This window comes from Amia ocellicauda, chromosome 14 (genome assembly GCF_036373705.1).
Source record: "Amia ocellicauda isolate fAmiCal2 chromosome 14, fAmiCal2.hap1, whole genome shotgun sequence".
Taxonomy (NCBI): Eukaryota; Metazoa; Chordata; class Actinopteri; order Amiiformes; family Amiidae; genus Amia; species Amia ocellicauda.
The window spans coordinates 25,360,844-25,505,022 of NC_089863.1; the positions used below are offsets into that span (position 1 = coordinate 25,360,844).

Sequence of the window (144,179 nt, forward strand, 5' to 3'; positions counted from 1 at the left end):
AAGTCTTCAGGCCTCTCTGGCAATGAAAGCCTAAAACAAAGAAATATTTGTGCCAAACAAGGATGTAATATGAACATTGTACAGAGGAATAGTATCGCGTTTTAGCTTCCACTTTAAAACAAAACATCTCACTGAACCATTTTTGTTTTGTAATTGTAAACAAGATAAATGCCATTCAGATTAGTCAGGCAAGGAAAGAAAAAGTGGGTCAGTTTTTTTATATTAGAATTGCCTGGTCTTCATTTTCTGAAGGCATCTGGCATCTCCTAATGCATATCTTAAATTTTTAGACCAGTTACTTATACTTCACATTGTTGCTGGTATGTATGCCCTGGCTACATTTACATGGTCCTCCAGATTAGGTGTGTACACGTGTGCAAGCCCCTCACATCTGCAATGAGCTTCAGAGCCCTGTGTGTCACTCATTTGTTTCCCCTCTTTCACTTCTTATGTGTCTGCATGCATAAATGCAAATTTGGAAGCCATTATTGAGAATTCATACTGATACTACAATGTTGGGTGATACTCTTTCAATTCTCGTCAATTCTACATTTTACATTCAAGTTGAAATTAATGTTTCTGGTCAACCACCCTGCAATTTGTACCTCCTGGACCATGCAATTTGTTAATTTTCATTAATAAATTTTTGAACAGTATGTATTTATTGATGTGAGTTGCCTTGGATGACATCATCATCATCATCATCATCATATTATTATTATTATTATTATTATTATTATTATTAATAATAATAATAATAATAATAATAATAATGTAAGGAGATGCAAAAACGTCAGTGTAACAGGGAGCGTAAGTGATAAACTGTTAGTCAAAAAGGTTGATGATGGGGCCTAGGTTAGTCACCGTAAGAATTTATCACAGAAATCCCCTGAAGTTGTTCCGTAAATCTTGAAGTTGTCCAATTAGCTCATCAAACTAAAAATGCAACAACAAAAATAAGGAAAAAATGCATGGGAAAGCACACACCTATTGTTTTATTGTATTTACGACATTGCTTGACTTTTTTTTTTTCTCTTCTCTTACTAGCAAATGCTAAATTGCATTCCAAAAGTTGATATTAATAAAGATGGTGATGATTATTACCGTTTATAATAGTTTGTTTCTTTTTCTAAATGATAAGCGTACTTGTGCACCAAACCCCAATGCAACCTGTTATTTTGTTTGCTTTTATAATGCTTTGGTTTCTGTTTGCTGGTGGTAGTTCTCATATCTTTAAACATTGGGCTGTTGACTCACCTTGCCTGCTTTTCCGTGCCAAATTTAAATAATTGCAGCAGCTCACTTGATCTGTTTATTCTGTTTCTGTTCTATGCATGTGACGAGAACTTCTCTATGAAGTTTCTGTTTTTCTGTTGCAGCTTATTTAAGACATATATTTACGATACGATACACGTTTATTTGCCATATATTCATAATGTATGTATAATATCCTAAATTTAAATGTCTTACAAAGGCATTGGCTATTATTTAACCTAAACTGTATAGCTTCTAGTTAATATATTTCTTAGCAGATGCCATTGTCCAGTTACAATAACACACTTTTTTTACATACAAGTACCTGTATAAACACAGAGTTTTATTCTAGGTAAAGCGCTTTGCTCAAGAATAATCCGATTAATCGATTAATCTCACCACTGCTCCACACTGCCACGCATGTCAACCTACACCAGGGGTGGCCAACCCCATTCCTACTGGTCTCTCTAAATCACCAATCACTAGATACCTTGAACACAGGGACACTTTGCATAATTAAGACCCACAATTAGCTCAATTAAGCAGTTAACAACCTGGATAAAACAAAAACCTGCAGGCCCTGTGGCCCTCCAGGACCAGGGTTGGGTGCCCCTGACCTACATCATGTTCACCTCTTTTACATCTTACTTACAGATGACAAGCATCTTATAAATGTTGATTAAATACTAGAAATGTGTATTTTTTTTAAATAGCGCCTTAAAGGGGTTGATGAGTCTTGCCAATAGGCTACATCTCTGTGTCAGAGGAAAGCACTATTTATAAGCAAAACAACAACAAAAACAGATTTTTAAAAAATCCTGAAGGTTCCTCTTACAAGTCCAAGGGAATGATTATCCTATTGATTGCGCCTGCAGCAAATACATTAAAGCAATCTAGCTTTCCTTCTCTAAGAACACAATTACAAATATTTTTCGCGTGGTACGCCAAAACCAAGTTTTAATTTGCATTAAAAAAAGTCAATGCCTTTTAAAGTTTGTTAAAGGTGATTAGAAAAAAAATTAAATGAAACTACCGGTAAGCAAATTGACACTAGGGTTGGTGGCCGAGGTTAATTGAAAGAAAAAGCTCACTTCACAGCATTGGCTAATAAAATCCACCACAGTTAACCGTTTCTGATGACTGAAATGTTTAAAGTGTCAAAATTGAGTTACAGGAATTTCCTCACAGGCCTGTGATCAGACAGCAGCAGCTCCTGTGACAGTACAGCTCTGTGTGTCACTAAGCAGGCCAGTAAAGGGCACTTTTCAACTTGCAAATTGGGTTTGAACGCGGCTTTTCATTTAATAACTGCAAAAAATAGCCTGGGGTGATCTTGTAATGCGACAATGTCCCACAGGGGGGAAACTTTTAATTCCTTTGTCTCAGGCTGGAAAGTCAAGGAACAAGACCATTCTAAGGCCTAAGAATGTCTTCTTATTTCTCTTTACAATAACAGTTTACATATAAACAGTAACATAATATGGTCTTTTACTTAAACTTATGATTTCATATTAAAATGTAATATAAGCGTATTCACAAAATTTAAAATAAAAAGTTAATTAATCTGTACTTCCCGGACTTCGGAGTTTATTTCACATAGATTCAGACAATTTAAAATGGTAAAACTCACATTGATTGAGTAGAGTTTAGAAAGGGGGTGTTTTGACTTTGGACTGATTTCTATAGCCCCACACTTACCTATACGCTTTGCCCAGTGCAGTTCATAAAATACATATCAAGCTGTTCTGGGATCTTTCTCCTCTCACATGTCACTCATACTGGGACCGAAGCGTCATACGGTAGAGTGACATCATCGCTCTAGAGAGGCAACACAGCAGTCACGGGGGTGACTCGGGGGGGTAAATATATATGCCACATCACAGGACAACCGTCATATACATTAAAAGACCTGACACATCCCCCCCAAGACCACAGGAATCTGACTAACAGTGGAAAATGTTCAATTGTGGTGATGCACTTTGAAAAACCTACTTATTTGATTCAGAGGGTTTGTTGGATCGTGGAAGTGGAGGAGGTGGGGATGGTGGCCGGTGAGGGGGGTTGTATACTGTAACCCAGGGATTCCCAAACTGGTCCTGTTGGACCCTCTATCCTGTTGGTTTTTGTTCTAACTGAGATCTTAATTGCTTAATTGAATCCGTAATTGAACTAACAATGCGATATAAGGCTCAATTATATAATTAAGAGGTCGGTTGGAACAAAAACCAGCAGGGAAGGGGCTTGTGTCGCAACTTATAAACTGGTCGTAGCAGAGGCCCTGACCGTCCAAGGGTCAGCCTGCTCTACCTCAACACCTCCACCTCAGCACACACACAGCAACTGAATTTAGTGGAGGCCAGGGTAGCTTGATCGGGAATTAAGCGAAATCCAGAGCTGAAAATATCTGGCACTTCTGTACTGAGAGAGATCACCCCCTTCAGCGATCCATTGAAACTGTGCACCCCTATCAGGTCAAGGTGCCGACCAGTTCAGTCCGACATGGCAATGATTCGCGCTTTCTGATGGTTGAGAGAGGCCTGCACTTTATCAAGAAGGTCAGCTAACCTGTGCTGACTTTAGCCTCACTTAATATTTCAGCACTGGCAAACCAATCAATATATCAATCAATCAATCAGCATTTATTTTGTATAGCACCCTTCACCACAAGTACCCAAGGAGCGCTTCACATGACAAGAAAATGCTCAACCCTCTCTCAGCTTGAGGAGAAGAAACTGCTCTAGGGTAGCTCCATCGTTTGAGGTGTAATGGTGGCCTCTCCTCCGGGAAATATAACCACAACAGCCCTCCTCACAACCACTGTGCATGTCTGACTGTGGTAGACAGAGCCGCTGTGACCCATCTGGCATTCATTCACAGTCAAGGTAACACTGCGCATACCTGACAGTAGTGGCCACCAACTTGCACAAACTGAAACTATTTAACTATTTAACGAAAATTCACAAAAAAGTGTGCCAGTGCCAGATTAAAAGTAGATTACATTCAGATCTACAGTTTATGAGTACGTCGCACGACTGCAGGTGCATAGCCCATGTCGATAGATTTAAGTTAGGAAATGAATCAGATTGTGTATTTCTACAGCAGCAACGCATCTTTCATATGCAGAACAGCGGTGGTTGTATTTGTCTCTGCTTGATGGTAAACTTGTGACGTTATTACGGTTATTAATTAATTAATTAATCACACAGGTCTGACAGGAAATACTCGTTTAAAGTAAGACACGAGGTAGGGATGACTGTACCCCGGTACTAGGGATTGCTGGAGCTTTGTTTTGCACAGAAAGTAATCGACTCCATCTGGAATACAACTTCCCGAAACTTTTTTTTTTTTTTTTCCCACCCCCTTTGGCTCGGGAATTAAACTTCCTGAAAAGCGAGGCGTATATATAGGGGCTGCTGTGCGACTCAGCAACAACTCAACTGCAGCCGTGAAAAACAGACACCAGACACTTGGATTTCAGGTAGAGTTAAAAACTTGAATTATTCTTATTTGTATTATGATTATGATTATTATGCACAATGATGTTTTATGAGCATCGGGGGCGCTGTTTTCAAACGTTGTTCGAATCATTTCGATGCTATTCGTTTGGAAAAGTAAATCCGTTTATTTTCTTGTATTGCAGACTTGTTTTTTTTATTCTCTTTTCAACGCATATCTATACGTTTTAAACGTTGGACAAAAATGTATCCCCCACCCTCACACACACCCCGACACACACACACACACACACACACACACACACACACACACACACACACACACACACAAAAACAGCAAACGTGGCTTGTTTTAAAGTTTTCAGTTCACTTCTGTGCGCTTTGGCTCAAAATCTCTGCAAAAAATAAAATTAAAACTTGCACAAAAACTGAATTTTGGTTTTTAGTATGATGCGCTATTGTTGAAATGTCTTATTAATATACGTGTATACTGTTCTTGAGCTTTTAAATGATTGGGGATTACACCTATGTACAAAAAGTAACATATTCTGTAGATTTGTAATAGACAGATGTCATGGCCCTTGCTGAGACAATTCTCTCACTGCAACCTATGAGCAAAGTCAACATTATTATTGTTTTTGTTGTTTGTTGTTATCTGGAAAAATATTAATTGTTGCCGAAAGTGTAATGTTCAGAAGTCTAACTGACATGTTCACTGTAAAGAAATAATAGATATACGAAGCAGCATAAGACTAACTTAAGAATAGCTGTTACCAGTCTTACAATGCTTTAAACGCTTTCGTTTAAAATACACAAATAAGGAAACGAAACTTTTGCAGAATCACTGGGCCGTGAAGTCTCTGTTTTTAAATTGACGTGTCTGTTGCTTCTGCCGATAATAGTGTTTGTTTATCAGATGCTGATCCTTTTTTTTGTTTTTGTTGTTGCATACCTTTGTACCTCTGCACCTGTGTAATTTTGAACCTGTAATTGTTGATCTGTCATTTTATAGTGTATTATGGCACTCTTGTATTGCTCTTTCATGCTGTAAGTCACTCTGGATAAGAGCGTCTGCTAATAAATAAAGAAACAATTAAATACATAAATAATAGTGGACCGAGTGATTGGTGTACTGTGATTGGCTGACACATTTTCATCCCAAACCCCTCTCCCACCCCGTTTCCTGTTGTCTCCCTGCCTGGTCCAGGATGCTGCTGTGTGGATTCGTGGTGCTGTTTCTGGCCTCTGCCCTGGCCTTCCCCTTCCAGCAGGAATGGCTTGACTCCGAGTGGGAGAACTGGAAGATCACCCACAGGAAGCAGTACAACGGCCTGGTAAGTTGCCCTCCTTTCCCTCTCGTGGTATATAGAGTCACCCGCCACCTCTTGGTCAGCCCAGACTGGACCGGCCCCACCTCTGTAATACCCTCACTATAATATGAAATGATTTGGGAGAAGTTGGTATTGTGACAACTGGAAGTCGCTCTGGGCATCTTCTAATTAATAAGTAAACAAATAATCATACAGGGAAACACCTGTATACAAGACAGAGGCTATCAGAGTCACTCCTGTTCTTGTTTGAGCTGGATGTGCACACTCGTAAACATCTCTGCTCGCTCTCGCTGGTTAATGTTGTGTTTCCTGTCAGCGCCCAACAGAAGGGAAGCATCTGAGACTCACTAAGGGGTGTCAAGGGTTTGGAAGAGAAGTGGGGAGGGGGACAGAGAGACATCCATCCTGTGAGCTTAAGTAGATACTAACCTCTATGTCAGGCTACTAGCGGCTTACTCCTTTTTTAATGCTTGCATCTTACAGGCAGCTTGCGTATTTCAGGAGAGGAAGCAGGAAGTACAGTGCCAGAAATACTGGGGAAACCCCCCACACTATTTTTACTAGTCCAGTCTAGGGGTCATACCTAATCTTTACAGGCCCTCATCAAACATCTCTATCAGACAGAAAGTGGAATTGAAAATCAGAGCGGTCTGGAGCAAATGAAAACCTGACACGAACTTAATCCCGTATTACATCAGTACAGGGTTTTCCGGTGCCGGTTGCGAGTGGGTCAGAGTTTTCACATAGTCCGGGTTAATGTCGGCTTCTCTGTACAAAACAAACCAACTGGTCAGAGCAGTTTTCTTTAAATTCATTAACCTCTGTGATATGGACCCTCCCAATGAAGTCAGACTTGATAATCCCAAAGAAAGAGACACCCTAACTCCCACTGCACTATTTAGTTAAGAAGTTGCAAAGATGACGCCTTTCTCTACCTGGTCAGTGTTATAGGAGGTGCAGACCATGCAGAATCCTACTATAAGCAGCAACTGTAAATTAAAACAAAACAAAAATACCCCCCCTGGTCTGGTCTGTTTTCTTCATTTTCATTTTTTTACTGGAAACGTGACCTTGGTTTGCCTTCCACAGCGAGCTCAAAATGGGAACCGTTCTGAGCAGCATGTAGATAAATTTCCCCTTTTTGTTCACAGGGGCGTTCATGAGATAACTAAATGATGTGCAGAGGTTCGGGAATTAAAACTAGAAAGAGGATGTGTTTGTTTTTGTCGGCTCAGACGTGCTAAGTCCTGCAAACAAAAGTAAAACTGTGTCACTCAGGTTTGTGCCTGGGGCGTTTGCAGTGCGTATTTTTATATGTTTCCTATACGGCCGAAATGCGTGATCCCTATATTTTTCATCTGCCACAAGTGACCCCTTTTTGTATACTTGTGTGATAGGGGGTATAGTCTGTTATCCATATATAGGTTTTTATAGTTTGAGAATATAAGGTGAGGATCATTTCTACAATGAAATCAATATATGGATTACTGACTACATTATATCCCGATGGATTTTAAATTGAAAGAATGTGGGCAATTTTGGCGTATTAAATTTTTTATAAATTGTTACATGTTCTGAATGGCTTTCATTTTAACCATCAGAACGTATTTAGATGTGAGACGCAATGGAAATCCATTTCTCAGAACCTCATCTAGATAAGGAAGCGGTTCTCATCAAATTTTAAGGCTTTGGATTCAGACGGTTTCTCTCCTCCATGGCGCCAGTGGCGGAGTAGAATACTGTTTATTTGGAATTGTATTTTAGATATTCAAAATTAAAACCATACAAATTTTAATACTTTTAAAACATTTAAAATCCTTTTCTAAAAAACATTTAAAATCCTGATATAAATAATAATAATAATAATAATAATAATAATAATAATAATAATAATTATTATTATTATTATTATTATTATTATTATTATTATCTGGTGCATTGAAAATTAATAGTAAATGCATTAGATAAACAAAAACATAACAAAATAATCAAGAAACCAAACAAAACAATCTAATGCATTTCAAAAAAGAAGAACCGTCAATGCACCAGATAAATCATAAACAGAACAAAACCACCACAAAACAAGAACAGCTCAGGACAACAAATTAAAAGTTTAATGCCTGTAGCGGAGTAGAAGCCAGACGATTTGCTCACAGAGAGGAAGGTTGCGTTGGACCCCTGCGTGATTTTGAAAGCCAACTCATACTGATGCACTAATCTGGGCTGTTTCCCCATGGGGGTGTAGTGCGGGAGGTAATCAGGTCTGTCCCCCCCCACAGAGTGAAGAGATCATCCGCCGCTCCATCTGGGAGAAGAACCTGCAGCTGATCGAGGCCCACAACCGGGAGTTCGAGCTGGGCATCCACACCTACGAGCTGGGCATGAACAACCTGGGAGACATGGTAAGTTGACTGCACCCTCACCCCCCACACACAGAGATTCTTTGCCTAGTAAGGGTCTTATGGCACGTCGACAACAAAAATGGTGTGAAACCCTCCCTACACCCTCGCCTCGCCTCCATCATCACCCTTAGCATGTGCTCATCACACACGAACCCATGGCAGATTGCTTCAAATGAAGCGTGGATGTGGGTGGGGGGGTCTCTATAGATCTCTGCAGTGGCATAAATGAATACGATTGAGGCTCTCAGGAATGTGGAAATAATTCCCCCGTTGTGGATCTCACGAGCGTCCGAGGGGGCTGGGTAGGATAAATCCGAGACATCATGAAGTGCCAAGAAACCAGGCCACTCCTATAACACTGGGAGAGCTCGATTTAGACTGGTTGGGTTATGATATAATGGTTCTGGTTTCAGGCTGCCCGACACCAGTGAATTCTCAGCTTTCAGAGTCTATAGGCACAAAACAACTCCATTTTCCCATTTCAGTGTTCGATTTAAGGGTATTGCACAAAGTTTTGAAAACACAGAAGTCAATATAATAGTTCTGGGGGGAAAAAAATATTTTAATGTGTTATTCAATACTCACAGGAGATTGCTTTGCGCCACCAGTATCCTCAGGAAGGTACATTTTTAATCTTTTTAAACCTTTGCTGTTCCATTTACTCCATCATAATCTATTTTGGGCCATGGGACACTTTTGCTTATCTCCAAATACCAGTAACACATCATTATTCATATTACCCAAACATTATTTTCTTTTTCCAACGCAGGTAAATTTTTTTTTACGGGGGCATTTACGTCTTATGCCACCATTACCCTAAAACCACTTACCTCATCAGGAAATGTTGGTTGTATTTAATCAAGGTTGTTGACCCAACTTCATTTGAAAATTAAATGTAAGTAAAATATGAGTTATGATTGGGGTCCAGTGAGGCAACTGCAAGTTCATTGCGATTTCTGAGATCATTTCTAAATCTAAATTGGGAATGCTTATATATGCATTTTAATACATAAAATGTGTTGTGTTTTTTGATGTGTCTATTTGTTTTATCTGTTTGAGATGTCCTGACTTCAAATGCCCTATATATATATATAAAAAGATTAATATTAGTATTATTAAGTTCCTAATGAAGTGATATGAGCTCAGCAGAACCTGAACAGTGAACTCCAGCCTAATCATACTGTGACCTTGGCTTCTCCATCGCCTGCTCTTACACCCTATTTCCCCCCCACTCTCCCCTTGCCCAGACCACAGAGGAGGTGGCAGAGAAGTTGACCGGACTACAGGTGCCCCCCTTCAGGGACACCAACAACACTTTCATCCCCGACGGCGACCTGCAGTTACCCAAGAGCATCGACTACCGCAAGCTGGGCTACGTCACGCCTGTGAAAAACCAGGTACCAATTCACTGCACCTATTGTATAAGCTAGGGAGTGAGAAAAACACAAAAAAATGATCTGATATAGCACTCAGACTCACAATCTTGGTCAATCTGCCAGGTTTTGAAGCCAACGCCTAGTTCAGTTGTGTTATCGAGAGCGTCGAGGGAGTTTAAAACTGAATTTCCTGTACTGTAGCTCCCCAGGACCCAGGATGTGGAGAAGGATGAATTTAAAGCAACGCAAGCACGAAAACATTAGGTCCTGAGGAGACTTGCGGGAGTCAGAAGCTTAATCTGCTTTACAATAGAGCTGTACTGCCCTCTAGGGTGACTTTAGTGCCATGAACACCCATCATTGGGAGAGTGCACTCATATCATAAGCATGTTACATGCAAGTTCCCCTTTTAGGATCTCATCAAAGAACCCGCAGCCTTTTTTTCCAGGCAGAACACTTCTCACTGACAGGAAACCACCCCTGATGCACAATTTTATTTGAATACATTTTACATGCACAAAAGAAATGCGCAGTATGATTTTCATTATTATTGTTGTTGTTTTTAAGTTTGAGTCATTTGAAAAATACACCGTTCTCTTAACTGGAATTTTCTTTCTGTACAGGATTCTACCAATTCAAAAACAATTGACCCAGACTACCATGAATAATTCCTGCATCTTTATTTATTTTTACTTGAAGTGCATTTGTTTAGAATCTTTAAAAAGAAAAAGAAAAGGGAGGTGGATGAGTACGATCAAAACTGGAAAGGGGGGAGTTTCTGCACCGTAGAGAGAGCAGTCATGGGGAAAGACTGAAAGGCGTACGGCATTAACGCTGTGTGTTTGCGTGTGCGTGTGCGTGTGTGTGTGTGTGTGGCATCACAGGGCTCTTGCGGTTCGTGCTGGGCGTTCAGTTCGGTGGGGGCGCTGGAGGGCCAGCTGAAGAAGACCACGGGCACGCTGCGCTCGCTCAGCCCCCAGAACCTGGTGGACTGTGTGACAGACAACGACGGCTGCGGCGGCGGCTACATGACCAATGCCTTCAAATACGTCAGCAACAACCGCGGCATTGACTCTGAGGAGTCCTACCCGTACGTGGGACAGGTGGGTACTTCCATGAACGCCAACCATCAAATTCTGTGCAAGTTGAAAAATTGAAATATTGCTGAAAGACTTTAAAATGGCGTTTTCTTAATTTGTTCCTGGATGTTTTTGCTGTTTTCACTCTATATGAGTTGTTTATTGTGTTGTTGTGTTTTACTTTATTGATAGAGCTTTGGAACACTTTTTGGCTTGTAAGGGCTCTATAAAAAATAACATTACCTCCCCCCCAGGCTGCATGCATGTTATTACATTCATGCACTTTCTAAACATGCACTTACCTACCTCAGCATGTTGCTGTACTTATTCTTGCACTTTACAATTGTCTCCAAAAATTATGACAACATTTTTGCTTCCCTTGAATGACTGTACCTTTACCCTATTCGGTGCAGGTACTTTCAGATCTATGTCAATAGGGACCTAAACAGCTCTGGAAAAAATTAAGAGACCACTTAACATTGATTTCTGAACTTGGAGTCGTCTCTTAATTGTTTCCAGAGCTGTATTATAGAATGTACTCTCTGCTCTTTCGTAAAATGTTGTGTGAAGCGTGTGTCATTTGTGCCAAGTCGGCTTTAAGTAAGAGCATCTGCTGAGAAATAGATAAGAACTGTAATATTTTTATGTGGCTGACAAATTTGTTTATGCAGCAATGTATGGGTAGCCACTTTCAGATCTTTTTTTTTTTTGCTAAAGCAAAGTCCAGGAGAATGAAGTAGCTCAGGGGCACAGCAGCAGTCTCACAAGATGGGATCTGAACCTGCAACCTTACAGTTACAAATCGATCGCGATGCTCTTGATCGCTAATCCGTGCTGACGGTGCAAGGATTGACAGTTGGGGTGAATCGCGATTGGCCGTTCCAATGTTGAGGATATGAACAGAGGGAAAATAGAGATAGGGAGGCATCAAAGACTATATATACCTTCTACACATTGGCGTCTGTGTGCCTTACAGGATGAGCAGTGTGCCTACAATAAGACGGGCAAGGCGGCCACCTGCAAGAACTACAGGGAGATCCCAGAGGGTAACGAGAGGGCCCTGCAGGCGGCTGTGGCCAAGGTGGGGCCAGTGTCCGTGGGCATTGATGCCACCCTCTATAGCTTCCAGTTCTACAAGAAGGGTGAGTGTAAAGACCTGGACACAGGCATTGAGAACGGTCAGCCAATAGGAGGGAGCGACCCCATTCTATCCACTCCAAGGGACCCAATCAGAAGCAAAAGCCTGGCTGATTGTGGTTGACTTGGTGCTGTCACAAGGAAAAGTGTCAGGGTATCTATGGAAGCCTAAAGTGTGCGGGCGTGTTCTCACACATCTGACTTTATAGTGATTTTTATTGATATCTGCAACCGATGCAACATGCTTTAAATAGGTGATATAACACCATTGTACATTGACGCGAGTTGGGAAACCATTTGTAAAATAATGTTATGAAATGACATTCCTGGAGAAAACAAAAGTAATAGAATTGCACTTGACGTGTTGAAATTGCACACAGACATTACTATGCAGCCATCAGATAACATTTTCTAAGCAGATGTAGGGGGAACCATTTCAATGCTGCAGCGCACTCAGAGGAGATACGTTCCCGCAAAAAATGATACGTTACCATTATACTATTGTCAAAACCAAATTGAAACCAAACTGCGACCTCACACAGTGCTGGCCAGAACAAAGAGAGATGACGTTGTCGCTCAAATGAAAAGCCCTGACTATAGTGAGCAGCTGTAGGGAAGTGCATGAGGTTTAGTTTCATTTTCTCAGTGCAGTACAGAAAAATAATACGTATTTTAATTGCTACTCTCTTTGCAGGCATCTACTATGACAAAAACTGCAACAAGGACGACATCAACCATGCCGTCCTGGCAGTGGGTTATGGCGTGACCCCAAAAGGCAAGAAGTACTGGATTGTGAAGAACAGGTACGGTGCAATTCCCTTTGAATCTGGAGCAGGGGTGGACAACTGTTAAGAGCACCGCAAAACTGCTTATCACTAGAGCACCTGATGCAACATACCGGTGTCTGTGCCGTGGGAAAGGGAGCTCTCTGGAAACTGAGCTGTTGTTGGCCGCCATGTTGCCTCACCGGTGTGTGCAAATGTAGACCGACTCCAGTATTCCCCTTAACACGATTTATATATCCGTAAATTCCAGTGCTAAATTCCAGTACAGTTGGAGAGGTTTCCCCTCTGTCACTGAATTTTTGTTCGGTTTCTCTTTCCTGCCGCAGCTGGGGCGAGGATTGGGGCAACAAGGGCTACATCTTGATGGCACGCAACCGGAACAACTTCTGCGGCATCGCCAACTTGGCCAGCTTCCCCATCATGTAACTACAAAGAGAGAGAGGAGGAAGAGGAGGAGGCACGGAAGAGGAATGGACCACAGAGAACTGCCCGTCGTGCCATGTTTTAACCCAATCTAGATCAAAACCCATGCCCAATATTTTACTTTTTTTTTTTTTTATTACAAATGTGTGCTGTTTTTTTCTGTTGGGGGAGGTGGGGGGTGGCCTTTTTGGTTTGGAACTGGGGCTCCCAGAATTCTTCAGCCTAGGGAGGGAGCCCCTATTCTTAGCCAGCCGAAGAAAAGTGAATGGATTAATAACAATCTTGATGGTAACATCACTTATATCTTATTAAAAGCCGGAGTGGGGATCAAAATACCTCAGTACGCATAGGTCCAAGAGTTGACATCAAGTCAAGGTGGGGGGTGTGTGCAGGCAATTTTTGGGTACTACCCTAGGTTGTTTCTGAGGACCCCAGGTTCAGGAACACCCACCAGTTGCAGCAGTTTCATGACACACCTTGAACCTTGGCTTTCATCTCTTGTCCTCGGGAGGCTTTAACACTGCTCCTGGAAGGCAGGAAAAATCTGTGTTTGTGCACAGCAGTTTGAAGTTTAGAGACACCCACAAAGCATTAACATTATCCTTTGGAGTTGTTTTCACAGATCATCGATCTGATTTTAGTATTCAGGGTTATTCCCTTATACTCTTGAGAGTATAAGTCCCTTAAGTAGACTTATAAGTAGAGTCCCTTATACCTAGAGAGAGAGAAAAAGGCAACCATCTTGGGAATGCAAACCAGAGTTTTGCGCAGGTCGCGAACAATATAGATTGGGCAGTATTAAGGTTGGCATTTTTTTCTGTATCAGGCGCGTGGTTATCGATGGGTGTGTCTTTTGGCCCTTACACTGTTTATCCCGCCACAGGGTGTGACTAAAGCACGCACTGCTGCCAACAATGTCATGTTCACTTGGTTCCCTGGTTTTGTGGTTTGTTTATGTTTTTGTTTAGTTCTTTGTTTTACCTAAATAAAATGTGAACTGACAGATACTTTTTGGTGTCGCCTCCATTATTTGGCCAGGTATTCCTTGCCGAAAGGCGACGGGGACTTGAGCTCATGTCTGAGAACAATCCAAAGAGTGATGGCTCCTGTTCGACAACAAATAAGGGCTGTGTTTCGCAGCAGGGCAAAACCCAGTCAACTATAAAATAGGATTCGGAATGGAGTGGCTTTGAAGACAATCCACAGTCATTTAATTATTATGAATTTGTTTGGTGACTTACAAGAGTACTTGATTATACTACTGACTTTTCACTAAGGCATTCTGGGTAGAGTGTCTTTGCTCAAGTGTATGTCTGAATTACCCAGAATGTGAACCCACAACCCATGAGCCTTAACCACAACTTCATACTGCAATAGCCACTAACTCAGTTAGGTATAAACTTTAAATGCACCAACACCGTGTCCCCACATCAATATGAATGGGTTGCGTATTCAGCTCCTTAACAATGTAACTTCAGACGTCACTCAGAAGTGAACACTCATTCGCTCCACTTGGCCGTTTCCACCACCAGCAGCAGAAGAACTGTGTCTTTTCTCTGAATGAGAGAAAGAGAGAAACCACATTGCCCTGTTCTCTCACTAGACAGAAGGAGCCGAAATATAATTCACATGACACCCACAGAGAGAGGAGAGAGAGAGAGAGAGAGAGAGAGAGGGGGGGGGAAGAGTGAGAACAAAATGAAAAAGTATAAAAAACCTGTTGCAGGAAATGTTGCACTTCCTCTTGTCAGCCTTCACTGTAGACTGGTCTGTGACTGTAGTCTTTCTTTCTGAACGGAGCCGAAACTTAAGAGGGACACAACCATCTCTGCTGTGACGCAAGGTGAGAGCGGTGAGTTTGCTATATCTCCACCTTCAGTCTGTTTCACTTGCACACCTGTACAGATTGTGTTTAAACACAGACCGATTTTTGCGATTTCCTGATGATATATATTTGGCTCGTGATCTCTCTCTCTCTCTCTCTCTCTCTCTCTCTCTCTCTCTATATATATATATATATATATATATATATACATTAATATATAAATGTATATATAAAAAAACTGACATGTGAATGAAGGAGGTTTCTACAGATAAACTGTGTTACCCCTCTTTTTTTTGGCTCACTGGCCCCCTGGTAGATTCTCTCTAAGCTGCAGTTTGGACAAGGCTTCAGATAATTCTGCATTGAAGTTGAAAGGCTAATATGACTTAAAAATCACACTTGTAGGGGTTATAACACTATAGACAGGCACTGTGTAACACAAATGAGTAAAAAAAGAATGATGCAATGATGCAAAATCCCAGCTCACGTATTTAACTTGGCTTGGTTCGATTGGCAAGTTATTTGCCGACTACCTGTAAATACCTCATATCTTGACACAAATGGAGAATAGCGTAATTTTAACTATGTGTGTGTGAGTTATATTTAATCCTAGAGCTGCAGCTGGTAAGGTTGTTTTCTCTTTGCACTGAATTGTGGATTGATTTTTGCTTTCTAACCCTGAGGAAGAACCAAGTTGTCTAGCCCTCCCCACCCTAATGAAAACACAGAGCATCTTATGATTCTGGGCAGAGGACAACCACAATAAAAATAAACAGGTGGGCACATTCAAGTGCCTTTTACTGTCAAATAAAGGGAAGTTGTGACATTACTCGGGGAACCCGTTCCACTTTAATGACTTGTGGGAGGTATGGAGCTATAATTTGATGAACACTGGTCTTAAATTGAAATGACAACTGCCACACAAAAACCCATGCGGAACCGGCGTCATTCACAGAAAGAAAATGTTCTGGTAAGACAATTAGATACGTGAGTTTGCTGGGATGCAACACAATTGTGTCTTTCTTCCTGTAGACATGTAGTGGGGCTTAACTTCCCCATAGTGTTGTCATTTGAACCCCTGTCATTTAACAACCAGAGACTTAGAGTAGGGATCATGTCTCTCCTAATGAAATAAACGAAATAGTGCAAAATTGACAACTTCTTTGGTGGGGTTGTCTACGTTGGTAGATACATTTATTTCAGTTTAGAGAATCAATAGAGTTCTAGCCCAATTTCTAAGATGCTTTTGAGACCATATTACCAGATATTTTGGACTGGAAGGGGGGGGCGGGACAGGACGGGACGGGACTTTAGCTTCTTATGGTATGCTACCAATTGCTCAATTAACTTCCTGAATAGTTTTTCTCTGGGTGCAAAGTCGCACCTCGTTCTTCCACCCCTATCTTGAAACAAAACCCCACCCTGCCGTCCTAAAACTACGCCTCACATTCTTTCCTCAGAACAGATCTGATTGACAGCCCACGCTGACCTTTCGCCTGTTTCGCTTCATTTCTATTGGTCAGCACTAGGATGCAGTGGATCCAGGGACTCTCCTTATCGGTCCTTTTGGTCTTCAGCCATGCCTCGCTGAACGAGCACTGGGAGATGTGGAAGAGCTACCATGGCAAAGACTACAGCAGCCAGGTAAGGAAGAGTCTAGGACACAGGCAGAGATAGGGAGGGGGATTGTGGGAAATGTAGTCTATATAGAGAGTGAATAGGTGGATGAGTTTGTCACCATTGTTAATATGGACATATGAGTACATATATACCCATACATACCCATAACTCGCCTCTCCATGACGTCCATGGGCTTGTGACGCATTTGGCGAACGGGTGTTTGTACTTAAACTTTCGTGCATCAAAAGACATTAAGCAATTTGGAGTTTGCAAAAGAAGGAAGTAAAGAAAAGGAAAAAAAATAAGCTGTCTTCACACCCCAGTTAACAAGTTCAGTGAAGTCCGAGAAAGTGAGAGAGGAAGAGAGAGAGTGTGAGATAGATAGAAAGAGAGATTGAGAGAGAACAGCACTAGGCCCTATGCAAGAGAAGTCCTGTAACCAAAGAGGATTGTGATGTAGACTTCAGGACTGGTCAGTTAGCACAGGGATAGGTTTTTTCCATGTTTTCCCAGCTGTACAGATGCCAACATGAGGGGCCCTTGTTGTGCTATAAAATGGCGTGAACTCCCCATACACCTGGGTCCTACTCTGGTTGCAAGGTGGAAATGGAAAGGCAAACCAAGCTGCCCCCTCAGAATGTATTTTAGTGCCAAAACCTGTAGTGCACTTCCCCTCGCTGAACAACACAAAGTGATGGTTCAAATTCTGCATGTTTATCCCTGTGCCTGTGTGTTTCTCTGTGTGTCTGCATATTTCTCCATCCGTATGCGTGCTTCTCTGTGTGTCTGCATATTTCTCTGTGTGGCTGCGTGTTCCTCTGTGTGGCTGCCTGTTTGCAAAACTCACATACTTAGAATATGTGTTTATATATTTGTACTGTATTCTTACAAAACTACCAACTGTTTATGCATGTTCTGTACCGCTCTGTGAATTCTGTCTGCACAGAGGGAAGAGCTGGGGAGGAGGCTGACCTGGGAGAAGAATTTGAGGCTGACAGAACAACACAACCTGGAGGCTTCGATGGGCCTGCACTCCTACACTCTGGGACTCAACCACCTCGCAGACATGGTACAATTACACCCTATAATGCTGTGCTTCATATACACACATACACACAGATGGGTGACAAATGAATGGAAAAAACAATCTTTTCAAATGACCAAGATAGAGTCAGGGGGACAGTAATTAGAGAACCAATGGCAAATTGTGATCACAATATGGTTAGCTTTGAGGCATTCTTTCAAAAAACAAGGAACAAGTCTAAAACAATGGTCTACAATTTCAGAAAAGCAAACCTTGAAGGTATGAGGCAGCACTTAGAAGAGGTAGACTGGAGCACACTGGATACAGATTCAGTTGAGAATGGATGGTTATATTTTAAGAATATACTACTTGAGGTTCAGGAGAAATTTGTACCAAAACTTAGCAAATTGAGGACCAAAAAACTGTGGCCAAAATGGTTTAATTAGAGGTATGCAAATATATATCAAGAGAAATAAAATGTTGTTTAGCGCATACAAAAGGGATGGAGACTAAACAAAATACATAGAATATGTTGAGCTGCAAAGAGATCTTAAGAAAGGGATCAGGAAAGCAAAGAGGGAAATGGAAAGAAACATAGCTCTTGGAGCTAAAACCAATGCAATGAGCTTTTTTCAATAATAAACAACAGCAAGCGGTCAATAAAGGAGGAAGTGAAACAGATAAAGGGCAAAAATTGAGGTATCTTGGAAAAAGAACAAGATGTGGCAAATGTTCTAAATGAGTATTTCACAGAGGTTTTTACAAAAGAAAAAACAGATGACATGCCACAGGTTGACAATCAGTCCAGTCAAACCCTAAGAGAGATCAGGATAAATCAGGAGGAGGTACTAAAGGGACTAGCAGAATTAAAAACAAACAAATCACCTGCGCCAGATGGTATATTTCCAACAGTACTTAAAGAAATGAGGGAAATGATTTATAGGCCGCTAAGTCAAATATTCCAAATGACACTTAGAACAGAAGGTGTACCAACTGACTGGAAGACGACAAATGTCATACCAATCCACAAGAAAGGGGACAAAACTGAGCCAGGAAATTACAGACCAATCAGTCTCACCTGCATCACTTGTAAAATGTTGGAAAAAATGATTAGACAGAAAATAGAGGAGCATCTTAATAAAAAACATATTCTTGGAGATAGTCAACATGGGTTTAGACGAGGCAGATCATGTCTTACTAATTTATTAGAATTTTTTGAACATGCAACTGCAGCTGTAGATTGTGTGAAAGCATATGATATGATATACTTAGATTTTCAGAAAGCTTTTGATAAGGTTCCACACCAAAGACTGATCCTCAGATTGGAAGCTGTAGGCATTCAGGGTAATGTAAGTAGATGGATTATGAACTGATTGATGTATAGGAAGCAGAGGGTGTTGATTAGAAGAGTCGCTTCTAACTGGAGTGAGGTTGTTAGTGGAGTTCCACAGGGATCAGTACTAGGGCCTTTGCTTTTTCTAATCTATATTAATGATCTGGACTCTGGGATAGTTAGCAAACTTGTCCAATTTGCAGATTATACTAAAATAGGTGTCTCAGCAGATACGATCTTGGCAGCACAGGCTATTCAGAGGGACTTAGATAATATTCAGTTGTGGGCCAACACCTGGCAAATTAAATTCAATGTGGACAAGTGCAAGGTAATACATGCAGGTAACAAAAATGTCCACTATAATTACACTATGGCAGGTACAGATCTATATGAAGTAACGCATGAGAAAGACCTAGGAGACTCCTCAGTTTCTCCATCCAAGCAATGTGGGGAAGCAATAAAAAAGGCAAACAGGATGTTAGGGTATATTGTCAAAAGTGTAGAATTTAAAACAAGGGCAGTGATGTTCAGACTGTACAATGCACTAGTTAGAGCTCATCTGGATAATGTGTACAGTTCTGGGCTCCACACTTAAAGAAAGATATCGCTGCTCTAGAGATAGTTCAGAGGAGAGCAACCAGACTTATTCCAGGTCTGAAGGGAAAGTCCTACTTGGAGAGACTGAGGAACTGAACCTTTTCACCCTGGAACAGAGGAGACTACATGGGGACTTCATCCAAGTCTACAAAATCATGAAAGTCATCGACCACATCAAACCAGAGGAGCTTTTCCAGATCAGCAGGGACACACGCACCCGGGGACACAAATGGAAATTGGGCTTCAAGGCATTCAAAACGGAAAACAGGAGACACTTCTTTACACAGAGAGGCGTCACAATCTGAACAAACTCCCCAGCGATGTGGTAGAAGTTGAAAGTTTGGGAACATTTAAAAATAGACTGGATAGGATCCTTGGATCACTTAGATATTAATGAACACCAAATGAGCACGATGGGTCGAATGGCCTCCTCTAGTTTGTAAATTTTCTTATGTTCTTATGTTCTTATGTTCTTAACATAAAGTGTCTCAGTAAGGTGTTGGGCACCACAAGCCGCCAGAACAGCTTCAATGCTCTTGGCACAGATTCTACGAGTCTCTAAACTCTACTGGAAGGATGAACACCGTTCTTCCAAAAGATATTCCCTCATTTGGGGTTTTGATGATGGTGGTGGAGAGCGCTGTCTAACACGTCAGTCCAGAATCTCCCATAGGTGTTCAATTGGATTGAGATCTGGTGACTGTGAAGGCCATAGCATGTGATTCAGATCATTTTCATACTCATCACACCATTCAGTGACCCTCGTGCCCTGTGGATGGGGCATTGTCATCCTAGAAGAGACCACTCCCAGCTGGCCCTGCTCAGCATTTGTATACATGCCACAGAGCAAGATAGGATGTTAATTGCTTAATTGTATCATGTAGCACACATGTTCGGAGGCATCTGCATTCGTTATACTCATTGCATACTATGCATATACTCATTTATTCAGGCTTTTCCTTTAATTTGTCACCCGTCTGTATATATGTAATGAAAAGAGAAAGTCTACACAAACTCACAATCATATGTCACTCGCTGGTAGATTACAGTCCAAAAAATATGAATTTGTTGGTACACTGAAGTACACTTGATAGTACTTTTCCACTGCAGACATGAGACAAAATGAGAGAGAGAGAGAGAGAGAGAGAGAGAGAGAGAGAGAGAGAGAGAAAGGGAGAGAGATGGAAATAGAGAGAGAAGAGAAACCGTATCATGGACTACCGACTACCAACCTGAGCTTATAGTAGAAACTTTTGGAAAACAGACCTCCAACAGGTCCTCCAATTAAAGACTAACAACTTTGACCTGTGCCTGATTGTTTTGGTCGGGGAGTTGAGGAGTATAACTAGGGATATTGGGACAATGTTAGCTGGTGCCCAGATCTGGGCTAGGAGTTACAGTGAGGGAAAGAAGTATTTGATCCCCTGCTGATTTTGTACGTTTGCCCACTGACAAAGAAATTATCAGTCTATAATTTTAATGGTAGGTGTATTTTAACAGTGAGAGACAGAATAACAACCAAAAAATCCAGAAAAACACATTTCAAAAAAGTTATACATTGATTTGCATGTTAATGAGGGAAATAAGTATTTGATCCCCTATCAATCAGCAAGATTTCTGGATCCCAGGTGTCTTTTATACAGGTAACAAGCTGAGATTAGGAGCTCTCTCTTAAAGGGACTGCTCCTAATCTCAGCTCGTTACCTGTATAAAAGACACCTGTCCACAGAAGCAATCAATCAATCAGATTCCAAACTCTCCACCATGGCCAAGACCAAAGAGCTGTCCAAGGATGTCAGGGACAAGATTGTAGACCTACACAAGGCTGGAATGGGCTACAAGACCATCGCCAAGCAGCTTGGTGAGAAGGTGACAACAGTTGGTGCGATTATTCGCAAATGGAAGAAACACAAAATAACTGTCAGTCTCCCTCGGTCTGGGGCTCCATGCAAGATCTCACCTCGTGGAGTTTCAATGATCATGAGAACGGTGAGGAATCAGCCCAGAACTACACGGGAGGATCTTGTTAATGATCTCAAGGCAGCTGGGACCATAGTCACCAAGAAAACAATTGGTAACACACTACGCCGTGAAGGACTGAAATCCTGCAGCGCCCGCAAGGTCCCCCTGCTCAAGAAAGCACATGTACAGGCCCGTCTGAAGTTTGCCAATGAACATATGAATGATTCAGAGGAGAACTGGGTGAGTGTTGTGGTCAGATGAGACCAAAATCTAGCTCTTTGGCATCAACTCAACTCGCCGTGTTTGGAGGAGGAGGAATTACCCCAAGAACACCATCCCCACCGTCAAACATGGAGGTGGAAACATTATGCTTTGGGGGTGTTTTTCTGCTAAGGGGACAGGACAACTGCACCACATCAAAGGGACGATGGATGGGGCCATGTACCGTCAAATCTTGGGTGAGAACCTCCTTCCCTCAGCCAGGGCATTGAAAATGGGTCGTGGATGGGTATTCCAGCATGACAATGACCCAAAACACACAGCCAAGGCAACAAAGGAGTGTCTCAAGAAGAAGCACATTAAGGTCCTGGAGTGGCCTAGCCAGTCTCCAGACCTTAATCCCATAGAAAATCTGTGGAGGGAGCTGAAGGTTCGAGTTGCCAAACGTCAGCCTCGAAACCTTAATGACTTGGAGAGGATCTGCAAAGAGGAGTGGGACAAAATCCCTCCTGAGATGTGTGCAAACCTGGTGGCCAACTACAAGAAACGTCTGACCTCTGTGATTGTCAACAAGGGTTTTGCCACCAAGTACTAAGTCGAAGGGGTCAAATACTTATTTCCCTCATTAACATGCAAATCAATTTATAACTTTTTTGAAATGCGTTTTTCTGGATTTTTTTGCTGTTATTCTGTCTCTCACTGTTAAAATACACCTACCATTAAAATTATAGACTGATCATTTCTTTGTCAGTGGGCAAACGTACAAAATCAGCAGGGGATCAAATACTTTTTTCCCCCACTGTATTTTCGCATAGTAACTTTTCAAGGCTGTGAAATGGTCTGTCCCTCCCCACCTCCCCATCCCTCCCATCCATGGAGACACACAGCCCACCCCCCTATGTCACACTTCATATCATTAATTTAACCAAAATAAATATAAACCAGACCTACCTTGGCCCATTGAATGTATGTCACCATAGACTGCATTGGACCTAGAGCTGACAGAACAGGTTTTATTAATCGACTGACTTCAGATACACTCTTTGTGTCTCTGCAGACTGCAGAGGAAGCTGACGCCATGCTGAATGGACTGCAGCTGCCAGAGGATCTGGATGCCAACCTCACCTTCGTACCGCCAAGCTCTGCCCCCGTGCCAGCCATGCTGGACTGGAGACAGAGTGGGTTGGTCACCAAAGTTAAGAACCAGGTACTGTGAGGGGAGAGGGGTGCTCAGTGTGTAAGAAATCTGATGTGTGAGGAATACACAGGACCACAGTGAATCAATAGGATGTTGGAAACTTGTGGAAACTCTCAGAAACAACAGGGAGGTTCGTTATCAATATAGCCATGTTTGCCTCACCCACTGAAAGTGTCCAGGCAGCTAATTTCCTAAACTGATTGAAAAAATAAACAGAAAGAGTGAAGTAATTTAAATATGAGTTCAGGGCAAAACAATTATAAACACAAATAAGCCAAGGGTGGAGACTTCAGTGAATGTCAAACGATGACCACATGGGTCGTTTCTAGCCTTTTGGGGACCCTAAGCAGTATTTTATTCTGCCTCCTCCCTCACTGTTGCCCACTACGTACAACAACAAAGTAACATAGGCTTAAGCCTACTGTCTTGTAAACATTTGTTTAAGCACACATATGTACAAATATACATGTAAACACTAAAAAGAGAACTTTTTGCATATATATATATATATATATATATATATATATAACTTTATGGACACAGCATGTTGTGAATTAGAAATGTTTCTCATTATGTATTATGCACAATTGCTCACATACTAGGTCTGTCTAGTCTGTCTATCACGTTGAAGTAATAATCTACCTGTTCCTTAGCCTAAATTCATTATTCTGTGAAATAATCCAGTAGACCTGCATTTCCTAATCCCATTTTTCACAATGACATAAATTTAGTGGTTTACAATGTTTTTTTTCCAGGCTAAGTCATAGTCAGCAGCACCCCATCATGTGTAGTCTGAGATATGTCAGTCAGCAAAGGTCATGACTGATATTTATTATACACTTTGCAGGTTTAAATCTATCTAGACCAAAGCTACAATTGCCAAATCCCATCATCTGATTGTACTGTCCAGTTAAAGTAACCAAGGAAAAAAAAGCATACATACAGCCAACCAGCCATCTGGTTAATCTGCACATTTCATGTCATCGTCATTAAAACAGTTACTTTTGCCAGCATGCAAGCAAGCATAACCAAATAATATTACAAAACCTTTCTCTTGTGCTTGTTTTTCTTTCTACTTTTTAGTTTTTTATGCTTTTTGCGCCATTGATATCAAAGATTGATATCTTTCTCTGTCTTGTTTGCAACATTATAATTTGGTCACTTGGTAATCCTAAAATATATATTTTTTTGTCCCACACCCAAACTCTTAGCACACAGACACCATGCAGCCACAAATTGTTGGCAGGTTTTTAATCATAAATTATTATGTTTGATTTCATGATGCCCCTCAGCACGACTCGCTCATGACCAAAATCCATAAATGATTCGAAACCTGCAAGGGGCCACCCTAGTGGCCAGGTGCTGTAAACAGCTTCTTATGTACTTCTTCTGGATGACCATTACCGACTATGTTTGAGCCTGTGAATTAAAATGAGGTACATTATTTGTTCTTAAATTTATCGATTTGATGTGAGTCCATTTTTGTACACAACAGTTTTGCCCCGGATTAACAGGGGAACACAGGAAAACAGTTAAAATGGTCGGCTGCCTGTCTGTCTCTCTCAGGGTGCGTGTGGCTCTTGCTGGGCCTTCAGCGCGGTGGGGTCCCTGGAAGGCCAGATGAAGAAGAAGTTGGGCAAACTGGTGGACCTGAGCCCACAGAATCTGATGGACTGCTCCCTCGTGTATGGCAACCACGGCTGCCGCGGGGGCTTCCTCACCAAGGCATTCCACTACGTCGAGCAGAACAAGGGCATTGACTCTGAGACCTTCTACCCATATGAGAAGAAGGTGGGCTGGCCCCGCCAAATAAGAGACCATAGTTTACATCAGGGGGTCCCAACCCTGGTCCTGGAGGAGTCCCTACCCTGCTGGTATTTGTTCCAACCAAGCTCTCAATTACTTAATTGAACCTTAATTGAAGTAACAATCTGCTTACATTTGACTTTTTAAACTGTGTAATAAAAGAGTTGGTTATTTAAAAAGTTATTTATACAATTCTATACTTAACTTAAAACCCCTACTGTTTAAAATCATTAAAAGGCTCTGATTTAGGACATTATTAGTTCAATTAAAAGTTCAATTAACTAATTGAGAGCTCAGTTGGAACAAAAAACAGCAGGTTAGGGTCTCCTCCAGGACCAGGGCTGGGGACCACTGGTCTATATTCTGCCACATTCGATATTCTTGTCTATGTTTCATGGATTTTATCTTTGTGTGCATATGTATCTACCCGTATAGCGTGTATGTGGATGCTTGGTATCCTGTTAAACATAATTGTGAATAATAATAATACATCTATGTACGAACGCATGTATTTTTAGTAAAATTTTCGTGCTCTCAAACTTTCGCCCCCGTCTCCCCTCCAGCTAGGAAAGTGTCGCTATTCCCCAAAAGGGAAAGCGGCCATGTGCTCATCGTACCGGCTCCTGCCACACGGGAACGAGAGAGCCCTGCAGCAAGCCGTCGCCAACATCGGGCCCATATCCGTGGGAGTCAACGCTCACCAACACACCTTTCTCTACTACCGGGGTGGTGAGTCTGTGGGTGGGTGGGTGAGACAAAGAGAGGTTATACTAACGAGAGGAGGCCGATTGCCCATTTCAAACTAGTGCCACCTTTGTCAAACTATGTAAGGTAAAATGCACAAAAGATCCCATTTGAGAAGCTGTAGGAGGTACACTAAATAAAAATAATTATAATAATGAATCGAACTAATCTGAGATTGCATTACATACATATTATAGACAGGACACACATCTGAAATATTTTTGTCTGCGTATTTTGTTTTACTTTCACTTGCAAGGCGATTCTTTGAGATGCTGATATCTTTGAAAAGGCACAATTTGAAAATAAATGATTGATTGGTGTTAAAATACATACATATATACCCACTTCCTTGCAAAAATAGTCAGACTTGGACCAAACTGTTACTGTCTCATGTTACTGAATTACAAATGGTACACTGATTTAAAACACTGAAACTCAGTGAATCTCAAAGGTGACATTAGTTTTCTGTTGGGAAATATTTAGAATAAAAATAAAAATACCGCCACACATTCATATTTGGTAGAGCCACCTTTCGCTGCAATAACAGCTTTAAGTCTTTTGGGGTAGATAAGTACCAGCTTTGCACACAGTGTCGGAGTGATTTTGGTAAATTTTTTCTTCGAAGATTTGCTCGAGGTTGTTCAGGTTGGTATTTTGCATATTATCCTCCTTTCTCTGCAACAGGATTGTATTATGACCCAGCTTGTACGAGTTTGAAGGTGAACCATGCTGTCCTGGTTGTGGGCTACGGCTCGGAGAAGGGCCAAGATTACTGGCTGCTGAAGAACAGGTACCGGCTGCTGGGTCCAAAACGTTTCACTTAAACACAGACGTCCCATAACACCATTTAAGACCAGTTATCCTTGCATCTGGGTGTGGCTGGCTAGTTTCCACCCTACTCCAGTCTTCACCCTCAACCTCAATTGACGCTCTTAATCTCGGTTGGTTTGTTGCAGTTGGGGACCAAACTGGGGCGAAAAGGGCTTTATGCGGATGGCCAGGAATCGCAACAACCACTGCGGCGTCGCCAGCTTCCCTGTATTCCCAATCGTGTGAGAGACTGAAGTCTTCCTACTGATGCAATGTGGTTTTGTTGCTGTTGTTTTCTTTGGTGTCGCCATGCCATTCTGTCTCCCCTTTGCTATTACTTCTACATTGACCCTTGGGAACAATGCAAACCAATAAGATTGCAATCCTGCTTCGTCTGTCCATCCCTGGCAGAGACATGGGAAACATTGTCTGTAATATGCCTGTGTGCCAACAGAGGGCGCCGTTCAGGGGGTTCTCTTTAATATCTAGGAAGAATCGGAAGGGGGAACAGTATTTAATCACGATACAGAGATCAAAACATTGAATTGAAGCACTTGCACCAGCTTCTCTTCTGAGATAATTTCCTATTATTATTATTATTATTATTATTATTATTATTATTATTATTATTATTATTATTGTTGTTGTTATTGTATTATTGTTGTTGTTGTTGTTGTTGTTGTTGGAATATACATATAAGAAATTTTACTTTTAATTGATGGAAGAATTTAAATTTAAATTTGGAAGAATATAGTGTAGGCCTATGTACAAAGGGACCATTGTTATTACATTGTAATTCCCCAAAACATTGATATAATAGTGTAATTCCCCAAAACGTCACATGAGGGAGCGCTTACACCGCTGAAAACTTCTCACTCAATTCAATTCAAGGTGCTGTATTGACATAACAAACAAGTCTGCAGTGTTGCCACAGCAATTAACATTACACATGAATAGGGAAAAATAAAATAAAAACAGTAAATAAATAAAAGTCACAATGTTTTTATATAAAGTAGATATATTTCAGGACAACAACCAGCAAACAAACAAAAACAGAAACATACCAAGTTCTCTCAATTCCTTTTTTTCCCTTCTCAAACCGGATGTATTAGTTTTTCTTTTTGAAGATACATTTCCGTTTGATGGCTTCCTTGTGGATTTGAGGAACCTGACTTCCAAAAAATTGCATACCCTAGAGAGGAGCATTAAATTATCTTGGGTTATGAGGTAATTAGTCCCATAACAGAGCCCCTACAGAGAGCTATTGGCCTGACACCCTGATCCTGTCAGTCCAGGCCCAGACAAGGAAACCCCTGCTGTAGACCAGTGCTCTTCCAACAAGCTCATGAAGGGACAGGAAAGTTTGCACTTCAGCTGTGAATTTAGGCATTTAACTGGGAAAATCACTCCGCTAAAGCAATTTTTAAACCCCCCAATTATTTATAAAGGCCTATATAACCTACTGCAGTGGATTCCTTCACTAGTCCTTAATTACTTAATTGAACCCTTAATTCAACTAATAATATGGAATTGTATAAATAACTTATTAAATAACCTAATCTTTTATTACACAATTTAAACAGTCAGATCTAAGCAGATTACTACTTCAAAGGTTCAATTAAGTAATTGAGCACTCAATCATCAGTCAAAGTGTGAAAACAAGAGTTATATATATCCTAATATTTTAATATCCAAGATGTGTTACTATGTTCCCTTTGTGTGATATTGATCTGGGCAATAAACAAGGATTCCACGCATGGGATTTTTTATAAATCGAGTTTTTTGTCTTTTCTTTTCTTTCTTGCTGTTTTTTCTTCTTCTATGTTTTGTTTTAATAAACTGAGTTGGAGAACCTGCATCCAACAGCTGCACAACTGTGTAATATGCAAAATCGGTTCTACAAATTATATTTTTTTAAATGTGTAATTAAGCATTATATCTACAGCTACGCCAGCAAACACGCAGATGGGGATTGCCTGGCATGCATAAAAATAACATGTTGGTCACATTTATTAAACGAAAAAGAAAGCAATGTGACTTTATTTTTCACAAGACACAGTATGTGTCACGATGAAAATACATTACTCCGCGTTGGCTGCAGGAAATAAGCATATTTTTTGTTAACGTTGATATTTTTTATTGTGGAGAGCTGCTTTCTCATAAAAGAAAAGTATTGAGAAACACACACCCGGGTGGTTGCGTGCCCCCTCTAGCTTAAGGAAGAAAAAAAAAACATGTTGTGGACCAACACAAAAACGAAAGAGGAAGCGGTACTTTCCATATGAAGTCACCTGACAAGAAGGAATAAACTTCGAGACAAAGAGCGACATATAGCCCCGGATCACACGAACAGCCGGTGTTGGAGCCACACAGGACCGGTGAGAGGACTTCATACAGGTAGGGCATCACTTTCTGTCTTCCACGGTGCGAAACAATCAATGAATCCATCCATCAATCAATCAATCAATCAATCAAGCAAGTTTTATTTTATATAGCGCCCTTCGCAAGGGTAGCCAAAGAGCGCTTTACAGATTGATAAACAGACAACACAAATAAACAAACAATCAAACACATAAATCATAAGCAATTCATACAATAAACAAATCTTAATCGGGACGGCAGCGATTCTCACTGCAACAACGCCTTTACGATTTACACCACGGTTTAGTCTGATAGGTGTAGGGTCCGATTTATCCATTGGACACACTACACAGTATATTTAAATTAAGGTTGAAAGGAGTTTATAAATGAGTCAGAGTAGATATAATTAACCACGACTATTTGACACCATTTTCCTGTGTTAAAATATAACGTTATGTATGTATGTGTGTTTTTATTGAATTAATTGTATTATTATTATTATTATTATTATTATTATTATTATTATTATTAGACAAAGGCGAAAGATCTGCCTTGATTGCGAAAACGTGTTTCAGTCACACTGTAAACAACTGCCAGTCAATTAAAGATCGGTGTAGGTCTTATTAATAAGTTTATTATTTTGTTTAAGTTATTTCAGTTATGAAACAACACGCTACGCTTTACAAACAGATAAAAGAGGCACTTGCCAATACTTTATTGACTGTCTGATTTTATCATCATTATCCAAACAATGAGAAAACCCGAAGTTGCCTAGTTGAAGAACTTAAAACACGGAACCGCGTTAAATATGCGCAATAGTGCTGCATGTGTTTTGAAATGTTTCTCCAAAGGCTTGGCATGCGAAATATGTCCTTCCCCTTCTATAACAAAGACAATTGTTTTGTTTCTGTCACTCGGAGAAGGGGACACCACCATGCATCCTTCTTTTGTTCATTGTCACAGTCCACAGTGTGTTAAGCACCTCTAACCTGACCACTTCCAAGACCACCTTGACCTGAGACTGGGTCAGTCTTGCCACAAGGGCAGCAAAACACAAAGCCGTGTGTCAATGGACATCCCCTCACTACACTGTGTGACAGGGATCCAGAACTGAATTGGCCTAATGAAAGAATCGTCCATTGTTTCTGCTCTAAAATCCTGGAATTAATTTGAATGCTATATAACTTTAACAGTGGCCAAATTAAGCCAATAATTTGCCCAATTAAAGGTTCAGTTAACCATGTTAGCCCAGGCAGTCTTTGAGTAAGAGACTATCATGACTAATATATACAATGGCTTAAAAGGGGAAGGAAATCAGTGCAACACTAATGTGGGTTCCAGAGCAGTGTGTGATACTCATACGTTCCCCTAAGACCGGAATCACAAATGGGGACAGCGGTGTCTTCTGTCCTGTGCTCCACCAAGCTCTCAATAATTGAATCACTTACCTTGAATCAGAAGTACCCTTTAAGCCAGAGTGTGTAAAAGCACTTCTAATAAGGCGATATAGGCCTATGTTCAATCGATAAAATCATGAGGTCAATTAAGTAACCGACAGCTAGCAGACATCATCAAAACATTCGTAGTCAGATTTCCAGATAAGGGCCTTCAAAGCTAAGCAGCGCTGTCAGGTTTCGTGGCCATTTCTGCGATCGGGGTTTAAGCTTCCCCTGTTTTTCGATCTGAAGTTCCCTCCTTACTAAATCAGCTGCCTGACTGGAAGCAAAAAATGTAATGAGTCAGGTTGGTTATATATTCATACTGTGAAGAGAAAAACATAACCCAATCCAGAAACTGTTTAGTTTTATTTTCCACCTTACTGGTAAGTGGTTTGAGTGGTTTGCGCAACACGTTCTCTAGACGATCACTTGATAAGTCAGTTGACTTTCTGAACCTGTTTTTTTTTCTTTTCTAAAATAAAACAAAGGGATATGAAAGTTGAAGTGTCATTTGTGTATTATACACTTGTGCGTTCTTTAGTGCTTGCAATTACAATGCAACGGGGACTCAAATGTTGCTTAGGTTGTTAATGTAATGAAAAAACTGTTTTCCGTTCCAATTCACAAAAAGATTTGATGCCGTCATCTTGCGACAAAGAAAACTAGAGGGAGCCAAGAGTGAATCACAGTTTCCAACAACAGCACACAATTCAACAACCTCAGCACCACAAGCGCGAAAGCTGATAATCACTGACACGTCACAGGAAGCTATATATTGACAAGTCAAACAGAGGCACACTCACTCTCACCCAGATTTCTCCTTTAACTAGTTGAAAATGGTCAGCCTTCATTGCCTTATTAGCATCAATTAACAAAAACAAACAACAACCAAAAAATTATATGGGAACATATGACTAGGACCCTAGACTAAGCTACCTGCAAATCTTCGATGACAAGCTTGTACCCTGCCTCGCTTTTAGAAAGTACATCCCGACTATAAATCAATCGTAATGTGATTTTTGACAGGAAAATAAGCATGATAGATATAGATATAGTTATATAATACTGACGGGACCTGAAGCCAAGACATAGAGTATCTGAAAAAGAAACTCAATCAGATCTAATCACACTTCCCAGTCAAAACTATCTGAAGATCCTACAACAAGCAGGTCAGTGTCAGATCAACATAATCCACAAACAGGACTCAATGGCCAAGTGCCTGACATATTACGAAGGCAATGCTAAATATATCCTCCATTCAAGCAGGAGCAGGAGCTGTGAAATGCCCGACAAAATGCCCAGGTAAACTCTCACTTCTCAGCCAAGAGCTTCTGGTTCACTGTGGTGATTCTCACAACTGTATTCTCCCGAAAAGCACAATGCCTTCTCACTGTTGACGGTGGGAAGTGGTGCACCACTGCATAATAATTTTGTATGTACAAAGCCACTGTTGCAATGTCAGACAGGCCAGCAAGCCACAGTGAGGCCTGGTTTATAGTAGGAGACATCCTCTAATTATGACCTCATCCAGTGCAGGGCAATCAGACTGGCCCATGTCAGGTGACCCACGCAAGGTGGACTGTGATTGGCTGGTGATGAGCAGAGTTTGTCCGGTCCTCCCGAATATTTTGGACGTTGACCCACTTAGACAGTTCTATGTTAAAGAGGGCAGGGGATTGGGGTGGAGGGGCAAATCCTGACTGCAGTGGTCTGAAGCTCTGGTCTTAGATCACAAGAATCACACCCACTGGATTTCTGTAGGAGCCCGATTCACCAATGAGGCGAAGGGGTGGGACTTCACAACCTTAACTAAACCAGCTTTTGTGGCACAGACACTTTTTTAAGCGTTTTGTTGTCATTTTACTTTTTGGATATTTTCCTGTGGGACACCGTAGAGTCAGTTTCTCCTAGTCTGGCAGTGAGTGGGTTAAGGCAGGCAAGGGATGTGTGATTTCACAGTTTGTGAACACTTGTACAATCCTATTCAAGCTTGCATGCCCTTTGCAGCCAATAGAATTGCAGGCACATGTTTGATTGACCAATGGAGTGCACAGAGTCACTTGTTGCCGGGAGAAGAACTCTTGCCAGCCTCCCGATTGCTATTGCCACTGTGCTAAACTGGCCAGAGATGGAGAGAAAGAGAATTGCTAAATCACTTCACAGCAACCACAGTATGAATTTTTTCTGTACTTTTTGAGGGAAGTCTTGCAAGCCCTGTTATTTTAGGTGACGTCCAAAGGGAAATACTCATGCTAAAGATAAGAAGCAGAAGCCAGTCACTGGAAGTACTTTAAAAATAAAATAACACTTTTACCATCAACTTAAGTTAATACTTTTAGGGGAGGTGTCACATAAAACATTCTGAGACCCAATTTAACTTTTTTTTTTTAATGTTTTTATTTTGTGTGACCTAGTGTTGGTTTTCCATCTTAAACAAATATATAAGGTACGAGATTGGGCATTGGCCACAAAGTTAAAGCTGTGGTGATATTTACCTACAGTTTTGTAATTGCGGTTTTGTACAGATGGTATAAGAGTCTTTCTGTGCCACATTCACACATAGTCATAAGGTTAAAAAACGACCTGGCTCCCAGACAGTACAGTTGGTTGTTTGTGGTAGTTGTGGGGGGCATAAAAAATAAATTTATTGAACCGGCACTGTGGCATTGTGGTGCATTTTAATTAACTGTCAATAGCCCCAAGTGATGACGTAGTGTTTAGATATATAAGAGAAATACATGAAAAATGTACCAGTAAGACGGGAGGATAAAATCAGAAAAAGTCTAATCTGCAGAAGTCTAATAAAATAAATATCCTTTCAAAAGCTTCAACCCCTAGCTGACCCTTCCTGACTTTCTATGACTCTCTCTGTCTCTGTATGTATCAAGCCAGGAAAGCATGTCTTCAATCAGTCCCCCCCTCTCTGTCTGCAGTCAAGGTCTACAGAATGCTGTGCGGGAGTCTGCTGATCGCGGTGTTGTGCGGGGCGGCGGCGGCCCATCTCCGCCCGGACCCTGACCTGGACATGCACTGGGAGCTGTGGAAGAAAACCCACAGCAAGTACTACAGGAGCCAGGTGAGACTGGGAAGACACGCTCGGGAGAGACTTTGGCGAATGCTGTCCGTGTTTCAGCGATTCTGTTCCTTGGATTCTGCCATTTTGGATCTCTGCTCATTAAAGCAGTCCAATGCCCAAGCCCAAGCGCCATTCCCCAAGTTTTAGAGGTCACCCTTAAAATGAGTCATTTACAAAGACTTGGAAAAATGTTCACTCTGATCAGTGACCGATGTCGTGCTTTGGTCCATCCACTCAGTCGTCAATATATCATTGGGAACACATCCCTGATGACCATTGATGAACAAGTTGCTTCATGGATCAGTGACTAAGTTGTCTTTAGCAGTTTTCAGAAATCAAACTATCAAACTCAGCAGTCTGGGGCTCTCCTGAACCAAGCTGTCCTACACCATAGCAGCTAGTGGAGATCAGACTGTCCAGCCATTAAGCTAATTTGTGTCCATCTCTCCTGGGACAGGTGGACGAGGGGGAGAGGCGCATCCTCTGGGAGAAAAACCTCCAAATGATCTCCCAGCACAACCTGGAGGCCTCACTGGGCATGCACACCTACGAGCTGGGCATGAACCACCTGGGCGACATGGTAGGTATCCGTTTGTGGCAGAGAGGCTGCCTGGTCCTGGTAAGCAGCCCGATGGAATATTGGAAAAGCCAGTTGCCATGTAGGGGACTGCTGAACCATTTTGGAAGGGTTTTAAAATATTACAACTCAAAATGTGCCACTTGTGATTCCTTTTGGTCCCATTAACTAATTATTTTATAAAATTATAGAAAACTTTTACATTGCACTCATCCAAAAAAATCGAATCGATCACATATGAATCGGTTACAAAGAACAAAACAAATCAGACAATGAGCAGACAATGGCCATCCTCAACGGTGATATATTGTTTTGAAGCACCACTTTTGAAATACGGAGGATTGAGTGCAAGGGATAATGTTATATAAAAAATTATATAAACACACATATGTTTTTTGTCAAAAAGGTGTTTCACTGGTTGAATGCCACCTCAAAACTGATTCTTCTAATACTGAAAAAGAACACACCCCACTGCACGACAGTACATTGAAAACACACATAAGTTGCACGGGTACATAGTGATGGTGTTGTCAACTTACAACTTCAACCTTCGTTGTCTCTCCATACAGACCACTGAGGAGGTGTTAGCCATGCTGGCCGGCACTCAGATCCCACAGGACTTCCAGAGGGGTGCCACCTCCTTCACGCGTTCTTCTGGGGCCCCCGTCCCTGATGCCTTTGACTGGAGAGACAAGGGCTGTGTCACTGAAGTGAAGAACCAGGTGAGGCCAGAGAAAATGGGAGGGAAATGTGCATAGTGTTTAAATGGGGTCTCAGGGATCAAAAAGTTTGGAAGTCCTGGGATAAGGTCAGGTCTCAGCATTGTGTTTCTGTGTATGTTGCAGGGAGCCTGTGGATCCTGCTGGGCTTTCAGTGCTGTGGGGGCGTTGGAAGGCCAGCTGAAACTAAAGACTGGCAGCATTGTGGACCTCAGTCCTCAGAATCTGGTGGACTGCTCCTCCAAGTATGGAAACAAGGGATGCAATGGTGGCTTCATGAGCCATGCATTCCAGTACGTCATTGACAACCAAGGCATCGACTCTGACTCATCATACCCCTACAAGGCCGTGGTGAGGAACTCATAAATGCTCGTCTTAGAAAAAGCACAGTTTGAGCTGCAGTTCCCATTCCGAGGCCCCAGACAAGAATTCTGGGTATGACTTTATAGTTTAATGATATTGTGGTCAACCCTGAGAATTCTGGGTAATGCTTTGGAGTTTAATGATGTTTAATGGTGGTTGACCCTTGCTCCTGAGTCTCTTCTGCTATTTGTCCCCACCTCAGTATGTCATTGAGTAGAGCTGAGTCCATGATGACATAGGTGTGGAGGGTAAGAGACCTACCAAACCTGCAGGACTGACTGCGGCCCTCGACAACCAGGGACACCCCACACTACTGCACGGTGTGTGGCAAAGGCTTCACCCAATTCATGTTCTCTCTCCCTTCAGGATGGTCAGTGCCAGTACGAAGCCACCCACCGTGCCGCCAACTGCAGCAGTTACAAGTTCCTTCCAGAGGGTGATGAGAACGCCCTCAAAGAAGCCCTGGCCACCATCGGACCTATCTCCATAGCCATCGACGCCAAGCGGCCCTCATTCATCTTCTACAGGAGTGGTGCGGCTCTTGTTTTATTTTGTAGTTTGTCATTCATGACCGGTATCCAGTTAAATTATTTCATTTGCATTTGAGGCAGTGAGATTTTTTTAAAGGTTTGGTTCAAACCATATGCCATTTTCGCAGTGTGGCATTCTTGGCAGTCAGTCAGGGGCAGAACAGGGCTGTGGTCACATGGGCATTTTCAGTAATGAATAAATTGACCCTGCTGCTTGAAAGTGTTGAGGCAAAATCAAAGCAAAGACTGGGGGACATGCTGGGATGGTTGACACAAGATTGTCTACTGTAATACTGTGTCTTGTTGGAATTCTGCACCGGGGATTTGAGCCCAGCCCAGCGCAGAACAGAGCGATATGAGGAACATATGATTAAATGGTAGGAGAGAGGGATCTCATTTACTACTTAATCAGCACCGCTTAAGATATTCCTTAAAGGACAAATATCCTTTCCTGGTGGAACTAGTTTTTGTTTGTTTGTTTGTTTGATTGATTCCTGAGTTATTCTTGTGACTTTTTCTCCAGTCAGTTAAAATATAAATGCAGAATTAGCTACTTGGATTACACTATGTAACACAATTTCTTAAATTGCTTATGCCGCAAAAGTATAGAAAATGGCTATTATTCCCCACAAACTTTGCTTTTGTGACCTGGACAGTGATATTTTGAAATGTAACTATTTCCAATGAGAAAACGGGCGAATATCAATAAATTCAATCAATTTTTATTTGTATAGCGCCCTTCGCAGGGTAGCCACAGAGCGCTTTACAGACTGGTAAACATACAACAAACGTACAGCAAAATAACCCTCCGTGGTGAGGTGCCTCTGGGGTGGGTTGTGCCTCATCAGACTTCCATGGTGGGGGACGAGGTGCCTCGTTGGACCCTTGGAGGGGGCTGTTGCTGGAAGACAAGAAGGCAGTCGTGCTCAGATACTGGTCATGCAGTGCAGGACATTTCCAAAGACAGTTGTGCAATTGCATGTCCATGGCACACCGGCGGCACTAAGGGCTAGAAAAACAGAGACTAAACAGATGAGTCTTCAGACGTGATTTAAAGGCTGAGACAGAGGGGGCATCTCTTACATTGGCTGGAAGATCGTTCCACAGCTTCGTAGCCCTATAACTGGATGCTCAACCACCTACAGTTTTCTTGTGTATTTTAGGGAGCATTAAGTAACCGGCTTCCTGGGATCTCAATGGCCGACTTGGAGTGTATTCGATAAGGAGATCTTTTAGGTAGGGAGGTGCCAGTCCCTTAAGTGTTTTAAATGTTAATAAGAGAACTTTAAAGTCTATCCTGTAGTGCACGGGCAGCCAGTGAAGAGAAGCCAATACTGGAGTGATGTGTTCATGTTTTTTGTTTTTGTTAGGATTCTTGCAGCAGTATTTTGGACTAACTGAAGTGCAGAAATAGCTCTGTTTGTGCTACCTGACAGAATGGCATTACAGTAATCCAATCTAGATGTAACAAATGCGTGTATCAATTTCTCAGTGTCCTGTAATGAGAGGAATTGTCTCAGTCTAGCAATGTCGAGAACAGATCCTGAGGATATAGAGGTATTAATAATATTGTGTATTCTGTGAATAATTAATGGCAGAGATTGTTTTAGCAGTTTAGTGGGTATAGGGTCTAGTGCGCAGGTTGTTTTCATTTTAGTAATTAAGGAGACCAATTCCTGGTGATTTACTATGTTAAACGAGTCCAAGGTAGGCAGGGGCTGTGAAGGACTGCATGTGTTGGCTATAGTATTTGTGTATGTTTCCTGTTCTATCTGTTTTCTAATGCCGTTAACTTTGCGATTGAAATGATCCATGAAGTCACTACAGGTGAAATTGGGGGGGATAACCTCTGAAGGCTTTACCTGCTGATTAGTAAGTGTCACTATTGTATTAAAAAGAAAACGCGGGTTATTCGTCTCTATTAAATTAGAGTAGTAGGCAGACCTAGCAGACCACCAGGATGCTTGTATCTTATTATACTGTCATTCCTTGCCATGTGGAAGACCTCTAGTTTTGTTTCTCTCCATTTACGCTCACATCTACGGCATTCTGTTTTAAATGAGCGAGTGTGTTCGTGAAACCATGGTGAGTGTTTTGTTGGTTTAATTTGTCGTGTCCTTAATGGGGCTACTGTATCTAAAGCAGTGCTTAGTGTATTGTTTAAATTATTTAATAATTCATCTACAGATCCTGTTTTGATAAAGCTAGCATTTGGCAACAGGGTAGTGAATTTATGAATAGCAGTGGGATTTAGGCAGCGAGTTTCTATATTCCTCTCTTGTGTGTCTGATTCTACTCTAGGCAGCTCAAATGTAATAAGGCAGTGGTCGGAAATCATCTGGTTTTGGGGTGATATTATTAGGTTGTGATCTCTACCCCACGGGTAATAACTAGATGTAGTGTGTGATTGTGACGATGTGTGGGTCCAGACACATGCTGAGTGAAGCTTACAGACTCCAATAGGGACAAGAAAGTAACAGTGAGGGGGTTGTCTTTAATGTCAATATGTATGTTAAAGTTCCCCAAAATAATGAGTTTATCATAGTGTATGGCTAAGTCAGATAAGAGATCGCTAAATTCGGTCATAAAAAAGGAATAGGGGCCTGGTGGCCTATAAATAGCTATAAGCTGAAGAGGTGGATTAAGCCTAAGTTCTACCTGGTGAATTTCAAAATATGTGAAGCTGTCTAATGGCTTAGTAGAGGCGCAGGTCTGGCAGGAATTTCTATCATGTAGTTTTAACTTTTATTAGATTGTTGAAACAAGGGCACCGAGAGGAAGGAATACACCCAAACCTATGACAAATTACTGTTTTAATAGGATAACTATTCATTTTGTTTATATTAGATTTAATTTCAGGACTATGTACTTTATTGGATGCCCCCAGGCAGGGATCTAGGATCAGGGTCAGGCTGTGCTGGGAGTTACAGGCAGACTGCAGTGGATGACTGCGAGCCTGCAGCCTGACCGTTTTTAAACAACTAGCTATATTATCAGATAACATTAGCGCTCCTCTCCAGCTCGGATGGAGCCCATCTCTTCTGTATAAGCCAGGCCTTTCCCAAAAACAATCGCAATTGTTCACAAAAGCTAAATTATTTGATGCACACCAGCTTGTCAACCAGCTATTTAGAATGGAAAGCCTGCTGAAGGCCTCATCCCCTCTGTGTAATGTTGGTAGCGGGCCAGAGACAATTATATTCTGACATCGTTTTTTCGCTGTTTTGCATAGCGATGTAAAATTTCTTTTTAAAATCTCTGATTGTCTATGTCTAATATCGTTAGTTCCAGCGTGAATAACCAGAGCAGAAACTTCGCCGCCTGGCAGTTCGTCCAATTTAGCTTCGATGTCAGAGACTCTGGCTCCCGGGAGGCATTTTACTTCTACTGCTGGTGACACAATCTTTATATTTCTGACTATGGAGTCTCAATAATGAGCCCCTTCTCAGCAGATGCGCTGCCGAGGGGTTCAAATCTGTTCAGGGTCCGGATGGGAGACCGGCACGCCGGAGCTCTCGCTTTTGATTTCGCGCTTCTAGAACCTCTTTTTACAGAGACCCAGCGATCCTGCTGTGACTGTGGAGCTGCTGGTGTGGGCTCTCGCTGCTACAGAGGACGAGTCCGTGTTTCTACAGACCGAGTCCAGACAATTTTCGGCCTCTTTTATATTTCTAAGAGTATCTATGTGCTCCTCCAACACGCGTACTCGTTCCGCCAACTCCTTATTAACTACACGTTTTGTGCAAGTAAAATTATCATTATGGTCGGCGGATCTAACCATGGTAAACATGCTGCACGACAAACAGTAAATGGCATTAGAAAATGACATATTAGCAGTACTCCCCTTTTGTGTGCCGCTGTTGTTTTTGCTTCATTTCTTGGAGGCAGATCCGCGGCGCAGGCGCTCCTGTGTGGGTCGCTGTTGTTGCTCTTGCTTCACTTGCTTCACGCGCAGAGCACGTCTGCTCAATGTGACACAAAAGAATATGTGTCTTTTCATTCACATAAAGTCAGAAAAATCAACATATGAATCCAAATTAACATGTATTTATATTAAAGTAATACAAAAATGACTACAAAAGATTTAGAAGTGAGTAGTTTTTCGAGATTTACATTTACAGTATTTACAGTATAGCCATTTTTTATACTTTTGAGGCATAAGTAATTAGGAAATAACACTTACTACCCAGGAACAAATAAAATAAAAAAGGTATGTCTTCACCACAGACAACAATAATCAACTTTATTAGATGGATTCTAATAAACACAATAAACTAATCATCCTGTCAGAAAATGGGCTGAATCTCTGACTGAAATTAGCTTCCTTCCCCAGGTGTCTACGTCGATGCCTCCTGCACGCAGGATGTCAACCACGGGGTGCTGGCAGTGGGATATGGCACCCTGGATGGACAGGACTTCTGGCTGGTGAAGAACAGGTACATTTGTGGTGGTGTGTGTGTGTCTGGGGGGTGTTCTGAAAAAGGTATTTTGTAACCAGTTTCATTCATAACTCAATTAGAAGAGAATGAGATACATTTTTCAGTTATTCTCTGTGATGAAACCAAAGAAGTAGCAGCTGTAGCGACAATACATTACATGTGTGGTAATAAACAAACACACCAAACACTCATTGTAAACAGGGGTGGGGAATTGGACCAAGTTAGTAATGCCCAAAATGTTGACGAATTAAGTCCCTGATTTAAATTCACAAAATCCTGGAAAAGTGTATTCTTTTCAATATTATTTAAAATTATAGAATGGATATTTCAGTTTCATATAATACTAATATTTATAATAAAAATAATAATCACAACTTTCTCACATTCTGTCTTTCTCAGCTGGGGCACGACATTCGGTGACCAAGGCTACGTTCGAATGGCCCGGAACAAAAACAACCAATGTGGCATTGCCCTGTATGGCTGTTACCCCATCATGTAACTTGTACCTTTGCGAACACGCAAGTGACGCAACCCTGGAGGAAAGTGACTGGCATCAATCATTTAGGCCACTTTTCAATATTACCTCTGTTAATATGAATAACATATCACACGCTGCACTCTACTGGATCAGTGATGGAAGTACATCACACTAAAGGGCTATATAGAATATATCAAATCTTGAATTAACATGACAGTATAATCATAACTTGGACATGGCATTGCATTTGTACTTTAAACGTATATGCCCTTTTTGTATAAAATACTGAATTTGCACTCTAGACTTTATGTGCTGTCAGATATATATATAACCTTCTATTCATTATGGGGTATAAGAGATTACACTCCTGAAAGTAAACTGTTGAAACTCTACCCTTAATATGTGTTAATAGAACTATGACCCATGTTGCGTAGCTGTTTCAAAATATGTGTAGTACTGTATAGCGTTTTCCACAGACCACAGACTACCACAAATGCCGTATGATGTATTTGATAGAGTTGTGTGTGTGTGTGGGGGGGATATTTTCGTGATTTTATTTTTTGTAAACTTTGTTGTTTATATCTGTACATATAAATAAAATTCCAACACACCCATGTTGTCCTACCTAAATCAAAGTCATTATGTATCGTGTGCAATTTATTTGCTGGAAGAGTTCTGCTTAATGTATTTTGGCATTGAAATTAATGTAAATAAAGTTCAATTAAAATAAATTTATATATACACTACTGGTCAAAAGTTGTAGAACACCCACATTTTTCCAGTTTTTATTTACATTTAAGCAGTACAAGTCTAGTGATTAACCTGAAATGGTATAAAGGTAAGCGGTAAACTGCCAGAGGTAAAAAATAAAAATAAAAAAAAGAGTTTAGGTTACCAAAAACTGAACAATTCTGTACATTTCAGAGTTACACACTGTGTTACTACACCCTCTTAGGCATTATTTGTCAGTGTTACACGCAGCTCCTGTCCATAGAAGTGACACTGTATTCCTACAATGCGCACATCGTTTGGATACCAGCGCGTTTCATTCTCAAACACATCCGATTCACAGTTACAGGTAAATTTACAGGTATACACATTATGACAGAATATGTTATAATTGTCAATATTTTCTGATTACAGAGGGGTTTGGTAAGGGGATACATTTTGTAACTGTAAACGATATATTGTTCCCCCTGATAGATATAAATGATATATTGAAAAATATCTACAATAACTCCCTCCCACACACACTATTTAGACATGCAAGTGGTTTTACAACACATATTTTGAGATCTTGTGACAGTCAGTTGACTTTCTGTACCGGATTTGTATTTTGAATATGCATTGCATTTCAATAACTTTTCTTACACATCCACGCTCACTTTCACATTCCTGGGTCTCAATGTGATTAATCGATTAAAGCAGCTCCCTAAATCGACTTTGAAAGTAGTGCATATATTGCTCCGTGTGTTTACGATTCTTATCATGGCCAAGAAATACAATTCGTTGTTTCCTCCACTGGAAGTGAGTAATGTAATGTAATGCATTATGTTTCTTGTAAGTTATGCAAATTAATAACTACGACGGTTTCTGTGACATTTAAATACAACAGATAAGAATGGTGAAAGCCATCAATTTGCCATTATTAAAATGTGCATAATATTGTTAGTTTTATAAAACAAAACAAAAAAAAAAACTATCTTGATTAAAGATTCCTGCCATTTTTATAATGCTCCCGAATGCCAGCGATAGTTAGCTTATACTTCATGCGGTATCTGTTTCTGTCTTTAAAGGGTCCATCCTAAAACGGTGCTGACTTTCGATTGAATAGAATGGCGTTACCTTTTCTTTGGAAAAAACATAATAATAATAACGCGCTGAAGATGAAAGAGAAGAAAGGAGCAGCTTTGCAAAAAATCACACAAGTGCCATGTGAAATATTACGCACAACTCAAACCTCGCAAAATATTTATTTTCCCTACCAGAACAACATGTATTTGTGCAGAAACATGTACAGCTCTTTGTTAGTTTTAATTCTGTCACGGTATTCTGCTTACGCATGTGTCTTGTACATATGCCCGTGTCTTACTGTATTTGGATAAAAATACAAATACAAAAGTACACCAAAGACGTTTCATTATCGCATATTCGTTCGTTGTTGTTGTTGTTGTTGTTGTTGTTGTTGTTGTTGTTGTTGTTGTTGTTTTTAGTAAGATACAATAGTTACTTTTCAGTTTTGCCGACTCAACATTTGTTGGTTGGTTTTGTGTGTACCCACTTCTACTTGATTCGAAACAGCTGATGTAAAGATCACTTCACCTCAACTCCCCAATGCCACACAGACACACACACACACACACACACACACACACACACACACACTAACAAACACACACAGAACAGACACACACATACACAGAATAGACACACAGACAGAATAGACACACACACAGAACACACATCCACACAGAACAGACACACACACGCATGCACAGAACACATACTCGCAGAGCGCAGAACACATGCACACATGCACAGAACACACACACACATACACACATGCACAGAATAGACACACACGCACAGAACAGACAGAATAGACACACACGCACAGAACAGACACAGAGAATAGACACACAGGCACAGAACAGACGCACAGAACAGACACACAGAATAGAAACACACAGAGAACAGACAATCACGCACACAGAACAGATACACACAAAACAGATCCACACACACACACACACAATAGACACATGCACAGAGAACAGACACACACATACACAAAACAGACACATTCACAGAGGATTAAGAGAGACTGACAATTTTCCACTGTCCAGTACACATTTCAAAGCCCATAATATACTGTGAAGATAACGAAGTAGACAAAGTTACTGATTAATTGTGATGCAGAAGACCTACAGACACAGCTAGTTGTGGGCTAACAGCCAGACACAGTTTCACTTCTGCTCCAAAAAGCATCTGGTGTGATTCTCACGTGTATTCTGAGGAGGAGTTCAGTGCGTCTCACTGTCGATGGTTTCTCCAACTGGGGTCACATTGAATCATATCGCTTCACACTCACAAAACCACTGATGCAAAATCAGAGTTATTTTGGGTTTATTTGTCCCCATGTCCACTGCAGACAGTGCAGTGTGTACACCCCCCTAGTTGTAATCATGTCATGTGACCAGTCCTAGGTATGCATTGATTAGCTGGCCTATTGTAAAGATATTATATTTGTTGCCACCCAGGAGTCCACAAATATCCCCCCACCATGTATGAAGTTGTATTTCATCAGAAGAGGGTTCTAGCCCAATCTTCTCAGCAGCGGTCTCCATCCCGGATTCTGGAGAGTCCCTGTCTGTCAGTAATTATGCCCATACTTAACCCGGTGCAGTCTTTCAGGTCTTTGCTGGAAGAAAAACAACTCAGCTCCTTTGGTTGGTTTAACCAGATGTTATAATTTCCTGTCTAAGGTCCCCTTTTAGCACAACAAAGCTCACTGACTGGAAGCTAAAATAAAACGCTCATGGTAAGAAAAATAAGTTCGTCATTTGGATGATATATTGAAAAAATACCTACATAAACTCCCTCCCATACACAGTATATAGAGATTCAAGTAGTTTTACAACACATATATGGAGATCTTGTGACTGTCAGTTGACTTTCTGTACCTGATTTTTATTTTGAATATGATTTCAAAACACATGCTGCATTATGAAGGGAACCAAAAGTTTGCAGGAATAATCAAATGTATGCAGACCCTAGCTTACCAGTAGGGCAAGGCTGATCATAGGTTTGAGGAAGAAAACCAAAACGGAGCGGAAGTACTGGATATTCCACAACTGCCCCTTTTACGATTTCTGATAATAGATAGAGAGAATAGAACTCACGCATATACCCATCCTGTTGCAATAGGCAAAGCACTGAGAATCAACAACTGCACCATCGTACTGAATTTAGGGGCCAGCAGTCTGGAAGATCAGTTAAACCTGTGGACTTGGGTGACAAAGTGCTGGACTTCTGTAGGACCCTGTCAGTCAATTTTCTAGCCCGATGGCTGGAATTATACAGCCTATCTTACAAATGGCCACTATTGTAAGTGGCCTTGGATTAGAGCATCGGCTGAATAAATATTTTATTTGGCATGGCAGAACAACCAAACACACTATTGCTCTCACATGATTTATTTTTTTCCTCCTCTCTGTCTGCAGTCAGGGTCTACAGAATGCTGTGCGGGAGTCTGCTGATCACGGTGCTGTGTGGAGTGGTGGCGGCTCATCTCCACCTAGATCCTGACCTTGACATTCACTGGGAGCTGTGGAAGAAAACCCATGGCAAGTCCTACAGGAGTCAGGTGAGACTTGAGTTCCTCACAACTGGACAAGACTTTGGTTTTGCTTTTGGTACAGATTGTTCTGATCTAGTAATTTAGCACAGGGGCAAGAACGAGAGCAATCCTTGGCTCTTTCACAAATCCTTTCTACATGATATTGATGTAGCCAACAACTTCAGCAATTAATTTCATAATTAACCCTAAATTGCTTAATTAGCATATAACTGACTTATTGCACTTTAATTGCATCTTAATTGATGTTGCCACTAGAAATTGCATTTCCCTTTAGAAATTTGTGACCCAGTGGTGAACTATGAAGTTAAGCAGGCTGGGACTGAACTGTCCAGTCACTATGGCTAATGTGTCCATCTCTCCCTGCAAAGGTGGATGAGGGGGAGAGGCGTGTTCTTTGGGAGAAGAACCTCCGACTGATCTCCCAGCAGAACCTGGAGGCCTCGCTGGGCATGCACAGCTACGAGCTGGGCATGAACCACCTGGGAGACATGGTAGGTACCCGCCTGTGCCAGAGAGGCCTCCTTTGAACCAACCTTGGTGTGGCTTAGCATTGGATGGACGAAATAGAGGGCTGTTGGATTACTAGAGAGGAAGCAGTGTTGGGGGGATTCCAGTGATTGGTACTTCAAAGAGATTCCAATGACCTGGAGAATATGAAATACTGATTCAATACTGATTCCAATCCCAAGAGTGACAAACACATTTTCAGAAAAAAATTATTACATGACCGAAAATGTATCAGGATATTCAGAAAGTAATTTTTTTTTTAATTTATTATAAAATTGTACTCCTCAAACGATCAACATTTATGTCATGTGAACAGTTTGAGGAAAACGTATTTGATAGCGTAATTGCACGTGATGATGTCTGCTCTATGGGGGGTGATTGGCGTCATTATTAAGATGCTCTTCCGGCATGAAGACATGCATGTGGAAATTGCACACGGAAGAGGGACGTGCTCATTCGGCATGAATATGTTGCTATATTGTGTGCACTTTTAGATCTACTGCAATTAGGCTAGACTCAATAGCTTATCTGTAGCATCCAATGCGCTGCAGACACATGTCAGCCTAATATGGCCATGTTGGAAAAAACTAAACTTATTATTATTCGATGATTGGAATGCTTGCAATATCACCAGTTTCGTTTATGATTCTAAAGAAAACAATCTGTACAGCTGTTATCAGCATAAGGATACAGATACAACTAACTTACTGTACAATCTTAGCTAGAGAACAAAACTCACCCTCGCCACCAAGAAAATACATTGGCCCTGGTTTTCATAACGATCCCAGTAAACAAACGATGTGCAGTCACAAACCAAACATTTCTCCCATCTTTTAAAAAGTTAATAGCTCATTTGATTTCTTCAAGTGGTAGGGGATACTGATTTTAATTAAACGTCCTGGTGTCCCGACAAATCTCACAAAATCGTTTTCCATTCACTTAAAACTGATTAATTCATAACTGACTAAAAATAGTCAAGGCATGTTTATATGTCATCGAACACATGAAGAAGCAAACAGTTTAATATTGCTAAACCCTTATTACCGGTAACTGTATGTAATACGATAATGCTAGTAGGCTGATTGTCTATACATATACATTAAATATATATAAAAGGCACTGAGTGCACATGCCTCAGAGTTGTGCCTCTGAAATCAACGCATATTTGACAAATGACAGGCAGATGTATGTTTAATTTACTGACAACAGAAATAAATCACTACCTTGAAAAAATTATGACTAATACAACCACTATCTGTTCCATTTACAATGGTGACAGGACAATTAATTTTTTTAAGGGAATGTCATGTAATAAGAGTTCATCCCGCACACTGTGCTCTGCTAACTGTTTCCACAACGTTGCCACAATGTTATACAATGTTGTAGAGATGTTGTATGTTAGCTTAAATGTGTGATTCATTTAATTATAGTGATGTTTATTATAATTGATTAAGTTTATGTGGAGGTAATCCAGGAAACACAGGTCAGATTTGATATTTGATATTTATTTATATATTTATTTTATTTAGTTTCTACAAAATGTTTGCAAGGTTTCCATGTCAGAAAGTGAAATTCCTTATAAATTTTCAGAAGACTGAAATGTCGTGGACGTTGTGGAATGTTCCTTTTGTGTGGCCTGCACATGTGCAGTACTATAGTGTTATTTTACAATGAGCATATACACTCACCTAAAGGATTATTAGGAACACCTGTTCAATTTCTCATTAATGCAATTATCTAACCAACCAATCACATGGCAGTTGCTTCAATGCATTTAGGGGTGTGGTCCTGGTCAAGACAATCTCCTGAACTCCAAACTGAATGTCTGAATGGGAAAGAAAGGTGATTTAAGCAATTTTGAGCGTGGCATGGTTGTTGGTGCCAGACGGGCCGGTCTGAGTATTTCACAATCTGCTCAGTTACTGGGATTTTCACGCACAACCATTTCTAGGGTTTACAAAGAATGGTGTGAAAAGGGAAAAACATCCAGTATGCGGCAGTCCTGTGGGCGAAAATGCCTTGTTGATGCTAGAGGTCAGAGGAGAATGGGCCGACTGATTCAAGCTGATAGAAGAGCAACTTTGACTGAAATAACCACTCGTTACAACCGAGGTATGCAGCAAAGCATTTGTGAAGCCACAACACGTACAACCTTGAGGCGGATGGGCTACAACAGCAGAAGACCCCACCGGGTACCACTCATCTCCACTACAAATAGGAAAAAGAGGCTACAATTTGTACAAGCTCACCAAAATTGGACAGTTGAAGACTGGAAAAATGTTGCCTGGTCTGATGAGTCTCGATTTCTGTTGAGACATTCAGATGGTAGAGTCAGAATTTGGCGTAAACAGAATGAGAACATGGATCCATCATGCCTTGTTACCACTGTGCAGGCTGGTGGTGGTGGTGTAATGGTGTGGGGGATGTTTTCTTGGCACACTTTAGGCCCCTTAGTGCCAATTGGGCATCGTTTAAATGCCACGGCCTACCTGAGCATTGTTTCTGACCATGTCCATCCCTTTATGACCACCATGTACCCATCCTCTGATGGCTACTTCCAGCAGGATAATGCACCATGTCACAAAGGTCGAATCATTTCAAATTGGTTTCTTGAACATGACAATGAGTTCACTGTACTAAACTGGCCCCCACAGTCACCAGATCTCAACCCAATAGAGCATCTTTGGGATGTGGTGGATCGGGAGCTTCGTGCCCTGGATGTGCATCACACAAATCTCCATCAACTGCAAGATGCTATCCTATCAATATGGGCCAACATTTCTAAAGAATGCTTTCAGCACCTTGTTGAATCAATGCCACGTAGAATTAAGGCAGTTCTGAAGGCGAAAGGGGGTCAAACACAGTATTAGTATGGTGTTCCTAATAATCCTTTAGGTGAGTGTTGCATTGGCATTTTGACGAGACTGACAGTATTAGCATCAGCATATTGCTTCACCGTTTGCACGTCACCATTCAGTACCGGCTTGCCAGTCTTCATGCCAAATGAGCGTGTCCCCCTTCCACGTGTGCAATTGCCGCAAGCATGTCTTCATGCTGAATGAGCATCTTAATAATGGCACGAATCACCCCCCATACTGCTCTACTCTGCTACTGTGTCCACATTTCCCAAACACTTCCTGAAAAAGGCTCATCAGAACTGCAAGGGGTTTGTTGCTAGGTAATCCATGGAAACTCATTCTCAGAAAAACAGTTTCTTGGTGCAGCCTGACTGAGTGACCGATTCTGTTGCTTACCCTCTCGCTTCATTATCTCTGTGCACAGACCACTGAAGAGGTGTTAGCCATGCTGGCCGGCACTCGGGTCCGGCCGGGTATCCAGAGGGGCACCACCTCCTTTGTGCGTTCCTCTGGGGCCCCTGTCCCTGATGCCATCGACTGGAGAGACAAGGGCTGCGTGACTGAAGTGAAATACCAGGTGAGGCCAGGAGTGGAGAGGGCAAGACAGGTTTGGATTAGCCTTGGTCAGAGAGAACAATTTATAAGTGAATTAATTTATTCTGGGGGGCTACACAAGTCTCATTGGGTTCAGTGTTTACCAGGTCTGTTCTCAGTGGTGTGTGTATGTGTGTGTGTGTGTGTGTGTGTGTGTTGCAGGGTGCCTGTGGGTCCTGTTGGGCGTTCAGTGCTGCAGGTGCTCTGGAGGGCCAGCTGAAGCTGAAGACTGGCAAACTTGTGGACCTCAGCCCTCAGAACCTGGTGGACTGCTCCTCCAAATACGGCAACCTGGGCTGCAATGGTGGCTACATCGATGATGCGTTCCATTATGTCCAAGACAATGGAGGCATTGACTCTGACTCGTCTTACCCCTACACCGCAGCAGTGAGTATACTTAGGTTCAACATTGCTAGAATCAATATTTCCTTATCCAGGTTGACAGTTTACACAAGCATTAAAAAAGTGCAGTAGTGCCATATCAATACAAAGTCCAATTTAAGAATTACAAAAGATCAGCAGTAAAATGAATATAAATTACAAAGCATTCATCCTAGTTCAATGAGGTAACAAGTGCAGACATGATGCAGTGTAGTCCTAGGTATGAGCTAAAGGGAGGGGGTAGAGGAAAAATCACAGTAAACAACAGGAGATCTAACAATGTATAAGATAAGGAAGCATTAATAAAGTGCAAAATTACAAGAGTGATGAAAAGTTCAGGAGAAAAAGCTGCTGTATTACAAGTACAGTCTGAACAGATGTGTCTTGAGTAATCGCCGGAAGATGGTCAGTGACTGTATGGTCCTGAATGCAGTGGGAATGTCGTTCCACCACTTAGGGGCCAGAGATGAAAAGGAGACAGCTCTGGAGGATGGGGAGCGGAGAGGGGGTACAAAGAGTCTTCTGAGGCAGGAGGACCAGAGAGGTCTGGAGGGGATGTACAAAGAGATGAGGGTCTGAATGTAGCAGGGAGCAGTCTGGTTGAGACAACAGTAGGTAAGATTCAAAGTCTTGAAGTGGATATGAGCAAAAATTGGGAGCCAGTGGAGGGAGCAGAGCAGTGGAGTAGTGTGTGCGAATCGGGGCAGAGAGAATACCAGACGAGCCGCAGAGTTCTGGATGAGCTGGAACGGGTGGGTAGTAGTTGCAGGCAGGCTGGCCAGGAGGGAGTTGCAGTAGTACAGGCGGGAGAGGACCAGGGACTGGACGAGCAGCTGATTCAAGTAGTTGGGGAGGAAGGGTCAGATTCGGCGTAAATTGCTCAGGAAGAATCGGCATGTGCTAGTCAGAGTGGTGATGTCCCGAGTGTAGGAGAGCACAGGATTGAGGGTGACTCCTATGGTCTTTGTGAAAGAAGATGGAGAGAGTGTTGTAGGTTCTAAAGGGATTGAGATGGTGAGATAGGTCAAAATTGAGGATGAAGGAAGAGAAGAAATCAGATTTAGAGAGGTTGGGCTCGAGGTGATGCAAGTGCGTCCGGGAGGAAAGAGCAGATGGACAGAAAGAGATTCAAGAGGGAATGAGAGGGTCAGAAGAGGGAAAAGACAGGAAAATCTGGGCATCATCTGCATAGAAATGGTACGAAAATCAATGGGATACGATGAGGGGGACCCAGATAGCGGGTGTAGAGAGAGAACAGGAGGGGGCCTAAGACCGAGCCTTGGGGTACGCCTGTGAGGAAAGGTTGCTGTGTGGATATGAATCCATACCATGTCACCTGGTAGGTGTTATAATTTTGAATTCGCTGACTTCACTGAAAAATGTCTTTGCTCAATTCAGCCAGGAAAGCATTGTTGCAAGGAGTTGAGAAAGTTAGACTTACCAAACCTGCTAGTCTGACTGTGGCCCTCCAGATCCAAGGACACCCACCATAGGCTCATTGTGTGTGGCAAAGGTGTATCCTAGCTGTTATCTTTATTTCCTCAGGATGGACAGTGCCGGTATGATGTTGCCAATCGGGCCGCCAACTGCAGCAGCTACAGCAGCCTCCCTGAGGGTGATGAGAATGCCCTCAAAGAAGCCCTTGCCACCATTGGGCCTATCTCTGTAGTCATCGATGCCACCCGGCCCCAGTTCCTCTTGTACAAGAGTGGTATGACAGCTGCATTGTTAAATAAATAGATAATCACATATTTAAACTGTTTCACTACTTAAATGTACTACATGAATATGTTTTTATGGAGTAAGATTTAAAGGCTCACATCTCCATTTACCTGGTATTGTATAACTTTATTACATGCCTTCTCTCTTAATGGCACCATCTAGTCAGGGGCATTGCAGAACCATGGGCAGACTAGTACTTTCACAAATAATTGATGCTGTTCGTGGAAGTCACTTAAAGTCGTTGAGAAGAAGCTGCAGGAACAACCTGGGTTGTGCTTGAGTAGAACGCAGGAGGGATTGTCAGCTACTGCTGTAGTAATCTGGCAGCAAATTAGTCACACACTCTGAGGGAAATGTACTGTTTGTCCCAGGTGTTTATGATGACCCCTCCTGCACTCATAATCTGAACCACGCAGTGCTGGCAGTGGGATATGGGACTCTGGATGGAAAGGATTTCTGGCTGGTGAAGAACAGGTACAGGGATGGGGGTCATATTGAAATGCTTAAGTGTTTATTCCACCCCTAGCATTGAACTGAAGCTCAATTTTGCTTGGCACCTGTTATGTGCCTACTGACCACACCACTGCTGCAGAAAATAAAGTAACACAGCACTTCAGAAATGCTCAGGTTCATTATGTTGTTACATTAAAAATAGAGTCATACTTAATGTATATATTTGGTTAAATTTGGTTAAATTATAGTTTTGTGCAATCTTTGCCTCTTTAAATTCCTCAGAATACCAATTGTATAGACAAAGGTTTTTCATTGTTTTGGACATCCGCTGTAGTCACAGACTCCCAATAGAATTAATCAAATCGCCATTAGTCTTTGGATATTTCACAAAATTTGACTTTCATCATATTCATCAATTCATCATATAAATCATTGTTGAAAACTTCACAAGTCCGCTTTAGTCATGACATCACAAGCCACATGTCACAGGTTGTTTTTGGGTAAAGTTATTTAAAAACTTTAATTGCTATTATGCTACTACTACTACTACTACTACTACTACTACTACTACTACTACTACTACTAATAATAATAATAATAATAATAATAATAGTAATAATAATTATTATTATAATAAACTTCCTTTCCACTCTCGCAAAATGTTTGTCCTTGTCTTTACAGCTGGGGGAAAAGTTTCGGTGACCAAGGTTATATTCGAATGGTCCGGAACAAGGATGACCAGTGCGGGATCGCTCTGTATGCCTTCTACCCCAAGATGTAATGACCTGACCACCTTGGTCTGGAGACCACACATTTAATGGCACAAATCATTTACAGGACTTTTGAGATGATTTTGTTATTTTCCTGTATGAATATGAGTTCAGATGCTGCCCTCTACTGCACAAATCACACTTTCAGTGATTTAAAGTATGATGTTTGTATTGTAAAACTTGTTTTTTGAGTTTTTACCCGAATTTGTTATTTTAACACTATAGTACTAATATAAATAAAACAACTACATTTACAATCAGTATGGCAAGATTCATGTCTGTGTCTTTACTCATGGTGTTATAGGGTCATATGTGTTTATGATAGATAGATATATTGGTTCAGTTTTGTAATTCAAAGTTTGTTGTGAATAGAATCCTATCAAAGATTTGGTCTTGGGACACATATTGGTGAATTCTGCATTAGTCTACAGTGCCACCATGTGTTCAAATGGTGCATTGCAATGATGCAAATAGGGAAAGTGAGTTTCACACTGAAAGTAACTACCACAAAGTTACAACCATTCCTTCTGTACTCACTTGTTGTCGTAGATTTGATAGTGGAAGCAATGCATTCACTCTGAATGTGCATAAACTGTGTGAAATATCAGAAATTAAGTAAACTACATATGTTTGGCATGAATAATGTTGAATAAAAATAACATTATGTGTAAATTATACATATATTATTATGGTGTTAACATTTTTCACATTTATATATTCTTCTTACATTAAACCTGGTGTAAAGGTTGGTTTTTGTGATCGTGGATGTGTGATGAACTATGAAGAATTTATAAAAAAATGAATAAAATTTCACCACTGTGCTAAAAGAGATAGAAAACATGAAGAGCAATTATAATGTGGAATACACCTTCAAACTGAATTTAATTTCCAATAGTAAGTTATTACAACTCTAAAACAGCCTAAAGCTAACATTTATGATTCCTTCATGTATAATACAATCGACAAAGTGTTCAGACTCAGGTTTTTTATAGTATCTTAAGACCCATCAAATGTTTTTGTTGAAATATTACTTTAATTTTAATTTTTTTAAATTTTAATATTCATTGAATTTCCTGATGAGATTCTCGGTTTTATTGTGGTGCATTGCAATTTCTCAGGCTTGGTGTCTTTCCCGTCATCCTCAAACTTAATACTTTAGGTGAATGCAGCGTTTCCATCATTGGAAGAAAAGAAAACCTACTCCTCCTATGGGGGGCCAAACAGGTCATAATACATCACTTTGTGTGTGTACTTGTGCATACTGTAGCAATCTGGGACTGGGGGGGTGCATGGGCATGTATATATATATATGTGTGTGGGAGTAGTGTCTGTATATTGGGGGGTGGGGCAGTTTATACTGTGCGTGCTGCGTGTTGTGTTCGTGTGGTGAGAGTGCTTGTTACAGTAGGGTTAGTTCCGGGGTTAAGGGTTAGCCCCGCGTGGGAAGACAGGAGCTGTGATTGGAGGAGCCAGTTACGGGGCCAGAGGGCATAAATAGGGGTGCTTGGTTCCCGCACGGAGGAGTGGTGTAGAGTTCAGTAGAAGAGTGAGTCAGAGTGCAGAGTGTGAGAGGGTAGTGTGTTCTAGGGCTGTCGTTTCAGCCTGAGATTGACTGCTCAATAAAGGTCCCGTTGTTCATGTTGAACCCTGCGTTCTCTCCATTATTCCTGCCATTAGTGGTGAAATCCCACAATGAAGGCAAACAAAAAGGCCATATCGTTACAATACTATATTGTTTTTGTGTGTACTATATCGGTTTGCATGCACACTATATTGGTTTGTGTGTATACTATATCAGTTGGTCACATGACTCAAGTGGGTGGGGCAGCAGGAACTTTATTTAGCGGGGGAACCAGGCACCCCTATTTATGCCCTCTGGCCCCATGACTGGCTCCTCCAAACATGCGCTTCCCGTGTTCCCGCACAGGACCAACCCATGACCCCGGAACTACCCCGCTGCACTAACCAACACACACCACCCATAAGCATCCAAGCACCACCCAACACACAGACAGACCCCCAAACACACACACACACATGAACATGCTCCCCTCCCACTCCCAGACTGCTACATTATTATTAATAATAATACAAATAATAATGGGTCGATTGCAATGAACTTGCAGTGTTAATATGGAGCAGCATACTAAACACAGGATCATCTCCAGTTAGTGCGCTGCTTTCATTTCTAATCGACACATTAAGCCTAATAAATAATGCATCATAATTTAAACTTAGTTGGTTAAATTATCTCGGAGATTGCTTGTTCCTCCAATATACCAATTTTCAGTTGCACAGCTTATGTTCATTTTGCATTTAGAAAACAATTCCAAACAGTAGATGTTTTATGAAACATTTTTGTTTTACATTTCAATTATGTTGCGCAACACACATAAGAACATAAGAACATAAGAAAGTTTACAAACGAGAGGAGGCCATTCGACCCATTGTGCTCGTTTGGTGTCCATTAATAACTGAGTGATCCAAGGATTCAATCCAGAATAAAATAAAATGAAAAAAATATAAATGTAATGTTATATTTTCAAAAAACATTGTTTAAATATAATCTGGTCCAATGCCTTCTGACAGTGGCAATTGAGGGGCTTTCTATGAGGGTTTCGAATTTAGTTATATCAAACAACTGTTATTTAAGTAATGGGCAGTATGCAAATCAAATGTTTTAATTTAAATCGGCTATGTTGGACATCTGAAGTTTGGACTAGTATTGTAACGCTTGCGGGGATTTTCCCAGCAGTAGACCCAACTCATCATTGTGGATGCAACAACAAATCACTGTATTTATTATTACTGAAGTACACATATATCACAGGGACTAACCACACATTCATACATTAAAAATAATCTGTGATGTCTTGCTCATATGACATGGTTAAGTCATTGAGTAATGTGTTGCTTGAGAACAAAGCTCACACTGCTTGATTTCCCTTCGTCCCTAGTCCTTCCCCGCCCACTTGAGTCACGTGAACAACCGATATGGTACACACACAAACCAATATATTGTGCACGCAAACCAATATAGTATGCACACAAACTGATATAGTACACACGCAAACCAGTATAGTGTGCATGCAAACCAATCTAGTAAACACACAAACCAATATAGTATGCACACACAAACCTATATAGTATGCACACGTACATACACAAACCGATGTATTATGGCCTGTTTTGCCCCCCATATCCTCATATTTCCGATTTAGAGACAGGACAAATAATTTTTTTTTTAATTCCCCTTCCACTTATTTACATTTCCACTAGATGGCAGTCTAACTGATTAATTAGCAGTTTAAAGAAAGGTTAACGGCTAAATCTAACACTGTGGTGGCCAACAAAGCCAGGGAGGCTTTTTGGCAGCGCATTGCCAAACAGAGTAAATTCGTAAGAACAGTGTTCTTGTCACACCTGGGGATAACAGAAGACAAGACAAGGGGATCCAAGCATAGGTAAACAGCCAGGAGTTCGGTGCGTGGTACAGAAAGGGCTAGACAAGAGGCGTAGTAATGTCACAGTCAGGAAGTCAGGCATCGCGATCAAACGAACAAGACTAGTAGGGAAATCCGTAAGGCGTAAACACAGGAGAAAGCAGGGGTCAAAATGCACTAGAAAAACAATAGACATTTAGTAACAGGAAGCTTAGGAGTTGTTGCAAAGATGCAAACAAGACTAAGTGTTGAAGTATTGTGGTAATGGTGATTAAATACAAGTACTAATGAGCAAAGAAACAATATACAGGTGGGAAAGGTAATCGGTGACACAAGGATGATTATTGAATGATAGGAATCCGAGAACAGGGAGTGCAGACAGATGAAGGCAAGACAAGGGCGGCCCTTGTGGCGGAACTGGGAATCATCAGGCAGTGGATATCACAGTTCTTGTCATATGTTCTCTATTTTGTCTTATTTGTAATATAATTGAGATAGGGGGTGGTGTTGTGGTTAGCACTGCTGCCTCACATCTCCAGGGATCCCAGGTTCAAGTCCTGACTTGTGGTGTCTGTCTGTGTGGAGTTTGCATGTTCTCCCCATGTTCATGTGGGTTTCCTCCCACCTTCCAAAGACATGTGGCTTAGGTTAATTGGCTCCTCTAAATTGCCCTGTAGGGATGTGTGTTGCCCAGCATCCCATCCTGGGTGTATGCCTTGTGCCCTATGCTTGCCAGGATCAGCTGCAGCTTCCCTGCAACCCTCACCAGGATAAGCAGTTTCAAAAATGGATGGATGATTGGGATGTAAGGACATATAAAATAGTCTAATCTAAACATGTGTAAACATGAGACTGAGACATGGATCTCCCCTGACAACAACACCCCTGCTGCCTTATCCTCTCTATTTGTCCTGTACCACTCCCCCCATCTTACTGGGCGAGGAGGAGGAACAGGGCTCCTGCTCTCCCCTTCTCTCCTCTTCTCTGTCCCCCCCTTTCTCTCCTCTGTCATGAACAACAGCTTTGAATTTTATGCAGTGGAACTCACCTCTTCCTTCTAGTTCTCTACCGTCCACCTGGTCCACTCACTTCCTTCTTGGATGAACTTGACTTTCTTCTCTCCTCCCCTTGCTGTCCTCACCTGCCATCCTCCTGGGAGACTTCAACCTTTCCACCCCTCCCACTGTGCCAGATTTCTTCCTCTCCTTCACTCCTTTAACTTCTCTCTCTCCCCGTCTCCCCCCACTCACAGGGCAGGCCACCAGCTAGACTTCATCTTCTCTAGAGGCTGCTCCCCTTCAACACTCTCCGTGACACCCATGGACATCTCAGACCACCACTTAATCTCCTTGTCCCTTTCTCTCCCCTCTCTCCCCTCTCTCCCCACCCCACCCACACCCTCTGTCACTCTACTCCACATTCTCCTCCCTCCCTGCCCCCCCTCCCCCTCCTCCTCCCTCATCTCTCACTGCTGATGATTTCTCCTCCTTCTTCTCCTCCAAAATTGCAGACACCACAAACAATTCAACAGTCCCCCCTCCTCTCCCATCACACCCAAACCTCCCACCGACCAAGCTTCCTTTTCTTCATTCTCACCTCTCTCGGACTCTAAAGTTTCCTCTCTCCACCTACGTCACAAACCTACAACGTGTGCCCTGGACCCTCTCCCTACTCACCTCCTCCAAGTGACCGCTCCTGATCTTCTCCCCTTCATCTCCTCCCTCCTCAACTTCTCCTATCACTTCCACGCAGATGATGCCCAGATCTTCCTGTCTTTCTCCTCTTCTGACCCTCTCATCCCTTCTCGTATCTCTTCCTGTTTGTCTACTATCTCCGCCTGGATGCACTCGCACCACCTCAAGCTCAGCCTCTCCAAATTGGATCTCCTCTTTTTCCCCCACTCTTCCTCACCTTCTGCTGATCTCTCCATCTCCATCCCATTGGAATCTACCACACTCTCTCCTTCTTCTTCCGCTAAAAATGTAGGAGTCACCCTCGATCCTGCGCTCTCTTACACCCAGCACATCACCACCATGCTGACACGCACTTGTAGATTCTTCCTGAGCAACATACACCAAATCCGTCCCTTCCTCACCGACTACTCAACTCAGCTGCTCGTCCAGTCACTGGTCCTCTCACGCCTGGGACTACTACAACTCCCTCCTGGCCGGCCTGCCTGCAACTACTACCCGCCGCTCCAGCTCATCCAGAACTCTGCGGCTCGTCTGGAGTCTCTCTGCCCCAATTCACACACGCTACTCCACTGCTCCTGATACCAGCACGCATTCAGTTCAAGACACTGACCCTCACCTACCACTGTCTAGACTACACTGTACCAAGTTACCTTCAGACACTCGTCTCTCCATACATCCCCTCCAGACCACTGCGCTCCTCCAGTGCCAGAAGACTAACTCTGCCTCCTCTCCACTCCCCTTCCTCCAGAGCCGCTCCTTCTCATCCCTGGCCCCTAAATGGTGGAACAACCTTCCCACCGAAGTCAAATCAGCAGAGTCCTTGACCTCCTCCTGGCGCTTACTCAAGACACATCTTTTACGACAGTACTTGTAATATTTGTCCTTTTAATTCCCGTAAGATAGCACTTCATAGCATTTTATCATGCTTCTTGTGTTACTAATACTTGTATAATTGATTGATTTCCCCCTTGCTCCCTTTCCCACAGCGCTTGACTGTGACCTTACATCTTGACAGCACTTAGCTTTTACTTTCCAGGATGTATGACCTCACTTACTTACCTGTGTAAATTGGATGTTGTAAAATGCATTTTACTTTGAATTGCTTTGTATAATGTAAATTTGAGTTTGTAATGTTTGATGCCTTGTACTTAACTGTATTTTTGCAGTTTATTGCACTTATGTTGTAAGTCGCCATGGATAAAGGCGAGTGCCAAGAAATAATAATAATAATAATAATAATAATAATAATAATAATCCCTCATGTTCTCCCAGGGGTGCTCTAATGGGGATATGCATACAGTCAATGGCACCAATCACCCTCGGGATTCCTATGGAAATAAAATGTGTTCTGTATATAGGCCCAGCTTATGCATATTAAAAATAGTATTTTATATTGCGAATTACCTGCGATCGCTTAAAAAGCCTCTTTGGTCTTCAGAGGCTTAACGGCCAGGGACACAACACATGCATCCAGCAGTTCAGTGAGAGCAAGTGCCACCTTGCGAGCTGCACGGCAGACAGTATTCCTGCTGAGAGGTGCAGCATCACTGATGGGATACATGAAGTGTCCGCTGGCAAAATACCGCACAGCAAGACACACTGTCTGTTCACCAGTGAGGGCATCACTGCGGCAAGTGGCATTGAGACGTCTGGCCCTAGAAGCGGCAAAGACGCTGAATTCCCTCGGATGAGAAGCGATATCTTTCATAGAGAGCATCATCAGGGTGAGCTAGAGGAGCTGCCCAGTCTCTACACACCCTTGCCCTGCGGACTGAGCCTCTCACAACCTGTGCCCAATGTTGATTGGGTCCCGACAAGACTGTGGGTGGAGAGGCGGTGCTTATATAGGGTAACACTGAGTTAACCACGAACATACCCTGCTCGGAACAGTGTAGAGATGCAGCGTAAATTGCCATGACAGCATAGCTCGGGTAAAACTTATCCACCTTTCGTAGTGCGGGTTAATTGGGAATTTTGATATTCATTTTGATAGTTTGTATTTAATAGTTCAAATAAATTGTGTAGAGGAAAGTGATTTTGCTATGAGTTCCCAGAATAAGCACAAATACATAGACATTGTATATATTTAACTTTAAACACATTAGTTGTTTGTGTAATTTCTACAGAGATGCACTTCTGTGTACATAGTGCAGCTGTGGTGTCAGTGCGCATGTGCGGTGGCGCTGTCGCTTTAAGAGGAGAGTTCAGGGAATTTCCCTCCGTTACGCGTCACTGGAAACTGCGTGTTCACAGGTAATGACTCTTGGATAAATGCGCATATTTATTTTTTAAGCTTTCTTTGTAAAATAGCGGGAAGGCTCAGGCCCTGGTTTTGTATGTTTTGTTTAATATGATGAGATATCATTTACTTCTAATTTTGTGTAGTTTTGAAAATAATTTTGTTTTTCTTTTGCTGAGTGTCTGAGCAGGACTGTATTGAATGTAAAGTTAAGACTCAATACGGGTGGATTGGATGTAAACGATTAAACGAGTGATGGACTTATGAATTATGCATAAAATAAGTGTTAGTCTTTTGCACAGCACTGTATCTATACACTGTGTGTGTGAAATATGATAACAATTTAGCAAAATGATGCATGCTGAAATTGAATTGGGCTAATTGCTGTGTCAGTGATGAATTAATTATCATTTTCTTTTAGGAGAAAATCCAGACGTTCTACAGAGACACTGGGGCTGAAAGATACAGTTACTGAAAGAAGTTAATACAATTATCAACCTTAGTTATATATATTTGAAATATTTTTAGGATTTTAATTTTGACTTTCACATTTTAGCTTTGTCAGTGTTACCTTAATCTTAACCACTGTTTAACCACCTTAACGTAATTTAGACATGACGGTTTTATGTATGTATGTATGTATGTATGTATGTATGTATGTATGTATTTATTTACAGCAATTTAGTATTGTTATTACTCTGTGACTGATATTTCAAGGTTGGTACTTCTTAGACCTGTAAAAATAATAAAACACTTTCTAATATTTGTATGTGTCCTTTTTTTGTAAAAATTGTGAAATATGGCCTGTTTTAAAAAATACACATTTAAAGTGCTGTTATACATTAAAAACGTACACCACTTGCAAAATGTTCAATAAATGCCTAACAGCAGCACTATAGCTTTATTAACAACTTAATTATGAGACACTTTGAGATGTATATCAATAATGCTCTTATACATTGAAATTGTGCACCACTTTAGGGGTTGCAAAACGATTTATAAATGGTTATAGAACAGCGTATTACTTGTTACATTCATTTATAGCATATTTTGATTTAGGAGGGTCTATGCTTACAAAGCTGTTATAGATTTAAAATGTGCACCACTTTAGGGGTTGCAAAATGATGTATAAATGATCAACAACAGCTTATCAACAGTTTTTTTAATTGTAAATGCCTTGTATTTTAGGCATAGGTCTATATAGTGCAGTTAGAATTTACATTTGTGTTTACTATTATAAACTAAAGTAAGTAATTGCCAGTTGGCACCAGGTATTCCCTTTGAAGAGCTGCAGGTTTCAGAGTTGAGTTTTTAAGTAGGGTATATTTTTAATGACATTGTCCAGAGAAGGTTTAACTGTGCAGTGTATTCACCACACCCTAAATAGTAAAAAGATGCAGGATGTGATAAAGATCCAACAATGTAAAACGTGTTTTGATGACTACGAGCAAGCAATAGCAGTTGTAATGGGTGTCTTTTGTTAAATAATTATAATGGTGACCTACCTGGGTTATGTATTACCTCTCAAAACACTGTGTTGTAGGATGTAGAAGAAACTACACTATTCAATAACAATGTCATTCATGTGGTTATCAAGTATCCACAGGTCTGGATGGAAGGTATGGACATCATCTATTCACTGGGATATGTAATGTTTTTATCCCAGTTGCATGTTTTGCAGGATATAAAAAGTGAAGACAAAATGTGCTGACCCTATTTATTTTCTTTTGTAATGTGTCACAATATCTGGCAATGTAATGAGAAACATACAAATAGAACACAATGATATACTATATCATAAAATAGACTTAGAGCCAAAACATATCACTGTTCAGAGATCCATCAGTAAAATTGATTTATAATGGTACTTATAAGGTTACCTTATGGGTAGAGCTATAACATATAATGCAGTCTTATAGTATATGGAATTAAATAGCATTATAAGATGTTTAATAGCAGCTAATAAATGGCATGGCAGATTATGATAATAGATTGATGTCGATTGATATAATACCTTTTATTAAGTATGTTATTAAATATAATGTTTTATAGCAAAAAATACTTAAAAATGTCTAATATATTCATAATATGTAATAATAATCATAACAACATCATTAATAACATGTTAATAGATTGTTTATAATGGACACTTAAAGTGTTACCCTGTTTATTAGTTATTGCTGTGCACAGTGCACTATTTACATTGTATGTATTACTTAATCTATTTCAGTGTACGTTAAAGTGCAATACATGTTCTGTGATGTGCACTATTTCAATGTTTATGTGTCATTTTGTTTACCTAAACATCTCTCCGCCATAAAGATGGGCACCACTAAAATGTTTTGTGGCAATGTGGGGGGCCCAACAATCAAATCTCGCCGATGGCCCCCTAAAGGCTAGGGCGGCCCTGCATATGTCACTCCCACAACCTGTTGTCTGTTTTGCAACCATGCCAACCACATGCTGATGTCGGCCCAACGTCCTGTGCTTTCTGGCTAGTAGTTATTTAAATGAATTTCACTGTCTACCAACGGGATTACTGGCTCATTCTTTTTTTTAGCTTGGTGTGCTGAAAGTTTAATTGAATTATACACGCACCTAAAGGATTATTAGGAACACCATACTAATACTGTGTTTGACCCCCTTTCGCCTTCAGAACTGCCTTAATTCTACGTGGCATTGATTCAACAAGGTGCTGAAAGCATTCTTTAGAAATGTTGGCCCATATTGATAGGATAGCATCTTGCGGTTGATGGAGATTTGTGGGATGCACATCCAGGGCATGAAGCTCCCGTTCCACCACATCCCAAAGATGCTCTATTGGGTTGAGATCTGGTGACTGTGGGGGCCAGTTTAGTACAGCGAACTCATTGTCATGTTCAAGAAACCAATTTGAAATGATTCGACCTTTGTGACATGGTGCATTATCCTGCTGGAAGTAGCCATCAGAGGATGGGTACATGGTGGTCATAAAGGGATGGACATGGTCAGAAACAATGCTCAGGTAGGCCGTGGCATTTAAACGATGCCCAATTGGCACTAAGGGGCCTAAAGTGTGCCAAGAAAACATCCCCCACACCATTACACCACCACCACCAGCCTGCACAGTGGTAACAAGGCATGATGGATCCATGTTCTCATTCTGTTTACCCCAAATTCTGACTCTACCATCTGAATGTCTCAACAGAAATCGAGACTCATCAGACCAGGCAACATTTTTCCAATCTTCAACTGTCCAATTTTGGTGAGCTTGTGCAAATTGTAGCCTCTTTTTCCTATTTGTAGTGGAGATGAGTGGTACCCGGTGGGATCTTCTGCTGTTGTAGCCCATCCGCCTCAAGGTTGTACGTGTTGTGGCTTCACAAATGCTTTGCTGCATACCTCGGTTGTAACGAGTGGTTATTTCAGTCAAAGTTGCTCTTCTATCAGCTTGAATCAGTCGGCCCATTCTCCTCTGACCTCTAGCATCAACAAGGCATTTTCGCCCACAGGACTGCCGCATACTGGATATTTTTCCCTTTTCACACCATTCTTTGTAAACCCTAGAAATGGTTGTGCGTGAAAATCCCAGTAACTGAGCAGATTGTGAAATACTCAGACCGGCCCGTCTGGCACCAACAACCATGCCACGCTCAAAATTGCTTAAATCACCTTTCATTCCCATTCAGACATTCAGTTTGGAGTTCAGGAGATTGTCTTGACCAGGACCACACCCCTAAATGCATTGAAGCAACTGCCATGTGATTGGTTGGTTAGATAATTGCATTAATGAGAAATTGAACAGGTGTTCCTAATAATCCTTTAGGTGAGTGTATTTACTTTGAAGAATGGAGATATGCGGTTTTAATGTTTTCGATTACAGTTTTTGTTCAACGTCAATGGAAAAATCAATGGAAGAAAATAGCAGAATTATCTAAGTGTTAATTGTCGATAACTTCCTTAATGTGTGCTGCATTTATGAACGCGTGTTGGTTGGGCACTGGGGGGTTTCATTATTCTTTGCTTTGATAAACAATTAATATGCAAGATAATGCAACAAACTGAAACTGGGGATGATCCTGTGGTTACTACGCAGCTCTGTACAAACTGCAAGTTTGTTGCAATTGACCCTTAATGACTATATGATATAGGGTGTTCATCATACGCAGACTTTTGTTATTCTGCACAGACTTTGACAAATTTAGCCAATGGTTTTCTGAGAATCTTCTGAATATGCAGATTCTGGACAGAATTGTGAAAATCTGCATCTTTAGAACGCACCCATAGAAAACACTAGTAAGAATTATTGTATGAATTATAATGTCTTCATCTTCTTCTTCATATAATTCTGGATTCAAAATACATCTAATAATAATACCATCGGTACTACACCTGAATAATGCATTTATTGCTGTTTGTTATAGACATGACACTTTTAGATAGCTAGAAAATGTCAAATGTAGGATAATAATAATAATGAAAGCAAAAAAAGCACATTCCAAATAAAAGAAGCCCAAAAAGCAACAAAAAAAATTAAGATTATGTAAAAATGCGGACAAGTTAATTTATAAAGAATTCTGCTATGAATAATGGACATGCTGCGATAGTATTTTATTAAAATGTTACTTTGCTCATATTCATAATTGCACTGAATAATTATATAGTTGAGCTGAAGTGTTATAATAGGTACCATTATACGGTGGCCCTGAAGTGCAAAACACAAATGCAAAAAGTAAACCACAACTGCATAAAGAAAAATGCAAATGAAAAAAGAGAAACAAAAACAAAAAGCAGAACGCAAAAGCAAAAGGAGGAACACAAATGCAAAAAGAAAACCACAAAAACAAAATGAGAAACACAAAATCAAGAAGATTTTTTGTAGTTTCTTCATCCGCCAGCTGTATTATTTCGAAGCCCACAACTGTATGGGCAAGCTACATAGGACTGAAGTGCTGCTATTGGTCAGTGTCTCTGATCTCTGCTCTGTGCTCTCTGCATGAGATAAATGCAGCTTCAAGGAAGAGGTTCAAGAGGCAATCTCAAGAAGAGTCTTGGAGAAGTTACAAACTACAGGCACTTTTATGTAGACCAGACAGGAGAGAAAGATAACAGGCCCACATGTCTGTCCCGTGATGAGTGCAAGTTCAGTTTCTGCCTGACAACTCATTAGGAAAACCCATATATGGTTAAACCGGGGAAAATTAAAGCATACATAATGTTTAATATAAGGGGGGTTTGTACGCTGTATCAAGCCCAAATTGATGGAGAAAATTGCTTATCAGACTTTGTTCCTCTGGGTATCAGGGTTGCACTATGGCACAGTACCACAGCACAGCAAGGCCGCGAGACAGTGACCTTGTTTAGGCAGACACACAGGGGAAGAAATGCAGTTAATCAGCGAGTTACAGAAACAACTAAACACAGATGTTAAGACAGAAATAAGAGGACTGATTTCTCATTAATGAACACTTATACATTACAGTTCACAGAATACTGCCTGTGTGTATGTGGGTCTGTGTGTGTATGCGCGTACATTTAATACATATGAGGACAGTGTTCACTGTAAACACTACAGGGAACACACACATAATTGGTGCAATGAATATGAGTTAGACTAGATATTTAATAACTATATATTTATTTTGTGACTCAGAGATTTAGGATTTAGTTAAATATTTAATCAAACGATAAATATTTATTTTTCAAAAACAGAGATTAAGCATTTATTTAAGTATTTCTTTAAAAAACAAAATCTTTATAAATGTGGAAAAAAGGCTTAAGTATTTACTAAATGTGGAAAAAAACACAAGGTTTACGTTAAATGTGTGAAAAAAGAAGTGTGTGCTGTTTTACATTTGGTGCCCTATATTTTTCTGAAGCAAGAAAAGAAACAATTGAACTGTCCCCAAATTGCTGCTTTTATATGATTTATTAAAAGAGAACAAAGTGTACTACTCTGGTGTCTTCCTTAATTAGGACTGTTACTGTACATATGCAACATTATGAATGACACAAAAGGCGCTTTTGTGATACCTCTGCACAGGTTAGTACAGTCTGTTATTGCGACAAATGCATTTTGTGGATGAGGAGATGCATTTTAAATACTTTCGTATGTCACCACATAATTTCACTGACCTGCTGCAGCGCCTACAGCTGTACATCATACAACAGCCAACCCTGCACTGAGAGATTGGCTGCGGCTCTCAGATTCTCCCTACTCAACCAATCAGCACTTGCTTGACATATGGGGAACAGAGGGTGTCGATTAGAGGAGTCGCTTCTAACTGGAGTGAGGTTGTTAGTGGAGTTCCACAGGGATCAGTACTAGGGCCTTTGCTTTTTCTAATCTATATTAATGATCTGGACTCGGGGATAGTTAGCAAACTTGTCAAATTTGCAAATGATACTAAATAGGTGGCTCAGCAGATACAATCTTGGCAGCACAAGCTATTCAGAGGGACTTAGATAATATTCAGTTGTGGGCCGTCACCTGGCAGATGAAATTCAATGTGGACAAGTGCAAGGTAATACATGCAGGTAACAAACATGTCCACTATAATGACACTATGGGAGGAATAGAACTAGATGAAGTAACGCATGAGAAAGACCTAGGAGTCTATGTGGACTCCTCACTGTCTCCATCCAAACAATGTGGGGAAGCAATAAAAAAGGCAAATAATGTTAGGGTATATTGTCAAAAGTGTAGAAATGAGAACACACGCACCCGGGGACATAAATGGAACTCCCCAGTGATGTGGTTGAAGCTGAAAATCTGGGAACATTTAAAAATAGGCTGGATAGGATCCTTGGATCACTCAGTTATTAATGGACACCAAACGAGCACGATGGGGCGAATGGCCCCCTCTCGTTTGTATACTTTCTTATGTTCTTACGCAGAGACATGTATCTACGCAAAAGCATAAATCAGGCTTTAGTGTTGCCTATCTGGCTAATATAAGTGTTTAGAGCTCAGTTCTTATAATAATTTCTATGGTCTTTGTTATAGTGTCTGTCCACATAAAATGTCCACATCTGCCAAGCATAAAACATTGGATATAAGGCATTTCTTAATGCTGAGAAAAATAAGTGCAGTCAGGCAACATTATCTAGAGCTGTTTCCACACTAACCCCAGGTTGAATTGACCCGGAGTGGACCCAGATTTAACTGTCTAGTGTGAAAGCAGTTTACAACACTCACAGAGTGGCTAAATTAATTAAGTGCTTGTTTTCTTAATTTGTATACGGTGTATCTGCATAGCTCATAATCTTTACATGTTAGCATTAGTTTGGTCGCTTTCAACCTTAGACAGCCAAAAGTACTGTAGTTATTGCTTTTGTGAGAACAATACTCCATAATGCTGTTTTATGTAAATATGTTGGTAAACAGAATACAATCTATCTCAGCATTGTTGAGGTAAAACAGAACAAGGAGCAGAGATGAGTTTAAGGAACAGTGGGACAGCTTTACAAACTTTACAAACATGCACCTGGATTTGAATGATGGAAACGACTGAACAACTATTTAATTTGAGTATTTATTGTTAAATTGATAATGTGTGATACAAATACAGCATTACTTTACCTGTACCAACTTAAACTCCCCAAAAACATATATCATATATCATTTACAAATTCACTTGGACGAAAGCAGTGTTTTTAAACATTTATTTATCACTTTTGACATCTCACTTTTGGGGCTTCAGAACATTTAAATGGTGTATTGAAACATTTTTTTTTAATAGTATAGCAGAAGTATCATATTCTGTTTGCTTGTCTATATTTTATTAGTCAAGTTCCTATATGGGTTTTGCACATAAGTCATAACACCTGGCATCTGCATATGATTATATATATTTTTTTTAACTGGTCCTAAGTCTAGGTTTAAATCAAAGGGAGATCGTGCTTTTCCTGTAAATGCCCCTAGACTTTGGAACAGCTTACCTTTTAACATTAGAGTCGGTCCATGTTTTTTAAATCTCAAAACTCATTTTATACACTTGCATTTCCATATGTATGAAACAGTTATTAACTATTTTAAGTTTTATTGCAAGTTTTTTTTTTTTTTATATATTCCCCCGAAAATACGAACTTCTGGGTTAAAAAAAACCTGTCACAATATATATGCTTCAAACTGCCACCAAATAAGCAAGTTAAACTAAAATGCGAAGTGAAATAGTCAGATCACAACTGGAGACACCGAATCCAGTTCCAGGGAAGTTCTGTTGTACAGCCAGTTAATTAATGATCTAATTTCATTAATTATCCATCAACCAGACAGTGATGACCTGAAATGACCTGATCTGTAATTGGCTGACACAGTAGAGGAAGGCACACCCACATTTAGCAGGTCAGTTTAAAAGCTTCAACAAACCAACTGCAATATAACTTTCATTCTGTGAAGACATGAAGGAGGAAAAACATGAAGTGACACAAACACAGGACCCAGCAGAGCACACGACTCTCATGAGACACCCAGCCAATCCAGGAGGGGCCCATCACATGATGTCTATATAACCAGACGCCACCTGCAGTGCTGAGCCCTCTGACTGTAACTGCACCTCTCCCTCTGCGGACACTTCATAGGGGCTCCATACTATCAGTACAGCAGTGAGGACACCTGACAGGACAGCACAGCAGGCCTGACACAATAGGGCCAAAGACCATTATAACACAATAGTCATGAGCTCATAATACAATAGGGGCCTATAGTAAAAGTGCAGTAATACAGTCCTGTTCTAATAGAGGGGGCAGCAGTAACAGTGCAGTACAAGGCAAGAGGTAAAACCATGGAATTTTACTCAATTTAAATTATAAAGTTAAAAATAAGATTAATTATGTAATTGTTTTGAGCACAACAATCCACAGATTCAGAACTCAGTTCACAGTGAAGCAGATTCAATTCCAGCCTTTCCATGATGCTCAAGCACTTCACTACAGGTTTAATATTTCTATAGAGGATCGTAGAGACGGTCTCTGATCTATAAAATGGAGAGAGTGAGGATCCCATCACTGCACAGCCCAGTCAGTCCTGTTCAGAAGGAGGCAGCTGTGGGACGAGTAGAAACCCCTCTGGGGCTGGAGAGCACTGATCTGAATCTCACTGTTATTACTCTCACTGGTGTAGTGTAAGGTACACATACATTTCACTTAAAGAAGTGAATTTTAGTATCACCTTATCAAGAATCCTAGAATCTTGTAGAACTCAATTTCTGCAATAATTGGATGCAGACACCAATTCCAAAGATATAAATTCTCAAATGTATTATAAACAAAGATAAAATGTAGCACTACACTAGTTATACAAAAAGGGAAAAACTTATTAAAATTCACTCAAGATCAACAAATCAAAGACAAATCACTTCCGTGACCAAATCAAAGACCATGGAATCACATATGATAACACACAAAAGGTTACACGAAATTACAAACACATTGACTACAATACCGGTTAGTAAGACAAAGGTGAGTCTCTCATTAGTATTGTTAGTCGGACATTAAATAACTAATGCAAATTAGTATTTAAGTCAAATAACTTCTCGTTATACATATCAGTTTCGCGAAAGTAGAGTCGTTTCCAAACAGATTTTCCACTGGTTTGAAGGCTCCAAGGTTGTGCACAAAATCTTCTTTGCAAGCAGGGTTTTTCCACCGTAGTTATTGAAGACAAAGTCTTTGAGGAAAGTAGGACCCTGTTCGTTTCCAAGGGTCAAGTTTCTTAAGACTCAAATAGCTATTTAAATGACTGAACACTTTTGTATTCAGTCGACTTAGTAGCTGTAAAACTCCACTGATCAGGTGGGCACAGGCGGGCAGCGCAGTCTGTAAAGTTCTTTATTTAATAAAGTCCTTTAAAAGAATTCTTCGTACGGCTCAATCTCCTTCTCCCAGTTTAACTCTTCTGTTGCCGGCAAAGACTTGGTTGGTTTCTGGTTCTGTTTGTGGTGACAGAGCTACAGGTTGAGCTGTGGCAGCGAGGTACTGGTTCAGGTGAGAGAGAGAGAGAAAGGTGCTGTGCGTTGCCTTTTAATGCATGTCAGATCAATAGATGATTGGTTCTTGAGTTTGTGAGATTGGATTTCGGTTTCAGCCCCCAGTGTCCTATTGGAGGGGGGCTTGATTTATGACTGATGTCAATCCATGCCATCTTTTGGAAATGCCGGTTGGCCTGGGTTCGTAGTTCTGTTTCGGGATTTCAGCTCTCGCCTACTTCAAAGGGTTTTTATTACCTATAGGCCCTATTCCTCAGACATTTCACAGCAGGGATTCCAAGCCATTTGGCCCATTCTCTGTGCCATCCTCCCAAGACTGCCACTTTGATATAGAACAGTTCACGTGCCGATGAGCTCAGGAAATCTGATAACTTTGGGGGAGAGGTCTTCTTTAGATCAGAGCTTCAGCTCAGAGCTAAAAAGCTCTATCAAAATACACCCCCCCCCCTTTAACGCTACACTGGCTACTGCTCCTGCTGCCTCATTCTGCCTCATTCAGTCTGTGTCACAGACAGGAGAGATGATCAGTGGGGCTGTGTTTTTACCCTTCTGATAAAGGTTGGGGCTGAAGTATGGATAGAGTTTCTCAGTGAAGGTGTCAGTGAATGTGTATATATGAGACCTGGCCTCCACATTGTAAAAGGAGACCTGCCCCCCATCATAATCCACAAACACCCCCACCTTCTGGGGCTTCAGGGGAAGGGGAAGGAGGACATAGGGGTTAGCATTAGCCCAGTACTTATTCCCATTCCTCTGACCCACAGTCCAGTAACCATACTCAGGTCCCAGTTTAATTACCCCCTTCCTGTTGATGGACTCTCTGGCGACTCCTAAATCCCATTCAATCTTCTCCCCCACCTCCACCTCCCAGTAGTGTCTCCCTGAACTGAAACCCTCCTTTCCCAGGACACAGAAACAAGGATCAAATCTCTCTGGATTGTCAGGGAGAGCCTGTCGTCTGTCTCCCAGTCTCACTTGTTTCCCATCCTTAGACAGGATGAGCCAGGGAGCAGCTGTATTGGGGTCCAGAGTCACATCCACTGTGGAGCAGAGAGGAGAGAAACATGAAGACAACAGTCACAGCAAAGAGAACAATGAGCAATTTACATGGTTTCATATTTCCCATTTCAAATCCATTGAGAGAGATACAGGAGTAATCTTAGAATATCACACTGCTGCACGAACATTAATGTTTTATTGTTTAATTAGTTTATTTATATTCAATCTGTAATTGTTCTGTGACAACCCTGTGCAGGGCTCTATAGTAAATACAAATGATTGACTGAGAATAAAATACCTCAAATTTCTGTTCTTTTTTTTTCATGTCAAGCAGGAACTTGGGACTCTCAGTTTAGGGTGCAGTAAAATATGCTGGGATTCCTCAGAGCCACTGACCCACATGGAAAGCAGCTTGAAGAGCTGTTAGGGCTTCATTCAGAATTACTGGGGCTCTAGTTCCCACTCCAGCTCACACTGAGAGACTGTGTTTGTGCAGCTCAGTCAGTCCTTGTCAGTGAATATTACTGGTCACACAGAGAGTTTATACCATCTGCAATGTGTGTCTCTAATGCCTCAGTTCCACTGGCTTAAGCATCGTGCCGTGCCATGCCGTGCCGGAGTCCCAGAACTTTTTTTGTAAAACCAGGCCGTTGTGAATCCATCCCTCTTATGGGAGGAGCAGCGACTGTGGGTTTGGTTTGTGTTTGTGTTAAAAGCAAAGACAGGAAACACTGCGAGCGATACAGCCTGACGTGGAGAGGACTTTTGTGTCTGTTTTATTCTTTGTGCTTTACATGATTGTTAACAGCGTAATAAATACACATTTCTGTTAAGAAGAGCTGAACGTGTAGAGACAACATTATATTCAGACAAGCACGTCCTCATAAGAATACGTTTCCATGTGCAACAATAATACTAAATAGCAAATATGTATTGATATTATTATAGTCATCATTTGTGCTAGTATATATGCATTTTAAATGGCACAGCGTGACTCCCTTAACTTATTACTCTTTCTGCAGATTTGTAACTGCAAAAAATACTTTTTGCCGAATTATTTATAATTTACTTATCAGACGTCCTTAACCAGGGTAAGTTACAACTGAAACAAAATCCACAAGTTTCACAATTAATCATCCAGATACAATATAGCAGGTTATAATTTAACTAAAGTGTGCACGTCTCAGTCATGGCATTCATGGACGCATTTATTAAAACAGTTCTTAATGTTTTAGAGGGAAAGCCAGATCTGCTGTATTTATTTATTCATTAATTTATCTTGTAAATGGACACGTTAACTGAATCGTGTGACTGACTGTCTGCGGATTGTCCTGCACACCATTCACACAACACAGCCTGAAACACCGGCCAGCTGTTCATACAATATTAATACCATCGGCTGCTACGATCCGATTATTATCCTTCAGTTTATTACTAGTCACGGCACCCCACCGGTCCTGTGAAATCCAAGTTTTTAATGCACTCGGATATTAACAGTAAGCAGTCATTGTTTCTGTACGTGGATTTCATTCCATGCTGCTAATAAAACTGTAATTTCTTTGTCATCTCACACGGCACTTGAGATTATATCTTCCGACATAATGTATCTGATCTCTACCCTGTCTGACTACAAGTCAAGCACACATCTTCATTTTCAGAAGCGGAGCTTTTTCCTCAGTGGGTGACGGACGCTTATGGACACGTCTGGCAGCAGATAGTTAACCAGCCACAAAACCCAGACGCGTGCAAACGCTTAGCCAGTGGAAACTGGGACCGGATGCCTCCACCAGTGGAAATGGGGCATAAGTGTCTCTCTTTCTCTCTCTTTCTCTCTCTCTCTCTCTCTCTCTCTCTCTCTCTCCATCCATGAGTGAGAGCAGGAGAACAACACAAATCACACACCTGCACACTGCTGGATCCTCTTCAGCTCTGGAAGAAACAACAATCAATTACAAAACACAGTGTTGGACTAAATTGGGCAATGCATTGTTAAATATAAAAACGTGATGTAATACTATAATGCAGAAACAATTATAAAGATGTAAATTGGTGAAGGGAACACAATTCCGTAGAGGAAACTACAGCCTCCTTAAAGAGTCACTGTTATTCATCAGCACAGGCTGAGACAAGATCCCTGTCCTCCCTCACTGTAGATTAAACACAGTCTGTAACTTTGCTGCAGATTTTAAAATAAATTACAATACAAACCAATTCCATAAAGGTTCTTCAGTTCCTCCCTGAGTGTCTCCTCCAGTTTAAATACTACACTTCTGAGATTCTCCAGAGAAAGGTCAGAGGTCACAGTGACATCAGCCCAGTCCTTGCTGTGTGGAGGAGGTGGCAGGGCTGGGAGACTCTACAGCAGGAGAGAGGAGACACTCATTATCATGGAGGGGTCTGTACAGGTCATTGTGAATGCAGTGATGTCACAGTGCTGACCTGTAGGAAGTGGATGTGGTCCTCAGTGTGTGAGAGCTGCTCCAGCTCAGTGCATCTCTTCACCAGCTCAGTGATTTCCTGCTCCAGCTCTTCAATGAGCCCTTCAGCCCGCCTCTCTGCTGCTCTGTGCTTCTCCTCAATCAGTTCCAGCAGCTCGGCCTGGCTTCTCACAATGGAGCACACCAGAGCCCTGAAGACCTGCTCACTGTCCTCAGTCTCTCTCTGGGCACCAAGCTGAGGGGACCACAGGAACATAAGTGATAAACATTGAAATTCTATCAAATCACCTGTGATTTCATTAGAAGATAACTTGTGTAAAATCGTCTAAATATCGGCAACAATCCCCACTCAGTAGTGTTTGATCAGACTCCTGACAGGACTCACTCTGCTGAGCTCCACTGCCTGTCTGATCTCCTCCACCTTCTTCAGTCTGTCCTGGATCTTCTGTTGCACTTCTGCCTCAGTCTCCCTCAGCTGAGCCTGTGGACAGACAGGGGACACAGACACTCTAGTCACTGCTGATGGCTCACTGACACTGGGCTCCAGACTCTCCCACTGACACTCAGCACAGAGCTGTCTAGAACAGGGTCCTGCACTTCCAGATGTAGATCTTGTAAGGTTTATGCCTGATCTTGTATACAAACTGTGAAAGGAGCTTGATAATACATGTAAAATTTATACAATTAAAAGAATATCACCTTCTTTCTTCTGAATTCCTCTTCTAAGGAGACAGTAGCGTGTCTGCGGTGGTCTGTCTCAGTGCAGAACTGACAAACACAGATCTGGTCTTCTCTACAGAACACCTCCAGGACTCTCTGGTGCTTCTTGCACAGCCTGTCTTCAATGTCACTCACAGGCTCAATCAATTTGTGTCTCATTAGCATATTGACTCTCTGATGGGGCTCCAGGTGAATCTGACAGTAAGAGGCCAGACACACCAGGCAGGATTTCACAGCCCTGAGCTTCCTCCCAGTGCAGAAATCACAGGGCACTTCTCCAGGCTGAGCAGAGCGCTCCTCAGAAAGATTGAGTCTGGTTCTGATCTTTTCACTGATTTCCTTTAAGGTTGTGTTAATGCGCAGATCAGGCCTCCTATAGAAAGTCTCCTTACACAGTGGGCACTGGCACACAGCACTGCTGTCCCAGTACCCTCCAATACACGCCATGCAGAAGTTGTGCCCACAGGGAGTGGAGACTGGTCTGGTGAATATATCCAGACATATGGAGCACTGGAACTGCTCCTCAGACAGGAGACTGCTGGGGTTAGCCATTCCTGAGGACAGAGGAGCGATGAGATGATCAGAGGAGGAGATCAGCAGTGTGTCACTAAAGACTGGACTGCCAGCGATATACAGCTGCTAGAAACAATGATGCCAGCCTGCCTTGAGTGTTCAGGATGGCTGCACATGAGAAACACTAAAGACAATAGAAATCAAGCCCTGCTTTAGTCCACCCAGTATTGAGCACTTAATAAACAATGGTACATCAATTATATAGCATTATACGACAAGTTGTCTCTTGTATGGTGGCCCTGAAGTGCAAAACAATACTGCAAAAAGAAACATGCAATTGCAAAAAGAGAAACAAATGCAAAAAGAAAAACGCAAAAACAAAAAACAGAACGCAATTGCAAAAAGAAAAACACAAAAACAAAAAGCAGAATACAAAAGCAAAAAGAAAAACACAAAAACAAAATGAGAAACACAAAAAGAAAAAGATTTGTTTTAGTTTCATCATCCTCCAACTGCATTATTTCGAAGCCCACCGCTGTTAGGGGCAAGCTACACGCTCTCACACAGGACTGAAGCGCTGCTATTGGTCAGCGTCTCTGTTCTCTGCTCTGTCCTCTCTGTGCAAGAGAGACACTCGATTGCAAGTATAAGTGTTGATGCAGGTTATATTACAAAGGTTAGAAAGTGATGTTAGCATACATGCACATGGTTTGTTGGCAAGTTATAGTTTTTCTCGATCGCTTAAACACAAAAACTGGTTTCTGTAGCACAAAAACCCATACCCTTATGTCATTCCCAAACACACACACACATTTCCAATAACCGTAATCACTATTCACCTGTTTCCACACGTTTCAATATTCAAAACTCTGGCGGCCAACACATGCTCTCAATATCATTAACTCAAGTCATCACAACCTAAACTCAAAAAGCACACCTTTCTCCAGGTGCAAACACTAAGCCTCAAAATTGTTAACACACCAATCAGAATTGCAGGGTCAATAAATAGGGCCTAGAGGAATGTCCATGTGCTTTGGAACAATGGATCCTAACAATGCTCCAGCAAAGCGTTAAGCCCTCTATGCTAACAGGCTGGGACTCCTACCACAGGAGGATTAACACTATACTACTTTTACCATGGGGTTACGTCACTTTGTAATGATTTCATTATGACATGAATGAGCCCTGTTACACTCGCGTATAGGGATGTTATGGTTATGGAGGCCCCGCCTCCCAGCCCGAGGCCCAAGGCAATTGCCTACTCTGCCTATAGGTAGCGCCGACCCTGCAGGGAACACACATAATTGGTGCAATGAATGTGAGTTAAGCTCTCTGTTTACACAGTGTTTATTTCTGACATTAAAAGTGATTTGGTCCCAGAGCTGTTATTTTTGCATTAATATATTAACAAATATAGGCCTTGCGAGATATGTAATTTGCCTACAGTACCTACATTTTCTATTGGTAGGACTCTAGATGATGCAATTCTTCTTCTTTTTGCATTTGCGTTCTGCTTTTTGTTTTGTCTCTCTTTTTGCAATTGTGTTTTGCACTTAAGGACCACCGTAGTGCGCTAGCAGAATCGACACATGCATACGCCACGCTCCCAATCTAGTTGGAGGTAAAGAGACTTGTGCACCTTACAGACCTGTGCCCGTATTCATAAAGTGTCTGAGAGTGGGAAATCGGTCCTAAGTGGGTGAAATATCTGAGAGTGGCATCATTTTTATCCTATGTTTACTCTTAGGAGTAATAGCTATTCATAAAGATTGTTTAGAATTTAAAGTACGCCTAACTCAACCAATATTTAGGAGATCTCACAAGGTCCCCTAAACTAGTTAGGAGTTGGCAGATGCCAGCAATGAGAATGACGTCAGCACACCTTCTGTGAAAGGAAAGGCATGTTACAGCGGTGTGATGATGAAGAGTTATTGCGAGGATATAGATTGGACAGAATTGGAATATTGTTTGTTACTGATCTACTCAGAAATACAATTACATCCGTCACTGTCAGAAATACGGCATCATCAGCAGAGATAAAGGTGGTGACAATGTTGCAGTGTCTGGCCACAGGGAAAATGCAACAATGTAGCAGCGATGGTTTGGGACCATCATAGCCTTCAATAAGCTGAATTTCCCATCAGATCATAGTGGCATTAACAGACCCCAAGATCGTTATGGTTTATTGATATCCCCACCACTGTGTGCACATATCCCCAAAAGAAGGTGCATTTATAATCAACAGGCAAGAAGCCTACATTCCTTAAGGGTTGTACACCAATTAGCTATAAGTATAACTCTAACAGACTGTTATTTTTCTAATATGAATCAAAGTAAAAATAGCCTCAAAATGTATTCAAAAATATCCACTCATACAAAGTATATTCATAATAAACTGTGTGGTAAAGTATGCACGTTTAATTTTTATTTTATTTAATACAGAAAAAGTGTCTGAAATAGTGAATCGGTGAAAAATCCTTGATGAATATATCCCGATGTTTCCACCTGTGTACAATTTCCTATGTACAATGGAAGGATAAATAGTGTTACATTTAAGATGTTTTATGCCTATTTCATGATTTTGCTTATGAATGAGAAATTAATCTTGCATTTTAATTCCATGTAGCACCTTAACGGCCTAGTAATGAAGCAATAAGGGGGAAATGCATGATTTAATGTCAAATTATTAACAAATAAAACATTGAGTTAGTACTATACTATTTGTATACTTGTGTTTTCGCATCTTTTTGACTACATGTGATCTTGTGTTTTTTTGTTGTTGTTTTTTTGTGGCAGACTCGTTCTATCACAATTATGCTTCAATCATGTTTTAATATGAGCCCTTGTTGATGAAACCTTCAAAGTTACACAGAGCTAGGATTCCCCTTCCCCAAAAATAATGAGAAAAATATCAGTCACGAATTTGCAGCTGTACCTCCAAACACTGCAAATTGCATCAGATAAAAGACAAAAGAGGCTCCAGAAAGATCCTGAGCAGAGAGACAATTATTATATGTTATTATATATTATATGCCAGTATGAGCCATCAGTCCATAAATATTTCAAACTATTCTTTGTGTTACTGAATATTTTGTATCTCTCTTCTATTTAAAATTAACAACAACTTTCAGACATATATAAATACATATTTGTTATACCTGGCCAGGTATGTACCTTGGGGGTTTCCGTAGTTTCATCACTAAGGATTATGGGGCATCACTTTTAGTAGTTAGTTAAGCACTTCCTGGTGAAACGTGTTATGCAGACATACCCAGTTAATAAAAGCACTTGTGAGTTTACTTTAATTCTCCGTGTCCATTTCTATGATGGAATGTAAGCACAAATAAGGAGAAACAAATATACAACAATATAAGTGAATGTTTTCTCATTGTAAGTTAATGTTTTTTAATCAAGTAATTTAATTTGACTTGTTTTAATTAGCCCTGACTCTCAGCAACACAAGACACTGGCAACAGATTACTCAGTTTCTTCTTCAACATCAAAATCAGATTCAGAGCATTTCTGTGCCACTCATCTCTTCACTGTGAGGCTGCTTTGCGAGGCTAGAGCTCCCTCAGTGCCTTACCTGCTCTCCCTGCCCTGGAGGTGTCTGCTCGTCCCTCAGGAACCACTTATCTCTCCCTCCCTGGAGTGTAGTGTGCAGTCGGGGGGTCTGGACAGCAGCACTGCCCTCAGCACACACCTCACAGCAGCAGCACCACACTGGCCCTCTGTCTCAGCCTGCAGAGGAGCAACTGGCGCTGGACTGACTGCTGTGCTCTGCGCCACAACACACACTGCTTCTGCTTTCACTCTCACCTGGACCGACCAGTTCCTCAGGATCACCTGTTCAATCAAAGAGGAGATGGGAGTTCCTGCACAGGGAGGGCCAGCTCCAGTCTCCAGAGTCAGACTTGTAAGAAATGCTACAGAGCAGCATATTTCTGTACCATGGAACATCCTTCCTGCATGATAGCCTGTAGCTCATCTATGCCCCTCACGGTAGATAGTTAATTGAATATTTTAGCACATAATCCAAAATGACTCTCTCACCTGTTTTGTAATTCTGCTGCATTCGCTCTGCGATCAGCGTACATTTTATGCCTTTTAGCAAAATCTGCAATTTTGCTGTTCACAATGTTATAAACATATTTTTCAAATATTCTGTATAGTTTACCAATCTCTCTCCACCATTTACATCAAACACCAAGTCTATAGGCAGGCGTGGGCAACGGCCATAAAGTAAATGAGTATCCCGTGGTGTCACATGTGGTACAATCATAAGCAGGCAGGGGTGTAGCTAAGTGTTTTGGCGGGGGCACAGTTGGAAAACACATTATGACACTTTCAAATGGTTGGTATTTAATGATTTTAACTACATCTATAGGGTGTCCTATTCACTGTTTTTGTAGTATTCTAGGTACTGGTATTCCTCATACCAGTTACTGTTAAAACATCTTCACTTGGTTCCAAACAAAGTGTAAGGGTGGGCATTTAACACTGGTGGAGTGAGACCCAGTCTTAAAAATTTATGTCTTTTGGCACAATTAGACTGGTGTGTTTCTGATTGAAGGGTGTTGTGTATTGCTATAGTAGTTTTTCCCTCTAAGTGACCCATCACGACTCCGGGTTACATCCTGTTTTGGTATGCTGGGAGCGTCAGTGCTGTAGACATGTAATAAAAAGCCTACTCCAGTTTCATGTGTGTGCTTATTTGTTGTACAGTGAGAGAAAAAAAGTACTTGATCCCCTGCTGATTTTGTACGTTTGCCCACTGACAAAGACATTATCCATCTATAATTTTAATGGTAGGTGTATTTTAACAGTAAAAGACAGAATAACAACAAAAAAATACAGAAAAACACATTTCAAAAAAGTTATAAATTGATATGCATGTTAATGAGGGAAATAAGTATTTGATCCCCTATCAATCAGCAAGATTTCTGGCTCCCAGGTGTCTTTTATACAGGTAACGAGCTGAGATTAGGAGCACTCTCTTAAAGGGATCAAGTCCCCACGTAGTCTTCTCTGTTCCAGGGTGAAAAGGTTCAGTTCCTCAGTCTCTCAGTAGGACATTTTCAGTTTTCTCAGTTTTCCTCACATTGTAGTAAATGTACAGTGCCCTCCAGATTTATTTATACCCAATTTAAAGTAACAAAAAGTTGGTGAAGAACTTTTCTTTCCCTGTGTGTCTGTGTAAACAAGGTCACTGTCTCACTGTGCTACAGTACTGTGCTATAGTTCAACCCTGATACATAGAAGAACAGGGTCTGAAAAGAACTAGATTCCACCAGCAATTTAAGCTTGATACATTGTACAACCCCCCTTAGGTATGCCTTATTTGTTCCCCGGTTTAGCCATGATGGGATCTTCCTGGACCAGTTGTCAGGCCTGTTATCTTTCTCTCTTGCCTGATCTGCACAAAAGTGCCCATACTTTGTAATCTCTCTAGACTATTCTTGACTATTCTTGAGATTGCCTCTCAAACCTCTTCTGAGCAGCTGCTTGTAATAAAACCCTTTGATTGGAAATGCATCTCTCTCTGGATTTCTCCAGTCTCTTCAGTTGGTTTTAGAAAAAAAAAATAGCGTACACTGAGTTTTGTTTTTGCGGATGAACACATGCAAATATAAAACACTAAGATGATCAGTGTTAGATACCGCAAAAACATTTCAGTCCAAAGTTTATTGGTTTTAAACTTTAGGGTATGAATAATTTTGAACAAATAAGTTCAAAAGTTCAGAAAATATTTCTGTTGTATATGAAACACAGAATGTTCATTTATGTCACTAAAACCCACTGTAGTCAATGAAGTATGTGAATAATTATAGAAGCAAATGTACCTGTAGTTAGTAGTATTTTTTTTTTCTTCTCTGCTAACTAAAGTTTAGGAATTGAAATGCAGGAGACACCGGAACACTAAAATAATAATACCAAAAGTATAACCTAATGTAAGGACGGGGATCGCCGGGGGTGGTGAACCCAGGTGCAGAGCACAATGGATAGGTCAGGTCGGGCGAGGGGTCGAATGCTGGCAAACAGGAACAACAAGGGCCGAGCAAAACTCCTGGTCAAGGGCACTAGCGGGTGGTCAAGAGATCGGGCAAGCAGGCTGGTCAGGAAAATCCAAGAATCTGGGATCGAAGGACAACAGAAGGGGACTGTTACACGAGAAGAAAATACCAGCGATACAGCTCAGAAATGTGACTATTCAGATAACAAGACTTCATGTTGAAGGCTGGGAACAAAGGGCTATATATACACAAGGGGATAATTATTATTATTATTATTATTATTATTTATTTATTTATTTATTTATTTATTTATTTATTTATTTTCTTTGCAGACACCCTTATCCAGGGCGACTTACAACATAAGTGCAAACAAAGTGCAAAAATACAGTGAAGTACAAGGAATCAACCATTACAAATTCAATTTTGGCTAAAACAGCAATTCAAAATACATTTTACAAATTCCAATTTACAATTTACAAAAGTACAGTAAGTGACTTCCTACATCCTGGACGGTGTAGGCTAAGTGCTGTCAAGATGTAGGGTCACAGACAAGGGCTACGGGAAAGGGAGCAAGGAGGAAAACAATTAAGAACGCGAGGAGCATAATAAAACTGTGAAGTGCTATCTAGCAGGGATAGAGGACTAATATTACAAGTGCGTCTTGAGTAAGCGCCGGAATGAGGTCAAGGACTCTGCTGTTTTGACTTCGGTGGAAGGTCGTTCCACCACTTAGGGGCCAGGGATGAGAAGGAGCGGCTCTGGAGGAAGGAGAGTGGAGAGGAGGCAGAGTTAGTCGTCTGGCACTGGAGGAGCGCAGTGGTCTGGAGGGGATGTATGGAGAGACGAGTGTCTGAAGGTAGCTTGGTGCAGTGTGGTCAAGACAGTGGTAGGTGAGGGTCAGTGTCTTGAACTGAATGCGTGCCGCTATCGGGAGCCAGTGGAGGGAGCGGAGAAGGGGAGTAGCGTGTGCGAATCGTGGCAGAGAGACACCAGACGAGCCGCAGAGTTGTGGATTAGCTGGAGCGGATGGTAGTAAATGCAGGCAGGCCGGTCAGGAGGGAGTTGCAGTAGTCCAGGCGGGAGAGGACCACTAATTAGTAGGGAACTAGGAGCAGGTGTGGTGAGAAACAAGAGACAAGGACTAATTAATCAATAATGAGGTGAGTGAAGTAAAGATCATGGGAAAACACTGTAGTAAGGGCGGCCTCTGTCAGTGATTCTGGGAACTGTCAGGTAGCGGGTGTATAAAAGCCAATTATACAAAAAAGCTTAAACACTTAAACACACATTTATAGACACATTTTGACACTGCCTTTTATAAAAATAGTACAAGATGAAACACCTATATTTTTATTTCCATAATTATTGTTTGCATACTAATTAAAAGCAATTCACATTACCACAAAAATATGAAATTCCATGTTAAAAAAACCTGGCACAATATATGTTTCAAACTGCCACCAAATAAGCATGATAAACTAAGGCTGAGTCCTTGACCTCATTCCGGCGCTTACTCATGACACATCTTTTCAGACAGTAGTTCTTTTTTTTATGCTTCTTGTGTTTATGATTGTTTTCCTCCTTGATCCCTTTCCCGTAGCCCTTGACTGTACCTTACATCTTGACAGCACTATTTTGAATTGCTATGTTTTATGTAAATTGAATTTATAATGATTGATGCCTTTACTTAACTTCCATTGTCTGCTAAGTCTTGTCTTCATTGCTGTTGTATTTCTAGGTATTCCCTTTGTTATCGATTGCCTGTTTACGACCTCCGTATGTACCTCGACCACCGATTCCCGGATTCTCCCTACCAGCCTGTTCGCCTGATCTTTGAGCCCCTGCTTGCCTTATCGACCACAACTTCTGGATTTCCCTGGACATTACTGTTTGCCGGCATTGACCCCAGCCTGTTCCTGACCACCTCTCAATGTGCACCTGGGTTCCCCACCACGGCAGTCCTCCATTACAGCAAGGTTGGGAACAGGTGAAGGGTATATAACCTTCATGGTAACACTTTAAAATAAGTACCCCTTATAAGGTATAATATGTTAGTTAACATGAACAAGCCAGTAACTAATGCATCAACAAGTCACAAAAAGTAAATTGATAATGGTAACTAACAAATTAATGACTACATGAATTAATGTATTGGTTTGTCTTTCCTCTTGTCTCAATATTCGGAGACAGTAACTAACGTGGACAAATTACTTGTTTACTCATTTCAAGGACGACATGTTTGTTAATCCTAAGAGTTGTCAAAATAATCACCAGATTTTCCACTACGAATTTAATGATCTTATGAAATAACATGAAATACCTTTGTTAACATAAAGAAAAAAAATGTTCTATTTACTAAACATGATCAGTACTTATTCATGTTAACTAATCAGCAAATGGTTTATTAGATGTTTTCTAAGACATTTATGTATCATGGTTAATGAGATCATTTTTCATTTGTGAGGCAATAACTTGGCTCAATTAATTATCAGGAATTATTATATTCTCTCAACAAAGTAGTAGTAGTAGTAGTAGTAGTAAGTATTGAGATGAATGAACAGGGTTTTAATGGATGTGTGACTTGCATAATTGCTGAACTCCATGTTGCCATCTTCCTCTGCAAAACAGGTTGAGAAGGGTGGGTACCATCTGGGCACATCTGTGTGTGTGAGGTGTGCTTTACATTTATGTAAATCACACATTACGTAAGCTAATTAGTGAATCAGATAGCCCTGATGTAGTGGAGACTGTTCATGAGTTACCAATTCATTACTAATGCTCCTAGTTACAAGTGCACATGGTGGCAAGGAATGTTAAAGGGCTGATTGCTGGGGAATCTCATATAAATAATGCAACCTAGGGCCGGATTAAATCAAAACTTTGGCCCACCTGCTAATAGCAAACTAAAAATCTGTACATCATAACAGTTACATTTCTGATTAGAAGAAAGTGGCATCTTACTAAAAATGTAACCACAACTGAGTACAGTTCTGTAGTTTTCTATTAGCGGGTGGGTCAAAGTTGTGATTTAATCTGGCCCTAGTCTCGAGAGAAACGTCAACAAACTGACGTTTAGGGGCTGCACTGTTTTCTGCTGGAAACACGTCACCTCGACCCTGGGAGAAGGAATACATTTGCCAGTAGAAAGCTATATAAACCTACAGAACTCAATAATACAAATGATAAAAAGCAATTTCTTCAATAATCTAGCAATAAGGGTAATGTATTTCCTTTTTATTTTTTAATAATCATGTTCAAATGCCAGATTATGCCATGCAGTACAATCAGCAAATATGTTCCACTGTTTGACGATAGGACTTTAGGATCATTGTAGGTTGTCAATCGTAGCACAGAACAGACAAAATATATGGCATTCATTTGTTCAGATTTGTTTTCAAAGACATGGACACTTTTATGTGCAACTTGATTTATTTTTATGGCAAACCAGAACTGCTCAGATTTGTTTGTGGGTTTGGCATTTGGATCCCAATATGGGGTTTGGAATGTTCAGAGTTTATTTTTTCCCCAAACAACAAAAATGTTGTTAATTAACTATGACAAACAACATGACAATTCCATCAGCATAGGCCTCATTTTTTTTGTTTTGTTGGTTTAGCCTAATTGTGAGATTTAATTGGTTAGCTTGCTACTGTTATCTGTCCGACATGTTTGTTTACCATTTTTCCATTGGTTTATTGTTTTTAAATTCTGATTTGACAGCAGGCTGACAAATGAATTTATTTTCAATAAAGTTTGTGTCTTGATTTCTATAAAAACAGCACTTAGCTCAGATACTCACACCGCTGAACCGACCAGCATTGCTTCAACAGGGGTGAGATGGAGAAATGCTGCGCCTGTAAAAGCTTTCTGCCTCCTCCGGAGTGGCAAATAGCATCTGCTTCCCCTCAAAGGAAACTATGAGTCTGGCAGGATGAAGGACACTGACATTAATACCAGATTTGTAAAGCTTGCCCTTAATGTCCAACTCCGGTGGCGAATCAAGCACCCCCTCAACAAAAGAAATTATGATTGTTAAAAAAGTGGGAGCGAACCAGCGGCATGTCTACTCCATTCAAACAGCAACCGGAAGTTTTGCAAGTCCCGATACCTGATTCAAGTCCCATTCTCAATATGGCAAATGCAGCAGAGCCCCACAGCGCCTGAGAGCAAGCTGCCTGTAGCACCTGTGTGCCCAATGTAGGGCGCAGCCAGTCCGCAACATTGAGGCTGTAGAATTTTTGTAGAAAAGTCTTTTGACCAGACCAGGCCACAGCATTACACAGGTCTTCTAGTGAGGCACAAATGAAAAAGAGCCCATGGAGTGGCCTGTACCCTTGTTTAGTGCACTGAGACTGCTGAGAGTGTTCAGGCATGGGGGCAATCTCATGGATGAGCTGTCGGCAGTGTGCCAGTCATTGTTTAGAAACAGCCCATCTAAATTCTGTTGGTAGACCCAGACAGACAGCTGGTTGGATCTGCGGCCGTGTGCAGTCCATTCCATATAACACTTTAGGGTCCAATGTGTGTGCAGTCTGTGGCCCTCATCCGACACGTGTGGAGGGGGTTAAAATGACTCCAGGATAATAGGCTGATTGATGTCAAATGCCTCTGCACAACTTTGGGAAGGAAGGCCTGGTTTGTCCTCAGAGTGACCTGAGAAGATCAGATAGACTTTATCCACAGACAAGGCATGAATTTCACTGATTCTCCTAGCCGAAATTATCGCTACAGGGAAGACAACCTTGTGCAAGAGAAAGCTGAGCTCCGTTGTGCAAATGGGCTCGAAGGGAGCTCCACTAAGCCCCTGCAGAACCAGTTGGATGTTCCCAATGCCCATGTTGGAATTAAGTATTTTAATGGTGGTCTGAGTCTTCATGCTCCCTTCAGGAATTGGGTCACTTGGAAATGAGCTCCTGGGGATAGTGGCCAGATAGACCTTCAGAGTGGATGCTGACTTGCCTTGTTCTAGCAGCTGCTACAGCAAGCACAGTATACTTGCCATGGAGCACGACACTGGATCCACATGTCTGGCTAGGCACCAGTTTTCCTCTTCTGCCAGTGGGCCCCCACTCTGCCCACTCAGCATGCACTGCTGACTAGCCATGGCATCAGTCATTCCCCCCATCCAGTGGAGCAGGCTGGCCTTGAAATCCTCCTCTTCCTCTCTCCATGTCTCATCAGAGGATTAAACCAGCGTGGTGATGCACGCCAAGGTGGGATGTGTCACGGTTAGCACAAGCGCTAGCGCCTGCTCACCGGAGATCTCCTGAAGGAGCACGCTCGCCTCTCTGAGGACTGCCTGCAGGGGGGGTGGCGGAGAGGAGAAGGCAGACTGCTCTCTCACCGGGGAGGCCTCCGAGCTGGAGGTGGATGATGATTGAGTGGCCTGTCTGTGCGGGGAAACAGCAGAGCGACCAGCAGAGCTTCTGCTGCCACGTGTGCAGAGCAGGCCTTGATGGGGAGCCTCTAGCCCACTTGTGGTGAGTGGCCTCTGTAAAGGCTGAAAAGTGCCCACAGCCAGCCTCACCTTTCAAAGCAGAGGCAGCGGGCACAACAGAGGTCATGCCTGTCATCTGAGGACGGGACATCCTTCTGCCAGCAGGGCCCCTTGCAGCTTTGGTACACGTTTTCATGATTGGCAGGTCAGAAGGCTCTTCCCATTTGGTAAAGTCTTTCTATTTGAAAGGGAACACAATAGGTATAAACTCATAAAACAATAGGGGCCTATAGTAGAAGTGCAGTAATACAATCCTATTCCAATAGGGGGCAGCAGAAACAGTGCAGTACATTTTTTCCAAATTTAAATTACAAAATTAAAAATAAGATGCATTTTTGAGAAAAATAATTGGCCTGAGGACCACAATCAATCAGTGTGTGCAGCTCTGAGCTCCTTACTGCTCTACACCAGTGTGGGGCTCACAGACAGCAGCACCTGAACTGTGACTGATGCCCCTCACACCCCGAATGACTCCCTCTGGGGCTGGAGAGCACTAATCTGAAGATCACTGTTATTACTCTCTCTGGTCACTGCTCCTGCTGCCCCCCCACAGAGAATCTGCCTCATTCAGTCTGTGTTACGCTTCTCACTCCGATGGTAGAGTGGAGGCTAACATAACCGCACATGCACACACACACTGGGGTAGGAAGGACAAATGTAATGGCGAGTGCACTAACAAATGTACCAGGCAACAAAACAAGTCCAAAAGAAGGATTTTATTTCCTTTAACAAGTAATGAACTACTTGCTAGCAAAGTTAGTGAAAGTTAATTACAAAAAGGCTTACATATATAGAACATGGGACACGGTTGCACAATATAACAATAGGCAGGTTTTACAAATAATAATAGACAAGTAATGTAAATAAAGGGGTGGTGGTTAACTGACAAAGGGTAGGAGAAGGGCCATGCGAATGATCTGCCAAAACAACAAAGTAACAAAAAGGCCCTGACTTCCCTACACCTCTATCCCTACCTACAACAATACTAAGCCCTCAATCTAACCTACCTGCTACAGAAAGATGGTGACATCCACTCGCTCCAAACCTAGTGTATATAACAAACAGCTACATGATGCAGAGTATACCCATGGGTTTCTTATCTAGCCCTTCTCCATAATGACAGGAAACTGATGGGAAACAGAAACAGAGCCAGGGGAGACAAACCAAAACACCACCATAGCAGTCTTCTCACACACTAAACAACACAGGTATATATGGGTGATGGCTCCTTCTGCGATTGTCCGGCGACAAAGGATGGGGGAACCAACGGGGACAAGTACACACCCACTCTTCAGCAGCAAAGCCCCACACCCAAAAGAGCTCTTCAGCAGTAAATAGCACCTAAAAGAGAACTACAGACAAAGCGAAGACAAATGGCACCACACAGATTTACAAGAGGATGGGGATGTAACAGTGACGGACAGGAGAGATGATCAGTGGGGCTGTGTTTTTAAATCCCACATTGCAATAGGGGCTGAAGTATGGATAGAGTTTCTCAGTGAAGGTGTCAGTGAATGTGTATATATGAGACCTGGCCTCCACATTGTAAAAGGAGACCTGCCCCCCATCATAATCCACAAACACCCCCACCTTCTGGGGCTTCAGGCTCAGGGGAAGGAGGACAGGGGGGTTAGCATTAGCCCAGTACTCATCCCCATTCCTCAGAACCAAAGACCAATACCCTCTCTCATGGCTCAGTGTAATCGCTCCCTTCCTGTTGATGGACTCTCTGGCGACTCCTAAATCCCATTCAATCTTCTCCCCCACCTCCACCTCCCAGTAGTGTCTCCCTGAACTGAAATTCTCCTTTCCCAGGACATTGACAACATGATTAAATCTCTCTGGATTGTCAGGGATAGCCTGTCGTTTGTTTCCCATTCTGACTTGTTTCCCATCCTCAGACAGGATGAGAAGGGGATGAGCTGTATTGGGGTCCAGAGTCACATCCACTGTGGAGCAGAGAGGAGAGAAACATGAAGACAACAGTCACAGCAAAGAGAACAATGAGCAATTGACATGGTTTCTTACTTTCCATTTCAAATCCAACATTTTTGTTTGTTTGTTTATATTCAGTCTGTGAAGTGCTATTTGGAAACCCTGTGAAATACAAATTATTGATTGATAATAAATTACCATAGATTTCTTATTTCTGTTCTGTTTTTGTCAAGCAGGAACTTGGGACTCTCAGTTTAGGGTGCAGTAAAATAAGCTGGGATTCCTCAGAGCCACTGACTCCCATGGAAAGCAGCTTGAAGAGCTGTTAGGGCTTCATTCAGGAATACTGGGGCTCTAGTTCCCACTCCAGCTCACACTGAGAGACTGTGTTTGTGCAGCTCATTCAGTCCCCCCATCAGTTTATACCATTAGTGCTGTCTGGTGCTGCCTCTCTCTCTCTCTCTCTCTTTCTCTTGCTCTCTCTCTCTCCATCCATGAGTGAGAGCAGGAGAAGAACAACACAAATCACACACCTGCACACTGCTGGATCCTCTTCAGCTCTGGAAGAAAACACTCTGGTCAAACAATTGCATTGCATTGTTAAATATAAAAAAATGATATAACGCTATAATGCAGAAAACAATTAAAGATGAAAATGGGTAAAGGGAACTCAATTCCATAGAGGAAACTACAGCTTCCTTAGAGTCACTCTTAATCATCAGTACAATGTGAGACAAGTTCCCTGTCCTCCCTCACTGTAGATAAAAAGTTGCTAATGCAACCCCCGTTATCTGATAAAAGAAGCACTACACAAGGGGGAGGGGTTTCTGTGCACTCCCATAGGAACCCGATCGAAATGTCACTCTTTCAAAGCTGCCATTGGCCCCTGTGCTTGTCACTCAGACAGGTCCCTTCCACTTCTTGTTTGTATAAAAGGTGACGTCTGCACAGGTTCTTCCTCTTTTACCGGGAGCTAGGACTCCCGCACGACCCTGCAACCCTTGGGCAGTGCTTCCTTTTTCAGATAACCAGGGTTGCATTCGCAAGTCGGAAGCACTGCCCAAGGGGGAGGGGTAACTGTATAGCAAAACCATCACAAGGGAGGAGGCAGCGAGCTGATAAGGGAGCCTGCCCCAAAGGCATACTGCTAGGGGGACTCGTCAACAAAACCCCAGAAAGGAGCCAACAGGGGCCCCTTGAGGCCATGCGTGGGCTGCTCGGGAGTGAGGACCACAGTCACTCTTACACTGGGAACTGTCTGCAATCAACATATTTGGGAGAAATGTTGTCAGAAATTTATAGAATAAAACAAAAATGTTCATTTACCCAAACACATAAATAGTAAAACCAGATAAACTGATAATTTAGCAGTGGTCTCTTCATTTTTTCCAGTGCTGTGCAGCACAGGAGCAACCTCGCTCAACTGAACAGTACATAGCGTCCAGCTCCACTGTGCTGTCATCACAAAAATATACATCTCGAGGTGCAGGAAACAATTCATGCACCCTCTGCGCAATTACAGGCCGATTGAATGACTAGAAGCTAGGAAACTAGGAGCGAGGCTGATTAGCACAGCTAATGCAGGGCAATGGCAGCTCTACCATGTTAAACAAAGGAACTATATACACAGCGAGGCAGCGAGCACAGCTCGAGCACCATCAGCTGGGACTAACTATCTAGGACGGAGCCACAGTCCTGCTGTTTACACTTAGTATATATATATATATAGCTGGGTACAAGTAAGACACATGCACAATTGCAACACAATGCATTAACAAACAAGCTATGTACAGGGAGACCTCATAAAGGCAACGTACCTGGAGGCCGCATGACAGACCTTGGAAACATATTGGCAAGGCAGTCAGCAAGTCCAGGAGCAGCTCCAGTTCATGCTCAACTGAAAGGCATAGTGTGGTAGGAAGGGAAAACTCGGTTCAAGTTAGCTCCATCCAGGATGTGCTAACAGGGGCATACTGGGAATAGAGACCAGGAGTCAGAGCCCGCAGGCTTCTGGGGCTCAACTGAAACCAACACTGGATTCCCAATGGAAGGGACCTGGCCCAACCTGTAGAACTGGACAAATGTGAACGGCAAAGCCCAAACTGCAGCTGCACAAAATGTCTGCCAAGGGGAACTTGAAAAAGGGCCCTTGATCTGGCAAAGCCTGGAGTTGAGTGGGCCACCAAGTGTCCAGTCACCGGTGTAGCGTTATGTTGGGTATATTTGGATAAGAGCATTTGGGCTCTGAGCTGAAGCACTGATCTAAAGATGACCTCTCCCCCCACAAAGTTATCAGATTTCCTTAGCTCATCAGCTTGGAACTGGTTTGCATCAAAGTGACAGTTTTGGGGAGGATGGCACCGAGAAGAGGCCAAATAGTTTGGAATTCTGCTAGGAGATGTCTGGAGAAAGGGGCCTGTAGGTGATAAAAACTCTTTGAAGTGGATGAGAGCCGAAATCCCGACATAGAGCTACGAACCCAGACCAATTTCCAAAAGATGGCATGGATTGACATCAGTCATAAATCAAGCCCCCCTCCAATAGGACACTGGGGGCTGAAACCGAAATCCAATCTCAAGAACTCAGGAACCAATCACCTATTGATCTGACAGACTATAAGGAACAGCGGACAGTCTCTCTCTTTCTCTCTCTCTCTCTCACCTGAACCAGTAACTCGCTGCCACAGCTCAACCTGTAGCTCTGTTGCCAGAACCGGAACCAGAAACCAACCAAGTCTTTGCCGGCAACAGAAGAGTTAAACTGGGAGAAGGAGATTGAGCCATACGAAGAATTCTTTTAAAGGACTTTATTAAATAAAGAACTTTACAGACTGCGCTGGCTGCCTGTGCCCACCTGATCAGTCGACTGTATACGAAAGTGTTCAGTCATTTAAATAGCTATTTGAGTCTTAAGAAACTTGACCCTTGGAACAAACAGGGCCCTGCTTTCCTCAAAGACTTCGTCTTCAAGTAATTACGGTGGAACCCTGCTTACAAAGAAGATTTTGTGCACAACCTTGGAGCCTTCAAACCAGTGGAAAATCTGTTTGGAAACGACTCTACTTTCGCGAAACCCCAACTTCCAGGTGCATCGACTGAGTGGAAGTTCTTGGACAAAGCAGAACCGGACTGCCTTTGTTCCAAAACACACGGACCTCGTGCCGTGTGCTGTTATCTGAGCCCAAAGCCAGAGAGGCCTCTCTGCGACGAAGTTCAGATAAGTTTAACAGTTTGGAGTTCATGATTCATGACATTTGAGAAATCAATTAGAAATGTTAATCTGTGATTCATAACTCTAGAATGTGTAATATAATTTAGTTTTCTTAAATATAAATGTGTGTTGCATTAAACTGTTTTGTTGATAATTTTAGAAATAAAACCTGTCAACGCCAAGAAATATCTTCTCATTCCTGTTTAACTGTTTAGTCTGAAATTGACACAAGTTAATAGACATTAGATTATTGGTGGCCCTGCCTATCCTTAATCATTGAATAATAATCAGTTAAGGGAAATTGTGGTAACAAGTAATGATAGGATCTTTCTCGGCACCTAAACGTAAATGAGACTGATATATATATAACGAGAAGTTACCTGACATAAATACTAACCTGCGTAGTTATTTAATGTCTGACTAACAATACTAATGAGAGACTCACCTTCATCTTATTAACCGGTATTGTAGTCAATGTGTTCATAACCTTTTTTGTTTAACGATTTGTGTTATCATATGCGATCCCATGGTCTTTGATTTGGTCACGGAAGTGATTTGTCTTTGATTTGTTGATCTAGAGTTGAATTTTAATTTGTTTTTCCCTTTTGTATAATTAGTGTAGTGCTACATTTAGTCTGTTTTGAATACATTTGACAATTTATATCTTTGGAATTGGTGTCTGCGTCCAATTATTACAGAAATTGAGTTCTACAAGATTCCAGGATTCGTGATAAGGTGATACTATAAATTCACTTCTTTAATTGAGATTTATAAGTGTACCTTACGCTACACCGGGGTCCCTGTGGACTCGTAGGCCATGGTAATCGGGCAGACAGACTCCTCTAAGACTCCAGCAGCGCGGTGTGGGCCGGCTGCAGACAGGGCAGGTGTGGCTGCAGGTGCAGTAGCAGGTGCAGTTGGAGCAGTTGCATCTGATGCGTGCCTGGAGGAGGAGACAGAGGTGCTCGGGGATAGACGGAGGTCCAGAGCCACCGAGCTCCTGCTGTCACTTGCGGCGGTGCCCAGTGTTGGACAGGGGCTCTGCCCAGACAGAAGGAGCAGAGAACCTCCCCACTCCAGTGAGGCAAGCTGTGGTGCCCGCAAACAGCACAGTGACCAGAAAGCATGCAGAGGGGGCGCTGGTCATGCAACTGGGACACCACCGCAACAAGTGGAGCACCTTAGCGGGACTGGCCACTGTAAGTGCATCTCCACAAGGCAACACTAGTGGACATGGGGGCACTGCAACACCAAACCGCACGCAACCTTGCTGCTGCCAGGCAGAACACTGTGTATCAACCACACTGAGTGTGAGTGTGAGTCAGATAATATAAAGATCTTCTTGTGAACTGAAACTGAAACCAAAAGACCTCTGGTGTGCGGACGGAACAGAAACAGGATTACCTATCAATAATAACTAAAACATACACAAGACAGAGACCATATGTAGTGAAAATGGTGGCAAACAACACTATGAAGTGAAGCCAGCCAGCTGAAATAAGCAGTTTGTGAAGTCAATTGCAAACACAAGACACAGAGAGCTCACAATCTCATGGGCACAGAGGCCAATGGCAGCTTTGATAGAGTGACGTTTCGATCGGGTTCCTATGGAAGTGCGCAGAAACCCCCTCCCCCTTGGGCAGTGCTTCAATCTTGAAAGATGACACTGTAAGTTTGCTACAGAGTTTAAAATAAATTACAATACAAACCAATTCCATGAAGACTGTTCAGTTCCTCCCTGAGTGTCGCCTCCAGTTTAGATACTACACTCCTGAGATTCTCCAGAGAAAGGTCAGAGGTCACAGTGACATCAGCCCAGTCCTTGCTGGGTGAAGGAGAGCGCAGGGCTGGGAGACTCTACAGCAGGAGAGAGGAGACACTCATCATCATGGAGGGGTCAGTACAGGTAATTGTGAATGCAGTGATGTCACAGTGCTGACCTGTAGGAAGTAGATGTGGTCCTCAGTGTGTGAGAGCTGCTCCAGCTCAGTGCGTCTCTTCTCCAGCTCAGTGATTTCCTGCTCCAGCTGTTCAATGAGCCCTTCAGCCCGCCTCGCCACCACTCTGTGCTTCTCCTCAATCAGCTCCAGCAGCTCAGCCTGGCTTCTCACAATGGAGCACACCAGAGCCCTGAAGACCTGCTCACTGTCCTCAGCCTCTCTCTGGGCACCAAGCTGAGAGGACAAACATCAAAGTTCAATCAGATTACCTGTGATTTCACTGGGAGATAATTGGTGTAAAATCATCTAAATATCAGAAACAATCTCCACTCAGTAGGGTTTGATCAGACTCAGGACTCACTCTGCTGAGCTCCACCACCTGTCTGATCTCCTCCAACTTCTTCAGCCTGTCCTGGATCTTCTGTTGCACTTCTGCCTCAGTCTCCCTCAGCTGAGCCTGTGGACAGACAGGGGGACACAGACAGTCAAGTCACTGCTGATGGCTCACTGACACTGGGCTCCAGACCCTCCCACTGACACTCAGCACAGAGCCGTCTAGAACAGGGTACTAAACTTCCAGATGTAGATCTTGAAATTAATTTTATTTTCTCTGCAAGATTTATGCCTGATCTTGTATACAAACTGTACAATATAATGTACAATATCCATATTTCCAGGTAAAAGGTATAACATTTAAAAAGTCACCTTCTTCCTTCTGCATTCCTTCTCTAAGGAGACAGTAGCGTGTCTGTGGTGGTCTGTTTCAGAGCAGAACTGACAAACACAGATCTGGTCTTGTATACAGAACAGCTCCAGGACTCTGTGGTGCTTCTTGCATAGCCTGTCTTCAATGTTGCTCACAGGCTCAATCAAAATGTGTGTCTTCATTGTTCCTACTCTCTGATGGGGCTCCAGGTGAATCTGACAGTAAGAGGCCATACACACCAGGCAGGATTTCACAGCCCTGAGCTTCCTCCCAGTGCAGAAATCACAGGGCACTTCTCCAGGCTGAGTAGAGCGCTCCTCAGGAGGGCTGAGACTCATCTTCTTCAGCTGCTCAGCCATCCCAGCAATGAAGGTGTTGACACGGAGAACTGGCCTCCTATGGAAAGTCTCCTTACACAGTGGACACTGGCACACAGCAGTGCTGTCCCAGTACCCTTCAATACACTCCATGCAGAAGTTGTGCCCACAGGGAGTGGAGACTGGTCTGGTGAATATATCCAGACATATGGAGCACTGGAACTCCTCCTCAGACAGGATACTGCTGGGGGACGTCATTCCTGAGGACAGAGGAGTGATGAGAGAGATGATCAGAGGAGGAGATCAGCAGTGTGTCACTACTGCCAGCGATATACAGCTGCTAGAAACAGTGATGTCAGTCTGCCTTGAGAGAATATAAATCAAACCCTGCTTTAGTCTACCCAATAATGAACATTCATAAACAATGCTACATCAATTATATTGCAGTATATGACACACGTTGTCTCCAAAAATTTCTATAAGTGAAACTGAAACTCCTGTGAAAAGAAACACAGAGAGTTATAACAGCTCCTCACACAAGTATTTAAAATATTCTCACATTTGACAATTTACCAGCAGTTATTAACTGAGCAGAAGTCTGGGCAGAAGTCTGTATACTTTCCAGTTTGTTTTGGGTGGTTATGTGTGTATGATGGCACATTGATGCCATCCATCCATCTTCAAAACTGCTTATCCTGGAAGCCAGAGCTGATCCCAGCAGGCATAGGGCACAAGGCAGGAATACACCCAGGATGGGATGCCAGGCCATTGCTGGGCAACACACACACAGACATACCTACAGGGCAATTTAGAGAAGCTAATTAATCTAACCTGCATGTCTTTGGACAGTGGGAGGAAACCAGAGTGCCTAGAGGAAACCCACAGGGACTTGAACCCAGGACCCCTAGAGCACTAACCAGCACGCCACCATGCCACCCCAGTACTGTCATACTAATGTTATTTTAGTGTGTGCTCGTGTTACCCGGATGTATAACACCGGATGTTGATACCCATAGATGCAGAGAGATGCTCAACATGACTTGTTATTTGCACAAGGACTCTGTCTCATCATTTAACATATAAACATGGTGTCAGAAGTGGCAGAAGACTATTTATGATCTCCGCAAATCATAGCAAGTTATTTTGGTTTGTTATTTTGCAGTTAGCCTCAGTATTGTTAGTTAACAGAGCGTGGTCCTGGCTGCAAACATTCCCCCTCCCGCCGCTACGAAGCTCAGTGGAGACTGGAGCACAAACTGGGATACATTTAGAGGAGAATGGGAGGATTATGCACTGGCTACGGGACTTCTAGAGAAGAATGATTCTGTAGTGGCTGACACTTTGAGAACTATTATGGGCGCTGAATGACGACATGTGTACAAACACAACTTGAACCTGACAGAACAACAGCAAGGCAATGCAAAATCTATTCTTGATGCTCTTGAGCACTATTTTAAGACAGCAAAGAATGTTATTTACGAGCGTTATGTGTTCGGCTGTTGCAAACAGGAGGATGGGGAGTCCATTGACAGCTTTGTTACCAGGCTAAGGGAGAAGGCAGCCACATGTGGCTATGGCGCTTTGAAAGATTAATTGATCAGTGATAAGATAGTGCTAGGCATAGAAGATGAGGGCACACGCAGACGTCTTCTCAGAGAATGGGACTTGACGCTGGTCTTGGCAGTGGAGACATGCCGGGCAGCAGAGCTTACTGATATACGAATGAGTTCCATGGAGTTAGAAAGGCAGCATATGGATAATGTTAATGCTACATTGAGACAGCCAGACAAGAAATTCCCCTCTGCCACAGCAAACTGTAATACTTCAGCCAACTTGGTAATGGACTACCCCAATACGTGCAGATATTGTGGCATTTCACACAGATGTGGAAATGAACACTGCCCAGCCTATGGGAAAATGTGAAAATCTTGTGGCACAGCTAATCATTTCGCGAGGGTTTGCATGAGGAGCAGAAAACAAGAGGGTAAAGTACACTCCTTTGAAATAAACGCAGATAAAGAAAACAGCACTGAGAATGACATTTATGCTAATGAGTGCATAGGGGCAATAAGGGGAAAAGGAAAAAAGTGGTTTGTCACTCTGCAGCTTAAAAACAAACTACCACAATGCCAGCTAGACTCAGGGGCCACATGTAACGTTATGAACCTTAAAGACGAAATGAGACTTGCACCCAAAGACAAACTCACACAGAGTAACACCAAGCTGAAACTGTATTCAGGCCAGCTGATAACCTCGTTAGGTCTGTTTGTGACAGAGTGTATTGTTCATGGCCAGAAGCACACCCTGGAATTCAAAATAGTTGAGGCTAGCCAATAGCCATTACTGTCAGGGTCCACATGCGAGAGCCTTGGGCTATTAACTTCACCATCCCAGCAGACCTTAACATTATAGAGAAGGTTCAGGCTAGGCCTTTGAGCAAAGAGGTACTTCTAGGGAAAGACCAAGATGTCTTCAATGCACCGGTTGAGTCAGTTCCCAGCTAAGTCCATTAACTTGGACCCAGCAATCCAGCCAGTCCAGTGTGCGCCCCGCAACGTACCTGTGGCCATGAAAGCAGCTGTGAAGGCTCAGCTTGGTGAGCAGATGGCCATATGATATCTGTCACCGAGCTTACGGATTGGATTAGTAATATGGTTATTGTCAAAAAACCAGGAAAGCTACGGATATGCATTGATCCTAAATACCTCAATCAAGCCCTGCAGCGTTCACATTACATTATGCCCATGTTAGAAGATGTACTTTACAAGCTCCCAAAGGCCAGAGTCTTCACGCTCATGGACGCCAGAGACCCCTTTCTGCAGTGTAAGCTTGACCAGCCCAGCAGCTACATGACCACCTTTTGGGCTCCATGGGGCAGGAAGAGGTGGTTGAAGCTCCTGTTTGGGGTCTCCATGGCTCCAGAGGTGTATCAGCGGAAACAGCATGAGCTGCTGGTGGGACTCAGTGGCGAGGAACCCATAGCCGATGACAACCTCGTAGTGGGCTGTGGGGACAGTGATCAGGAGGCGGGATGTGATCACGATGCCAAGCTGCTAGCCCTGATGGACAGGTGCAGACAGGTCAAGCTAAGGCTGAGAATAAACAAGCTGCAGTACAAAGTGCCAGAGGTCTGGATTGAAAGCGGATCCAGAAAAAGTGAAGGCTGTATTGGACATGCCCCCTCCATCTGACATGAAGGCAGTACAGCGCTTCATTGTATTTGTCAACTACCTGGTGAAGTTCGTGCCACGGCTCTCAGAGGTGAGCCACTGAAGAGGTTCATGGACAAGGACGTCATGTGGCATTGGCTCCCAAAACACAATGCTGCTGTGAGGGAAATAAAGCAACTGGTCACACAGACACCTGTCCTACAATACAATGATGTGCCAAACCAGTCACAATTCAGAGTGATTCAAGCCAGTTTGGACTGGGCTGTTGCCTCATGCAGGAGGGTCTAGGGCGCTCACTCCTACAGAGCAGAACTACGTCCAGATAGAGAAGAAGTGCCTTAGCATTGTGTTTGCATGTCAACGCTTTCACCACTACCTCTGTGGGCATGACAACATCAGCGCAGAGACAGATCACAAGCCCCTTATCGCTATATTCAACAATATCCACAGCTACAACCTCAAGGTAATGTATAAGGCAGGGCCAGAGGTGTACATGAGAAGAAACTGCTCTAGCTGTCAGAGAATTTTGGCCAGTCAGAGAGGAATTCAGTGTTCAAAATGGGGTTCTATTCACAGGTCAGAGAGTCATTATTCCCCGGTCCCTGCACACTGAGATGCTGGCGTGAGTACACTCAAGTCACATTTGGGGTGAGGCCTGTTACAGACAAGCACCAGACACATTGTATTGGCCAGGAATGCAGAGTGAAATCAAAGACTATGTCAGCAAATGCACAATCTGCAATGAATATGCCATTGAGCAGCAGAGAGAGACAATGATGTCTCATGAGCTACCGACACGCCCCTGGCAGATAGTTATTCTGTATCTCTTTCAGCACAGTGGCCAAGACTTTCTCCTGTTAGTTGATCATTATTCTGACTTCTGGGAGATTGACCTTCTTCCTGATCTCTCAGCTGAGACAACGATCAAATGTTGCAAAGCTCAGTTTGCCCGCTATAGCCTGCCTGACTTATTTCAGATAATGGATCCCAGTTCGCTTGTTTCGAAATTCGGAAATTTGCTGCAGACTGGGAATTTGTCACCTCCTCACCATGGCCCCCGAAAGCTAATGGGAAGACCAAGTCGGAGGTCAAAAGAACCTCTGCAAGCAAGCTCTGAGAGAGGGCAAGGATGCCTGGAAAGCTATTTTACAGTGGCGCAATGCCCTAACGGAAGGCATGGACAGCAGCCCGGCCCAGTGCCTCATGGCACGCCGCTTAAAAGCAACTCTGCTTTCATCTCAAGTTCATCTATGACAACTCAGCAAAGGACTTACCTGAACTCAAAGTGGGCGAAGCAGTGCGGATGAAGCCACTACCCGGGGACCGAACAGGTCTCTGGAGGCTCGGATCGTATGTGCAGAAAGTTGCACTACGCTCATACTTGTTCGAAGTGCATGGATCGCTGTACCATTGAAACCGGGTTGACCTCCAGCTAGCTGAGCCGGCACTTACACGAAACCCTGACAATCAAAAGGGGCACATGGCAATGGAGGGACACCCAGCAAGTCAGGTGGAGAGTGAGACATAGGGTGAAGAGCCAGGGGATAGCAGGGCAACTGCTCCCTCGCCCCTCAACAGACAGTCAGAGGACACACCTGTGTGTGTTCCCCCTGTCATCATCAAAAAGCCCGCTGTTTTTTCTCACACCATGGATGGCTGTCACGGCCACCCCTCCAGCGCAGCCTCCCTCGGGGTCGGGGGGAAGGAGCTGCCAGGACGATTCAGCAGCAGTATCCGTAATGTGGATAGGGTCGGTCACCAACAGTCATGCTGGGAGTGACTGCAGGAAGAGTGCAGAAACCGGCCGATCTCCTGGTTCATGCACTCCATCTGACCAGTGGACTGGGGATGATAGCTGGAGGTGAGGTCCCCCAAGTCCCCTTAGGCCATGTGTCCACCAAAGTGTTTTCTGCAGCTGAAAATGCCCGGCACTCATCTGAAAGCACCATCTGGGAGCGCTTCAGAGCGATTTGGAGGAGCAGCGCTGTTTCAGTGCTATGATATGGAATATCCGTGGAAGTAATGTGTTGAAGTGCCTAATGTTGCAGATAGTTTGTGTTGCTAACAAATACTGAATGTAATAATGTCGGCACAAGGTAGAGTAAGTGCTCTGGCTCTTGCTCTGGATGAAGGGAAGGTTGAAGCACATAGAGAGAGAGGAGGGACGGTCGGTGTGGTATTTGTCCAGTCCCTCCTCCGCTGCGCTGCATTTTACCCAAAGTTGAAAATTTTTCAACTCTCGGCGACCAAAAAAAACGCCCAGCACTCAGCACTCAGCTAGGAATAGACCCGCAGTGCCACATCACGCTGTTGGCTTTTTAAAAACGTGGCGCTCCCACTGCAAACAACAGAAAAAATACGCTGGCCTCAGGAAAAAATGCTTTGGTGGACACACGGCCTTATACTGTGTTCCCTGCTAAAGTACAGTCTTCGTTTCCTGTCTTAGCAATTGTGTAAATACACATTATTATTGTCAAAACTTACCCATCCGTGTGGTAAGGGAGAGAGAGTGGGTGTAACAAAGTAATCTCTCCTACAAAAGAGGTGGTGTGGTCGTGTAGTGTGTCGCCCCTATAACCCAATATGCAGCGAATCAAGTTTAAACACACAAGTGTTGAATATGGTTCATAAACATAGTGTAACTAAGAGTTTAATGTTCATGTTCAGGTCTCTTTCTGAAGTGGGTAGTCTTTGTCATCATGTTACACTTTGTAAAACAGCATGATATAGAACTTTTTAGACCTATAGCACATTTTAATATACGAGTACTGACTTTGAAATTCAAAATTGATTTATGAATTTGTCTATGTACTTTGGTTTATATATATTATGTATTATGTGACTAACAAGGGAAAGTCAACATTTCAATTTTCTTGATTGAAACATTCCACCATTTGGATATCCTTGATAAGCGTGTATTGCATCTGGACCTGACTATTTGTTATGATTCTACCTAACTTCTGGCTCTGGGGAAAAGGACACAATTAGTATTTTGGATGTCCAAAAATAATGCCTGGTTAGATTCACACAATTGATAGGTCTAGGTTCTTCAAGGCTAATCTAGGTGTATTTAAAGGTTCAGTCTGTCCCTGGTAGGTGGGCCATGCAGTAGACTGGTGCTTAGTTGAGAGAGCAAAGCAAAAGTGTGGTTGCCATTTTGAAGACATTGTATGTACAGAGAATCTTGGAGTGTGCAAGTGTATTTTTTTGCACGCGTTTGGAGTTCTTGGTACTTTGCGTTTAATAAACACTCTTGCACTAAGTGTTCTATTGTACATTAGAAAATCAAGGCCTTGTGAGAGCACGCTTACCCTCATTAAGAACCCAGGTAAAGTCACAGCAGATTTCTGAATGAAGATTTTCCATGAAGAGCATTGACCACCCAAAACAAACCGTTAGCAAGGAAACTAAACAACCTTCTGGACTAATGCAGGGTTTTATTTCCATTGTCTTTAATGTTCTTCATGTACAGTTATCCTGAACACTCAAGGCTTTCAAAAGTATTCAGCCCCCTTGGACTTTTCCACATTTCATTGTGTTACAACATAAAATCAGAATGGATTTAATCAGGAGTTTTCACCACTTATCAACACAGAAAATGTTCATAATGTCAAAGTGAAAAATATAATCTGAAAAATGTTTTAAATTAATTACAAATAAAAAACAGAAAATTATTGAATGCATAAGTAATCACCCCATTCAGTCAATATTTGGTAGAGGCAGCTTTGGCAGCAATTTCAGCCATGAGTCTATGTGGATAAGTCTCTACCAATTCGATTTAACCAATTTAGAACAATTTGCAGATTATATTTTTCACTTTTAGATATCACATATTAAAACTACATTTTTGTAATCGTATCTTCCCTGTATCATATTGGTGAAAGATACACACCCCTAATATAAATATATAAGTGGATGTTTTTTCATTGTAAGTAAATATTTTTGCCAAGTAATTTAAATTGACTTGATTTAATCAGCCTTGATGCTACTCCATTAATACCTCTGCCTTCCTTTACACACAGCACTCAGTCTGGCCAGCAGAAGAAGCCCTGCCCCCATTTAAATGAGCTGAAAATACTCAGTTGAAGGAGGAACACAAGACACTGGCAACAGATCACTCAGTTTCTTCTTCAACATGATAATAATTTAAAAAACTGTGTCGGATTCAGAGCATTTCTGTGCCGCCCAGCTCTCCACAGTGAGGCTGTTGTGTGAAGGCAGCACTCCCTCAGTGCCTCACCTGCTCTCCCTCTCAGAGGACACAGCCGCTGCCCTGGAGGTCTCTGCCTGTCCCTCAGGAGCCGCCTCTCTCTCCCTCCCTGGAGTGCAGTGTGGAGTCTGGGGGTCTGGACAGCAGCACTGCCCTCACACACCTCTCAGCAGCAGCACCACACTGGCCCTCTGTGCCGCAACTTACACTGCTTCTGCTTTCACGTTCACCTGGACCGACCAGTTCCTCAGGATCACCTGTGCAGCTGAGGAAGAAACGAGAGTTCCTGCACAGTGAGCAGCAGATACAGTCTTCAGGGAGAGACTTGTAAGAAATGCTACAGAGCAGCATATCTCTTAACCGTGGAACATTCTTTCTGCATGATAGCCTGTAGCTCATCTATGGTATGGACCCTCACGATAGATAGTACATTGAATTTTTTGCACATAATCCACAAAGGACTCCATCAGCTGTATGTAATTCTGCTGCATTCGCTCTGTGATCATAGTAGCTTTTACCTCTTTTAGCAGAATCGTCAGTATTCCTGTTCACAATGTTGAAAACATCTAATTTGTTGCTGTCACGTATTCGGTATAGTTTACCATCCTCTCCCCACCATTTACATCAGACACCAAGTCTATAGGGAGATGTGGGCAACGGCCATAAAGTCAAAGAAATGGGGGGTGTCCCATGGTGTCACATGTGGTACAAATGTAAGCATGCAGGGGCGTCATGCAGGTAAATGTTTTGGGGGGGCACAGTCAGATCAGAAGACAAATTACGATTCTTTCACTGGTTGGTACTTACTGCTTTTAACTAAATCTATAGGGTATCCTGAGTTATTTTAAATTGACGTGTACTTTCATTTACTACTCTACATACATATTCAATAGTATTACTCCACTGTTTTTGTAGTATTCTGGCCACTGGTATTTCTGATACCACTTACTGTTAAAACATCTCAGATTAGTTCCAAAACAAATGTATGGGTCGGCACCTAACACTGGTGGAGTGGGACCCTTTCTTTCATATTCATCTCTTGCTAGTCGATCTTTGGGCATGATTAAACTTGTCTGTTTCTGATCAAAATAAAATAAGTCCTTAAAAATGGTGTGCATACTATAAAACCAATAAGGAAAATAAATACTATTGCAACAGAGCTTTTTAGTCACACTTGAAAGTATTAGTAAAGCATTTATATGATCTATTCAATACAGAAAAGGTGTATGAAATAGTGAATCATGTAAAAAAGAACCTTGATGAATATACCCAAGTGTTTCCACCTGTGGACAATTTCCTATGTACAATGGGTGGGTACACAGTGTTCAATTTTAAGATGTTTTATGTATATTTTTTGAGGGTGATTAGAATGAAGAATTAATCTTGCATTTTTATTCCATGTAGCACCATAATGACCTAGTAATGAAGGAATAAGGGGAAAACACTTATCATTTCATGTCAAATTATAAAAAGTTAGCTCAGTACACTATTGTCACAATTATGTTTCAGTCTTCTTTTAATATGAGCCCTTGATGATGAAAACTGCAAAGTTACACAGACCTAGGATTCCCTTTCCCTAAAAATAATGGGAAAAATAACAGTTTCGAAGTTGCAGCTTTACCTCCAAACACTGCAAATTGTATCAGATAAAAGACAAAAGAGGCTGCAGAAAGATCCTGAGCAGAGAGAGGTTTATTATCAGCCAGTATGAGCAATCAGTCCCTAGAGACTTCAACCTATTGTTTGTGGTACTGAAGATTTGTAATCTATATTCTATTTAAAACCAACAATAACATTCAGACATATATAAATACATATTATAATGCTTGTTTTTTCCTCAGGAGTACTACCAACTCATTATTTAGGTGTGCAACAACAAGTAATTTTATTTCTTATTAACTGCAAAACACACTAATCTCAGGTACTGCACAATCACACACAACCACTCCCTTTAATTCCCTTTCCCCTTTTATCCCACTACTGACACCAATGTAAAGAACTAGGAGTTCTGCCACAGCAGGGATTCTAATGCCTATCTCCCGTACCTCAATGCACCAACCTTACCACATCACCAAATGGCCCAGACCTCCAAGCGAGGCTCAAGATCACTACAATATGTAAGTGGATGTTTTCTCATTGTAAGTTTGACCAAGTAATTGAAATTGACTGGATTTAATCAGCCCTGATCCTACTCCATTAATACAGTGAGGGGCCAGTGCATTCCCTCGGTCTTCCTTTACACACACAGCACTGAAAACAGCACACAGAGCTGAAAAGACTCTGTAGAAGGAGGAACACAAGACACTGGAAACAGATCACCCAGTTTCTTCTTCAACATTAAAATAATCTTAAAAAACAGAAGTAAAAGGTGTACAGTGCAAGATTCAGAGCATCTGTGTGCAGCCCATCTCTCCACAGTGAGGCTGTTGTGTGAAGGCAGCGCTCCCTCAGTGCCTCACCTGCTCTCCCTCTCAGAGGACACAGCCGCTGCCCTGGAGGTCTCTGCCCGTCCCTCTGGAGCCGCCTCTCTCTCCCTCCCTGGAGTGCAGTGTGGAGTCTGGGGGTCTGGACAGCAGCACTGCCCTCACACACCTCTCAGCAGCAGCACCACACTGGCCCTCAGCTTACAGGGCCTACTGGTGCTGGACTCTGCTCCACACACATACTGCTTCTGCTTTCACATTCACCTGGACCGACCAGTTCCTCAGGATCACCTGCACAGTGAGCGGCAGATAGTCTCCAGGGAGAGACTTGTAAGAAATGCTACAGAGCAGCATATTTCTGTACCGTAGAACATTCTTCCTGCATGATAGCCTGTAGCTCATCTATGGTATGGACCCTCACGATAGCTAGTACATTTAATTTTTGTGCACATAATCCACAAAGGACTCCATCAGCTGTCTGTAATTCTGCTGCATTTGCTCTGTGATCATAGTAGCTTTTACTTCTTTTAGCAGAATCATCAGTATTCCTGTTCACAATCTTAAAAACATCTTTTGTTTCTGCCACTTTTTCACATATTCAGTATAGTTTATCATCCTCTCCCCAACATTTACATCAAACACCAAGTCTATAGGCCGGGGTGGGCAACAGTCCTAAAGTCAATGAAATGGGGAGTATCCCGTGGTGTCACATGTGGAAGCATGCAGGGGCGTCGTGCAGCTAAATTTTTTGGGGGGTACAGTCGGAAGACAAATTACGATTCTTTCAAATGGTTATTTTTTAATGCTTTTAGTACATCTCTAGGGTATCTTATGTTTTTTTTTAATGTATGTGTACTTTAATGTAGTGCCCTACATACATATTCAATAGCATTGCTCCGCTGTTTTTGTTGTAATCTAGCCACTGATATTTCTGATACCAGTTACTGTTAAAACCTCTTTGTGATGGCAGAAATATGTATACACGGAAAGCTACATGGGTATAAAATGGTGCACTTTAAATGCATTCAACAGGGCTTTGTGGAAACTCAAGTCACCAGACGCCTTCTTCACATACTGGATCCTGAAGGAGTGTATTAGATTGTCTCACACAAGTAGTATGTTAGTTTATTAAGAATCTATCCTCATCCAGTTCTGTCCTATCACGAGATTACCCATAAGAATTACAAATGTTCTAAAATTACAATTAAAAACAATCCCCTGACAGCAACACCCCCCCAAAATACAAAAACGGGTGGCAGCAATACACTTCCATATGCTACAGCTCTCGTCTGCCTGTCCTGTGTTCAGCTCGGCAAGTTTCTAACTTTCCTTTGCAATCTTGATCACGTTGCAAACTCAGGTCTCTGGATCAATGCCTTGATCAGCCACCTGTTTGATCATGAACGCTAATTATTTTATATTATAGGGCACTGTAGTGTTGAAAAGTGCGTTCTCTGCACTGATGTACACAGCTGTAAGACCGAGCCATTTCAAAGTGCTTTCACGTTGCATAATATGTAACAAACATACATAATAAATTGTGTAAAGTTTATTTTATTATTTTCTTTCTTGTTGATGTATATGCACATGTTTTGGTACACAATTGCAGAATTGCAGGTGATATAGATTGTCCATTAAAGTGTTTTTCATAAGCCCTTACTGTTAATTTACTGTTAATACTGTTATTGTTGATTTCCTGGCTGGCAGTGTTAAAATAATTATTAGATTTTTGTCTAAAAGGTTATTAATTTGGAGAAAGTGTGAAGAAAAAGTACAGCTACAATCGAAAATTGAACCGAATCAAAAATGTGTGGAATCGTTACACCCCTATTAGTGAGCCAACGTTTGAAGAGCTTTGTGTCAAAACATGATAAAAGCCAATTCCACACATAATTCAACATATTGCTATGGATATACTCCTATAGGGTACCTTTTTCATGTAGTATACACAGTTTAATTTAAAATGAGTTAGATATCTTAATTATTTTTCCAAAATGCGACATTTTACATTCCTGATTTATATCAACATTCAATATATCCATTTTAGCCAATCAGCATTGCGCTCATTTTCAAAATAGCACTGATCTCTGAAATGGTGAATGTTCACATGATCACAATGAATACATCATTCGGCAATGTTGGCAAAATATCAGACAATATCACAAATTACAAACATTTACTTAATAGCAATTTGCTTTTTGGAAAGAGATGGTTCTGTAAAATACAGTGGACAGACAAAGATGAATGACAAAATGGAATGGGGGAAACAGAAAGACGGTCTACATCTCCAAATCCTTGACTGGGATTTTAAAGTCCTGAATACACTTTATTTAAAATAACCTAATGTAAAAAATTAAAGTGGAATGACATGGCATGACAGCTGCTTTCTATGTCCCAAATACGGCCACAGCTACAGACATTTAGAAATAATAATAATAACACAAACTTTTAAATCAATAGAACCATCACTATTGTTACATATCTCTGCACTCTGGACGATTGAGAAATTAGATAAATTATAATATAAATTCAGAGCAGGGTAATGCGACACTGCCTGTCCCTTTTTCTGGTTTTGAAAATCTGGTCACCCTCTGTAAGACACCTTGTAGATATCTCAAACAATATTTCAGTCCATAGTTTATTGCATTAAAATGTTTATGGTATAAATAGTTTTAGCAGGTTATCATCAACCATTGAATGGCTGATAATAACCTGCAAAACCTGCTGGCAGGCTCAGCAGGTACCTACTACCCCATTCAACTCAAACCGATAAATGCTGAAAATGTCCATTCAATGGTTGATAACATATGGATCGGTGATACTGAAGAAACATCTTAAATAAAAGAAAGAAGGTCCACCCTGTATGAAGCCTGGTCAGAAGAAATAATAAATGGAAGACTTTCAAGACAGAATCTTGACATCTGTATTTAAAAGAGAAATAAGGCGCTATGAGCCACAATTTCATTTTTTAAATGTATTATCTTTCTTTAGGAAAACAGATATCAGATAGGGTTTTGACAACATAAAACTCTGAAAACAAAGACAGTAGTAAGGGCAAAAGATGGGATGAGAATTTCTTGTAAACATCTATTCGAAACCCATCATGCCCTGCTGACTTTGCATTGATTGAATTGCTTTTCAAATGTCATCCTGGGAGAAGGGTTTGTATAATGCAACATTCAATTCATCATTAATAGATGGAGCATTGATTTCTTGGTGTTCAGAGGTACTGGACCCTATTGAAATATAATTTTTAGTGATCAGTTGGGAGGAAACAGATTGACGGAGAAATGTTGGACAAATATTGGTATGTTGGACAAATATTTTTAAAGTCCAATACTGAATGTCTGAAAATATTACTGTTGTCATTCGTTTATGAAATACTGAATGTACACTTGCATTTATGTTGCAAAGACCCACTGTAGTCTATGAAGGATGTGAATAATTCTGGAGGCAAATGTACCTGTAGTTAGTAGTATTACTAGATGTAATTTTTTTCTTCTCTACTAATTTAAGTTTAGGAATTGAAATGCAGAAAAGAATCAGAACACTCAAATAATAATGACCAAAGTACCAAAAGTACACCCCAATTAAATAAAAACATTGAATAGCTTTAATATTTTATTATTTTGTTAATATTTATTTTTGTAAAAATATGTTTATAGACAAGTGTCTGTTGCAACTAAACTGCATGAGCAAAGGAATTTTGAAGAACCTGTTGTAATCAAAGTGTTGATCAGTGTGTGATGTACTGTACTTTGCTGTCTGGCACACAACGTGCAACAGAAACACTGGTACAGACTCGATGAGGTGCATGCTCTGATTAAGGGGCTGTCGCTAAATTGCATACTGTATCTGAAGTGGCAAGGGATCATCTAAAACAAATCATATTTACTGAAATGTTTCTACATAGATTTACAATAAAAAATAATAATGGAAACAATTTGCCCGAATGGCATGACACCACTGTCTCTGCACTCACCCTGTCACTCTAGCACTGTGTCGCACTATAACTGTACTCTCAGCAGAAATGTGTGAAGGAGTCAGATCACAACTGGAGACACCGAATCGAGTTCCAGGGCAGCTCTGTTGTACAGCCAGTCAATTAATGATCTAATTTAATTAATTATCCATCAATCAGACAGTGATAGGGCTTTCCTGATCTGTGATTGGCTGACACAGTAGAGGAAGGCACACCCACATTTAGCAGGTCAGTTTAAAAGCCTCAACCAACCAACTGTAATATAACTTTCATTCTGTGAAGACATGAAGGAGGAGAAACATGAAGTGACACAAACACAGGGGGGGGTGCTACTGGTAAAAACGTGTGAGAGTGGGAGGCTGGGGTGCTAAACGGCATTTTGTCACGGACCCTGTAGGACCCCCTCCCGGAACCCGATTTGAGAACGTCTGGTCTAGGTGATGGACAAGAGAGATGATCAGTGGGGCTGTGTTTGTACTTCCGTGATTGAAACGGGGGCTGAAGTACGGATAGAGTTTCTCAGTGAAGGTGTCAGTGAATTGTAAAAGGAGCCTGCCCCCCATCATAATCCACAGGCTCAGGGAAAGGAGGACATAGGGGTTAGCATTAGCCCAGTACTTATTCCCATTCCTCTGACCCACAGTCCAGTAACCATACTCAGGGCCCAGTTTAATTACCCCCTTCCTGTTGATGGACTCTCTGGCGACTCCTAAATACCACTCAGTCTTCTCCCCCACCTCCACCTCCCAGTAGTGTCTCCCTGAACTGAAACCCTCCTTTCCCAGGACACAGAAACAAGGATCAAATCTCTCTGGATTGTCAGGGAGAGCCTGTCGTCTGTCTCCCAGTCTCAGACAGGATGAGCCAGGGAGCAGCTGTATTGGATCCAGAGTCATATCCACCATGGAGCAGAGAGGAGAGAAACATGTCAACAGTCACAGCAAAGAGAACAATGAGCAATTGACATGGTTTCTTACTTTCCTTTTCCAATGCAAATCAGTTTAGAGAAATACGAGAATAAACTTTGAATATCACACTGCTGCACTAACATTTATTAATTTTGTTTATTTAGTTTATATTCAGTCTGTAATTGCTCTATAAATACAAATTATTGATTGAGAATAAAATACCACACATTTCTTATCATTTCTGTTCATTTTTTAATTAAATTTTTCATGTCAAGCAGGAACTTGGGACTCTCAGTTTAGGGTGCAGTAAAATATGCTGGGATTCCTCAGAGCCACTGACCATGAAAAGCAGCTTGAAGAGCTGTTAGGGCTTCTTTCAGGAATAGTGGGGCTCTAGTTCCCAATCCACCTCACACTGAGAGACAGTCCTTGTCAGTGAAAATTACTTTATACCATCAACTCACACTCCCCATCCATGAGTGAGAGCAGGAGAGGAACAACATAAATCACACACCTGCACCCTGCTGGATCCTCTTCAGCTCTGGAAGAAAAGCACTGGTCAAACAACTATTTATTACAAAAACACTGTTGGACTAAATTGGACATTACATTGTTAATTACAAAAACATGATGTAATGCTTTAATTTAGAAACCATTATAAAGATGTAAATTGGTGAAGGGAACTCAATTCCATAGAGGAAACTACAGCCTCCTTAAAGAGTCACTGTTATTCATCAGCACAGGCTGAGACAAGATCCATGTCCTCCCTCACTGTAGATTAAACACAGTCTGTAACTTTGCTGCCCAGTGAAAAATAAATTTCAATACCAACCAATTCCATCAAGGTAATTCAGTTCCTCCCTGAGTGTCTCCTCCAGTTTAGATACTACACTCCTGAGAGTCTCCAGAGAAAGGTCAGAGGTCACAGTGACATCAGCCCAGTCCTTGCTGGGTGAAGGAGAGCGCAGGGCTGGGAGACTCTACAGCAGGAGAGAGGAGACACTCATCATGATGTGGGGGTCAGTACAGATCATTGTGAATGCAGTGATGTCACAGTGCTGACCTGTAGGAAGTGGATGTGGTCCTCAGTGTGTGAGAGCTGCTCCAGCTCAGTGCGTCTTTTCACCAGCTCAGTGATTTCCTGCTCCAGCTCTTCAATGAGCCCTTCAGCCCGCCTCTCTGCTGCTCTGTGCTTCTCCTCAATCAGCTCCAGCAGCTCGGCCTGGCTTCTCACAATGGAGCACACCAGAGCCCTGAAGACCTATTCACTGTCCTCGGCCTCTCTCTGGGCACCAAGCTGAGGGGACCACAGGAACATAAGTGATAAACATTGAAATTCTATCAAATCACCTGTGATTTCATTAGAAGATAACTTGTGTAAAATCGTCTAAATATCGGCAACAATCCCCACTCAGTAGGGTTTGACTCTTGACAGGACTCACTCTGCTGAGCTCCAGCGACTGTCTGATCTCCTCCACCTTCTTCAGTCTGTCCTGGATCTTCTGTTGCACTTCTGCCTCAGTCTCCCTCAGCTGAGCCTGTGGACAGACAGGGGACACAGACACTCCAGTCACTGCTGATGGCTCACTGACACTGGGCTCCAGACTCTCCCACTGACACTCAGCACAGAGCTGTCTAGAACAGGGTCCTGCACTTCCAGATGTAGAACTTGAAATTAATTGTATTATTTTCTCTGCAGGGTATACAACCTGATCTTGTATACAAACTGTGCAAGGCTTTTCATAATGTACAATATCTATATTTACAGGTAAAAAAAACTCACCTTCTTCCTTCTGCATTCCTCCTCTACAGAGACAGTAGCGTGTCTGCGGTGGTCTGTCTCAGTGCAGAACTGACAAACACAGATCTGGTCTTCTCTACAGAACACCTCCAGGACTCTCTGGTGCTTCTTGCACAGCCTGTCTTCAATGTCACTCACAGGCTCAATCAGGCTGTGATTGGTTAATTTAACAACATTGTAATGAGGCTTGATGTGAACTGAGCAGTATGAAGTGAGACACACCAGGCAGGATTTCACAGCCCTGAGCTTCCTCCCAGTGCAGAAATCACAGGGCACTTCTCCAGGCTGAGCAGAGCGCTCCTCAGGAGGGCTGAGCCTCACCTTCTTCAACTGCCCAGCCATTCCAGCAATGAAGGTGTTGATCTGGCCTCCTATAGAAAGTCTACTTACACAGTGGGCACTGGCACTCACCACTGCTGTCCCAGTACTCTCCAATACACGCCATGCAGAAGTTGTGCCCACAGGGAGTGGTGACAGGGCTGGTGAATATATCCAGACATATAGAGCACTGGAACTGCTCCTCTGACAGGAGACTGCTGGGGGAAGCCATTCCTGAGGACAGAGGAACAGTGTTAAATTTCATATTCCGTCTATAATAAGCATTATTATTATTATCCAAGTATCCAAAAAACACTACTCGTGTCCTTTTCCCCAGACCCGGAAGATATGCAGAATCAAAACAAACAGGCACCTAAGGTGAACACATTGATCTGGTCATTTAAATGTTTTGAACCAGTAGTATGAAGGGGAAACTGTGCAGATTGGCCAAGACAGCGATATGGGCTGTATTCAAAACCACATACTACCCTTCTAAACACTGCATAAGTACATTCTGCATGCTATATACTGATTTTCTGACTAGTAAGTAGTCCAGAATGCATTGTGAAGATGAATGATTCAGTGTACTATATATGTCATGTAAACTCACGTGACATAGAACATTGTCTGATCATGAAGCATGATGGGATGCAGTATTCATTGCAGTGTGCTCTGGTTGTATACTGCATATTTTGGCAAATGTAGCAAGCCATCCGATTACTTTTACCATACTACAAAATCATATACTATGTCCAATATGCATACTGCATACTACTGAAATGTTGAAATGTAGTAGTGTAGTATGGTAGTATACAGTTTTGAATACAGCCATGGACTCTATTAAGGGCCTGATGCAGGGGATTTAAACTGGAATGCACAATGGGGTAAAACTATATTGTGCTCAGTTGCATTTCATAGTCTACAGTGCACAGGACCATACAACATATGTCTTCCTGCTCTCCATTTGTTTACTCTGACTACATAAAACATCAGTTAAATTAATGAACAATAATTATCCCTGTTAATGTTGTCTTACAGTGCATAAGGGTGCACTCTCTTCCCGGCAGCCCGTCAATTTAAAGCTCCTGTTAAAAACTCTCAGTGCTATTTTTGTCTCCGCTTCAGTATATTCAATGTTAGAAGTCTACAGCTGAAAACTAACACTAGAACCACAGACATTTCATACTACATACTACTACCACACCCGCATAATGTGCGGCTCCTTTATGAAACAGCTGTGTGACGAAAATGAAAACAAAGAGTTGGATAAAACATAAGTTTTACATATGAATTTTCTAAATTGAAATTACACCTCTCCAAACTAAGTTTCATGCTCTCAAAACAATTAATTCAGCCATCTGAACCCTTGATAATTTTGCAAAACTCACTGTACATTTGCATGACTTCACACAAATTACAAATAACATATCATTTTCCCCAAACACTGCACACAAAACTCTCCAACCAATGTTCATGTTTTCAAAACCGTTAACACAGCCACCTAAACCCTTGATAAAGTAAGCAAAACTAACAGTAACTTTTTGCTGGTTTTCACACAAATTACAAAAATCCATACACCATTTTTCCAAACACAGCAACCAAAACTCTACATGAAGTTCAACTTTCAGTTCAGTTGGAATTGGCACGTTTTGCTAAATGAGTCATAACCTTAGGAAATGCAATATGTTAGAAATAACCACCAGAACTCACAGATATTAAAAAGCACTTCCGTACTTCCCTATCTTATAACAAGTAGTTAAAGCAAGAAACGCAATCTAAATAAAAGCAATCACTCCACAGAAAGAATGGAGCACAGACACAAGACAAGTGAACAATACCAATATATAAATAAACTGTGAAGTGAAGAAAACTAAGAAATAAAATAGAAAAAAAAACATAAAGTACAATGTCAACTAAAACACGAACTTTAAGTGGCAAGTCAATCGTATATCACCGTTTAATACAAATCCGTATCTGGAATAATAATTTTTGCTTAAAAATAAGCAGTACAATTAATTCCATCCACCAGCCTGATGAATTAAAGTTAACAGGGATGTCCATGATAATTGGAAATCCTTCAAGGAGAGTTTTAAACTTTTGGAGTTGGATTGGAGTTTTGGATTGGAGTGGATGAAATAAATGACACTGCTGTTGACAGTGGCAGGCCAAGGCACTCTGGATGTGTATAACACATTTGACTTTGCCACAGAGGAGCGGTACAACTGCAGTGTGGTTATAAGAACATAAGAAAGTTTGCAAACGAGAGGAGGCCATTCACCCCATCATGCTCGTTTGGTGTCCATTAATAGCTGAGTGATCCAAGGATCCTATCCAGTTTCAACCACATTGCAGGGGAGTTTGTTCAGATTGTGACAACTATCTGTGTGAAGAAGTGTCTCCTGTTTTCCATCTTGAATGCCTTGTAGCCCAATTTCCATTTGTGTCCCCGGTAGTGTTCTCCTGGCATCCGCCAAACCCAGATTCGTCCATCGGAATGCCAGATTGTGAAGCATGATTCATCACTACAAAGAACGCGTTTCCACTGCTCCAGAGTCCAATGTCAGTGAGCTTTACATCACTCTAGCCGACGCTTGGCATTGCGCATGGTGATCTCAGGCTTGTGTGGCTGCTCGGCCATGGAAACCCATGTCATGACGCTCCCAACGAACAGTTCTTGTGCTGATGCTGCTTCCAGAAGCAGTTTGGCCAAATATTGACTGAATAAGGTGATTACTTATGCATTCATTTATTTTCTGCTTTTTATTTGCAGATTATATTTCTCACTTTGACATTATGGACATTTTCTGTGTTGATCAGTGGCAAAAACATCTGATGAAATACAGTACTGTGCAAACGTTTTAGGGAGGTGCGAAAAAATGCTGTAAAGTAAGAATTCTTTCAAAAATAGTCATGTTAATAGATTATATTTATCAATCAACTAAATGCAAAGTGAGTGAACTGAAGAAAAATCTACATCAAATCCATATTTGGTGTGACCACCCTTTGCCTTCAAAACAGCATTACTTCTTGTGGACATTTTTGTTACCGGCATGTAATACCTTGCACTTGTCCACATTGAATTTCATCAACCAGGTGTCGGCCCACAACTGAATATTATCTAAGTCCCTTGAATAGCCTGTGCTGCCGAGATTGTATCTGCTGAGCCACCTGTTTTGAGTCCAGATCATTAATATAGATTAGAAAAAGCAAAGGCCCTAATACTGATCCCTGTGGAACTCCACTAACAACCTCACTCCAGTTAGAAGCAACTCCTCTAATCAACACCCTCGGTTTCCTATACATCAACCAGTTCATAATCCATCTACTTACATTACCCTGATAGTTGATGCTGCTCCTAGAAGTCACTTAAACTCATTGTGAAGGAGCTGGAGGAACAACCTGTTGTGTTTGTGTTTGAGTGGAACTTAGGAGGGAATGTCACCTACTGCTGTAGTAATCGAAGCAAATGAGTCACACACTCTCAGGGAAATGTGCAGTTTGTCCCAGGTGTTTACGATGACCCCTCCTGCACCCGTAATCTGAAGCACGCAGTGCTGGTGGTGGGATATGGGACTCTGTATGGAAGGACTTCTGGCTGGTGAAGAACACGTACGGGGAGGGGGGTCATAATGAAATGCTTAAATGTTTATTCCGAATGAAAATAATGATGAGAAACACAAACACATTTATCCTCCCCTTGCATTGAACTGAAGCTCACTCTAACAACTAACAAAGCAGTTCACTTGGCACCTATTATGTGATCATACAGCACTGCAGAAAATAAAGTAAAACACTGAAGCAAAAAAATGCTCAGGATCACCCAGTAAGAAGACTTGTATATGACATTATGTTGTTACATTTTAGAAAAAGTTAATAAAATTATGAAATCCACATATTTACCTTGTTGAGGTTGTTTTTGGGTAAAGTTCATTAAAAACTTAAATTGCTTATAATCTCACTATACTACTACTACTATTATTATTATTATTATTATTATTATTATTATTATTATTATTATTATTATTATTATTATTATTAGCCTTTGGCAGCGAAATTATTGTCCAAAATTATTTTGAATAGAATCCTATTCAAGATTTGGTCTTGGGACATATTGGAGAACTCTGCATTAGTCTACAGTCCCACCTGGTGTTCAATTGGTGCATTGCGAAAATCGAAATAGGGAAATCGAGTTTCACTCTGGAAGTAACAGTGATTGAAATCTACAGCAAAGCACACTATTTCGTCTGTACTCGCCCAATGTGTTAGATTTGATAGTGGGAATAATATTCAATAATAAAACCATTATGAGTAAATTATACATATATTATGGTGTTGATATTTTCCTATTTATATATATTCTTCTTACATCAAAACTGCTGTAAATGTTGATTTTTGTGATCGTGGAGGTGTGAATGTATCATTAAAAATGTCATCAGTGTGCTAAAAGACACAGAAAAACACATCATGTTGAATAAACTTTCAACCTGAACCATTGAGCATATTTTCAATATTAAGTTATTCCAACTCTAAAACAGCGTAAAGATAACATTTATGATTCCTTCATGTTTAAAAACTAGGTGTTCAGACTCCATTGAGTATCTGAGGATCCATCAAAAATTGGTCAAATGTTTCATCAGTCTTTTTGTTTAACTATCATTTATGTTTTTTGCAGTGGAATATTCCTCGAATTTCCTGATGAGAATCTGGATTTTTTCTTCTTCGACCTCTTCAAAAGTAAACAGTGCAGAAGTGTGGCACATTGCAATTTCTCAGGCTTGGTGTTTCCCATCACCCTCCAAACTTAATATTTCAGGCGGCTGTTTTTCCTTCATTGGAAGACAAGAAAACCTACTCCACCTGACACCATGTAATATTATTTCCGATTTAGAGAGGTGACAGAGAGGCTTTTTTAATTCCCCTTCCATTTATTTACATGTCCACTAGATGGAAGACTAACAGCTTAATGGGACATTCAGTACTGTTTTTACACATAAGCCTCTTATGACAGCTTGCTTGGGGACTATTAAAATATAAATAAATAAATACAATGGAATTTCGATTGTCTGTGAAAAATAAAAGAGAAACATGAGAAGTTAATAAAGGGAAATTAGGAAATAAAGGGAATCTATCTTCTTTAGATCTCCATAATTCGAAATTGCCCTCTTTTATATCTACATTAAACTACATAAATGCTTAGACAACCCTGACCATCATTACTGATCTGATGTCCACGAATACTCACTGTGACTTTTATGAATACACAAAAATAGCACATTGAAGAAACGGGTGAAACGGTCATATTTAAAACTGGATATATCAAAACAACCCCACTGTCCATCAAATATTAAATTAACCATTCTGGTAAATCTCTCCCACTGTACATTTCAGGAATGATGACTAGCTTTTTTATTATTATTTTTTACAATAAAATGGCGCACTGGTGAAACCGATTAACAGGTCAAATCCCACACTCCATAATCGATATTTCTGCATTGTCCGTGACAAATTACACGGAATTCTTAGCTACTTTAACACGCTATTGCATTGCATTGGGTTGTTTCGATATATATACATATATATATCAATTTGTAAATATAACATTAGCCAGCAGATGTTTTCTGAAGACAGTAAAAGCTGTATGGGCATTTAAATACACCCTGACACCACAAGAAAAGGATTTTTAAGATGTAACTATTTATTTAACAAAGCTCCAGACAGGGCATGAAGACTGTCCTGGATGATTGCACAGAATTACATGATAAATGTATAAAACCTAATCTAAAATCGCCTTTAATATAAAAGGGCAAAAAACGCAAAAAAAATAATAATAATATATCCCCAAAAAAATAAGAAAGGAAACCCGTCTCCGGGTTCAAAGTCTGCGTTGTACTATCTGTAATCCACCAAAGGTAAGGAATTCATCAGCCCCGCAGAGCCTCCACTGCTCTCTTCTCCAGCACTGACTTGGTTTCTGCGTCCTGCTGTTCACCACCTTGGCAGCCGTCTCTTCCTGGGGGCCTCCGTGTCTCCCTGCTGAAGGATCCCTCTCATCTTATTTACTGAGAACGGAGAACCAGGGCGCAGGTGAAGGTGATCAGGAGAGATGATCCAGCTCAACACCCAATAAAACACCAAAAATAGTAAAACCAAAATAAGGAAGCCAAAGAACATACTTCATAAATGAAAATAAACAATCAATTTAAAGTGCACGCAACAATTTAAAAGTGAAAGAAACAAATACAAAAATATACTAATCAGTGATTCATTGCTCGTCCCGCACCTCCTGTGACATACATATATGCATTACAAAAGTAATAAGAACAGAATCCTTAAAAGTTATCTTGTGGCTTGAAACATAACTACATTAATTATCAATTTTGCATTACCGTTCAATCAAAATCTCAACATAAATATCACAACAGCAACAATTACTCACTCAGCCTTGTATTAGCTAGCATGACAAACGTAAGATAAACTACGGCAGCCCATTGCATATAAATAACATTAAGTTCTTACCTCTGAATAACAAAACATAATAATTGCAGTACTTAGGCTACTTAACACTAATTTGACACTTCTTGCTGCTCACTATCTTGTGAGCTTGTATCTCCCATGTAGTTGTTCGTGTCTTCAGTCCCTGTTTTCGTCACTTTCAACAGATGTTGTCTGTTTCCATATTGCATTATAACTTCAAAAGATCTGGGTGCTGTTTCTTTGATGACCTTAGCAAGAAGCCCCCACTGTCCATCATATCTCACATGTACCAAGTCCAAGCTTCAATGCTCTTGGCACAGATTGGAGCGATAGACACCATTCTTTCAAAAGATATTCCCTCATTTGGGGTTTTGATGATGGTGGTGGAGAGTGTTGTCAAAATCTCCCACAGGTGTTCAATTGGGTTGAGATCTAGTGACTGCGAAGGCCATAGCATATGATTCACATCATTTTCATACTCATCACACCATTCAGTGACCCACGTGCCCTGTGGATGTGCATTGTCATCCTGGAAGAGACCACTCCCATCAGGACAGAAATGTTTCACATCCACCCTACCGCCCAATCACCCACTTGTCGAGAACACGAGCCAGTTGACCATCTTTGTGTCTGAAGCTCCTGCCATTCGTGCCCCAATAATGTCCCCCCTCTTTAAAAGTCATTTAGATCCTTTCCTCTTGCCATCTTGATCCAAAATTGAGGTCAGCTGGGCCTGCTCAGCATTTGTATACATGCCACAGAACATGACAGGATGATAACTGCTTAATTGTATCATGCAGTACACCTGTTTGGAGGCATCTGCATTCGTTATGTTCCTCCACTCATTTATTTACGTTTTCCTTTAGTTTGTCACCCATCTGTATATATCAGTACAATGCCTAATAATGATATGCATTCTATTTTGTGACAGGTTGTGACATTGAATAAATACTGGCATTAATAATCATGCATATTGCATTTCCATTGTGTTTTTGTTGTTCCAATGCACACTTTCAATATTCATTATGATCGTTAACACTAACAGTAGGTTATAGGCTACAGTATAGATTCACTGTAAAACATGATCAGGTGTCTTTGTTGATAGGATTACAGAAAAAAAAATCTCTATTCCGGCAAACATGCAGAAACTAAACTCGGGAAGGGAGATTAGGTTATAGGCCTATATATATGTGTGTGTGTGTGTGTGTGTGTGTGTGTGTGTGTGTGTGTGTGTGTATGTATGCATATACACCGATCAGCCATAACATTATGACCACTGACAGGTGAAGTGAATAACACTGATAATCTCGTTATCATGTCAGTGGGTGGGATATATTAGTCAGCAAGTGAACATTTTGTCCTCAAAGTTGATGTGTTAGAAGCTGGAAAAATGGGCAAGCGTAAGGATCTGAGCGACTTTGACACGGGCCAAACTGTGATGGCTACACGACTGGGTCAGAGCATCAACAAAACTGCAGCTCTTGTGGGGTGTTCCCGGTCTGCAGTGGTCAGTACCTATCAAAAGTGGTCCAAGGAAGGAAAAGCACTGAACATGGGCGGCCAAAACTCACTGATGCTCGTGGGGAGCGAAGGCTGGCCTGTGTGGTCCGATCCAACAGACGAGCTACTGTAGCTCAAATTGCTGAAAAAGTTCATGCTGGTTCTGATAGAAAGGTGTCAGAACACACAGTGCATCGCAGTTTGTTGCGTATGGGGCTGCGTAGCGCAGACCAGTCAGGCTGCCCATGCTGACCCCTGTCCACTGCCGAAAGCACCTACAATGGGCACGTGAGCATCAGAACTGGACCACGGAGCAATGGAAGAAGGTGGCCTGGTCTGATGAATCACGAGTTCAAGGTGTTGACTTGGCCTCCAAATTCCCCAGATCTCAATCCAATCGAGCATCTGTGGGATGTGCTGGACAAACAAGTCCGATCCATGGAGGCCCCACCTCGCAACTTACAGGACTTAAAGGATCTGCTGCTAACGTCTTGGTGCCAGATACCACAGCACACCTTCAGAGGTCTAGTGGAGTCCATGCCTCGACGGGTCAGGGCATTTACATTTGAATTAAGTCCTCTATAACCTTAATTTTTTCCTTGAGCTCCACACAGGTCCCAAGCTGCATATATATGGTTCAGGGTGGGATACATGCTTATCTCTAGCATTTTAAAGTGGGACACATGAATAAGCACAACAATGTTGCATTTTGGTCTCCCCTAGTGGGACCTCAGTTATATGGACATGGTTAGGGTTAAAATGTAACAGCACTGCGACAATTATAAACACACTGACCATAGTATTATTGATAATGCACTTACAATAAAATGAATACAATAGTGTAACAGTACAGCGGTAGTATGTTTGAAGCACTTAACCCCCACAGCAATCTAACTAATATATTGTTAAAATACAAAAAAAAAAAACAGAAATCATTGCAATAAATTACTACAAAGCTTACAGAAAAAACGTCATATTTTACATCGTCATATTTATTTTTTAACTTTGATAAAGATACTCGGCTTGGATGAGATCAAGTTTTCCATTTTATTAAGTCTAATGACTGTAATACCATACCAGAAGCTGTTATCTGGATAGATTTTGTTCTATAAATTACGTCATCCTTTCGAAACCCCTGAAACCTCACTGGGATCCGTGGTAACTAAATATCACTTTTTCCGAGCCACTCCCTTGGAGTTTCAAGGCTCCAAGGCACCCTATTTTAAAACCCAGCGTGTTTGTTTTATTTGAAAGGAAGAAAGAAAGAAAAAAAGAGGTAACATGAGACATTTCCTCATGAGAGAAACTAGACTGTAATCCATACATTGTGATGCCCAACGGGGAGTTAGCAGGAACGGCAGGTAAATTTATAAGGACTGCTGCAGCTTCAGCCATGTAGCGTACCAGGGGCTCGTAAGTGCAGGTGGCACACACACGTCCACTGATTGTAGAGTGCAGGAGCAGAAACCGATATCTTGTCTTGTGAAATCTTTTTAATTGTTACAAATACATACCATACAAGAACAGGTTTCACAGGCCAATGCCAGACAGCTCTGGAAAAAATTAAGAGACCACTTAACATTGATTTCTGAACTTGGAGTGGTCACTTAATTTTTTTCCAGAGCTGTATATAACATTAGGGTAGGGCTGTTAACGACAGTCTTTGAAGTTCCTGATTACTGAACAATTGAAAATATACTCTACTAGGAAACAATAAGAGACAATTCCAGTGCCCTATGGTCAGAAAGCAACAGATAAGGTCAGAAGTACATACCTATCCAGAGCAAGACATGATAAAATAAGATGGTGCGCGTAATAATGGCCAATACTCACAAAGTTAAGGTTAAAGTCAAATATCTTCCTTAGATGGAGAAAAATAAGACTTTTTCTAAAATAAAACAATTCATATGACTATGAATTCCTTCAATACTTACTGTATTACACTTCAAAGAGGCTAAATTCACATTGAAATTCCCATGTCATCAGCAAGGCAATCCTTCTCCTGGATGCTTCATCTAAGGTTTCTCCGCTTCTCCTCCAAGCATACAGACCCACACTCACTCACACACAATTATCACCAAAGTGTTTTTCCAAGTTAAATAAAATTTCAGCAGCATAAATAATGTTTTGTCCCTCCAAAAAAGGATAGATAAAAGGTCTACAAAAAATAATTGTTCTTTATACTTTTTCAAATGGAAATACCATGACACCATGCAAGTAAGTAAGACTGTGTATATTAAAGTAATGAAAAGGCGAAAAATTTGCTTTTTGACTATGAACACATTGCTTTCAGTTTGTATGGTTAAATCTGATAAACTGAATAACTTCAAGCGTACACATGGAAGAATTCGGCCATGTTTCTTGCTATGCCACCTTTAGGAAAGACTGTTCTTGCTAACGTTCACCATTTTTAGAGTCTGATTCAGAGCTTGAATACCTCTGTGGCCTGAAAATTAACCAAAGAGAAAAAAAAGTGCAATTAGCCAAACCTCTTAATATTTTATGGTTTTGACCAAGCCACACATATGGCTTAAAGGTTATAAGCTTCAGTTAGGAGGTAGCATAAAGTTAAATTTATAATATATGTGTTATAGGGTAAATATTATAACATTACCAGGTCAATAGAAAATTCAGAAGCAAAGTTGTAATGACATCAACAAGCAAAGAATTGGGAAGTCTTAGAGCAAAATCTTCTTTCTTTTAAAAGGCTATGCCACCTTTATTTCAGCGGGTAGGTCCGGTTTAAAAGACCCCCACAAACTCAGGAATGTAAAAGCGCAAAGAAAACAACAGAACAGGGGCTTGAATAACCAACTGACTGAGGTGGTGCTCCATGCACTAGTAGATACAAAATTGGGGTCAGGTAGAAGCCTGTAGCCCACATTGCACAGATCACAATCATTGTATTTCCCATGCCACAGGTTGCTGCCCGGGGAAGCTACCATTTTGCCAGGTTTATGAACTTTCGTAGTTTCGTAGTAAGCTTCAAGTTTCAACTATGAACAGGAGAGAAGTTACGTGTTTCCAGTTCTCCTTTATGAAATAAGCTGTTGCATTTTTGGCATGTTGAATGGGTAAGGTTTTCTCCTTGTGGCTCTCTAATCCTTACACTTATGCTAATGCATCTTGATGATGGGAAGAGAAGCCAGTCGTTGCCTACCATTGTCTCCATTAAAGGGATGTTTCACTCTAGTTGTTCCAGCTACATCAATTTCCAAACATCTGAAGTAGTTGAGCCATACAAACGTTTTTACTGTGTATCGCATGTGGTCAACTGTCTCTGTGAGGTCTGAAAGTACCAGCAGGGATGACAAAAGTCTTGCTGACTCATATGCATGGGACCCCCTCCTCAAAGGCCTTTAATGCAGCAATCAGCTGCTCACTTCTAGAAATTCCCCTCTCTTTTGTATTTTTGGGGCGTGGGCTCTTCATCTCAACTTGTCACATTGCATCAATACATAGATCAGTTTCAGTTCTATTGTTATCACCTTTTCCATATTCGTTCTTCACCACCTGCATCATTCTGGTCATCTGGTGGTATCTCTGCCTTTAGCAATTTGTGTCTGAGCCCTGCAAAGTTTGCTATTAAAAAGAAAACACTGTATTTTTGACTACATATTTCAATATATACAAACAATTGTATAAGGATGACAAACAAAAATGTAATATGCCAAACATCAGCTAAAATCATACGATGATAAGGGATAAAATAGTCTTCCTCAGTGCTCAGTCTACCTCTATTGTGCTTGTGAACAAAAGAAGAAAAAATTTTGTGGGATTTTCCATTTTTAAAAAGGTACACCCCATCATGTGATAACAAGACACACACTTAAAAAGACAGCAGACTCCTTCCCATCCTCTCTCATTCTTGCTGAAGTCACTGAGGAGGAATTCTGAAACTTCGACGTCAGAGAGGTAGGTTATCAGTTTCTGCTTGTGTTATATGCCTTAAATCTGTATATCTAGTTATTATCTCTCCCTCTTTCTCATTTTCTTTTTTTTGCTTGTTTTTTTCATTTCAATAACCTATTTTACACATCTACATTCATTTTCATGTTTGTGGGTGTCAATGTGATTTATCGATTAATGTCGCTTTATGAATTAACTTTGAAAGTAATGCATACTTTGCTCTGTGTATTTATAATTATTATAGTGGACAGGAAATACAATTAGTTTCCTCCATAAGGAGTGAGTAATGTGGCAAAGATAATGTAGGGCCTAATAACTATTATGTATTATGATTCTTGTAAAGCGTGCAAATCAATAATTATGACAAAGTTTCTGTCACATTTAAATGCAACCACCAAGAATGTCAGAATCCATAAATTTGCCATTATTAAAAAATGTGCATAAGTCTGTTATTTAGATTTTTTTAAACATTTATTTTAATTTATTTTCTGTAAGGAATCTTGGAGTAATTTTTGACTCCACATTATCATTTGAAGCTCACATTACAAATGTTTCAATAGTATCGTTTTTCCATCCTTTCCAATATAGCAGATTACGGGTTTGTCTTGCTTTCGCAGACACTGAAAATGTAGTGTAAGTTTGTATTTCATCCAGACTTGACTACTGCAATGCTTTGCTGTGTGTAATGTCTGCTAGACTTCTAAAGAAACTCCACTATGTACAGAATTGTGCAGCGCGGATGCTTACTCACACACATCACTCCTGTAGTGTATACCTTTTACTGGCTGCCAGTAACATAACATTAATTTTAATTCATTTTAAGATCTTACTGACAGCAGTGAAAGAGACCCCAAGGAAGAGCCATAATTTAGTGACTGAGCATCCGTTTCTTTTGCGCAACCATCTTTTCGACCTAAATTCAGAGGGTCGCAGGATCACCATATAAAGCTCCGCATTATCAACAATAAGTTACAAATTCACATCAAAAACAAAACAAACAAACAAAACAAAAAACCTGGTCTGACTTGTTGCCCATAAAGGAACGTGATTGTTTTTCTTTCCTCTAGACAAAATGTACACAGACAAAACAAAGCAACAAACAAAACATTGTCAGATATAAATTGAAAAAAACTCAACCATAAGGTTTAAGGGTGTAACAGAAAACCCGCAACATGAAAACATTTAAAAGCCCCAGTCTGAACCTTCCCAGCATTGTCTGTTTTCCTTCTCATTTTGTTTGTGTATTTTCAAACAAATCCCGAGCACAGTGACCCAAATCTGGCTGGCTCCAGATTTCAGCGTACTTATCCACAAAGGATGTGTACTGGTTGTGCCCCAGCAAATCATATTATATGGAGTTCGGGTGAAAGAGAAAATGCATAAAAGAAAATGGATTTGAAAATAATACAGTAGACTTTTAAACCCTCTTAAATAAATCCCAAGCCAGTAAAGCAGGTCTTGAGTTTTTCGTATCTCCTCTCTGTCTGCAGTCAGAGTCTACACAATAATGTACAGGAGTCTGCTGATCGCGGTGCTGTGTGGGGCAGTGACGGCCCAACTGACCACAAACCTTAACCTGGACCCACACTGGCAGCTGTGGAAGAAAACCCACAGCAAGTCCTACGGAAACCAGGTGAGACTTGACTTCCTCACACCTGGACTACACTTTAATTTCAGATTGTTCCGATCTGCGCAAGGGCAGGCAATCCTTTGCTCTTTCACATAGTGCTACTACACGGACTGTCCAGCAATTCAGCTAAAGTGTGTCCAACTGTCCCTGCACAGGTGGACGAGGGGAAGAGGCGCATCATCTGGGAGAAGAATGTCCAACTGATCTCCCAGCACAACCTGGAGGCCTCGCTGGGCATGCACAGCTACGAGCTGGGCATGAACCACCTGGGGGACATGGTTGGTACCTGCCTGTGCCAGAGAGGCCTCTATTGAACAACACCAACCCTGGTGTGACTTAGCACTGGATTGGCGAAACCAGAGGGCTGTTGGATTGCAAAATACTCTCCATTAAATAATTACTTTCCCACATTAGAGAGGAATCAATGAGGGGGTATATAATTGCACCAGAATAAGGCAAGTCATGTAAACCTGTTTTCTGAAAATGTAGCAGAATATTCAGAAATTAATTTTTCGGATAACAGCACAGAGAAATGTGACAAATATATTCCAAAAATGATCAACATTTATGTCACGTGTCACGTTTGTGGAAAACATATTCCGATGGCTTAACTGCCATGGGAACGTCTGCTCTTTTTCATGTATACATACGTAGTCCTCATGGGGATCAGCAAATGCTCCCTCACTGTGTCTGATTGTGTTTTCAGCTGATCCTCCCGCTTCATCCTTTGTCGTCTCTCCTCACAGACCACCCAAGAGGTGTTAGCCACGCTGGCCGGCACTCGGAAGTTCTCAGGTATCACGAGAGGTGCCACCTCCTTTATGCGTTCTTCTGGGGTCCCTGTCCCCAATGCCATTGACTGGAGAGACCAGGGCTGCGTGACTGAAGTGAAGAACCAGGTGAGGACAGGAGTGGAGAGGGGACAACAGGTTTTGATACGACTTAGAGAAGCTAAGATTGAGTGAATTTGGGGCGGATGCAGAAGCATGCCTCACTAGAGTTCAGTGTTTAGAGGTCTGGTCTCAGTGCTGTGTCTGTGTGTGTGTGTGTGTTGCAGGGTTCCTGTGGGTCCTGTTGGGCGTTCAGTGCCGTGGGGGCGTTGGAAGGCCAGCTGAAATTGAAGACTGGCAAACTTGTGGACCTCAGCCCTCAGAATCTGGTGGACTGCTCCTCCAAATATGGAAACCTGGGCTGCAGAGGGGGCTACATTAATGAAGCATTCCAGTACGTCATTGACAATGGTGGCATCGACTCCAACTTAACGTACCCCTACACTGCCATGGTGAGTAACTTTAAAAACACAGTTTACAGATTTACTGTCAGCAGTTTGAACAAAACTTCAAAGCATGCTGGTTGTGTTTACAGCTTTACTGGAGTTTCCTGGTTCAGGAAGACTTTTGTTTTTCTATCAACACTCATTAATGGCTTCACTGAACCCTATTTTCACTCACCTGGCACAGTGTAGCATCAAGTCCCTGTTAAAAACAGGTAGGGATGTAATGAGTCTTACCTGATCAGAGCCACCATGCAGAACCAAGGATGGGCAGCACTGGTTCAATATATATGGTTAAGGTTTGACCCACCTATCCTCTCTCCCCCAGTGTGGTTCCTGCCAATATACTGTGGGCCATCGGGCCGCTACATGCCATAGCTATAGCTGGATCCTCCCAGGGAGCGAGGACGCCCTCAAACAATCCCTGGCCACTGTGGGACCTGTTTCAGTAGCCATTGATGTGAGCCAACCCCAGTTCATCCTCTACAAAAGTGGTATGGCAATCTCTCTTAAATTGTTGTGCTAGACCAATAGCTAAATACTGTTCCAGAGTGAGATTTAATGAAGACTGAAATGATCACATGGTAACACCCCCATTGTCTTGTTTTTACACATACTGTTGCATACCTTCTGCCCAGGCAGGTAGGGGCAGCAGGTATAAACATCAAAAAGGCATCCCTACCAATAGTTGTCCCTACTCCTGGAGGTCTCTGTGATAGTTGTGGAGGACCTGCAGCAAACACTTGGAATGTAATAAAAGGTGTTTGAGTGGAATTCAGGAGGGAATGTCACCTACTGCTGTAGCAGTCTGGCAGCAGAGGAGTCACACACTATGAGGGACATGTGCTTGTGTTTGTCCCAGGTGTTTACGACAACCCCTCCTGCACTCAGAATGTGAACCATGCAGTGCTGGCGGTGGGGTATGGCACTCTGAATGGAAAGGACTTCTGGCTGGTGAAGAACAGGTACTGGTCGCTCTACCAACAAAAGTACTTGCCTTGGCACCCAGGGCTGGCACAACCATGAGGCAAACTAGGCGGTGTCCTATGGTGCCATTGTTTTTGGTGGGCACCACAAATTGTGTAAACTATAAAATATTTTTTTCACAGAAAGTTGACAAATCTTGAACTTAACATTAAGTCACTGCATACTCGCCTGTGTCCATCATGGTTATAGGTTAATCGTAATACATTTCAATTTGTACCATTATACTTGAAGTATATACTTTGCACTCGATCTGGAAAATGCATGGAACAAAATGTAACCATACAAAATAAGATTGCCCATGACAGCAGTGTTGCAAACACGGTTACAAATTTCATAAACAAACAGAAACAAATTTGTATGAAATGTTGTTTATAGTGCTTGTAATGAGGATATTCGTTCACTGTCGGGAAGATGTATATTTTAAAACCACAAATTCATACATGAAGCCTGGAGTTAATCAGAATGACCGATTTGTCGTTCAACTCAGAGGACAGAAGTGTTGCAGTATTGACGTTTTAAGATTTCTTTAACACAAAAACAATTCTATAGGCCTGTATGATTCTCTTTTGTTGAACAATTCTTCTTTGTGTTGTGGTGCACAGTTCCACATCAGGTCTTTGCTTTCAATAGGGTATACTTAATAAAGTTCGACTTTGGATATTTCACAAAATCAATAAATCAAAATGTCGCCGAAAACTCCACAAATACTGTGAAGTCATTGATTAATACATATATACGTCATACCCTCAGTCTGACCATTTCCCAAGTTCACCGCCAGATGTCACCTTTGTCCCATCTTTTACAGTCTTATCCTTGTCTTCCGATCTCCGTGTTTTCCGACCCTTGCTTTCCCTCTTTGATCTCCATTTTTCCTGTTGACTTGTTCTTTGACCTAGTGCTTGTATTTTTGACCTTGACTTTTGGATGCCCTATAAAACACTGTTTGCTGGCACTCGACCGCTCGCTTGTTCTTCCGACTTGATTACACCCCACATCTGAGTCACATTATGACAATACACCAAGACTGGTTGTCCAATGAGGCGGTTCCCCTTTCCTAATATCCATCCAATTACCTTGTTGTGTGTTTTAGTAAAAAAAACTAAAAACAATATTCTCTTTGATATTATTGTTGTTGTTGTTGTTGTTGTTGTTGTTGTTGATTTAAAGTCAACTGAGCTTAAATGTGCTTTCCAGTCTGCAGATATGATTGTCCTTGTCTTTCACAGCTGGGGGAAGAGTTTTGGTGACCAAGGTTATATCCGGATGGTCCGGAATAAGGGCGACCAGTGCGGGATCGCTCAGAACGCCTTCTACCCCATGATGTGATGACCACACGGGACTGGAGACTTCCCACAATTGAATGAACACTGCATGGCACTAATCAATTACTTGAACCTCCAAGATTACCTTAATCTTTGTTTTCCTCTCTGAGTGTGATTTTGATCATGTGACCTCTTCTGGCTCAAATCACATGTACTGTAGCATTAGGTTTTTAAATATGCCAAGTGTACATGCATGCAAACATACATACAAACCCCAAAGTATGTATCTTTTACCCTATATGATTTTATATCACCTCTATATGTGTTGTAACAGACAGCACACAAAATAAAACCTGGCCTACCGATTGTAAAGGTAGCCTTATTATTAAATCTGACAGTCTGGAGAAATTACAGATTCTTAATATATATATATATATATATATATATATATATATATATATATATATATATAAGCTCAGCTCAATATATTTATATTATGGGGTATTTAAATTATACAAAACTTAGTGTATGAAATATGGGTTTGGTTTGGGTTATGTAAAAAAAAAAATATTACCAAAACACAGCATTGAATTGCATTTCCTATGACGGGTTTATGCACACCTAGAATACCTACCTAAATATGCACTAGCGTGTTTTTACATTTTGGTTCAGTTTTAGTCTTTCGGCGTATGAGATTGCAGTGTACAGTGCCATCTGTTGTTCAAATAGTGCTCTGCAAGGATGCAAGTATGGAAAGCGTATTTGACACTGAAAGTAAAAAAAACTTTGAAAATTACCATTCTATTAAGAAGCTACACATATTTATTCAGTATGCTCCCATTGTGTTAAAGTGTACACTGTAAATATGGGGGAAGTGTATTGAAATAGCAGAACATAGACGAAATACCAATACGAATATAGACCGAATACCAAAACTCAAAGACATACTTGTATCCTCTATCTGCTATTCCACACTATGTGTCAATTATCAATGAATGTATATGGAGTTGACCCTTTTCCTTTAAAATGTGTGTGTGTGTATATGTCTATATATGTACACACAGTCTTCTTACTTAACCTGATTTAAATGTAGATGTTTGTGATCGTACAAGTTTGCTGAACTATGCAGAATTTTGCCTAACCTGATTTAAAAGGCACAACAGATGTGAATTGTTTTCCCAACACTGAGAACTTTGAAATTCATTTTCAATATTAAGTTATTCCAACTCTAAAACAGCCCATAGCTTACATTTATGTCATCTATATTAGCTTCCCAGATGTTACCGAATGAAGTGAAGGCAAGAGGGAGGATAATGTCCTGAATCCAGATCTGGAGGATTTACAAGAGGTAGGAAAGGTTTTGGGAGACAGCAGATGAGAGATCACACAAAGGCACCATTCAACAAGAAACCCAACACAAGAAGCCTTCTGATACCGTCAATAAACAAAACAAAGACCCCAGGTTTCATGTTATGTCACCAAATTACAGATCATTTTAATAGTTTTAGTGCAACATCACGACAAACAATTTCACATCATGAGGTATTTGAAGAAATTTAGTTGTTTCTTTCTTTCTTACAATTTTTTTAGTACAAAATGTCCCACAACGTTTAAAGTTTAAAGAGTTACCATTATTATTATTATTTTATTATTCTTATTATTAGCCTTTGGTTATTTAGCCACATTCATTAAAAGTTCAAACGAGTCCAACACAGATAGAAAATAACAGGAGAGAGGAGAGAATTGATGACAGAGGTGAAAGGACTTCTGGGGCATTTTTACCATTGTACTGGATTTAGAAAACCCAAGAATGGTGTCGAAGGATAGAAAAGAAACACCAACACCTGGAAATCCAGACACTGTTTGTGACACACAGACAGACAGATCAAATTATTTTGCTTTACAACCCTAGATACAAAGATACAACTAAACAAATAAAGAAAACACTCAATACAAGGGAAGAATCATTTCCACTCCTGTATTCTCCAGTCTCTTATTTGCCCAGAATTTGGCTTTCCGTTCTGCTCTTCACTTCAGCAGTTTTCCACATTGCTATTCACCACTTTATGGGAATGACACCTCCAAAATCCCATGATGCATCCTGCCTCATTAAACTCTTTACATTGCATTCAGGGCATGTTTGTGTCTCCTCTCTCTTTCCAGTTCAGTTCAGTGGAAACAGTGCTTCATTATTTGAGAAGAAAAAATACAGAATAAAAAAAACACACGCACAGCAGGTTTTTCTTGTCTGATCCCTGTTTTGGAGGGAATCTTTTTGTGTAATGGGGTGGTGGAATCTGTACATCAAAATCCAATCAAATCATATTAATTACAAAACATGAACACTATTTGTCTCAAAGTTGGAAAAATGTCTAACTTCTCACTTTCCCCTCTGTATTTTCTGTCTTTCCTTCTCCAGCCCCAGTATTCAAGGGGAAATCAACTTATAAACAAGAATTTGCATGTCTTTCTTTTTCTAGGATTGTCATTTTATTCCTGCTTTTTAGTTTAAATCATTCAAAAGTAGCAAAACTAAGATCTGGTCAACAGGTTGAACTGAAATCTAAGACTGATTTCCCCAACACACAGTTATGTGACCTTGGGTAAGATTGGATTTTTTTTTGCGGGTTTCATCTTTTTTGGAAATGAAGCAGGAGTTTTGTCTGCATGTGCGTCTTTAAACAAAAAAGAAAAAAGCATGATTTGGTTTTTGATCTTTGGTTTAGCAAAGTGTGGCCTGTGAGATGTCACACGTTTGAGGTAGACAGATATGTTTCATTGTAACGCTTGGCCTGAACAGGATTTTTTTTATCTTTTCTTTTTTTTGTACAAAACAAAACCAGCTAGGAGCTTTCAGACTTTCTTTTCCATCTTGGGAAAGGGAAAACCACTCGACTAATGAAATGGGCAAATTATCTCGATTAGTCCAATACACAAAGAACAAAAACAAAAAATACACTGTAATGAATATATAATTACAGCTTGTTTCAGTGTACAATCCCGTTTAAATATTCTGAAATACAACATCAGCCCGAGAAACCAATAAATGTGCTTATTATCTGGTTTATGTACTGTTTTGTTATCATTATCTTTATTATTGTTATGATTATTATCATAATCAGCTTGTCCAACATAAATTATGGACAGTAAGAAATCCTGCTTAACGGAGCCAAGCCGAGTCAATGGAAAAAAGTCCAGTCATCTCATTTGGGAGACTGGCGGAGGAATTTGCTTAAACTTGGCCAAAGCTTCATATTAAGAGATGCATGTATGGATGCCTGGCAGGGGAGATAGTTTGGTAGTAATTGACCTGAGGCCACTGAGCCATTTTCTCAGTTCCCATGTCCAGATCTACAATAGCAGCAAACATGCAAGCCCCCCATTAAGTCTCTTACATCTGGGATTCGGTGTTACTGTTATACCTTTGAACACCAGATTCTAAGTTCAGGGCTTTACTTTCTCCACTCCCTGGTTTGAGCATCGCCTAGCAATTCACTGTCCTGTTACAACTGCCTCTCCGTCACATTTAAAATCCCCCTACCCCCGCCTTTCCATTAGGTCTCTGATCTTGGATACAGAATGGACCCCGACCCCGACCCCACTCTCTCTCGCTTCTCCCCCCCTCCTCCTATAGGTCTAGTCTTCACTGATGCCTCCAGACCAGAGATGTACACACAAAAAACTGGGTCTTTGAAGTCTACAAAGGTCGATGGGTTCTTTCATGACTTTTCCTTTCAAGTGCGTAATGTGGAGAGGAGGTGGGGGGGGGGGTGGTCTGCTACACACACACACACACACACACACACACACACACACACACACACACACACACACACACCCTGCTCTGGTGGGTAAAAGCTAGGGGCTTGTCCAGAGTGAATGGAGAGCACATTGTATTTGCTCGGGTTGACAAAACAGATGCAACACAGCGATTATAATGCCTAAATCCCATCCCTCTCTTCTTAAACAATCCCCCGAAAGCAACCTGGCCTTGAGGAAGGACTGGGATGCCCAATTTAAACAGATGACAATCCTCTGAATGCTAGGCAAAAGGCTCGATCACCTCTAAACACACTATGACAAAAGAAACGCATGTAGGAGCAGAGACTGTTAAAGGCATTCTGCAAATCTGCTGGGAGAAAAATCAACAATTGAAAAAAATATATATATTGGTTTGACCAATATGAGGGAGCCCCATCAGGTCCTTATGATTGTTCTCCAAACGGTGACTTCAGATCCCAGTATCAACTCAACCAGCTACTGACAATATATATATATATATATATATATATATATATATATATATATATATATATGATTCATGCTATCGGGAAAATAGATGACCTGAGATGACAAATCAAAATGGAAATCCCACCGCCGAGGTCCAAGAAGTAGATCACAGATGAGGGAACTGAGAAAATGTTTCGGCGTACACTGAGTCACTGGCCAGGTTTAGCATAAGGAAATAAAAATATTCCCTTAGAACTGAGTTACCAGTTTAAAGATGTGATTCTGCTCCTGAGCAGCTTTCAGAGTGTGTGTAAGCATCCCATGTGTACAAGCATCTATTGGGATTTTACTGTAAAGGCAACTTAAATTATTTCCATCCGCCAATTTCATCCAAGTTCAGTTGAGATTCCTGTATCTATTAATTGTGTAGATCTGTGCTGATCACCTGAACCCAGCTAGAAACCAGAACCCAGAACCCAGTTAGGCATTTGTACAGCTGAAGCATTTTAACTCCAGCTACTGTGCATTTCAGACCCGGATTGACACAAAGCATTCAATTGCACGTGAATTCTGGATCGGTTTTACAACTAGCCCGTACGCGAGTATCAAAACATTTAAACATCAAGGCTCCATAATGACACTATTAAAGAGGGTCTCAGCTCGAAGGCTTCTGCATTTACAGGTAAGGAAAAAAGACAAGAAGAAGAATATAAATAAAACCAAAATAAATCGCAATTACAAGGATTTACATTCAAAGGAAAATCATCTAGCTTTGTCTTTGGTATACCGATGGGCATCTCAGTAAATAAAAACCCATCTTTAACTTCGTAACCCTCCACAAATATAACACACATACAAGTAAAGCATGAATAATTAAATAAATACACAAATAAATACATAGATAAATAAATAAATAGACATATAAATAAGTAAATAAATAGATTAGCAATCCATTTTTGCACTTCAATTCAGTTCCAAAGAGACAGATCCAAAAATCCCCCAGTCTCTGTTTCTCCCTGAAAGGAGGGAAGGTTTATGAGGACGGACACCGGGTGGAGATGCCAATAAGCTGCGCGGTCCCAGGACCAGAACACGGAAATAAAAGGCCCGTGAGTCTACGACTGCCGATGCGCTTGACGGCAGTACAAAAGACACCCACAACACCGCCCTGCCTTGGCTCTTCAGGGGCCCATTGTTCAAGGAGCCCGGGATGTGATTTCATGTTCCTCCACATTAACAGACCAAGAGATAGAAAATAATTAAAAAAAAACAACACAGACATTATAATAACTTAGGATCACACCCGTGAAAACTGACCCCGTTGTTTCTCCGTCATTTTCTCAGGTCTGTGCTCCAAGCCAACTGGGAACATATGCTCTCCTTAGCCAAATTAAAGAAGAAATCTCAGTATTCAGCTCTTCTAGCCAGAACTGCAGCCTACCTTTAATAAGGTGCCTGCAGGTTTGAGTCGGCAGCCTCTGTTTCAGGTCAATAAGCCATTCAAGCTTGACAATGTCCGACAAGTGACCAGCTTTCATCTGTCTGGATGACAGGTGTCCTCTAACCTAATGTCTTTGTTTGATTTTAAAACCTTCAAATTCCAGGAGAAGATAAATGTCTTGTTTGAAGGTTAAACACAACTGGCTAAAGTGGCAAACTGCCGCCGTACCCACTAAGATCCTGAGTTCTGAGATATTGTCATGTTTTTTTTGTTTTCTGTTTTTTTATTTCCATATTTCTGGGGGATCCAAAGATTGGATTGAAGCAATATCGGAAGCCAATTGTGGGTCAGGTCTTTCTCGTGGTTTTCTGGTGGGATGTATTTGGAGGTATGCAGGCCACCTACATGCAACCTTAACATGTTTGTGGGCAATTGTCAGCCTGGGAGCCTCAGCATCTTGAAGCAGATTTTCCTTCCCACCGGGACCGACAGACTTGAGGATAGAGGGTGCAGGAGGGGGGAGGTATGGGACTTCTCAAGAGAGGTGGTCGATGGGCCATTTTGGGTCTGAAGAGGCAAGTTAAAGGCAGCTCTCAAAAGTAGCCTCCCCACCTTTCCTTCAACCAACCTCCACCAGGACCAATCTGACCACAAGCACCTTGCACCTTGGCACAGAATCTTTTGAACCAGGACCATCTGATCTTTTTACTCTTGTCCCCCACCCTGCCTCCATGGGACAACATGAAGATGAGATCCTGGAAATGCATTGTCATTGTTTTTACACCCCTGCAATGCTCCAAATGTGACCACAACCCTCTAAGAGAAGATAACAACTGATCAACACTCAGCCAGATGATAGTTTCAACTTTGAATGTTGCACTCGTGAAGGCTGTCAAATCTGGGTGAAACAGGGTTCTTGGCCACAAAAGGAAGAGCACCACCCATTAAAAAAATGCAAACTCACACAAAATAAAACTCCTATGCTGATCCCTGTCTCCCTCAAGGGCTCCTCTATCCAACCCACCCAACCCCCAACCAAATAAAACCCGTTGTAGATGAGTACGAGAGAGGGAGTGAACTTCAGCATGAGCCAACTCTGCCTGGAGGACTTTGGGGCGGAGGGGGCTGGTCTGAAGCCCTCATCCATGGCCGCCATCACAACCAACCAACCACCCACACTCCCTCCTCCTCCCCCCCACACCCTCCCCTCAGGCAGTGGTGCAGGAGACGGCAGAGGACGAGATGGAGGAACCGGAGGAGCCTGTGGAGGACGGCCGCCCCTCGTCCAACCACTTGTCCAGGTTGCGGCGGCGGGCGTTCATGAAGAAGTTGCTGACGGTGGACAGCTCCAGGCCAAGCTGCTGGGAGATGGTGATCTGGAGGTCCTTGGGTGGACGGTGGTTCTCGCGGAAGATAGCGTGGAGGGTACGCCGCTGCAGGTCAGTGAAGACCAGCCGGGTCCTCTTGGGGCCCTGGTTCCTCTCCAACTTCCCCTGCTCCTGCTCCTTCCTCTTGCAGGCTGTGGGAAGAGCAAGAGGAGAAGGACAACCAGTGAGTTTATAGCAGTGGTTTGAAACTGTGCACGTGCATCCAGCACCACTTAGTCCCAAAAAAATGCCTTACCTGTGAAATTGTACCCCTATCCCTTTGTATCTAAGATCAGTGGAAAGTGGCTTCTGACATATAATTTAAACTCAGACCAGGTACTCATGTCTCGTTGGTGATAGAGGGAAGAGTAGATATTTGCAATTGGTCTGGGCTTCGGAAAAGGTCAATGCTAACCAGGGGTGTAGTGGACCTAGAATGAAGCGAATGTTTCTCGATTCTAAATAGTTCAAATGATTAATACATGTATTTTACATGTCCTTGTTTGTTTTTTGTTTGTCTGAAATAATACATTGAGAATAAGTAATAAAGACCGCTTATTAATTTACCAATTTACATACAAACAGCGCCTGCACAATGAAGCCCACAATCCCACACAATATCTGAGAGATGGTGTCAGATGATCAGTTCTCGGTTATTGGATTATTCCCTATCAAGTAATGGCCAATGGTAATGTAGAATTGTCAGGTGGCAACGTCCGAGAAAGTTTTCTTGGTAGTTTCAGACCAGAAATCTGGTAAAATGGAAAGAGGGCACCCCTGTACCTTTTTTTTCTCTACCACTACACCTCTGACACTAACACATAATATGAAGTCACCAATGGCATCAGAAAAAGTTCTGGAAGATTCAAAACTCGTGGACAGTATCGAGAGTGTGGGCCGATGTTCCTCACCCTACTGGCGAAGTGTACAGGACGACTACAACCGAGATGGAGCAATGTCCCATACAAATGATGACCATGGGAAGGAAGAAGGAAATACTAATTGATCAATGAACATCTAATTGATCAGGGGATGACTAATTGATTGAGGAACGACTAATCAATTGCTACAGCAGATATCTGTCTGGATGAAGGAGGCTTCTGTCTCAAGAAAGGGAGGTAACTCAAATATTTTAAAGCTTCAAATGAATGTACAACTGAAGCCTGGATCATTTCTCTCAGTTTAGCTTCTCCTTTTGCACATCCAGTTGCGCAACCTCCTGTCCCCTCCCTGTCTCCAGAAGCTGATAATCAGAGATCCAACTTATTTGTATATTGTTAAAACAAATTAGACTATTGTCCTGATAGGGGGGAATTTAGCTGAATAAATTGATATGAAAATGTGTTGGTTGGGATTTGATTTTGTGGATCTGGTTTTTTGTTTGTTTGTTTTTTTCTGCATACAGGGGATTTGAGGCAACAGATCACTGATGGAAGTGGACAGGTCTGGACACTGAGGGTTAACGCCCAGCTCAGATTATTTGGATTGAGTTAATTCTTGGTTAAACTCCGGCTTTTCCCCTCCAGAAATAAAATGCAGACTCCACACTTTATCCCTCCCATCTCTCATACCTCATTATTCCTCATAAAAGTAATTTGCATGTGGCGGAAACAGTGAGTGATTATTGCACGGGGGGGGAGATGCTAATTTATTTTTTATTGAGACGAAAGCGTCTGGCCGAGTTAAACAGAGCAGCTGATTCTGAAGTGCTTAAATGCCTAAGTGGGCTTAAACATATTTTTGGTGACTCCAGTAATTACCTAAATGCACTCTTTAAGAAGCCTTGATCAGCATTTGCTTTAATGGACGCTGCCAGTTTCTGCTGACTGAAGAGAAGAAGAAAAAAGATAAAAGGAAGAAAAAAAAAAACACATCTGGTCTGGGAAAGGGTCGTGAGGACAGTTGAACACTAGATGACGCTGTTCTGTTTCCAGTAGCAGTCCAGGAGAGAGATTTCACCCAAAAGGGAGCTGCAGGAATGAAATTTGGAAGCTGAGACACAGCTGGAGTAGCTCTGACAATGGCTTCCTAAGTCCGTGGAAGCCAGGATCGCAAGCGATTACTGCGCCCCAAATCCGCCCAGCTCGGTTGCTAAATCAATTGACCAAACCTCGTCCAGTTGCCCTTTGAAGGATGCCAGCCAGGCAGTTTCTATAGCTGGGATAGGTTATTCAGGAGCCCTTTAACCAGATTCTGGTTTTAATTCCTCCTGGGGGTCTTAATTACTCAAATGAAGTCCTAGGAACTAGAGGTCATATTTGTTAATTGTAGTTCTCCATTAGTTGTTCCAACACCTGCCTGTTTGTTTTCCCTACTTGACTGGGTCTTCAGTTCCACACCACTGCTACTCTTTGTGTAACCCATTTCCTTTCCACAATGCTCCCTGTTCTACATTTCCAATTGGTGTATACTGTCGTATTGTTTTGTTTTTTTCAGCTCTCTGTAGCTTAACTGGACCAATCATTTACTACATTTGACATCTGAAATTGCCTAGCATAGAAAAACACTGGTGAAGTCAAGCCCCCAATATCATTTTATTCATAACTTGAATTCTCCAACTCTGTCAATCAATTAGAACGCTCCAAATAGGTCAATTAAGAGTTCAAATAAAAATAGCTGAGAGCTTGGTTTGAGCAAAAAACAGCTGGACAGTGGAGGTCAGTATCTATCAAATCTCCTAAAGTGCAGGACTTCAGGACACAAGAATGTTATAAGCAAAAATGTGGAGTTGGGAGGGCATCTTATTTACACTAAGAGTGGTGGGTGTCATGAAAACCAGCCAGCACTGTTTTATGAAATCTGTTTCACTGGGATGCATCAAGAAAGACCCTGCCAAAGCACTGGGATCTAATGATTTGCTAACCCCCAAAGCCAGTTCAGATATGCGATTGGCCTCTAGGCTTTCTAAAAGAGTCTTATACTCTTATGCAAAGACCTCCGTCAGAAATCAATAAGGACTCGGACTGATCTGCTTGTCCTCCCAACAAAACCCAGCGAGCAAATAAATCCATGCCAGTGTTTATAACTGCCTTTCGTTTAGTTGCATACGTTGTTAAATTATTGCCTTTTTGTGGCGCCTTTTTTATTATTCTTATATAGGTTTTCAGACAATCTTCCCCAGCATGTCCTTACAGCTGTACCAAAGCCGACCCCTTTCCCCCAAACATTTCACACAACAGTTAAATAAGGCCGACTTGAAATCCTCTCAGTCTCAGCAGCAGTCAGGCTCTATTCAGGAGTGTTCAGATATGCTAAATTTAGCCCCGCCGTATCCAATCACCGATGTCTGCCCGCTTTCTTTCCATCCCAGCCCTTTGGATGCAGACATCGGCCTAATCAATACATATTTCATGAAATAAAATTTAAAAAGTGTGTGATCGAATTAGTCCTGCCCGCCACCGTCCATCACCCCAGATAGTGAGGAATCACATCCTATAGCCTCAACACACAAACACACTCCCTCCGAAATACCGGGCTTCCTTGCGTGCTGGGGTCCCAGCTCTCGGTGGCAACAGCAGTCCAGCAAGTCAAATGCTTCCTTACGCTGTAATCAGCTGTAAAAGCCCCGCAATTACCACGCTATAAACTCTCCCGATCCCCCCTACCCAGGCAGCACATAAATATTCTCGTTTACGGCCGTCCCCTTATGATCGTGGGAACGGTCCCTAATGGTGATGCATGTCTGGCGCTGCAAAAACATGATTGAGAGCCTTCCCTATCCCCCCACTCCCCTTCACACACACACACACACATACCAACCCCCCATCCCCCCGACATGCATCCCAATCCCACCCCGTCACTGATGTCTCAGACCATGGGCTGATAGAAATTATTGATTAAATCTGTGCCGAGCCGAGTGCACCGACCAGCCAATGCGCGTTAACCCCTCCAGTGCTGGGGCCTGGCTTCTCGGCGGCCCCGGATCTGGGAATTCACCGAGAAAGTGTTGTTTTTGGTCCCTCTAATTGCATTCAATTGCTTATTCATTTGCCCACTTTCCTAATACGTCCCATCCCAGGCGTCAATCCCCAGCTGGGGTTTTAAGCACCTGGATCAGAAGGGCTCCCAACCCCATCTGATCACAGGGAGATCCAGAGGTCTGCCCAACAGCTGAGGTTTCTTTTACTAAGCTGAAATCATTATTTACTTAAGCGGTTGGAATTAACCTCTTTTTCCCAGGGCGTCAGCTAAGGATGACGACATTAATGGGAGAAAAACAACCACAACAACAGATAAGCTAGCAAAACAAGGACAGGACAAAGACAGAAGTGGGATTTGTCTGATAATCATAGTATCATAGTCATTCCCACAGTCTGAACACTGCACATGAATAGACACCGTTTCTCAAAAGTCTCCTTCCACAGGTAAAGAGAGAGATGTGTGACCCAGGAAGAAGAGTATATTAAAAGGTATACTGTCCACAGATCAGTAGATATAGAGAAGAAATAGTAATTAGGTGAAATTCCTATTACAGAAAATGTCAAATCGATTGCCAATCAGAACATGTTTAGCCATTTCTGGAATCAGACTGGATTGATGCCTTTTTGTGTATTTTTTTTGCATTGTGTTTTGTAGTAGTAGTAATAATAATAATAATAATAATAATAATAATAATAATAATAATAATAATAATAATAATAACACAATCAGTACATGGTATGTCGCCTATATCTGTATTTATCAACATCTACTGGACATTTCAGCTCAACTGTCTTCCAAGAGGTATACTGAGAAATCATCTGACGGGAATGCGATGAAAGGACGGACCAGTCGAGGTGTCTAATCCGTCATCGCATCCGAGTGTCTTGCGTTGCATAGCGAGCACTCCGGCAAGTTTGGAAACTTGTAGGTTTGCAAGGTCAAAGTAGAGCCTCGTCCAGACAGCGGCTGTCTAGCCTGAATGACACCCCCCTGCATGAAGACTGATTCAAAATACTGTTGGGGGGGTCACATGCTGCTTTACAAATTCAGCAGGCTCTGGATGGCGAGAAAAGACAAAATGCTATAACCTTTTTTATTATATGTATAATCTCTTTATCCTATGTGCTTTCTGAATTAGTGTTGTTCCTGCAGGACCCCGGTGTCTGCATCAGCTCTTAATCTGAGCCTAAAAGTTTTTCTCATTTGTGTGGGATTGGGATCGCTTTGGTTGAGGAGGTTTGTGTGTTTGTGTGTGTGTGTGTGTGTGTGTGTGTGTGTGTGTGTGTGTGTGGGTTGCATGTGCTTGTGCTTTTCCCAGGGAAATCAATACTGCATGGTAATTAAAATAACAGAGTGAGCAACCAGCGGCCAAACTTTGCTTAAGAAGTGGGTCAGGAAATACAGCACTGAAGAGCCCCAACTTTTGCCTTCACTGCGGGCTGTTTACAGGGGCTACACTAGACCAGAGCTCCCTTATTCAGCCCAGCCTGGTTCAAAGAGAACCTGCCCCGACAAAGATTATTTGATTTTTCGGCTTCTGTTGTCTGTGCTCCGGATTGATTGACATTTGTAAAAGTAGAAGGCCGGCTGCCAGAATCTCCATTGATTAATCAGACCTCTTTGGGAAGAAATGAAAGATACGGCCGGCGAGAGAGGAGAAGGGGTTTTGCTTTCTCTCTCACACAAATATTTTCAGCTTTTTATTGCTGACTGTCAATTTAAAATAGTGATTTCCACTTGACTGGATAATTGGCATTCCCTGACTATAAACACCTACTGGATTCATATTTTTTTAAATCCAAATTATTATTATTATTATTATTATTATTATTATTATTATTATTATTATTATTATTTAAAAAAACTGGCACATAATTCGGCTACATTCATATTAAACTGTAATTTTTCCTTACATTGCTCTTTTGAATTCTGTATATGCTTTCCCGAGGTTTGGTTCTGTTGATCTCAGGTGGCTGTTCTTGCCGTCCCCTTTTAAATGCAAAAGCATATATTTCTTACAGTTCCTGTAGCAAGACACACACACTCACTGCCCCTGCATCACTGGCTATAGTCGTTAACATGGGAATTATTTGTAATTACTTTTCTCTGTTTATTGTGCAGTACGCGCTTACTTTTATGCTGTAATTTGTTTATGTCCAATACATGTGTGTGTGTGTGTGTGTGTGTGTGTGTTGTTTGATTGCTCTCCTGCACGCCATACTGTTACCTCCAGTCCCTCGGGATAGACAAGCCCTCCTAAATGATCAATTATATTAAATGATAATAAATGTATAACACAGACTTTGATTGACCGACTGATAACATTCCCCGACTGGGATAAATCTGGCAGGACCTATGGCAAGAGATCTCATTATGGCTCGGTCACCATTTTCCACAATGACAAATCCCTGTTGCCCTGGTTGCTGTACTAGACAGTCCGATCGCCGAAAGAACAACGTCTTCAAAATGATGTGACGGGAGAACGTCTGAGGTCCCTGTGGGATAATCCGCCATGTGCGCCATTAAATCATACATCTCCTGATCTGTGCTGTGTGATATGGAAGGACAGAGGATACTCTTTATGATTTCCTGTTCCAATCATTTAAAGATCTATTAATCTTTGCAACCCACTGCGTTAAGCTATGTTGGAAAAAAAAACATAAAAAAGTCTATTCCATATGCCTGAGATATCGTCTGATACAGTTTTCCTTTTGAGATGCAACACTGACTCTAGCATGCAGTATACAGCAGATTATTATCATTAATATTATTTATTATTATGAATATTATTATTATTGTTATCTTCCAAATTCACATTCACCTAAATTAGAAGCAAATTTCAGGCTGGTGTTAGTTTTAATCAATGTCTTTGCATGCTCCTGGTGTTGATATCATCTCTGGGTTGTGTATCGGTTATGATTGCAGGTTGTGTGTTTCCCAGGGGTACACACTGTACATCCCTCGATCAGCATCGTCCTTCGAAAGGTCCATTTTCACAAAATGGCTTAGGGCCACCTCATGGTCTCAAATGACCCACACAGGACTCACACCAAAACCAAAGGTGGCCCCTGCAATTACTCCCCTCGTTAGTTCTGAACTGATGTTATGAGGTAAATCAGCGTGTGGGTTAGACACTTCAAAAGCCATCTCACGCATAATGTTCAGGGTTAACCCATATAGATTTCTTACGGGAGACTTAGGAATAAAGTCAACCTACCGACACACGAAAGCTTACTGTAAACGTTTACGTTTTCTCAACAGGCCCGTTACTAAATTGGGATGTATGAATGCAGATGTAGAGAATCTCCTATTAAGATTCTGTGTCGCTGTCAATGTTTATGTTACGCTAATCAGTTCAATAGATGGAGTGAATACAAAACACCCTCTTTCCTAAACATTGTTTGTATTGTTGAGTACATGACAGGTGCGCCATGTGTGGCTATTTGGATAGATTAAGCTATATAGTGGCCTCTTGAAAACTGAACAGTATACATCTGCTATTTCATATGTATATTGAAAAACTTAGATTAGCAGATGTACTCCCGTAGGTTTATCTTGTAAGCGAAACAACAACGATGACTATACTAACAATAGGTGTGTTCAACGTCACTAATAATTGTTCCTATTGTAAAATTTATAGTACAAATATATTTCTATATGGCGCTGCCTACAACGTGAAAGATTATTATGTAGCAGTCAGTGTGTCCAATTGTTATTTTGCGGGACTTCGGTCTCACTCGGCGCATTAGTCAAAATCAAAATGGCTTCCCTTTTTTGCACGCTAACGATTAAGCACAGGAGTGTGTGTGTGTGTGTATGTGTGAGAGAGAAAGAGAGAGACTGTGAAAACTAAGACACTACTTTAACCTCGGCAAAATGGATCCATGGCAAATCCCATTCACACCTAGAACAGACGCCACACGGCAAAGCTGGCTACGTCTTTGACAGAGCAATGCTCGCCGGAGAAGACGTCCCACTTTGATTAGTGTCGAAAGGTTCGACTTGTGCTAATTGAAGCCCTCTTAACCCAGTGACGTACCTTCCAGCCTGAGAGACGCCATTCTCTGAAACTCGGGTTCCTGCAGCCACCGTGACATGCGCTTGAAGGTCTCCCGGCCGGACTTCAGCTTCGCCCAGGGTTTGGGATTCCGCAGCAGGTCCGACAGCGTCCCTTGGGACCGGCACAAGACCCGCTCGGCAAAGATGGCCTGCGGGATGCTGTACCTCTTGAGCTCGGTGATTATCCGCTGGGCCACCTCTTTCGTGTTTATTTCCTCCATCCCGGCGCCCTGAGAAGCGGGGGAGAGCCCGCCATTTTGGGGGATGGCGGCAGAGTGGTGGTCGCCGCTTGTGCCACTGTCAGAAGACCTGTGTCCGGGGTGGTGGTGGTGGTGGTGCTGGAAATTTTGGGCGTACATGTGCGGGTGACCGTGCGAGTCCATTTTGTTTAACGGCTGGCTGCCCCCGAGCCCCGACCCGCTCAAAGGCGGTGACATTTCTCTGGCGAAGTCGGCTGCCCGGCAGAATATGTTGCCGCTGCCACCGGAAGCGCCCCCAATGTGCACTTCGTAGCCCCCGGAGAACATCTGCCCGCCGGTTCCACCCGCACCTCCGTTGCCCAGGCCCCCGTAAGCGTGCATGCCGGCGCCCAGGCCTGAGCTGGCAGTTGGCGGAGAGAGACTCTGCGCCATGCCCAAGTCTTTGGCGTAGGGGTTGTAGAAATTGGCGGCCAGGCCTCTGTCCTCTCGCATGAGGGTGAAGCTGCCGATGACGTTACTGACGGGTAGACAGGGGTGGTGATGGGGGTGATGGTGGTGGTGGTGGTGGTGGTGGTGAAATTTATCCTGTAACGGTTGAAGCGGCGTCAGCGTGGTGTAGGTGCTGCCGGAGCTGGTGGGCGAGTCCCCGCCGTAGCCCAGCGCCGACATGGAGTGCTCCAAACCCGGGGGTCGGTGCTCGGGTCCCTCCAGCGCCATGGAGGGCCCGAGGGAGGGCCTCGGAAAGACCGCTGAAAGGTCCCGGGAGTGCAGCATGTCTCTGCCCTGCTGACTGTGGGAAAGCTCGACCTGGCTGTGGATAGACATTTCCCCGATATTTCTATCCATTTCTTAAAACCCCTTCTTTGTTTCTCGATACTGGTGTTTTCCTGTTTTCACACCGCGAAAGATAGACTATCGATTGCTTCAGAGATGGCAATTGGCTATCAGGTTAAGGCGAAGACGAGTTAATTACTCTGGTGTCAGTCAGTCGGTCAATCCATTCTGTCACTTTGAGGTGTGCTGACGAGAAAGCCGGAGGTTTAATCAAATCTAACACCCCCAGTAGCCAATACGATGTAGATTTTTATTTTCCTCCACAGGACAAGCGCTTTCCTCCTTTCGCATTCCTCTCAGGATCTCTGTTTTTATTGGTTTATTTTCTCTCTCGCTTGTAGATACACAGGCCCCCAAAAGTTCTACTGATTGAGACTAAATTTTAATTTATGCACACAATTTCGAATTTCATGAATAATATATTGTTTTTACGAATATTTTATCTGAAAACCTCCAGCTGGTTATTTTTTTTTAAAACAGACACAAACAGTTTTTATTTCTGCATTAAACGGTGACATAGTCCGCTACGTGCATGTGAGAAAACAAGCATTGCGTTAAAAGCAACAAAGAATCCGTCAAGTGTTGCAGAGGTCAAAACAGAAAGCAAATCAACACATCCAAAGTTTCCCTTTTCCCTGTA

The 144,179-nt window shown here is 41.7% G+C and overlaps 8 protein-coding genes and 1 pseudogene across 13 annotated transcripts in view; 5 read left to right on the forward strand and 4 right to left on the reverse strand.

Annotated features, from left to right (window-relative positions):
* The first annotated feature begins 4,577 nt into the window (after positions 1–4,577).
* On the forward strand, positions 4,578–14,249 carry LOC136767526 (cathepsin K-like). The gene is made up of 8 exons (XM_066721365.1): positions 4,578–4,732; positions 5,917–6,043; positions 8,320–8,442; positions 9,690–9,839; positions 10,703–10,921; positions 11,874–12,039; positions 12,729–12,837; positions 13,146–14,249. Exons 2-8 carry the CDS (start codon positions 5,918–5,920, stop codon positions 13,243–13,245), a joined length of 993 nt encoding a protein of 330 aa, XP_066577462.1. The 5' UTR covers positions 4,578–4,732; position 5,917; the 3' UTR covers positions 13,246–14,249.
* A 736-nt stretch (positions 14,250–14,985) lies between these two features.
* Positions 14,986–28,157, forward strand: LOC136767527 (cathepsin S). Of its 3 annotated transcripts, none has more exons than XM_066721366.1 (8): positions 14,986–15,094; positions 16,528–16,711; positions 17,634–17,756; positions 22,880–23,029; positions 24,587–24,811; positions 25,390–25,555; positions 26,255–26,360; positions 26,527–28,157. In XM_066721366.1, exons 2-8 carry the CDS (start codon positions 16,598–16,600, stop codon positions 26,624–26,626), a joined length of 984 nt encoding a protein of 327 aa, XP_066577463.1. In that variant the 5' UTR covers positions 14,986–15,094; positions 16,528–16,597; the 3' UTR covers positions 26,627–28,157. The 3 variants fall into 3 exon arrangements, with proteins under 3 accessions (XP_066577463.1, XP_066577464.1, XP_066577465.1); XM_066721367.1 differs by having other exon boundaries at positions 16,533–16,711; XM_066721368.1 differs by having other exon boundaries at positions 16,591–16,711.
* Positions 28,158–28,648: 491 nt separating this feature from the next.
* Positions 28,649–41,001, forward strand: LOC136767528 (cathepsin S). Its single transcript, XM_066721369.1, has 8 exons — positions 28,649–28,777; positions 33,114–33,256; positions 33,714–33,836; positions 34,403–34,555; positions 34,679–34,903; positions 35,282–35,447; positions 39,779–39,881; positions 40,284–41,001. Exons 2-8 carry the CDS (start codon positions 33,128–33,130, stop codon positions 40,381–40,383), a joined length of 999 nt encoding a protein of 332 aa, XP_066577466.1. The 5' UTR covers positions 28,649–28,777; positions 33,114–33,127; the 3' UTR covers positions 40,384–41,001.
* Positions 41,002–44,541: 3,540 nt separating this feature from the next.
* Positions 44,542–52,229, forward strand: LOC136767529 (cathepsin S). The gene is made up of 7 exons (XM_066721370.1): positions 44,542–44,728; positions 45,091–45,213; positions 48,512–48,664; positions 48,844–49,068; positions 50,608–50,773; positions 51,156–51,258; positions 51,919–52,229. The coding sequence occupies exons 1-7, from the start codon at positions 44,600–44,602 to the stop codon at positions 52,016–52,018; spliced, it is 999 nt and encodes a 332-aa protein (XP_066577467.1). The 5' UTR covers positions 44,542–44,599; the 3' UTR covers positions 52,019–52,229.
* A 14,784-nt stretch (positions 52,230–67,013) lies between these two features.
* On the reverse strand, positions 67,014–77,809 carry LOC136767530 (E3 ubiquitin-protein ligase TRIM39). 3 transcript variants are annotated; one of them, XM_066721373.1, is made up of 7 exons: positions 77,608–77,809; positions 73,728–74,062; positions 73,174–73,269; positions 72,790–73,023; positions 72,559–72,706; positions 72,253–72,279; positions 67,014–70,391 (listed from the first exon to the last, which is right to left on the reverse strand). In XM_066721373.1, the coding sequence occupies exons 2-7, from the start codon at positions 74,058–74,060 to the stop codon at positions 69,847–69,849; spliced, it is 1,383 nt and encodes a 460-aa protein (XP_066577470.1). In that variant the 5' UTR covers positions 74,061–74,062; positions 77,608–77,809; the 3' UTR covers positions 67,014–69,846. The 3 variants fall into 3 exon arrangements, with proteins under 3 accessions (XP_066577470.1, XP_066577468.1, XP_066577469.1); XM_066721371.1 differs by having other exon boundaries at positions 73,488–74,062; XM_066721372.1 differs by lacking the exon at positions 72,253–72,279 and having other exon boundaries at positions 73,488–74,062.
* An 8,424-nt stretch (positions 77,810–86,233) lies between these two features.
* LOC136767532 (E3 ubiquitin-protein ligase TRIM39) lies at positions 86,234–103,701 on the reverse strand. 2 transcript variants are annotated; one of them, XM_066721375.1, is made up of 8 exons: positions 103,480–103,701; positions 101,051–101,285; positions 93,563–93,900; positions 92,979–93,074; positions 92,618–92,851; positions 92,387–92,534; positions 88,001–88,027; positions 86,234–87,481 (listed from the first exon to the last, which is right to left on the reverse strand). In XM_066721375.1, the coding sequence occupies exons 3-8, from the start codon at positions 93,896–93,898 to the stop codon at positions 86,922–86,924; spliced, it is 1,401 nt and encodes a 466-aa protein (XP_066577472.1). In that variant the 5' UTR covers positions 93,899–93,900; positions 101,051–101,285; positions 103,480–103,701; the 3' UTR covers positions 86,234–86,921. The 2 variants fall into 2 exon arrangements, with proteins under 2 accessions (XP_066577472.1, XP_066577471.1); XM_066721374.1 differs by having other exon boundaries at positions 93,323–93,900.
* A 4,053-nt stretch (positions 103,702–107,754) lies between these two features.
* On the reverse strand, positions 107,755–110,684 carry LOC136767359 (E3 ubiquitin-protein ligase TRIM39-like; annotated as a pseudogene).
* A 13,158-nt stretch (positions 110,685–123,842) lies between these two features.
* LOC136767360 (cathepsin S-like) lies at positions 123,843–127,859 on the forward strand. The gene is made up of 7 exons (XM_066721127.1): positions 123,843–123,968; positions 124,121–124,243; positions 124,712–124,864; positions 125,023–125,247; positions 125,567–125,732; positions 126,101–126,203; positions 127,452–127,859. The coding sequence occupies exons 1-7, from the start codon at positions 123,843–123,845 to the stop codon at positions 127,549–127,551; spliced, it is 996 nt and encodes a 331-aa protein (XP_066577224.1). The 3' UTR covers positions 127,552–127,859.
* Positions 127,860–134,366: 6,507 nt separating this feature from the next.
* onecutl (one cut domain, family member, like) overlaps positions 134,367–144,179 on the reverse strand; it is a 10,307-nt gene continuing 494 nt past the window's right edge. Inside the window, exons 1-2 of the mRNA XM_066722202.1 lie at positions 142,486–144,179; positions 134,367–134,677 (exon numbers count right to left, since the gene is read on the reverse strand). The exon at positions 142,486–144,179 is cut by the window's right edge and continues 494 nt beyond it. Coding sequence (XP_066578299.1) covers positions 134,367–134,677; positions 142,486–143,551 — 1,377 coding nt within the window. The 5' untranslated portion in view covers positions 143,552–144,179. The remainder of the gene's footprint in view (positions 134,678–142,485) is intronic.

What these genes read in the sequence shown, in the direction of transcription:
- LOC136767526 (XM_066721365.1), top strand. Translation starts at nt 5,918, where the DNA reads ATGCTGCTGTGTGGATTCGTGGTGCTGTTTCTGGCCTCTGCCCTGGCC. An exon ending in CCTACCCGTACGTGGGACAG is followed by an intron (nt 10,922 to 11,873) that starts GTGGGTACTTCC and finishes TGTGCCTTACAG; the next exon opens with GATGAGCAGTGTGCCTACAA. An exon ending in CTTCCAGTTCTACAAGAAGG is followed by an intron (nt 12,040 to 12,728) that starts GTGAGTGTAAAG and finishes CTCTCTTTGCAG; the next exon opens with GCATCTACTATGACAAAAAC.
- LOC136767527 (XM_066721366.1), top strand. Translation starts at nt 16,598, where the DNA reads ATGCAGTGGATCCAGGGACTCTCCTTATCGGTCCTTTTGGTCTTCAGC. An exon ending in TCTACCCATATGAGAAGAAG is followed by an intron (nt 24,812 to 25,389) that starts GTGGGCTGGCCC and finishes TCTCCCCTCCAG; the next exon opens with CTAGGAAAGTGTCGCTATTC. An exon ending in TACTGGCTGCTGAAGAACAG is followed by an intron (nt 26,361 to 26,526) that starts GTACCGGCTGCT and finishes GGTTTGTTGCAG; the next exon opens with TTGGGGACCAAACTGGGGCG.
- LOC136767528 (XM_066721369.1), top strand. Translation starts at nt 33,128, where the DNA reads ATGCTGTGCGGGAGTCTGCTGATCGCGGTGTTGTGCGGGGCGGCGGCG. An exon ending in GCAAGTACTACAGGAGCCAG is followed by an intron (nt 33,257 to 33,713) that starts GTGAGACTGGGA and finishes CTCCTGGGACAG; the next exon opens with GTGGACGAGGGGGAGAGGCG. An exon ending in TTCTGGCTGGTGAAGAACAG is followed by an intron (nt 39,882 to 40,283) that starts GTACATTTGTGG and finishes TGTCTTTCTCAG; the next exon opens with CTGGGGCACGACATTCGGTG.
- LOC136767529 (XM_066721370.1), top strand. Translation starts at nt 44,600, where the DNA reads ATGCTGTGCGGGAGTCTGCTGATCACGGTGCTGTGTGGAGTGGTGGCG. An exon ending in GCAAGTCCTACAGGAGTCAG is followed by an intron (nt 44,729 to 45,090) that starts GTGAGACTTGAG and finishes CTCCCTGCAAAG; the next exon opens with GTGGATGAGGGGGAGAGGCG. An exon ending in TGAACCACCTGGGAGACATG is followed by an intron (nt 45,214 to 48,511) that starts GTAGGTACCCGC and finishes CTCTGTGCACAG; the next exon opens with ACCACTGAAGAGGTGTTAGC.
- LOC136767530 (XM_066721371.1), bottom strand. Translation starts at nt 74,060, where the DNA reads ATGGCTAACCCCAGCAGTCTCCTGTCTGAGGAGCAGTTCCAGTGCTCC. An exon ending in AGGAATTCAGAAGAAAGAAG is followed by an intron (nt 73,270 to 73,487) that starts GTGATATTCTTT and finishes GTCTGTCCACAG; the next exon opens with GCTCAGCTGAGGGAGACTGA. An exon ending in GAGGATCCAGCAGTGTGCAG is followed by an intron (nt 70,392 to 72,252) that starts GTGTGTGATTTG and finishes TCTGCTCCACAG; the next exon opens with TGGATGTGACTCTGGACCCC.
- LOC136767532 (XM_066721374.1), bottom strand. Translation starts at nt 93,898, where the DNA reads ATGACGTCCCCCAGCAGTATCCTGTCTGAGGAGGAGTTCCAGTGCTCC. An exon ending in AGGAATGCAGAAGGAAGAAG is followed by an intron (nt 93,075 to 93,322) that starts GTGACTTTTTAA and finishes GTCTGTCCACAG; the next exon opens with GCTCAGCTGAGGGAGACTGA. An exon ending in GAACAGTCTTCATGGAATTG is followed by an intron (nt 88,028 to 92,386) that starts GTTTGTATTGTA and finishes GTTTTCTTCCAG; the next exon opens with AGCTGAAGAGGATCCAGCAG.
- LOC136767360 (XM_066721127.1), top strand. Translation starts at nt 123,843, where the DNA reads ATGTACAGGAGTCTGCTGATCGCGGTGCTGTGTGGGGCAGTGACGGCC. An exon ending in GCAAGTCCTACGGAAACCAG is followed by an intron (nt 123,969 to 124,120) that starts GTGAGACTTGAC and finishes GTCCCTGCACAG; the next exon opens with GTGGACGAGGGGAAGAGGCG. An exon ending in TGAACCACCTGGGGGACATG is followed by an intron (nt 124,244 to 124,711) that starts GTTGGTACCTGC and finishes CTCTCCTCACAG; the next exon opens with ACCACCCAAGAGGTGTTAGC.